The sequence below is a fragment of the Cottoperca gobio genome, chromosome 8 (genome assembly GCF_900634415.1).
Source record: "Cottoperca gobio chromosome 8, fCotGob3.1, whole genome shotgun sequence".
NCBI lineage: Eukaryota > Metazoa > Chordata > Actinopteri > Perciformes > Bovichtidae > Cottoperca > Cottoperca gobio.
The window spans coordinates 18414139-18557771 of record NC_041362.1 but is presented as its reverse complement, the minus strand read 5'-3'; the positions used below and the strand labels follow the sequence as shown (position 1 = coordinate 18557771).

General features: G+C 41.2%; 9 protein-coding genes and 1 long non-coding RNA gene across 22 annotated transcripts; 3 read left to right on the top strand and 7 right to left on the bottom strand.

Annotated features, from left to right (window-relative positions):
• The first annotated feature begins 13161 nt into the window (after positions 1-13161).
• Positions 13162-15824, top strand: LOC115012650 (uncharacterized). Its single transcript, XR_003832711.1, has 3 exons — positions 13162-13273; positions 15276-15416; positions 15637-15824. It is a non-coding gene; the product is annotated as an uncharacterized LOC115012650 (long non-coding RNA).
• Positions 15825-34438: 18614 nt separating this feature from the next.
• tspan34b (tetraspanin 34b) lies at positions 34439-40810 on the bottom strand. The gene is made up of 8 exons (XM_029437668.1): positions 40587-40810; positions 38520-38597; positions 37781-37996; positions 36695-36769; positions 36471-36578; positions 36245-36382; positions 36035-36127; positions 34439-35037 (listed from the first exon to the last, which is right to left on the bottom strand). The coding sequence occupies exons 2-8, from the start codon at positions 38574-38576 to the stop codon at positions 34978-34980; spliced, it is 747 nt and encodes a 248-aa protein (XP_029293528.1). The 5' UTR covers positions 38577-38597; positions 40587-40810; the 3' UTR covers positions 34439-34977.
• rab3db (RAB3D, member RAS oncogene family, b) lies at positions 39726-76791 on the bottom strand. Of its 2 annotated transcripts, XR_003832654.1 has the most exons (6): positions 76440-76791; positions 72218-72454; positions 66192-66310; positions 64839-64963; positions 64041-64297; positions 39726-39744 (listed from the first exon to the last, which is right to left on the bottom strand). XR_003832654.1 is itself a non-coding variant. In XM_029437669.1 (5 exons), the coding sequence occupies exons 2-5, from the start codon at positions 72452-72454 to the stop codon at positions 64110-64112; spliced, it is 669 nt and encodes a 222-aa protein (XP_029293529.1). In that variant the 5' UTR covers positions 76440-76791; the 3' UTR covers positions 63192-64109. The 2 variants fall into 2 exon arrangements, 1 of the variants encoding a protein (XP_029293529.1); XM_029437669.1 differs by lacking the exon at positions 39726-39744 and having other exon boundaries at positions 63192-64297.
• On the bottom strand, positions 42809-51268 carry znf653 (zinc finger protein 653). Of its 2 annotated transcripts, none has more exons than XM_029437665.1 (10): positions 50927-51264; positions 50677-50717; positions 48315-48614; positions 47717-48225; positions 47023-47200; positions 46678-46762; positions 46402-46519; positions 46196-46310; positions 46018-46117; positions 42809-44785 (listed from the first exon to the last, which is right to left on the bottom strand). In XM_029437665.1, the coding sequence occupies exons 1-10, from the start codon at positions 51220-51222 to the stop codon at positions 44608-44610; spliced, it is 1920 nt and encodes a 639-aa protein (XP_029293525.1). In that variant the 5' UTR covers positions 51223-51264; the 3' UTR covers positions 42809-44607. The 2 variants fall into 2 exon arrangements, 1 of the variants encoding a protein (XP_029293525.1); XR_003832651.1 differs by having other exon boundaries at positions 44651-44785; positions 46196-46287; positions 50927-51268.
• Positions 51287-54935, top strand: swsap1 (SWIM-type zinc finger 7 associated protein 1). Its single transcript, XM_029437667.1, has 2 exons — positions 51287-51847; positions 53260-54935. The coding sequence occupies exons 1-2, from the start codon at positions 51578-51580 to the stop codon at positions 53827-53829; spliced, it is 840 nt and encodes a 279-aa protein (XP_029293527.1). The 5' UTR covers positions 51287-51577; the 3' UTR covers positions 53830-54935.
• epor (erythropoietin receptor) lies at positions 52855-61305 on the bottom strand. Of its 3 annotated transcripts, XR_003832653.1 has the most exons (10): positions 61026-61264; positions 60510-60645; positions 60107-60273; positions 59327-59478; positions 58724-58880; positions 58497-58584; positions 58186-58273; positions 56300-57307; positions 54331-54408; positions 52855-53797 (listed from the first exon to the last, which is right to left on the bottom strand). XR_003832653.1 is itself a non-coding variant. In XM_029437666.1 (8 exons), exons 1-8 carry the CDS (start codon positions 61126-61128, stop codon positions 56570-56572), a joined length of 1629 nt encoding a protein of 542 aa, XP_029293526.1. In that variant the 5' UTR covers positions 61129-61305; the 3' UTR covers positions 54597-56569. The 3 variants fall into 3 exon arrangements, 1 of the variants encoding a protein (XP_029293526.1); XR_003832652.1 differs by having other exon boundaries at positions 52855-54408; XM_029437666.1 differs by lacking the exons at positions 52855-53797; positions 54331-54408 and having other exon boundaries at positions 54597-57307; positions 61026-61305.
• A 2977-nt stretch (positions 76792-79768) lies between the features above and the next one.
• Positions 79769-84137, bottom strand: tmem205 (transmembrane protein 205). 4 transcript variants are annotated; one of them, XM_029437394.1, is made up of 4 exons: positions 83992-84137; positions 82132-82240; positions 81854-82017; positions 79769-81746 (listed from the first exon to the last, which is right to left on the bottom strand). In XM_029437394.1, the coding sequence occupies exons 2-4, from the start codon at positions 82229-82231 to the stop codon at positions 81444-81446; spliced, it is 567 nt and encodes a 188-aa protein (XP_029293254.1). In that variant the 5' UTR covers positions 82232-82240; positions 83992-84137; the 3' UTR covers positions 79769-81443. The 4 variants fall into 4 exon arrangements, with proteins under 4 accessions (XP_029293254.1, XP_029293256.1, XP_029293257.1 ...); XM_029437396.1 differs by having other exon boundaries at positions 83982-84075; XM_029437397.1 differs by lacking the exon at positions 83992-84137 and adding an exon at positions 83740-83862.
• On the top strand, positions 83681-88442 carry elof1 (elongation factor 1). Of its 5 annotated transcripts, none has more exons than XM_029437400.1 (5): positions 83681-83825; positions 85764-85842; positions 86596-86727; positions 86812-86882; positions 87611-88442. In XM_029437400.1, the coding sequence occupies exons 3-5, from the start codon at positions 86612-86614 to the stop codon at positions 87673-87675; spliced, it is 252 nt and encodes an 83-aa protein (XP_029293260.1). In that variant the 5' UTR covers positions 83681-83825; positions 85764-85842; positions 86596-86611; the 3' UTR covers positions 87676-88442. The 5 variants fall into 5 exon arrangements, with proteins under 5 accessions (XP_029293260.1, XP_029293258.1, XP_029293259.1 ...); XM_029437398.1 differs by having other exon boundaries at positions 83692-83825; positions 85725-85842; XM_029437399.1 differs by having other exon boundaries at positions 83709-83780; positions 85725-85842.
• cnn1b (calponin 1, basic, smooth muscle, b) lies at positions 88325-103457 on the bottom strand. Its single transcript, XM_029437393.1, has 7 exons — positions 103398-103457; positions 96172-96293; positions 95969-96035; positions 94627-94764; positions 94194-94310; positions 93013-93159; positions 88325-90528 (listed from the first exon to the last, which is right to left on the bottom strand). The coding sequence occupies exons 1-7, from the start codon at positions 103455-103457 to the stop codon at positions 90292-90294; spliced, it is 888 nt and encodes a 295-aa protein (XP_029293253.1). The 3' UTR covers positions 88325-90291.
• A 9953-nt stretch (positions 103458-113410) lies between these two features.
• Positions 113411-130998, bottom strand: tlcd4b (TLC domain containing 4b). 2 transcript variants are annotated; one of them, XM_029437495.1, is made up of 7 exons: positions 130680-130998; positions 127471-127623; positions 124784-124874; positions 120285-120343; positions 119273-119367; positions 118687-118760; positions 113411-118356 (listed from the first exon to the last, which is right to left on the bottom strand). In XM_029437495.1, the coding sequence occupies exons 2-7, from the start codon at positions 127511-127513 to the stop codon at positions 118008-118010; spliced, it is 711 nt and encodes a 236-aa protein (XP_029293355.1). In that variant the 5' UTR covers positions 127514-127623; positions 130680-130998; the 3' UTR covers positions 113411-118007. The 2 variants fall into 2 exon arrangements, with proteins under 2 accessions (XP_029293355.1, XP_029293356.1); XM_029437496.1 differs by lacking the exon at positions 130680-130998 and having other exon boundaries at positions 125201-127605.
• Between the last annotated feature and the right edge of the window lie 12635 nt (positions 130999-143633).

The window sequence follows — 143633 nt, the reverse complement described above, 5'->3', positions numbered from 1 at the left end:
CATGGTAGGCGGGGTCGCAAGCCGATGTGGCGACAATTCACATGTCGGCAAGGTCATGGGTGGTGGGTGGCTTGACGGTTGTGGGGAAGCTGGGGCGTTAGTCAGTGGCATCGTCGGTGGCAGTGGCGCAGAGGAAGCGCCGATTACGGAGAGTTAGGCGTCCAGACCTTTACCAGGGACTGGTTATCGTCCCTCTTTTCCACTATTGCCTCTGATTTGTCCCATTTGGTTGGGTGCTGCCCCATCTGATTTTGGATGAAGACCCGGTCGCCATGAGAGAGTGGGGGGAGTGGACGAGCGTGCTCATTTAATGACTCCGAAGTGTGGGTGAACCTGGTGCACAAGGCATCTTCTTTTGCTGACCAAGCTTCGCGCCAGATCGGGCGGATTGATGGATTGTCAAACTTAGGGATGCGGTTCATGAACGCAAACGCGTCACGCAGGGGCTTGCCAAATAGAACTTCCGCTGGAGATACGTTGCAATCCGGGTCTGGAGTGTTGCGGAGTTGGAGCATTGCTCGGAGCAGGTTGTCATTGTCGAGAGACCCTGTTGGGCCAATGTTGGACATCAGAAGGCGTTTGGCTGTCTTAACTGCAACTTCGGCGCGCCCGTTGGACTGAGGAAAGTATGCGGAGGATATCCGGCGTTGGATACCCCAGCGAGAAAGGAAGTCTGTAGTCACTGAGGCGGTGAACTCGGGGCCACCATCACTAGATAGTTCCTCGGGTAAGCCGAATGTGGACAAGAGGATGCGAAGGCATGTGATAAGACCAGCTGCACCTGCTTGGGTCGTGCCGAACGGGGTTCTGAAAATCTCAACCCAGCCTGACAGACGATCCCCTGCAACCAGATAATATTGGCCGCCGTAGTCGAAGAAGTCTGCAAACACTGACTCAAAGGGGGTGGATGGCACTTCAGAGGGAATGGATGGTGTCGCAGCCTGGGATGGCGCATTCCTGTTGCAGTCGCTGCATGTTTTGCGGGTCATATGAATGTCTTCAGTTATATCAGACCAGCTTCAATCAAGTCCATCAGACGGTGCATGTTGGGATCGGTGGAGGTCTCATTGGCGAGGCGATCCCAGGACAATGCAGTGAACTCTTTGGCCTCTCGACGGATGGCCACCACTATGGCATGCTCCTCATCCTCATCCAGGAAGCTGGGTGACGAGATGCTGCATCTGCTGCAAGGTTTGGCTTCCCGGGAAGGTAGTTTATCTCGAAACGCCAGAGGAGAGTCCGTTGCTTTAAGCGAAACAGGCGGGTGTTGGTGATTTCGTCAAGGGTTCGGTAGCCCAGTATCTTGACTAATGGCTTATGATCAGTAACCACAAGCAAGTCGTTGCACCCTTGGATGAAGTACTTGGTTTGCTCCAAGCCCCACGCTACGGCCAAGGCTTCGTCTTCAACTGGGGCTTACCGTCGCTCAGCGGAGGAGTGGAATCTTGAGCCGGCCAAGGTGATTCACCACCCATCGGTGCAGCAGTCGGGTAGTTTAGAATTACAAGAGCAGTGCTTTTGGGACAGGAAGTAGCCGATGCCTTGTTGGGACCAATCTGGGCGGAGACAGGTCCGCTTGGAGACGTCAAAGATTTCCACACCCAGACGGATAGCCTCTACAATCAAGACTTTTGATGAGAGAAAGGCCTCATCTAGATCAGGCGTACATTGGAATTTTTGCCTTGGGCTCAGAAAGGGCTTAAAGGGAGCCATGGTGTCACGTAGCTGGGCATAGTTGGAGACCTGATTGACCAGCTCGAACCAGCTGCGTATGTCAGTGGTAGAAGTTGGGGTGGGGAAGTCGCGGATGGCGTCCAGATACTTGGGCAGCGGTTCGATTGACGACTCAGAGATCCGGAAGCCGGCGAAGTCCACGGTTCTTGGTCCGAATTGGAACTTGTCGGGATTCAGCACGATGCCCGCTTGGCCTACACAAGCGAGGAAGTGAATGGTTCGCCACCAGTGTTTGTGCAAGACCTTGTCGTAGTGAATAGTGTCGTCAACGCATCTCTCCTTTCGATCGAAGTCTGTTAAGATAGCGTCGAAACGGCAGTGTAGCCATCGCCTGAAGAAAGGAAACCTTGCGGGACTCTGGTGTAGCACCATCTGCTGAAAGGAGTGATAAAAGTGGTCAGGTGGCGATCAGAATTGCGAAGAGGGACACTGTGGTATCCATTCCAGGCATCGGTAACTGTCTTCCATGAGTCTTTGGGGATCCGACGCGCAAGGTGGAAAGGTGACTCTGAGGCGAAGGTCTCTCTTTTGCAGTGTTTGTTTAATGGAGAGAGATCGACTGTTCGTCGAGGAGTGCCGTCATGCTTTCGTGTGACAACCAAGCGTGGCACCAAGTCACGGGCTCACCGTATGGCACTTTCTCGATGACTTAGAACTTAGTCCCTTAGAAGGTCATTTTGTACCTGCTTCTGCCAGTGCAATGGCAGGGAGGCTGGCGTGTGAACAGACTTGGGTCATTAAGATGAATGTCAACCGGGGGTCCCGCCATGCAGGGGAGAGGCCGGTGGGGACATGTGTTGAATGTCGAGGAGGCAAAATGATCAAGCAGCCAATCTTTCATCTTCTGATTGTTCTCCGGGATGCACTCAAATGGCAGTGTTGGCAGGTCATTAGGGACTAATGACCGAGGAGGGCAGGAGCATGGTGAGTCTTGGTCAGTACGGGCAATCTAGGGCCGGGCTTCATGTAATTCACAAGCTGCCGACTCGTCGCCGACGGACGGAAAGCTAGGTGACACGATGCCGAGGTCCACCATGGCTTCCCATGATAGGTAGAATCCCTGACAAGAGTTACTGACGTATACCATGGTGGCACAAGAGAGCAACTTCCCACGTGTCGATTTGCCATGCAGCCGTGCAAGTACTGCTCCGGCAATGTTGATGTGAGACTTGTTGGCTGCCGAGAGGTCTAGAGAGACGGGTATGAGGTCCTTCATGGAGAAACCCATCGCTAGGAACCCCTCCATTGACCAAAGGCAAGATTGCGCGCCTGTTGCATCTGAGTCAGCTCTGCTCGAAGGACGCCGGTGGCAACAGGGATGACGGCGAGCATTCACATGGCATCCAGGACTACTGTAGGAGCTTTAGAAGTGATGTCCTGATCCATTTTAAGTAGGTTGTCCCCTAAAGCGTTCCCGGCACGTTGGAAAAGCTGAGCTGATACTGACCCTGGAGAGAGCTGTGATTCGTCCTTGAAGATGTCCCATCGACGCTTGAACATGTTCCACTCTTCCCCAGATACCCCAATGTCAACTTTTGGACGGTCAAGTTTTGGGCCGGAAGAAGGCGCTCTGGTTTGAGGGCTAGCGGTGTGGTTTCCTAGGAGTGCGCATGCAGCAGCCTCGGATACGTCCTGGGTTGTGAAGTCGCATGTCGGGAAGGTGCAGTTGAGTATCATTGTTGATCTATGTTGAATGTCTCTCACATGAAAAATAATCTCGTTTTTGAAGAATCTTTATTAATCACTCAAAAATGGGAGAGATATTCCTGAAATTAGATACAGATAATTGTCAATAAGAATGTCTCTAATAACATATATACAATGGATAACTGTCCGTGATGTAACATTTCCACAGACCAACAGCAGACGAGCTGCACTCTGGCTGCTTGTAGCATCAGAGTTAACATCTGCATCACTGCTGCTGATTCAGGCTGTGTGCGTTTAAAAAACGCAGATATTTTCGCCTGAGTTTCTGAATGCTGGGGTCGACTTGCTCCATTTATAATTAATGTGTTGGATTTGTTGCACGTTGTAGTTCTCTCCTCTCCTTTCCTCCGCTCTGCCTGCAAAACAGCAGAGGAGAAAATGTGAATGTGCAACAAATATATAAAACATTTTCATTCAGCTTTTTCATAAAAGCCTTATTTTTATAAGTTACTATTGTTTAACATTTAATCAAACCTTTAAATTAACAACTTAAAACAGAACCACAGCAAAGAAATCAAATAAATAAAGAACAAAGTCTTAACATTATGACACTTTAGATAAAAGTCTTTAGTGCAGTGCTTCTTTTTCGGTTTTCGCTTATTTCTTCACTTTCTCCCGACCTGTTGCATTTAAATCCGGCTCCCTGTTGCTCTGTGTGCACCTGGCCTGTACCACTACACTCACTGTCTTTGGAGCGTCTGCCCCTCTTCCTTATTTCAAATAATGGTATGATCCTAGTCTGTCCTCCATCATCTGCAAAGAGCAGCGATGAGATCCTCAGGTCACCGAACTGCAACCCCTCGCCTCCACGACTACGCCTCGATATCCTATCCATGAAAATCACAAACAGGATTGGTGATAAAGCGCAGCCCTGGCGGAGGCCAACATTCACTAGGAACGAGTCCGACTTACTGCCGAGTATCCGGACACAACTCTCGCTTTGGGCGTACAGGGATTGGATGGCCCTCAGAAGTGACCCCCTCACCCCATACTCCCGCAGCACCTCCCACAGTATCACCCGGGGGACCCGGTCATACGCCTTCTCCAGATACACAAAACATATGTAGACCGGATGGGCATACTCCCAGGCCCCCTCCAGGATCCTTGCGAGAGTGAAGAGTTGGTCCGTTGTTCCACGACCAGGACGGAATCCGCATTGTTCCTCTTCAATCAGAGGTTCGACTACCGGCCGAACCCTCCTTTCCAGTACCTTGGAGTAGACTTTACCAGGGAGGCTGAGAAGTGTGATACCCCTGTAGTTGGCACACACTCTCTGGTCCCCCTTTTTAAATAGGGGATCCACCACCCCAATCTGCCAACTCCTAGGCACTGTCCCAGACTTCCACGCAATGTTGACGAGGCGTGTCAACCAAGACAGCCCCTCAACACCCAAAGTCTTCAGCATTTCTGGACGGATCTCATCAACCCCTGTGGCTTTGCCACTGTGGAGTTGTTTGACTACCTCAGTGACTTCCATCAGGGAAATTGACGATGATCCCCCATCAGCTTCCAGCTCTGCCTCTACCATAGAGGGCGTGTTAGCCGGATTCAGGAGTTCCTCAAAGTGCTCCTTCCACCGGCCGATAACCTTCTCAGTCAAAGTCAGCAGTGTCCCACCCTTGCTGTACACAGCTTGGATGGTTCCTCGCTTCCTCCCTCCTGAGGTGCCGGATGCCAGAAGCTCCTTGGTGCCAACCGAAAGTCCTTCTCCATAGCTTCTCCGAACTTCTCCCACACCCGCTGCTTTGCCTCTAGCACGGCAGAGGCTGCCGCACTTCTAGTCCTTCGGTACCCTGCAACTGTTTCCGGAGTCCTCCCGGATAACATAACCCGGAAGGACTCCTTCTTCAGTCGGACGGCTTCCCTGACCACCGGGGTCCACCACGGTGTTCGAGGGTTACCGCCCCTTGAGGCACGTAAGACCTTGAGACCACAGCTCATCACCGCAGCTTCAGCAATAGAGGTTTTGAACATCGCCCACTCAGGTTCAATGCTCCCAACCTCCACAGGGATGTCTAAAAAGCTCCGCCGGAGGTGTGAGTTGAAGATCCCCAGGACAGGGGCTTTCTCCAGACGTTCCCAGTTCACCTGCACTACCCGTTTGGGTTTATCAGGTCTGTCCAGAGTCTTCCCCCACCCCTTTATCCAACTCACCACCAGATGGTGATCAGTCGACAGCTCCGCCCCTCTCTTCCCCCGAGTGTCCAAAACATGGGTCCTCAGATCAGATGATACGATTACAAAATTGATCATTGACCTTTGGCCTAGGGTGCTCTGGTACCACGTGCACTTATGAGCATCCTTATGTTCGAACATGGTGTTTGTTATGGCCATTCCATGACTAGCACAGAAGTCCAAAAACAAACGACCGTTCGGGTTTAGATCAGGGATGCCCTTCCTCCCAATCACGCCTCTCCAGGTGTCTCCATCGTTTCCCACATGTGCGTTGAAGTTTCCCACCAAGACTACGGAGTCCCCTACTGGAGCCCCCTGCAGGGCTCCATTCAGGGTCTCCAAGAAGGCCGAAACAACAGTCAGAGTTTTCCCCCCCATAACCCGAAGGCGTAGGGAGGCGACCCTCTCGTCCACCGGGGTAAACTCCAACGTAGCGGCGCTCAGCTGGGGGCTAATGAGTATCCCCACCCCAGCCCAACGCCTACGGTTCCAAAGCCAAGACTGTGCTTAGAGGTAAGCTCCACCAGATCCAAATGGTAGCGCTCCACCTCTCGTACTAGTTCCGGCTCCTTCCCCCACAGAGAGTTGACGTTCCACGTCCCCAGAGCCAGCCTCTGCTGCCCGGGTCTGGTCCGTCGAGGTCCCTGACCATCACTGCCACCCGTGTGACAGCACACCCGATCCCAGCGGTTTTTCTCATGAGTGGTGGGCCCACAGGATGGATGGATGGATGGATGAGAGGCACCACGTAGCTTCTTCGGGCTGTGCCTGACCGGGCTCCGTGGCAAACCCGGCCACCAGGTGCTCGCTGTCGGGCCCTCCCTCTGGGCCTGGCTCCATACGGGGTCCCCGGGCTTCCTTCGGGCAGGGTCTCTCCTTTCCTTTCCCTTTTTTTCATGAAGTCGTTTTTAAACCATTCTTAGTCTGGCCCCTCGCCTGAGACCAATTTGCCTTGGGAGACCCTACCAGGAGCACTAGGCTCCAGACAACACAGCTCTCAGGTTCATAGAGACACACAAACCTCTCCACCACGATAAGGTGATGATTCCCAGAGAGGCAAAGATTTTGTTTTTTGACAAATATATAAAATGTTTGATGCTTCTGCAAAAGATGTGGAGATGTGTGTGGCGCACTGGCTCAGCTGTGCAGTAAAAGTACTCAAGGAGATTTGTTGAATTGGTTTGGTTTAACCTTTATCAAAGTGGACATTCAAGGCTAGGAATACACTTTCACCACTGTTCCAAATATATCCTCATGAACAAATGCAAATAATTTGTTTATTTTCTTTTATTTTCAGTGAATAGTTTATGTGTCTTTATTCTTTATCGTCACGTTTCTTAAATGAAACTGCTTTAGGGGCGACAATGCGCTGTTTAGTGAACACACTTGTTAAAGCTCACATACTTTTAGTGGACTTAATAAAACTTTGTAGACTAATTCCTTAAAAGCGCCTTTTATTTTTAAGTTTTGACAGTATCCTAGCGATCTTAAAGCTGGTAGTTTAATTGTAAATGCGGATTTATTGATTATAAATGCTTCGGAAATATTAATAGAACTCTGTTGTACTTGACTATGTTAAGGTGATGGAACGCCCGGTTATACTGCGTTTCTGTTTAAATGTATAGTTTCTAGAGCCATGGCGTCATAATGATGGTATTAAGAGGGGGAATAATTCAGGTAGGACTGTGTAGGACATCACTGAAGGCCTAGGTGTGAAATGCACTGCCGGCCACTGCACAGCACACATTTATAATATATATAATGTTATCACTGACAACAACGTTGCTATGTATAGGAGAGTATAACGTACATGGAAATCCAATACACAGTAAGTTTATATATTACCTTTTTGGTTGAGTTTAAGATGGAACCAAATATGGAGGTGATGCTGGCCTTAATATGGTCCATGTGGGAGAGGATGTCACTGCCGTACACGGACAGCAGCCAGCGACTGGTGGGGATGTAGGTGGGCTCAGGGGGCTCCTGGCAGATGACTGGGAAGAGGCTGGGCCGATCCACAAGCTCAGCACACGCTCCAAGTTAGTGTGCCAACCGGTTCAGCCATTGTTCCCCATGGTTCTCCCTGAGCAGCCGAATGACACGGATGTCACAAGCATCCCTGAAATGCACATTTAATTTCAATTATTTATTCAAAACAGGGACAGTGTGTAATAAATGCACGAGATACAGCACAATGCTAATGTCCAGCTGTTGTCCCTGCTGGTTCAAACAGTTTACTGGTTGTAATGTTGTTGTGCAAGGCTGTGACCAGGAGGTGACACAATAAGAGGATGTGATAATATCAGTGTACGTACATCATACCTGCAACTGTATTTAAGTTATTAAAAATACATTAGAAATGTATTAAATAGTTTAATTTTCCCTGAGATATACTTGGTATGTTTTTTTATATTTTCAAACTAAATTGTTTTCATTGTTGAAGTGATTAGTTACATATTTAGTGGAGGGTAATTTCAATTGTTGTCAAAACTGCTTTACTCACTTGTGGGTCAGGATCAGCCGGAACATTTTCTGGTGCGGCAGGTCCAGCTGGTCCCGGATAGTCTGACTGGTGGACAGATAGCTCAGGGAACACACAGAGTACCGGAGAGTCTTTGTCACCATCAGGTAATACATGTCGTTGTCCAGGACCTTCCCAGACCTCTTGTGGACACCATAGCCCGTCAACTGCTTCCCACAAGCTGGGCAGAACACTCTCACCTTCCACAGGTGGAAGGGCATCCACACCATTAGCCGATGGGTGAAGAAGCGGTCCAGCGTCAGTGTCTGGTGATAAATGAGGGCTGGGACTGGGGGCTCGTACCACAGCTTCAAATCTGGACGCAGTTTGCCAGAGTTAAAGAGGGTGTTGGAAATCCACCTTTGGTCCTGCACAGGGATGTCATTTTATTCTGCAACCAGAATGAAGCTGCAGCCCCAGTAGGATCCACTTGAAGTCCTCCCGACACATTCTGTTTGGAAGACAAAAACTAATATATATTGTTTATTGCATAAATAAAGGCTACACCAAAGATGTCTTACAACAGAGCCAGACCCATGACTAGACACTGTACTCACAGAGCCTACTGCCAGGCAGGTGTTAACAGCAGAGGATGGAGCAGGGCTGGGGGTCCTCACAGAGGATGGAGCAGGGCTGGAAGTCCTCATAAAGGATGGAGCAGGGCTGTGAGTCTAAATAGGGCTGAAGTGAGACAGACTGTGTCCCACTAAAGCGTGATTTAGTGAACTGAAAGTAGAAAGAGTTAATTTTGCAAAACATACAAAAGGATTCACATAAAACAAATTTAAGAACATATTGACAAAGTAAGAGGGGGCTGCATGAAAGACCGTGACACTGCAGCAGTCACACCAGGGGCCGAGACTGAGGTCGCAGTCTCCTCTGGAGGCGTTGGTTCAAATCCCACTTCTGACATAGTGTTTTTTCATTGGAGCAGAGCCTGTATTATAGGCCTCCTGTAGCATTAAGGCGACCAAAACAAACTTACATTTATGGTACCTGGTCACACCGACCAGCTGTTGTAACAACCCTTCATTTATTAAAATCATTTAGTCATTGTATGGCTTGGTTTTCCTCTTTTACCAGAAAAGTCCACTAGAGAGCAGGAAAGACCAGTGAACATGTGAAAGTATATTTACTGTGAGTGCAGCTGAGTTAACTGTGTGCTGAACTGACAAACAGCTCTCACACATGCAGGTGTGTCCACGTTTATTAACAGTTCAATTAAAAATAACTTCACATGTTTGAATTTATTAGCAGAATTATGTGATATGTTTATATGATTAAAGGTTGAATTGATAACGATGATAACATTCAGCCACTAGATGGCGCACTCCCCCTGCTCCTTTACTGTGGTTGCCAGGTCGATGCAGATTTCAAGTAGAAAAGAGGCCTTTTCTGCAGGGCTTTCAGCCCTTGAAATCCTTCGTTTTATATATATATATATTTATATATATATATATTTATATTTATATATATATATATATTTATATTTATATATATATAATTGTCTACATAAACATGTTATCAATTAACCTTTAAGTTAACAAAAAGCAAACATATGGTTTTATCATGGTTTTATCATCCTAATATTAATGTCAGTTATTAGTGATCATCTTCATTATCAGAATTTGGTTTATTGACAAGTAGGTGTTCACATGTGGACATTTCTTTGGTGTATTGGTGTATACCATAAATATAATAAGAGAAAATTAAATTTAAATAAAAAACAATATTTACAAAAATCAAGAAACATAAATATAGGCTAGAAGAAAATAACAATTAAAATATGAACAAATACTATATTTAATATTCAGTATAGAAATTTCAACACAAGCATAGATGGATATTTTATATTTTATTTAAGTAGAGCGTTCACAAAGCACACTGTCCCTTTTTTAGGTGAAGGTTCACAATGTCTTCTTTCCTGGTCTCCTCCGGACTCCTCTCCTCTCCTTTCTCTGAAAGACAAATCGCAGATCAGGTGGTTACAGTTACTACAGACTCTGCAGTATTTAGATGAGGATACTTCACCGTGAACACTTCCTTTGTCTGGTAGGCGGGGAGCGAAGCACAGCCTGCTCTTCCTCGTCCACCTGCCTGTCTTTGGGGGATCAGCAGTGTGGTTGGCTCCGACACTGTTCCTGCAGCCTTGAATAGCTCTTCTCTGAATCTGAAGCATGTGATGGCTGGTGCATGTATTTCTAGTTTAAGAAATACATGCTAGCAGGTAACGCTGCTGGAGGCTGCAGGGGGCTGGTCCCAACACACACGACAGTTGGTGAGGTAAATCCAGGGCACAATTTAAAGTTCCTTATTCCTCTTGCATGGAAAAAAAAGACTTTTGAGAGAGCTCCTATCTCAAGAGATCATCATAGCTCCCTCGTAGTTCCCACCATTTCGGACACAGAGGCCAGTGTTAAGAAATAAAGAAATGTGCAAGACGCATCAAACACACTGAACCGTGTGCCACTTCCACGATGAGACGAACTATATACAAATGTTCAATAATGGACTTGATATTCCAGTGAATATAGTCTTTAGGCAGTGTTTCCTCATGGGCCCAGGTGCAAGCCGCTACCAGGGGAGCCCTAAAATGTCCAAATAAATCAAGTTTCTTTTTCAGCCAGATGGTTAATCCACAAGGGAGAGACCCAAAGCTGCAGCAGAGCAAAATGTCCATCACAGTCTTAAGCGTTTCTTTGGTGGTGACTGTCTGCTGCTGTCCTCGTCTCTGTCCTTTCGCTTCTTTGCAAAACGTGCTGACCGTCTGTAGAACTGACAGAGGACCGACATGAGAATGTGTCCGTCGGCACTGTAGTCGGTAACTCTCCAGCGGTTGGTCAGCTCAGTGGTCTCAGAGCGGTAAACAGTGGAGATGACTCTGCTGACAGTGCTGCCTTCAGACTCCACGAGGTGGACAACGTTTCTGTGGTCCGCTTTAAGGACAAAGAGGTCCGCCTTCTCAGGAAGAACTGGAGTCAGCATGGTTGGACGAGGGGATCTTGAGCCGGCAGGAGGAACAATAACACGTGCAGGTCCATCTGTCAAAGGAGATGGTGTGGTGTTCTCCAGCCGGCTGGGATCGGCAAAGGGTGTGTGAACTTGGTTTGAGTGGAGGACCCCCTCGAAAGGAATGAAAGGGAAATCCTTGGAACCTGTGACAAGACTGTGGTACAGGCTGAGGATGGAGTTGTACATGGAGTGGACGCCGGGTTTGCTCAGAGGACGGTTCCTTAAGTTTGTGAGCACCATTTGAAGGATTGATGGTGGCTCCAGCAGCCCAGCTACATGGAAAGAAGGTTACAAAGGAAAGCATTAGTCATGAAGCCTGTGTATTTATAACTTTAAAACAGTTGATTATTAATGTAGGTAAAATGTAGGATATGTCAATGTTTTGTTACAAGGGTATTACACTCAGAGAAGAGTGTCTATATTAACGTCTGACGTCATCAGACTTCGGCCTCCAATGTCTGACGTCGTTTCCATGGAGCGCGAAAAATATACAACTTTTAGCATTTTTCAAAAAAGACCTTTATTTTCTATACTTTTTAATATTCCCATATTTTCCGAACTTTTTTCCAACAAATGCATTACATTTAACCATCAGTAATAACTTTATACTGAAATAGCAGGTGTACAAGTTTGATGGTGCAAAAGGAAAGATGTTCACTCAAACAAAATCAAATGACTCCATTTTTAAATGATATAAGGCCGATATTATATATTCTCATGCTTTATTTAATAACTGTAAAGAGTGATAAAGCTTGAATGAGGTCTAGTGGGCTTTACCATAACGTTCATCCAGCACAGCGACTCCAAGGGTCAGCAGGTGTTCCTCTCGGTGTAAAGCAGCGGAGGCCATTTAGATTTCCACACTTCAGAGCTTGTTTTATTAGCTCACTTTACTTCGGTGTTCTTTTTTTTAAAATTCAGCACTTTCTTTCTCACTTGAAGAATTGTTCTCCAACAGTTCAGCTCTTCAGGTCAGCGGTCAGGTGCAGAAAGAAGTCAGATGGAGGAAACTGCGTTCATGTGTGCGGCTCATTACGTCATCGTTCGTCATGACGTCTCGTCTGACGCAATAAGAAACGTTTTAATAATATATAATAATATATTTCGAGATTAAGCTCGCCATTTAAATTATAGGCATATTGTAGGATATTCATTGATTAACACAATGTATGTTGATCAAGCAAAAAGCCAATATGAACTTTCTGCTTTTCTCTCTTTAATAAATAAACATTTATTCATGTCATTTTCGCACTATTTTTTGAGTTAATAGACTAAATAATTCATTGCCTTATCGAAAAATAATCAGCAGATTAATTAATGATGAAAATACATTATTTGCAGGCCAAGCCTTTGACCATTTCACATCTGTATCTTCACTGTTTGGGAACTAATGTCCTCTTTATTGATGCTTGATTGCCCATTTATATTTAAATATATAATATGTATTAGTATTAGTTCTGCAACAATCATATTCATTATTTATTATTCTGCCTATTAATTTCAAAATTAATTGTTTCGTTGTTTGGTCAATAAAATGACAAACAAATCACTTTCCCCAGAGCTCATGCAACGTCTTCACATGTCTTGTTTTGTCACATCAACAATCCAAAACCCCAAGATCAGTTTGCAAATACAATCTTGACATAGCAGTAGAGACATGAGGGGTCTAAATATAAAGTCAAATGAAACAGCCTGTCGTGCATGCTCATGGAGAGGTCACAACATCTAGATCAGGTTTCAAGTGATAACAAGTAAACTGTTCAGATCTCGTCAAAGTCTCATTGATTTTACACATTCATATCACAGATGACTGTGCCAGCTGATTGGTCAGTGTCCCGTGGGCTGTCAGGGGGCACGTGGGGCTTTAACTGGGTTTGTCAAACAGCTGGAGAGATATTAGTGTCGGTAATTGATTGAGCGCGTGAAACAGTGAACGTCAGAGTCTCGGGGTCTCCCTATCTTTTTCCGGTGCAAGAAGTTGGACTTGAGGCGACTTTGTAACAATGTTTGACCTGAAGAAACGTTACAGTCTGACTGTGAAGGACAGCCGCGACAGGGAGGAGTTCAGACGGGCTGCGGTCAAACGGAAGGTCAAAGGTGCAGATTGCCTCGTCTCACACACAGGTGAGTCCTTTTCATTTAAGAGTAGCTTTATATAATAATAATAATCCAAAAATAATGATACGACAAAACAGAATAATCTTGGAGTAGTAGGCCTATATTGGCTCTTATATTTTCTACATTCAATATCTGCTGCAAAGCAAATGTAAAATTGTTGTACATGCACAAATGCATGAAAAGTGACAACTACATTCTGAGCTACTAGTTACCATAGATGGACTGGTTTTACTGGAGTTTGTGGCAACAAAAAAAATGCTTATGAGTGGTTATTGTTTGGAAACACTATCAAAATATAATCTGAATATTCTCCAATAGATCAGGAGGCTGTCTGTGTTCACAGCAACCAGAGTAACCAGATTATTAAGGCTCAACACGTCCTCTAAGAGAGTGACCATATAGGGCAGCATGTACATCTACACTCCTTGTTGTGCCTGGGTTACATCAGTAAATGCATTAAGTTATATTATTGTGAATATAATGCCACTGCCACAGCTTGTTGGATTACTGCAGAGAAATCTCTTTCTCCTGATTCAGCCTGGACTTTGCCTGCGTGTCTCGAGACCCCCATGTGTTAATCTCCCTCTCTCAAACACACAGAGCTGTCCTGTTGCTCATTGAGGCAGAGCTGTCTGTTGAGTTTAGAGAAGTTGGCTATGTTTGCTCCCATGGTACTAACAGATGCAGGATTCAACAGTGCTGATAATGCAAGTTATTCTCTAGCTGTGTGTGTGAAGCTTGTTGAAACAAGCACCCTTACAGAATATGCAAAGTATGGCCATTAATTAGTTCTTAATATGAAAATAACATGGACATTTCTTTCTTTATCACAACTGGGAATCTATAAATTGATGCGCAGTGCAGTGAGTTTTGGATTCAGTTCAAAGAATAGTTGAGGAAAGACACTTAAAGACTGGAAACGGGAGGAAGAGGAAAAGGTAACAACAAACTACAACATCCTCCTAGCAGCACCTCTAATTAAAGTTACATCTCGTTTGTTTAAATGTGTCTACATGTTGTAGTTTTATGTTTCACATCAGGACTTTCTACCAAAACATTAAATATGGCATCATTAAAAACATCTGCTTACTTACTCCAGGTGTGAGAGCCTGCACCTCCTCTGCAGCTGAAGGTTTGGAGGTCTGAGCAGGATGTTGTGTATCGTCTTGTTTAGAGTCAGGAGGTGTGTTGCAGCCTGACCCTGCAACAGCACATGTTGGAGCCAGTCCAGAGGGTTCCACATTATGAGATGCTGCTCAAGTATTACATGAAGAAACTGTCCCCAGATAATCCAGATTATGACTTTGCTCACAGTACGTATGCTATACCATTATTGTATTGATATTGTTCATATATCCTTACTGTGAGTTTGCTTGTGTAAGATATTAATGGGAGCCTCATGAAGTGTCTCTGATGGGTTGTTACATCTGTAATGAGCAGACTGAACCTCTTCCTTGTCTCCTCCTTGCATTACAGGTCAGGTCATTTAGCAGACACTCTTATCCAGAGCGATTTACATTGAACTAAGTACAGGGACAGTCTCCCTAGAACAACTCAGGGTTAAGTACCTTGCTCAGGGGTACAATGGTGGCAGTCTGGCATTGAACTCCCTACCTTCTAGTGTTTTGTTTGGAAGGCGTACTACTAGATCACTAGACCATCACCACCACGCAGACCATTTCCATGGTAGCCAACCACTCAAACAGCGCCATCCACAAAGCTGTACGTTACCTTTACACACCACATCCTTATACTGTGCTAAGTAAGATTTCATCACTGTCGCACATCATATTCAATGTATTATATAAAAGTGATCCTCACATGGTGGTTTTCATCCATCTATTATTGAGTTTTTATGCTTTTGCATCAGCCGTGGCAGAGGCATTATGTTTTTGGGTTGTCCATCTCATGCTTGTGAACACGACATCTCAGAAATGCCTGCAGGGAATTTGTTCATGCCATGATTGTGTGCACAGATCAGTTGTAGTATTTCTTTCTTTGCCTGTAGGAGAGCCTGATGCGGCTGCTGGAGATCTATGAGATGCTTGGGGAGGAGGTGGTCAATCCGACCAACGAGCTCCTCAGGGAAGGTCGTCTGCTCAAGCTTGCTGCCAGGAACACCTCCACCAGGGAGAGGCACCTATTCCTGGTTAGAAACATATGCAGACACATAATCTGCCAAGAATGTCCCCTAATCTTCCTTTCTTTAATTTTTCTATCATAGAGCAGATCACAGAATTAATTTAAACCGCACTTGTTCTAACTCACATGTTCAGAGTGCCCTAATATGTTAATTTACTTTGGATCCCAGTTGTGACGGCCCCTGCTTAACCTGTCTTATCTCAGTCACTGTGTTGAATGTCTTTAAGGTGTCAGTGGAGCTGATGGCAGTATCCAGTCAGATCTGGAGCACCTGGGCCCAGCGCAGGATATAAAAGGCCCAGCATCTGCCATTTCAGGGCTCTCTCTCCCTGCCAGAGCCAGAAAACCCCGTTGTTTTGTCTTTTGTTTTCATAATTTGCTTCACAACACCTTACATCACATTATCCACACACATCAGCATGCACATTACTGATCACTGATTATCACGTCTCATATTTTTACTTCGCAATTTATGTTCTTTCTGGAAATAAATCGCTCGTATATTATCCGGACCCGGATTTTAAGGGATTTTCAATTTTGACGGGGCGCTTCTATTTTAACCGGCGCAGCTTTTCTTGTTTTTACGGCACTGGTTTAGCGGTTCAGGAAACTCACAGATCAATGACATGCATATTTAGCCATCTCACGTGATGCTAGTCAGCCAATCAAATCTGTGCATTCCAGGCGCCAAACATTGCGATTCTGAATACAGACAGATGAGAGGCGAGAGACAGACTGAAAGCGATTAGACGAGTTAGCGATACAGGGAGAGAAGACGGAGAGACGAGTGAGCCGCAGACAGGGAGAGAAGACGGAGAGACGAGTGAGCCGCAGACAGGGAGAGAAGACGGAGAGACGAGTGAGCCGCAGACAGGGAGAGAAGACTGAGACAAGTGAGCTACAGACAGGGAGAGAAGACGGAGAGACAAGTGAGCCGCAGACAGGGAGAGAAGACGAGAGACAAGTGAGCTACAGACAGGGAGAGAAGACTGAGACAAGTGAGCTATAGACAGGGAGAGAAGACTGAGACAAGTGAGCCGCAGACAGGGAGAGAAGACGGAGAGACAAGTGAGCCGCAGACAGGGAGAGAAGACGAGAGACAAGTGAGCTACAGACAGGGAGAGAAGACTGAGACAAGTGAGCCGCAGATAGGGAGAGAAGACGGAGAGACAAGTGAGCTACAGATAGGGAGAGAAGACGGAGAGACGAGTGAGCCGCAGACAGGGAGAGAAGACGGAGAGACAAGTGAGCCGCAGACAGGGAGAGAAGACGAGAGACGAGTGAGCCGCAGACAGGGAGAGAAGACGGAGAGACAAGTGAGCTATAGACAGGGAGAGAAGACGGAGAGACGAGTGAGCTATAGACAGGGAGAGAAGACGGAGAGACGAGTGAGCCGCAGACAGGGAGAGAAGACGGAGAGACGAGTGAGCCACAGACAGGGAGAGAAGACGGAGAGACAAGTGAGCCACAGACAGGGAGAGAAGACGGAGAGACAAGTGAGCTATAGACAGGGAGAGAAGACGGAGAGACAAGTGAGCTATAGACAGGGAGAGAAGACGGAGAGACGAGTGAGCTATAGACAGGGAGAGAAGACGGAGAGACGAGTGAGCTATAGACAGGGAGAGAAGACGGAGAGACGAGTGAGCTATAGACAGGGAGAGAAGACGGAGAGACGAGTGAGCCGCAGACAGGGAGAGAAGACGGAGAGACGAGTGAGCCGCAGACAGGGAGAGAAGACGGAGAGACGAGTGAGCCGCAGACAGGGAGAGAAGACTGAGACAAGTGAGCTACAGACAGGGAGAGAAGACGGAGAGACAAGTGAGCCGCAGACAGGGAGAGAAGACGAGAGACAAGTGAGCTACAGACAGGGAGAGAAGACTGAGACAAGTGAGCTATAGACAGGGAGAGAAGACTGAGACAAGTGAGCCGCAGACAGGGAGAGAAGACGGAGAGACAAGTGAGCCGCAGACAGGGAGAGAAGACGAGAGACAAGTGAGCTACAGACAGGGAGAGAAGACTGAGACAAGTGAGCCGCAGATAGGGAGAGAAGACGGAGAGACAAGTGAGCTACAGATAGGGAGAGAAGACGGAGAGACGAGTGAGCCGCAGACAGGGAGAGAAGACGGAGAGACAAGTGAGCCGCAGACAGGGAGAGAAGACGAGAGACGAGTGAGCCGCAGACAGGGAGAGAAGACGGAGAGACAAGTGAGCTATAGACAGGGAGAGAAGACGGAGAGACGAGTGAGCTATAGACAGGGAGAGAAGACGGAGAGACGAGTGAGCCGCAGACAGGGAGAGAAGACGGAGAGACGAGTGAGCCACAGACAGGGAGAGAAGACGGAGAGACAAGTGAGCCACAGACAGGGAGAGAAGACGGAGAGACAAGTGAGCTATAGACAGGGAGAGAAGACGGAGAGACAAGTGAGCTATAGACAGGGAGAGAAGACGGAGAGACGAGTGAGCTATAGACAGGGAGAGAAGACGGAGAGACGAGTGAGCTATAGACAGGGAGAGAAGACGGAGAGACGAGTGAGCCGCAGACAGGGAGAGAAGACGGAGAGACGAGTGAGCCACAGACAGGGAGAGAAGACGGAGAGACAAGTGAGCTATAGACAGGGAGAGAAGACGGAGAGACAAGTGAGCTATAGACAGGGAGAGAAGACGGAGAGACGAGTGAGCTGCAGACAGGGAGAGAAGAGGAGAGACAAGTGAGCTATAGACAGGGAGAGAAGACGGAGAGACGAGTGAGCTATAGACAGGGAGAGAAGAGGAGAGACAAGTGAGCTATAGACAGGGAGAAAAGACAGAGAGACGAGTGAGCTATAGACAGGGAGAGAAGACGAGAGACAAGTGAGCCACAGACAGGGAGAGAAGACGGAGAGACGAGTGAGCCGCAGATAGGGAGAGAAGACGAGAGACAAGTGAGCCGCAGACAGGGAGAGAAGACGGAGAGACAAGTGAGCCGCAGACAGGGAGAGAAGACGGAGAGACAAGTGAGCCGCAGACAGGGAGAGAAGACGAGAGACGAGTGAGCCGCAGACAGGGAGAGAAGACGGAGAGACAAGTGAGCTATAGACAGGGAGAGAAGACGGAGAGACGAGTGAGCTATAGACAGGGAGAGAAGACGGAGAGACGAGTGAGCCGCAGACAGGGAGAGAAGACGGAGAGACGAGTGAGCCACAGACAGGGAGAGAAGACGGAGAGACAAGTGAGCTATAGACAGGGAGAGAAGACGGAGAGACAAGTGAGCTATAGACAGGGAGAGAAGACGGAGAGACGAGTGAGCTATAGACAGGGAGAGAAGACGGAGAGACGAGTGAGCTATAGACAGGGAGAGAAGACGGAGAGACGAGTGAGCCGCAGACAGGGAGAGAAGACGGAGAGACGAGTGAGCCACAGACAGGGAGAGAAGACGGAGAGACAAGTGAGCTATAGACAGGGAGAGAAGACGGAGAGACAAGTGAGCTATAGACAGGGAGAGAAGACGGAGAGACGAGTGAGCCACAGACAGGGAGAGAAGACGGAGAGACAAGTGAGCTATAGACAGGGAGAGAAGACGGAGAGACGAGTGAGCTGCAGACAGGGAGAGAAGACGGAGAGACAAGTGAGCTATAGACAGGGAGAGAAGAGGAGAGACAAGTGAGCTATAGACAGGGAGAAAAGACAGAGAGACAAGTGAGCCGCAGATAGGGAGAGAAGACGGAGAGACGAGTGAGCCGCAGATAGGGAGAGAAGACTGAGACAAGTGAGCCGCAGATAGGGAGAGAAGACGGAGAGACGAGTGAGCCGCAGATAGGGAGAGAAGACGAGAGACAAGTGAGCCGCAGACAGGGAGAGAAGACGGAGAGACAAGTGAGCCGCAGACAGGGAGAGAAGACGGAGAGACAAGTGAGCCGCAGACAGGGAGAGAAGACGAGAGACGAGTGAGCCGCAGACAGGGAGAGAAGACGGAGAGACAAGTGAGCTATAGACAGGGAGAGAAGACGGAGAGACGAGTGAGCTATAGACAGGGAGAGAAGACGGAGAGACAAGTGAGCTATAGACAGGGAGAGAAGACGGAGAGACGAGTGAGCTATAGACAGGGAGAGAAGACGGAGAGACGAGTGAGCTATAGACAGGGAGAGAAGACGGAGAGACGAGTGAGCCGCAGACAGGGAGAGAAGACGGAGAGACGAGTGAGCCACAGACAGGGAGAGAAGACGGAGAGACAAGTGAGCTGCAGACAGGGAGAGAAGACGGAGAGACAAGTGAGCTATAGACAGGGAGAGAAGACGGAGAGACAAGTGAGCTATAGACAGGGAGAGAAGACGGAGAGACAAGTGAGCTATAGACAGGGAGAGAAGACGGAGAGACGAGTGAGCTGCAGACAGGGAGAGAAGAGGAGAGACAAGTGAGCTATAGACAGGGAGAGAAGACGGAGAGACAAGTGAGCTATAGACAGGGAGAGAAGAGGAGAGACAAGTGAGCTATAGACAGGGAGAAAAGACAGAGAGACGAGTGAGCTATAGACAGGGAGAGAAGACGAGAGACAAGTGAGCCACAGACAGGGAGAGAAGACGGAGAGACGAGTGAGCCGCAGATAGGGAGAGAAGACGAGAGACAAGTGAGCCGCAGACAGGGAGAGAAGACGGAGAGACAAGTGAGCCGCAGACAGGGAGAGAAGACGGAGAGACAAGTGAGCCGCAGACAGGGAGAGAAGACGAGAGACGAGTGAGCCGCAGACAGGGAGAGAAGACGGAGAGACAAGTGAGCTATAGACAGGGAGAGAAGACGGAGAGACAAGTGAGCTATAGACAGGGAGAGAAGACGGAGAGACGAGTGAGCTATAGACAGGGAGAGAAGACGGAGAGACGAGTGAGCTATAGACAGGGAGAGAAGACGGAGAGACGAGTGAGCCGCAGACAGGGAGAGAAGACGGAGAGACGAGTGAGCCACAGACAGGGAGAGAAGACGGAGAGACAAGTGAGCTATAGACAGGGAGAGAAGACGGAGAGACAAGTGAGCTATAGACAGGGAGAGAAGACGGAGAGACGAGTGAGCTGCAGACAGGGAGAGAAGACGGAGAGACAAGTGAGCTATAGACAGGGAGAGAAGAGGAGAGACAAGTGAGCTATAGACAGGGAGAAAAGACAGAGAGACGAGTGAGCTATAGACAGGGAGAGAAGACGAGAGACAAGTGAGCCACAGACAGGGAGAGAAGACGGAGAGACGAGTGAGCCACAGACAGGGAGAGAAAAATAACTACACATGGCGCTCTCTAAGAAGAGAAAAGTGAACAACGTTTTTGACCAAACATACCCTCAAGTCTAAACTGAGGTCACAGAAAATCTCAGAGCCCAATATGATGAATCCAGCAGGATCCTGACTCATTCACTACCAACAACCTGCTCACCCTCAGAGGTGCTTGGATTTTGGGTCAACACAAAAAGCTATTATTTATTTTCTCTTTTATTTTTAAATGCAGCCCGAGAAGACCATTATACATATCTACAGTAATATATATCTGTATAGTTCAATGTTAAGTGACAATAAATATTGTCTAAATGTTTTTAAATGGTACTTTCTTTATTAGATTTGACAGTCAGTTGTTGATGACGTGCAGACGTTGATACAGCTACTAGGCTACTTCAATATATATCACACTAATTCATAAAGTTAGACATTATGATGCTCCGGACCTTTGCTCGCGGAAATTTTCTCTAACTGGACCTCTTTGAATTGTATATGAATACCCCTGGCCTAGAGTCTAGCCTATGACAAATTGTTGTTTGCGCCACGCAATCTGATTAAAAGCATGGAGTGGTTAAAATGTGTGGGGTAGCTCTCTGGCATATAATAACTAGTTGTGCGTTTAGCGTTGTTTGGTTACAAATCGTGAATAGTCTGGTGGTGCATTGAAGCTCGACTTAATGTTAAATGTGAGTATGTTAATAAGTAATATGTGACCCGGCTGATTCTGTTGTCTTGCTGTTCCCGGTTGCGGTAAACATTTGTTTGTTCGGTAGTGAGCGTACAGGGAAAGGACACTGTGCTTTTGTCTGGTCAGTTGGATGATGTGTTGGGATTTTTCAGTATGATTTTGCTTGATGTATAAGTGCTGTAGGTTATTCTTATTTGGATTGTGTTGAGTTGTAGTCTTAGTGCCAGCTATTGTTTATGCTGGTAGCATGTGGGCCAGGTTACAGGTGTATGTTTCCCAGTGCGTAGTGTTGGTAAAGTGGTGCAGATATTTTGTAGTGTTGTGGCAAACGTGGTTGACGCTTTGCTTGGGAGCATGTCCGTAGTTTCGGAAGGATTGCTATCTTGTTAGTCGCCACCCTGATCCAGTGGTCGTTAGTGCTTAAATACCCACCGCAAGTAGCCGCATGAAGACTAGGAGGGAGTTTACTTAGTGGGGCTAATTTAAGATAGTGGGAAATATCCAAACCGGCTGAGGGTAAACCTCTTGTTATACACAGGGAAACTTCACTGTGTGGCTGGGCCTGTTTTGTTGTAGAAGTTGTGTTGTGTTTTCCTGGTTAAGTGTAAGATTTGGGAAATAAACATGTTGGATCTTGAGGCCTTTGTTGCTGGTCCATTGGAGGAGGCGTTACAGAAATTTACAAAAGAGCAGTTGCTTAAACTTTCTGAGCATTATCCAGTGGTTGTGGAAACTGATTGAGATGGGAGTTTTGACGGGAGGATCGGGTCTGTCCAGATGCAGAGGTTGACTTTTGAACAACAGAAAGAGCTTCTCTTATTGCAAATGGACCATGAAAAGAAGAGTTGGAAATTAAAAAACAAATTGAGGTAGAGAGGATTCGAGCAAACGGAACAAGCGAAGTTAGATCTGGAGAGTTATCGGCTGTCTCGTGTAAAAGGGGGCAAGGGGTCCACTAAGGATCAGAGCACGATGCATAGAGCTGGTGTGCGTCCCTTTTGATATCAATAATTTCCGTTTGTTGCTGCACTTTAATGAGAGGGACCCAGACGTGTTTTTTGCATTGTTTGCGCGAGCTGCTAAGGCTAGGGACTGGCCTGATGCAGACTCTAATGCTCCAGTGCGTCCTTACAGGAAAAGCACAGGAGGCATATTCGTCGTTGAGTTTAGGGATAGCTCTAGCTATTTAAAAGTAAAAACTGCCGTGCTTAAGGCATATGAGCTTGTGCCGAAGGCTTATCGCCAGCGTTTCAGGTCTTGGGAGAGGAGAAGTGGTCAGACATATAGGGAATTTGCGAGAGATCTGACGACTCACTTTTACAGGGCCTATGACTCGTATATAGTGACATGCAGTGAGGTTCATGGCTGGGGAGGCACTGACTCAGATTTACAAATATATGAACCCAACTGAGTAGCTTATTCACCTCTTGGCAGCATGAACATTGACTACTGGTTATTTTTCATATCTCATATCAGCATTCTTTACACACACCCACAGGTAAGGGACATATTTGGTCAAAAAATAAATTACATTGATAGCGGCTCAGAGAGGTATTTGCTCTGCACCCTCCATAGCGTCTGATGCTTTACATCATTTTAATACAGACTGCACTATTAATTAACAAAATAATATAAAAATGGGCCTTTCAGACGCAACGCAACAACGGAACCACTCCGCTCTGAAACCCATTGTGCTCTGACGGCTTTTCGCTTCGTGGATCAAAGCGTTGGATTCTGCGCACAAGGTGAGCGGCTCAAACCACGTTGAGTCTGAAGGGTGTTAACGCACCGTTGAGACTGTGCAGAGCACTTTCTCTGTTACCCTTGCATTGTAAATACAAGTTGTGGATTTTTTGGTTTCCTTCGTTTCATTATTTTATTTAGCACGGATGTTACAAGTCAACAGTGTTCATGTAGGGCCGGAATGAGTCTGCGCACCTTTTGCATGAATTACTGCGGCGTGGCATGTAGGCGATCAGCCTGTGGCAGAGCGAGAGCGAGAGGGAGAGGGAGAGCGAGAGCGAGAGAGAGAGAGAGGCCTTCAGCTCGTCTGCATTGTTGGGTCTCGTGTCTCTCATCTTCCTCTTGACAATACCCCAGAGATTCTTTATAGGGTTTAGGTCAGGCGAGTTTGCAGACCAATCAAGCACATTGATACCATGGTCATTAAACCAGGCATTAGTACACTGTAAAAAGAGAACAGTTGAACCAACCTAATTGAATTACTTCAATTGGTAACACACAAATGAATTAGGTTTGTTCAAATTAAGTTAAATCAACCAAATTGCTTTAGGTTGAAAATGTTCAATTCAATTGATTTGGAATAACTTGAAAATGTAAGTTGACTTGCTATGATTCTAAGTTGGATTGATTTGAAAGCAATATAATTATTAAATACATCTACATCTACATAATAGTATGGTTACAGGAAAAATAATTGTTGTGGTAACCCTACATTGAAATTTTTGTTTGTTAGATATTATTAAAATACTTTACTAAGAATGACAATTTTAAGTTAGCTGGAAGAAAAAAAGCAGATTCAAATCAGATGTTTTTTTGAGTCTGAACTGTGTAATTTATGGGGCTATTGTCACAAAAGTATGTGGAGCGATATGTAACTGTATCTCAATCCGTGTGTGCATAAACAAATCTGTAAATGCGTACTGAGATTTGTGAATGTGTTTAGTAATCTGCAAGGGAATATTTTCGATAGAATACAATAATTAAACAATATCATAAAACAAACACATCTGCAGTGTCAGAAGTGTAGCAAGTCACATGTACAAAGACAGTCAATTGCGCAGGAGGGCGAAAGGTGCTAATGGGCAGTGGACGGTGAAGGACGCCTCTGTGCCACCATGTGTGAAGGATTACAACCGGTACGTACTACATATTATTTGATGTTTTATGCCCTTTTGAAATGTAGTAATTTGTTAACTTGATATATTTATGTTTTGGTATATTTCTCAATATTGTGTTTTTTTCTTCTTCTGCCCATCCAGGTGCATGGGTGGAGTGGACCTGTCAAATGCCCTGATAGGATATTACAAGGTCCTCCACAAGACCCAGAAGTGGTACAAGACAAACATGGACATTGCTATTGTAAATGCCTTCCTCCTACAAAAAGCCATTGCCATTGGAAAAGGGGAGAGGCCGATGAGCCAAAAGGCTTTCAGGGAGACCCTCGCCGAGCAGCTGGCACAGGCGGGCTCTGCTTCCACAGCCAGACCCGTACCGCCGCCTCCTCCTCCAGTCAACATCACAGGCTAGGGCACATCACTGGGAACAGCACGGCTGGACGGCTGAAGTGCAGGCTGTGTTGCGCAAAAATGCCAGTAATGTGTGCCTCCTGTGATGTGGCTTTGTGCTTTGTAGCGGGGTGGGACTGCTACAATGCCTGGCATGATGAAAACAACCCATGAGGAGGGAAAATGTTCACTTTGTAAATAGTTTGTCAATTGTTCACATTTGCTGTGTTGTTTTTTTACTGTACACTTTTTTTAGTGAAATTATTATTTTGTATAGTTCAATAAAGCACAAAATATTTGATCATACATCACTTTCTCTGTGTCATTACTACTTACAGTTAATATGGTACAGTATATGGTAGGATAGCCCTGGGTGTCATCTTTCAGTAGAGCCCAAGATGATGCCTGTAAGTGTTCAAAAGTTATGGCCTTTTTATCCAAGGTATGTGACCGTGGTTACCAAAGATCCTTTTGGGGTGTCCAAATGGTACAGTTTGGGAACGCCTGGTGCTCTTATAAAAACCTGTCTAATAAGTTAAGATTTTACCCCTTTTTATCTGAAATTTTCTGGTGAACTTGATAACACTTGGTTCTGTTTCTATTGTGTTTTTCAGCTTGGGACTACCAGCTATACTCATCTTCAGGCATCTTTTTCAACAAAGAAATTCAGGCGGACTGTATTTTCTTCTTGCCTCTCTGGGAACCATCATCTTATCGTGGTGGAGAGGTTTGTGTATCCCTATGAACCTGAGAGCTGTGTTGTCTGGAGCCTAATGCTCCTGGTACGGTCTCCCAAGGCAAATTGGTCTCAGGCGAATGGTTCAAAACGACTTCATGAAAAAAAGGGAAAGGAAAGGAGAGACCCTGCCCGGAGGAAGCCCGGGACCCCCGTCTGAAGCCAGGCCCAGAGGGAGTGCCCGACAGCGAGCCCCTGGTGGCCGGGTTTGCCACGGAGCCCGGTCAGGCACAGCCCGAAGAAGCTACGTGGTGCCTCCCATCCATCCATCCTGTGGGCCCACCACTCATGGGAAAAACCGCTGGGGTCGGGTGCGCTGTCACATGGGTGGCAGTGATGGTCAGGTACCTCGACGGACCAGACCCGGGCAGCAGAGGCTGGCTCTGGGGACGTGGAACGTCACCTCTCTGTGGGGGAAGGAGCCGGAACTAGTGCGGGAGGTGGAGCGTTACCAGTCGGATCTGGTGGAGCTTACCTCTATGCACAGTCTTGGCTCTGGAACCGTACTCCTGGATAGGGGTTGGACTCTATTCTTCTCCGGAGTTGCCCAAGGTGTGAGGCGTCGGGCCGGGGTGGGGATACTCACTAGACCCCGGCTGAGTGCCGCTACGTTGGAGTTTACCCCAGTGGACGAGAGGGTCGCCTCCCTACGCCTTCGGGTTATGGGGGGGAAAACTCTGACTATTGTTTGTGCCTATGCCCCAAACCGCAGTTCGAAGTATTCGGCCTTCTTGGAGACCCTGAATGGAGCTCCAGTAGGGGACTCCGTAGTCTTGCTGCGAGACTTCAACGCACGTGGGAAACGATGGAGACACCTGGAGAGGCATGATTGGGAGGAAGGGCCTCCCTGAACTAAACCCGAACGGTCGTTTGTTGTTGGACTTCTGTGCTAGTCATGGAATGGCCATAACAAACACCCACTCAAACATAAGGATGCTCATATGTGTACGTGGTACCAGAGCACCCTAGGCCAAAGCTCAATGATCGATTTTGTAATCGTATCCTCTGATCTGAGGCCGCATGTTTTGGACACTCGGTTGAAGAGAGGGGCGGAGCTGTCGACTGATCACCATCTGGTGGTGAGTTGGATCAAGGGGTGGGGGAAGACTCTGGACAGACCTGGTAAACCCAAACGGGTAGTGCGGGTGAACTGGGAACGTCTAGAGGAAGCCCCTGTCCTGGGGATCTTCAACTCACACCTCCGGCAGAGCTTTTCAGACATCCCTGTGGAGGTTGGGGGCATTGAACCTGAGTGGGCGATGTTCAAAACCTCTATTGCTAAAGCTGCGGTGATGAGCTATGGTCTCAAGGTCTTACGTGCCTCAAGGGGCGGTAACCCTCGAACACCGTGGTGGACCCCGGTGGTCAGGGAAGCCGTCCGACTGAAGGAGTTCCTTCCGGGTTATGTTATCAGGGAGGACTCTGGTCCTCCCTGTTGCAGTTGCAGGGTACCGAAGGACTGGAAGGGCAGCAGCCTCTGCCGTGTCAGAGGCAAAGCAGCGGGTGTGGGAGAAGTTCGGAGAAGCTATGGAGAAAGACTTTCGGTCGGCACCAAGGTGCTTCTGGAAAACCATCCAGCACCTCAGGAGGGGGAGGCGAGGAACCATCCAAGCTGTGTACAACAAGGGTGGGACCCTGCTGACTTTGACTGAGAAGGTTATGGGCCGGTGGAAGGAACACTTTGAGGAACTCCTGAATCCGACTAACATGCCCTCTATGGTAGAAGCAGAGCTGGAAGCTGATGGGCGATCATCGTCAATTTGCCTGATTGAAGTCACTGAGGTAGTCAAACAACTCCACAGTGGCAAAGCCACAGGGGTTGATGAGATCCGTCCAGAAATGCTGAAGGCTTTGGGTGTTGAGGGGCTGTTTTGGTTGACACGCCTCGTCAACATTGCGTGGAAGTCTGGGACAGTGCCTAGGGGTTGGCAGACCGGGGTGGTGGATCCACTATTTAAAAAGGGGGACCAGAGAGTGTGTGCCAACTACAGGGGTATATTCTCATCCTCCCTGGTAAAGTCTACTCCAAGGTACTGGAAAGGAGGGTTCGGCCGGTAGTCGAACCTCTGATTGAAGAGGAACAATGCGGATTCCGTCCTGGTCGTGGAACAACGGACCAACTCTTCACTCTCACAAGGATCCTGGAGGGGGCCTGGGAGTACGCCCATCCGGTCTACATGTGTTTTTTGGATCTGGAGAAGGCGTATGACCGGGTCCCCCGGGTGATACTGTGGGAGGTGCTGCGGGAGTATGGGGTGAGGGGGTCACTTCTGAGGGCCATCCAATCCCTGTACGTAAGCAGTGTTACACATAAAGTGATAGTTCGGCTCTTTTGAAGTGAGGTTGTATGAGGACTTAAACTGATGCTGGTGCTATGGGACACGCTGACCACCAGCTGGGTAAGACAATGACTATGCATTAGTACCTCATACAACCCCACTTCAAAATAGTAGAACTAGCCCTTTAATCTCAACCATATCAATTTATGACTAGCCCACTTTAACAAAACCTGAAAGAAAGACTGCGAACGCTTCAGTTCCATTATTACCTCTTTCTGTTGGAACAGTGCAGGCCATCTGTCCTTGAAGTCCTTAATGATGGGTTCTTGGTTTACCACCTGTCGTCTGTAGGCAAACGTACAAAGCATTTGGTCTGCGATGACCCTTTCATTGTTTCTTATGGTGATCTCTGTCAGAAGTTCAAGTCTTTCTTTTTCAAGGCTTTCCAGCGTCTCACCAGTAGGGAACGATGGATAAAAGTTTGCTTCAGCTCTTTTTGGCTTCTTTACTTTTCTAGCAGAGAAACAATCTGCAGAAGCTTTGGATTTTATGGAGTTAACAGACAGCTCTGGACACCCCTGCACTTTGAGCTGAGTCCTGTAGTTTCCCCATCTTATATTTTAGTCGTTGTTTCCAACCGTAGCAGCCATTGAATGAGCCTGGTTCTCTCAAGCAAGGGTGCTTTTTGATCAAGGCCTCTGCAACTGCACATAAATGTTCATGAATCTGGTATTCCATGTTGGAGACTCAGTTTCTCAATGTTGTGCTCCCCCAAAAATGACTCTGACTGAATGACTGAATGAGAAAAGAGCAAAAGCGCAGCTAATAAAGGCTGCAGCGTAATCACAACACAATAATTTTGTGATGTTTATACTATCACAGGTTTTAATGTACAGACCAGTCATTCAGCAATTGTTAACAGATGTTAACAACATCTTTTTTAATTTGTATTTGCTATTCATCCCAGACATCATGTATTTTGGGCAGTTCATTCCATAGTGAGATTGATCTGAAATGTAGCCAGCATTCTCTAAAAAAATAAAAATGTATTTATACACACAGTTAAAGACTCAAATCCCCTGCACTTCACCTTTACTGTAACTGTTGAAATGACTTTCAGTTCAGTCTCTATGATCAAAAGTTTTATTCAATTCAAGACACACAGACATGTACATACAGCCGCATTACAGTCTTATCAATAGCAAGAAAGCATTGTATTATAAAATGAGAACTTACCTTAGGTAACGTAGTTCCAGCCCGGAATTATGTCCACCACCAACAACTTAAAGAAAAATCTTGAGAAGAAACTTTAAAATATATCAATATTAGGTAGCAGGAAAATGTCTATTCAGTTTAAAGTTTTAATTGTGTATGGTTAAACAGTACTACACGTGGTTGTCACAGTCCTGGTAACTGGTTTAAGACTGGGAAGACAGGGGTGTCTGCAGCACATGTTACAATGAGTAGACATTATAAACTTAAAAGGTCAACATATTTCAATACTATTTCTCCAATATCTTGTATGCTACAATTATTTTAAACAACACAGACCAACAGTTTGACATAAAGTGCCATTTCAAATTGGGCATAACAACAATATTTTGTGGCGGCTTAAAAGTTGTGTAATTTGACGCCATCTGTAAAGCCTGTAAAAAACCCTGTCCTCTACCACCTGCAGTCCATTGCAATACATTTTGCGATGGAGTTGTTAATGTGTCTCAGGTAGACCGACTCACTCTGCGTCTGAACGCCTGATCGAGAGATGACGAGACGGATCGCTCACTTTAGCATCAGCAGCGGTGCTAGCTCCAGGCTCCCTAGTAAAATGCTAACTGGCATTAGCGGCAGGCCACCATAGCGATTTTAATTAGCTACTGACTAGCTTAAGTATCACGTTTAACTGTAAGTGGTACACAGTGGATTTAACATAAATAATAATAATAATATTTTTTCTTTAACAGAAAACCAGCTAAATGCATCCAAAATATGCTAATGTATGCTAATAAAATATGCTAATATATAACCAGCTAGTTTGGTTTGACCAGTAAATAAACGCTTAAACTAAATTTACCGATTCCGGTGGATAATAGTCTATCACATTACGTTATTTTTTAACTTAAATAAAAAAATGTAAAACAGACTTGCATTAAACTTACCTTATTTCCAAATGTAACTGGCCCAGAGAAAAGCCCAACCAGTTGCAGTCGCGAGGGAAAATCAAGTTCTGAAAACGGACCTGACGTGATGACGTCAGGCGCACAATAAACCTAATTGATACGGGTTCACTGATAGTAGAATATCAGGTTGAGGGAACAAAGTATAATCTAAAATTGATATAATCCACGAAAGTAGTTTGCAATCACTAAAGCAGATATTTAAATTAAATTAATTCAAAACATTACTTTACTTCAACTACTACTGAAATACACTTTTTAGAGTGTACTTTTGGCAGTGTGGGCAGGTGCCAAGTCCTGCTGGAAAATGAAATCAGCATCTTCATACAGTTTGTCAGAAGAAGGAAGCATGAAGTGCTCTAAAACTTCCTGGTAGACGGCTGCGTTCACTTTGGACTTGAGATAACACAGTGGACCAACACCAGCCGATGACATGGCTCCCCAAATCATCATTGACTGTGGAAACTTCACACTGGATTTCAAGCAACTTGGATTCTGTGCCTCTCCACTCTTCCTCCAGACTCTGGGACCTTGATTTCCAAATGAAATGCAAAATGTACTTTCATCTGAAAAGAGGACTTTGGACCACTGAGCTATAGACCGGTTCTTTTTCTCCTTAGCCCAGGTAAGACGCTTCTCACGTTGTCTCTGGTTCAGGAGTGGCTTTGACACGAGGAATGCGACAGTTGTAGCCCATGTCCTGGATACGTCTGTGCGTGGAGGCTCTTCACTGACTCCAGCCTCAGTCCTTGTGAAACTCCTCCAAAGTTTTGAACGGCCTCTTCTTGACGATCCTCTCAATGGTTTGTTGCGGTTATCCCTGTTTCTTGTGCACCTTTTCCGACCACACTTTTTCCTTCCATTCAACTTTCTATGGATATGTTTGGATACAGCACTCTGGGAACAGCCAGCTTCTTTTGCAATTACCTTTTGAGGCTTCCCCTCATTGTGGAGGGTGTCAATGACTGTCTTCTGGACAACTGTCAAGTCAGCAGTCTTCCCCATGATTGTGAAGCCTGGTGAACCAGATTGAGAGACCATTTAAAGGCTCAGGAAACCTTTGCAGGTGTTTTGAGTTCATTAGTTGATTAGAATGTGACACCGTGAGTCAACAATATTGAACTTTTTCACAATATTCTAATTTTCTGAGATACTGATTTTTGGGTTTTCATTAGCTGTAAGCCGTAATCATCAAGATCAAAACAAATAAAGGCTTGAAATATTTCAATTTGTGTGTAATGAATCCATATAATATGAGTTTCACTTTTTGAATTGAATAAATGAAATAAATGAACTTTTCCACGATATTCTAATTTATTGAGATGTACCTGTATATACCATGAAGAAGTTTGTTGACGACACAACAGTGGTCTGCCTCACCCCAGTGGCGGTTCTGGGAAGGGGCCAACAGGGGCCAGTGCCCCTGTAACACTAGAGCCTGGACCCACCTGTGCCCCCCTCCGAACGAAGATTGTACAATAATTTAAAGTACTGATTTTTTGCGGTGATCAGGGGCGGGACTTTGTTTTGATGGACACACCATGCGGCCAATCACAGACTAGGATCATACCATAATGTGAAAGAAGGAAGGGGGACAGACTCTCCAAAGACAGCGAGTGTAGTGGTAAAGGCCAGGTACACACAGAGAGACTGGAGCCGGATTTAAATGCAAGCGCCTTGGGAGAAAGTGAAGAAATTAGCGAAAACCGAAAAAGGAGGCACTGCACTAAAGACTTTTATCTAAAGTGTCATAATGTTCAGACTTTGGCCTTTATTTATTTGATTTGTTTTCTGTGGTTCTGTGTTAAATTAATCATTCAAAGGTTTGATTAAAATGTTAAACTATAGTAACTGTGTATTTCTTTTTTGTAACGACATTTTAAAAAATAAAAATAAGGCTTTTATGAAAACACTGAATGAAAAATTGCCTACCAACACACAAACCATTTATAATTGCTAAATTAGGCTAAAATAGAAGGCTCCAAGTGATACTAAATGAAGAGCCATTTGGGAGCTCTAAGAGCTGGCTCTTCTAAGGGAGCCAAGTCAAGAGAGCCGAATCTTTTAAAAGAGCCGGACCTCCCATCCCACCCTAGTATGAACAGTCTGACTTGTTAACATGGGAACCTAAATAAAAACACGCATGCCATGATTGATCACTGGAGAGATGCTTTAATCAGTCAGGAACATACCAATCATGGTATTGTTTTTGTTGTGCGCTATAAGTTATACCTAACTAAAAATATTGAAGGGTTGAACACTGCTTCGTCTCTTTTGTCCCGGGTTGAATGTGACCGCCCCCCCCAAAGGTTACATCTTCGTCAGAAAACTAACTAATAAGTAGGCTACTGCTGTCATATACAAGTATTGGACTACACATTACAATATTTCACTCTGTGATAATGTGAAATGTATGGAAACACTCACGTGAAGCTATAGTGCCTGGTGTCATGTAACTAAAAATGATTTTGTGGGGGCACTGGAGCTTAATGTTAAAGATATAAATCAGTCTTAAATAAAACAATGTTCCTAATTGTTATCTGCTTGAACAACACAATATTCATTAATGGGTTGAAAGTGTGTTTTAGTGAAATTGTTTTTTTCAAACATTTTTCAGTTGTTCAATTGAGAATGTGGGACAGCATGCTCTGGTTTATAATACATACATTACATTAATACATTCTTAAAATGGGGTAAATATGCGTTTAAGGTATTTTGTAGTTGTTCATAAGTCAGATAAAGTTAGAAAAAAACATGATATAATAATATATTACAGTATACAAAGGCACCACAGCGTCAGGACACGAGAGGACAAGACAAACAGCGAGGAAGAGACAGAGGAATGAAGAAGAAGCTAAACCAATGGCGCGAGACTAGAAATGACGGTGAAAAGTAGCCTCCAATATTTCACTCTGAAATGTAGTGAAATGCATGGCAATACTTGAAAGTAAAGTACACGCACGTGTTGGTCAGAAGGCCCGTACTGCCTCCCTGTGGTCCGGCTGTGATACTGCACTTTAACATAACGTGTCTTTGAGACCTGTGATAGTCCAGCGATATGATTCAACCTGCTTTTGATTCTGTGCGTTCATGTGGTGATAAAATATTCATATTGTAATTTTTTCTTAATGTTACTATGTAAGTTAGAGGTTATTTGCATCCATGTTCTGATGCTATTTTTGAGTTTATAGCAGGTGTCACTAATTGATAATTGACATTGCCTGTCACGGTTAGCCAACTGCTAAAGCTAGCTCAAAACTGAAGATGCGGTGCATAGCCACATTTAAGATGGTTAATATTGCTTTATGTATCACATTTTCCATATCGGCTGTATTACATACTGTTGGAGAGTCTTGTAGCCACACTGTAACTAATATGCCTGCGTTACTGTTTGTTTTACTTTCTTTCTTAGTTCGCACCATTATTTACTTCAGAAACTGCAGCCCGTGTGCAATAAGCCCTTGATAAGCACTGAACATCAGTCACAGGCATAGTTCACAGGTAGTCTACACATTACACACAGGACAGCCAACAGTACTGCCAAGCTTAGTATTGGCATGAAATGATTCAATAATGTACACATGTTACGGTGTAATATCTCCATATAATACTGTAATACGCTTCATTACAGGAGTGGACAGGGGCCTTAGTGGACCTGGAAAGACACTTGCATGCTTGGTATATTTATCAGCCATGACATTTGCCACATTACTTGTTTTCTAGCTTGATTAAACAATTCTCCAAAAATATCAATGTAAAATCTTTAATGATTACATTTTTACTGTAAACATCTTTTAATTTATATGATATAGCATTTGCCTCAATGGTATTAGCTTAGCATTAGCCTACTGGAAGGCACATAGATACTGTGTGAGGATTGCTGGTTGGTTAATTCATCTCTAAAAAAGTACTGCACGGATTTAGCTTTTCATTCCAAATAAATGTCTCAGCAGAGCAAGATATAGTACCTTTTCTATTCTACACATTCTTCTTCCATGTCAAAACCTGGCACCTACATTACCCACAATACAATCGACCACAGATACTTTTGTCAGAGATTCAGGTTTGTTATGCGAGTAGCGGATAATGTAACCTGTCTGCCTCCACCTCTACAAGAGAACTTATTTCTAACTCCACAGATTACTTTGTTTATTATAGAACCACCTGATGCTGATTTAAGTGGCATCACATGAGGCAATTTATCAGCTTTACCCTGCTCCTTCTGAAGCCACAACAGGCTTTTATACAACAAGTTTCACATAATGCAGCAGCACTCCCCCAAGACCTGTAAACGGACTGATGTGTGAAACCGACGTAGTGGCCTTAAATGCAAAAGCCAGCTTATCTTAAAGTAAGGGGAAAATGGCATTTGTGCCAAGTTACATATTAACACCTGCTATTATATTTGTTATCAAACTAAATAAACCAAAATAACTAGCTTGATCCTAATTCAGATAAATACTTTATGTGTTGTGTATAGGTATCTTGTCGAAACAAAACCCGGAATCTCCTGAAGGAAAACCAGAGTGAAAGTTTTCCATTGTTAATAATTAGTTGTCCTGTTAAAGCATAATACAAAACGAAATAAATTAATTGTTTTTTAGCTACTTTTTACCTGGCAGTTTGTCGGTCCTCCCTCCCCTTCAAAACAAATGCCACACATGCACACAGCTTACTTAAAAACTCACCTAGGTCTAGAAATACTTTGTACTTTATTTCAAAATTGATAACCATACAACATACATAGAAATAATCCATCATTTATGTTGCTATTTTACAAGCTGTGTCTTGGCAGCGACATTCACAATAGTGGTTCCCGTGTCCAACATGCCAGCCTTTGTTTCATTATCACAAGAACGCAGATGTCATGTGACTCCTCATTAACTGGCCATGTGTCACACGTACAGTAGTAGCACTGCTTGACATAAAAAATGATCTGAGACAACATGTGAGTGTGTGTAGCCTGTTTTACAAAGTGTAGTATTCTTATGAAATAGATCATGTTCATTCATGTGCAGCATCTATTAGATAGATTTAAATGTAGTAAAAATAGGTTTGTTATGTCATTTTGTCATTCTGATTGCACAATATCTGACATTAACTGTCTTTAATGACGAGGCATCTTCGCCCTTCACTCCTCTCGGGGTGATAAAGGAAGTAGAAAGGCCCCAGTGATTAAAATGATCCTTCTAAGGCCCTCGCCATTTGCAGTTAGTCCCCCCTGGATTTAATTCGGCAGTAAAGAATCATGGAGACAGCCATGGCACATATCTGAGGAGAATATGATATTTATAGATATTAGTAAAATGTGCAATTAATAAGTAAAGTAGGGGAATGTGTACAAAAAGAAAAGATGTGCTGTGTAATGATATTCAAGGAATGTTTTTCATAGCCAATCAAGTGTTGATTTTAACTTTGTTGATTTAATCTGATTGTTATGACGAGGTATTAGGGACATTGTAAATTCAAAAAAATGACTGAGCTAGGGGGAGGGGGGTAATATTACGAGAAAGAAGATTAAAGAAAAAACTCGAATTTTCTCTCGAATTATAAAGTTTGCAAGAAAAAATAATTCTTCTGTCAAGGAACATCATTGCTTCACTTGGCAAGTTTGGATCAAACCTCGTCTCACCACAGACGCTGCAGCTTGCCCTATATTATGTGGATATTATCAAATTATGCCGTGCAATCGGATTTAGCAATAAGTAAATACTTTATATTTATATTTTACATTTATACATTATTATAAGCATCCGGACCAGAGTTCTGCTTTTTCAAAAGAAACAACCTACTGATTTAGATGAGGTGATAGCTTGTGTGGATAAGGAACTACAATGCAATGGACAAATGAAGGATATCACCGTTTACCACACACACTAACATGTGTGTGTGTGGCTTTCCCTGTTTACCGGCAGTGTCTGTGGCGTGATGAGTTTTTTCCCCTGCAAATTTATGACTATCAATTCTTCTGAAGTTACGACTTTAATCTTGGAAATTCAGAAATGTAGTTCTTTCTCAGAATAGTACCCCCTCCCCGCGTCTCCAGATTTATTTATTTTTGACCTACAATGGTTCTAAAACACTGTTTTAATGGATAATAGATAAAAGTATTATCTCATATTTATTCATGGCACAATATATTAGTCTTTAAATGCTGAATAAGCTTCAAATGACGCTTTAGTTACAATATTTGTTTCCTCCCTGTGATGCACCTCAGCCTAATCTAAAGTGGGCCCTGCACATGAAGAGGATGTGAGATAAGTCATACCTCCAGAACTGCAATTCCCAGGGCCACCGCAACAATAACCACCGTGTTTTCATCAATCAGCTGCTTGATCTTTGGAAAGCACCCCGTTATCATCTGAGGACAATAAAGAGTGGAGGTAAAAGAGGTCAAATAAAACATTATTCATTCAAAACAGTTTTTGATCATGCACGTAGATGTTTTGGTTGTTTCTACTTCTTCCAAAGCCCATACCGTGACACTGTCAGCCACCGTTTGATTACATGGACTATCAATGCCTGGACAGCACTGTGGTGGGTATTGCTTGTCATGATTCACATAATATGGCGAGCCCACGAAGTCGGAGGAGTTGTAGAATCCACAACATTTTAACTAATGTGGACACAAAGGGAGTATTTGTTACGTAAAGCATCAGTGACATGGTGTGAAAACACATGTTGTTTAGCAGAACTACATATACCGTGCTCATTGTAGTATTCCACAGTCCCGTGACGTCAGGATTTACCCCATAGTCCTTCCTGATGTTCTCAACTGCAGCCGTGCCAAACTTGGTAAACAACTCGTCTGCCTAAAATGCAAGCATACAGTAGTTCTCACGTCCAAGGACCAGAAGGCAGCACTTGATAGAAACATTTGGCTGCTGTTTAGTTTGAACTGTGTGAAAAGGTTCCTCAGTTAACTTACCAAAGGTCTGAATACCAAAATCACCACTGCTCCTGCAACCTCCGCTATGAAGACCACCAGGACTATGATGAAAAACTGGAAGAAATAACAGAATGTTACACATTTTATTGAATGTTTTTTCACTGTATGAATCAGTCTATAGTAAACTCATTTTTTTCTGTAATTATGCGCATTTTCAATTTGCACATATTTTTATTTTATTTTTTAAACTGACAATATTTGGCAAAGTGCAACGGAAACAGACTTAGCAAATAAAATCATGGCATGCTTGAAACATGTAACGTAAATATCACTCAGGCTTCAAATGGAGACACAAAAAAGAGCGGCAGACAAAAACATCAGATCTGCGTGGAGTCGGCTCTCAAAATGGCGACGGCTGAGCTGGGTAACGACTAACGTTTCATTTGAGGAGGAACCAGTATGCATGTGTGGCCCGACCGACTACATAAACAAAGCTGACAAACTCGGATTACAACACACACAGAGGCTGACAGACATTCTCTGCTTAGGATGCAATTACTCTATTATATCTTCACAATGCAAATAGTTATTTGCTGCTGTATTAATGCTCTCACTCATCATATTGAGAACATTTAATTACACATAATCACGTTTTGAAATCAGCACCCCTCAGCTGTTTATCTAACCCTTAATTGCAAACACACATTCATTTTTTCTTTTTTTTGCCATTTCTCTGGAAAATTGGTAAATATTTGCGCCAACTTCTGATGGAAACAATTCTCAGCTTGTGTAAATAAGTTTGAATGCACAAACAAATGCTGCTTAATTAAAATTTGTAAAGTATGCTTATTCGCTTTCTTGCGACGAGTGAGATGAGAAGATTGATACCACTCTGCGTAAATATGAAGCTACCAGCAGACAGTTAGCTAAACGTAGCACAACGGGGAAACAGCTAGCCTGACTGTCCAAAGGTAACACAATCGGCCAAAACTGAAGTGTAAAAACAACACTTTTTAACATCTCTGCTGGTATTAGCTTCATAATTCGTGTACATACTGCATATAAAAGTGGTATCAATCTGCCAAACCAAAAAAAATATCATATCAAGTGGCAACAACAACCTACCAGCAGCAGCATACACTTGCTCTCTTTGACAGCTCCACAGCAGCCCAGGAAGCCGATGACGAGCAGGATAGCTCCTATTGCAATCAGCAGGTAGCCCACATTGAGCAACTGACTGAGTTCTGCTGGTGCGTTTTCTATTTTCCCGAGAAAGCTGAGTATGGAGCCGCTGTCTACCTTCACCCAGATCCCAACACCCAGGATGGCAGCACCCGCCAACTGAGGGAGAACAACAAGAAGAAGAAGAAGAGACAGGTAGATATGAGAAGTGTGGAATAGATTAGGATTAAACCAATTTAACTTGTCATGGGAGTACTACCTAGACATTAACCAAGCAGAGAAGGTCTAATGAAAGATGAGTTGCATTGTGGAATTTGTAGGATCCAGCTTTCTGGAGTTTGACCCATATTAGGGACTAAAAGCCTCTGCTACCATTCTTTCTTTTTATGCATAAGTACAAGAACCAATTGGACGTGCAATGATACATTTAACTAATGTTCTTCCACTGAAGTATTTTTGCTGAGCCAAAATGGAATTACAGTTGAACAGCTGCATCAAACATAGAGCATTTTACATCTTGTACATGTTTATACTTCATCAAATTCGGCCTCGCGAGCGTCATAAAATGCCCCATTGATTAATTTTTGTGTCATAAAGTTATTATTCTACTTTGCAACTTACTTTTTATGCACACAGAAGACAATGAAATCCTATTTTTTAAGTATTTCTAATTAAAACTTACAAAGATAATGGCATTGAAAACCACCATCATCCCTTTGAGGAATCCAAAGCATCCCATTTTTGCTGCAGAGGTTTCTACCTATAGAGGAGGAGAAAAGAGAAACAAGAGTTAGTCAACCAATAGGCCAATTATCGAACATTTTGTTGTCAGCTTTCATGTATCTTTACTCAAAAACTTTCATTCAGCGTGTCTCGTGAAAGATTATATACAATCATTTTTTTTACCATCTTTATCTTTGAATGTTTATTCATTCATTGTATTACCAATTTAACAACAATGTGCACACACACAGTTATTAGTCATCTTATGTGTTCTGGAATTACCAAGTGTCACGATGTCATTATGTGCTGGCAATTCTGTGACAAATTAACAGATGGATTGAAATGCTTCCTGGAGAGGACGGGGGAGGGGAAAACACCTGCCACTTTCCCAACTCTTCACCTTTTACCCTTTGTAAGCTAAATAACTTATCTTTCTCAAACACTCAGAGCACTCTGAGCCTCTTAAGGACATTTACGGTATACATACCACCTCACATGGAGCTTGGGGGAGGGCTTTCTTTAGTTTAGAGTTAATAAAATGAAGAGGTGACATTTGAGGAAGTAAGCCTGACTGTTTTTACTGGAAAACCTTTCATAACATGCTATGCAAATTAGAAAGGAACCAAACTGCACACGATCACATGGAAATGATCCCTCTCTGCAACTTTCAACTTCATCATTCAAATTTAGAACATTTTGCTACAATACTCGAAATTCATAAACTCATAGATGATATGATTTAAGTAATATGGACACAAATGCAGTTTATTAAAGAAACAAAGACACCAGTGTGTGTGTGTATTTGCATAGAAAACTTTGTGGCCGGCCAGCCAATCCCTGACATCCATTACTCGTTAGACTTTATGGTGCCAATACTATGGACCAATGGAGGCACATAACAACTTAACAGCACATTATTTCTATATATGTTGACACATACAAAACACATTCTCTTAAGTGTGTTTTACAAGTGTGTTCACTCAAGATTCGTAACATTTATCTGATTCATGAAACACACATCTCTATCCTATCTCCAAATCTTCTCCTCCCCTTTACAACCTCTACTGTTCTAGTCATTTAAAAAATGGTCTCTGTGTGTGTGTGTGTGTGTGTGTGTGTGTGTGTGTGTGTGTGTGTGTGTGTGTGTGTGTGTGTGTGTGTGTGTGTGTGTGTGTGTGTGTGTGGACCTCCCAGATGTGAAACAGTGCTCTTTGTTTGGCGTGACAGAACAGATAAATTGTTATCCCAGTGACAATGACTGAGCAGAACCCTATTGTTTACAGCAACAGGCTGTTTTCTTACCATTTGGATCTCCCTCATGGCCTCTTTTCACTCTAATTTGATCATCGTAGTTATTTTTATTCCCTATAACCTTCTGAAAATATACGCTCAGACAAACATATCAAATAAATCCAAAGCAGGAAGTGGCTTGTCAGTTCTTTTAGCCTGTTGTAGTTAAGCTGTTCGTCATCAAGTTAATCATACATTTCCAGGATGCCCTCAGAAACATAATGAGCGGTTGCCTTGACTCCCCAAACTCCCTCTATCAACTCTGAGCTTCACTTACTCATGGTCAGCGATTGCACTCTGACACCGAGGAGCCTGGTGATGTATTAACAAGCAAGAGTCACATGCAAATCTCAAAATGTCCCACAAAGGACTGAAAAAGGATGCAGTGTGCACCTGCCACACCTGTTAACAACAAGGAGAAGCTATTGCTTGGAGTTGGAATATTAAGCGCTGTAGTGTATTGTATGTGTGGTACGTCAGGAGATATGTGGTCTATGTTTGTTGTTCTCTCGTCTCTGACTCACCAACTTCTATCAAAAACACAGACAGGCAAATCTGAAAGGACGCCATTGAGTGGAATAATCGCAGGCAGGTCTCAGGAGACAAAGGATCATTGTTGGATAGATTCCTCCCTACGTTGGTACGGCATTTGAAAAATGACCATTGACCTAAAACTCACAAGGAGAAACTATATAACTTTAACTCACCGTCAGTTTAAATTAAGTCACTCTCTTACCTTACACAGGAGATATCCTCAGACGTGCTCACTGTGAGGAGTCTCTACCTTCACTCTGCGGATGGAGGCTGTTGCTGTGGGACTAGACTGACTATTAGATAACAGGAGCACAGCAGTGTATTATTCTCCTGTCCTCTGAAAATGACCCACAATACACACTCTGTCTCCCACTTCCTGTGGCTCTGTCGCTCCGTTAGATAAGATAGAGCCTCTGAGTGACTTTTTCAGCTTTGTGCTTTTATTTTAAGGCTGTCGGCTGGTTATAAGTAGTGGAATGGGAGGGGGAGCAGGTGGGTGTGACCAAAGCAGCTGAGTAATAACACACATCACCATGGAGTTATAGGCTGGTCTCATGAGAAAGGGAGGGGAAGAGAGAGAAGACATCAAAGTAAAGAATTACCTTAAGATGACAGTGATACTCTTTCTTAATTAGAAGAGTCAAACATCATAAGGGACATAATTACATTATTATTCAAGGGAAATTGTTTAATGGGCCGGTAGTGCTCACGAACGGGATATTTGAAATAATGTTTTCTTTGGCAATCTTTTACGTTTACAAGACCTGGATTAAGATGATTGAATATTAATTGAGGATTTGGACTGTGTCTATAGATCTATAGTACAAAGGTCACCAGTTAATAAAACATTTGTGCTGCATTAATGCATTTCTTCAAGCCCATGGACTGACCCCTCTCCCCTTTCTTTTTTCTCCCAAGTACACCAAACCTACTCTACAATTGATTATTTTTAAATAGACCAAAAAGTATTGTCAAAAATGACACAAGTAGAAAACAACATTGTAGTCATATCAGATCATTGTGCAGTGCTTTTAAAGCTTTGTTTTCCAGAAAACATGCGTCCTCTGCGAACATAGCGCCTTAACTCAAGAAAATAAACTTTGTTGACTTTGTAAACGCACACAGATGTATTCCCCTGAGATAAACTATTGAACTTTATGGGAAATCATGAAAGCGTATGTGAAGGGACAAGTGACATCCTGTAATGCAAGAGAAAACAAAAGGAAATCCAAAACGGTTCCAGAGTTGATGGACAGGATAAAAATGGTTTGACCAATTACACTCAAAACCTCCTCTGAGAATATGTAGTAAACAGAGGGAGAATTCAGCTTGAGACCGGATCGCATTCCCTGACTGATGATGATAGATGTTCATTTAAAATCATAATTTCTATTAACATGGGGAGCGCGCCGGTAACCTTTTGTGCCAACAACAGGTTTTATATCTGCAAGTAGAAGTAACCGGAAGAGCGCAGACCTCCCAGAGTGTTCGCCTTGTTTTGGATCTGCTACAAAAATATGAGGATGGACCTTTTTCGTTATTTCTCTTTCCTTTTATTGCCGTTTGCACTTTCTTGTATTTTATGTATTGCAGCATTATACATGCTGCTGTATGTATTTAAATGTAAAGTACAATGAGTTTACTTGTAATGAAATGTCAATATAAATAAAATAGTAATGCCTTGCCTGAAACACAGTAACATTCCCAGACAGGAACACATTTCATTACTCCTCCACAATTAAAGAGAGCCGTCAGGTGGAGTCTCCACCGGCAGCCTTTCCTCCATGAATGCTCCTCAGACTTTGGCCTCGTAGTTCTTACATTGTACAGAGTGACATTTGCTTTATCTGAACGTCACAATCATTTTAAGCAAAGATAAAAGAACACACGAGAGTGACAGGTGGAAATGACTAACTCAAGTGCAGAAGATGGGAGGATCGATGATTTACAGCAGAAGAATACTCAGGATGAGTCCCAGCATGTCAAAGGCCACATCACATTTTTGAGTAGCTGATAATAGGTTGGGAATAGTAATAAATAATAATGCATTATTTCATATCATTTCATAACATATTCAAATTAATTATCAAAATACCTTTTGTATTAAAAGAAATATTTCACTCTTCAAATCCAAAATATAACTGCTAATCATGACTTATATTTGTTCTCGTGGCATTAAGTGGAACTTGTTCCCCCGTACTAAACCTTACACAAACAGTCCAGCATCAGTCCTTCTATGACTAGATGTCGTGACGCTTGTGCTTTTCATGCCTTTTCTCACTATGCACACACACACACACACACACACACACACACACACACACACAAGAGCGTTATGCAAGAGGCACAAACACGCTGCATACTATTAACCTTTTGTGTCAAACAAATGTCTTGCAGAAAAAGATTCAATACAAATACGTCATATTCTCATATTTTAGTGATTTATCAGTTAACAAAAGTGCATTTGCTTAGAAACTACAGACAGAACACGAGGACTGAGGTGAATCTTCCTGAGAAACTGTCACATTAAACTCACAGGGAGTCTGTGAGTCAGGACACTGGGACGGTGAAAACAGGCAATAGGAAAATGTAAATAAAGACTGCGCCCCTGCCACGCACAATGCTCAATTATTGAATGACAGAAATGGAATAACCTACTTTTGTGTCAGTATGAGAAGCTTAGTGCTCAAACATCAATGATGTCAATTTCAGAGGCTTAATTTCAAGTATATTTAACACACGTATGTAGCACACACCACCACACTGGTATGTCATCAATAACCCTTCTTAGTGGTGTATTAATCATCACTGCAGAACATTTTCCAAGGCCTAGAAAAAGTTTTCTTTAAATGGAAAATATTTTCTATCAAACTTTTAATTGACCATTTGCTATAAATCCCCACTCAAAGTTCTTGGTAATGTTTTTGAGACAATGAGTTGTTGATTTCAGACAGATGTAGAGAAAGGAGACTTCTCATTTGTAGCCATCAACAATTTAGCCGGCTAAAATGATTGCTGTCCCTGAAAGATTTTATCAGCTGCTAATGAGGCTACACGAGTTGGTTGAAAACGCTGTCCCTGGTCAACTTTGTAATGTTTCAAACTGACTCGTTTTGAAACTAGAAACCAGTTAAAGGGTCCCGTAAATCTGAAGGCTAAAGCTACACGTCTCAGGCAAAAGGTAAGCAACATCACCAGTTGATGATCCATGCAGAAGACATGGAAATAAAGAAACAGCATTGCTCTTGTATTGCAGTAAAGAATGTATTAGTCCTAGTATTTTAAGTATGATACAACGTAACTGCTTAACGTTAGTTGCTAAGCTTACACACTCTGATAAGCAAGACAATGGTTGGATTTAAGTTTTAGTCATATAAATATTTTCCAGTTTTATTTTGAACATTATGACAGAAAAGGCTATTAGAATGAGATCTAGACAATGTGTTTGGTGAGCGTAACAATGTCTCGGATAACAAGTTTAGCTTCCAAAAAAGAACAGAGCCGCTAACGTTAGCCTAACTCTAGTCGCATCCTGGACCGGCTCCCACAGTGGGGAAATACTACACAGTGGATGTGCTAGTTGTGCACTGGTAACCTGTAACACCATAATGTAGTATGAAAAACAGCTGCCATTGGAAGTAACAATGGATTACTATAGCAGATAGTAAGCTAGCTAGCTGACCATGCTAATGTTTGAATCTTATGTTCGAGGCGATAAACACACTGTTTAATCCATTCCTTAAAGTTTTACTCTTGATTTTGGTTTTGTTAAGGTTTATAAAAACAGAAAAGAAACCCACCAGCCAAAATCATTATATACGGAGTATCTCTCTTACTACAGCCATGCACACCGCTTCAACATGTAGAGAAATCCAAATCTGACCGAGCTGCTGTGCCTAGTCATGGTCGTTAAGCTATGATCTGTTTGAGGCAGAGGTTTAGCAAATGGTCAATTGATTTGATTAAGCTTTCTTTTTTTTCTCACTATACCAAATATGTTCAAAACCCATGTTTGGCGGCCTGAACTCTGAAACAGCTTGTGTCCTACACAGCTGTCAGACTTCATCCACTGATTGCGTGTTCACAGTTGTATTCATATCATCTTGGACATGAGAGGCCAGACCAACACAGCAAAGGAAACTCTCTTCACTAGAAGTCTTCCTTTTGGTTTCTGAGGGCCGACCTGCACGTGTTTAGCTCATATGTCCAGGTGTCCCAACACCTCAGGATGCCTGCTTGTCCGGGTGGCTCTTTAGCTTGTGGAATTTAACACTGTCAAGCTTCTCGAACCTCTTCTCACAGAACTCGCAGGTGAAGTTGTAGTGGGCCTCTGGAGTGTGCTTCTTCATGTGCCAGTTCAGGGACGCACGCTGGCGACACTGGTAGCCACAAACTTCACATCTGACGGAGGACGTGGGTGAGAAGACAAGCAGGAAGAAACAGGGAAGAAAAGATAGAAGTGACAATCATGTAGATGATTATGGGCACTGTTGAATTCACGAATTTTTATCCTTTGACTAATAAAATCCAGCTTCCAAATGTTTAGATCAATCCTAAAGTTTCACTGACTGGACCAGCTCAGTGCAAAAAATATGTTATAATAAGATCTGTTTCTACGACGGCGTATTCGCGCCATCGTAGGTACCTGTTTTATACTTCTTGTGAATATATTTCAATTCATTTTATTTCCATAAATGTATTTTGTATATACGATTTGTTTACACCTTATTTTGAAAACCACACATATTTCACAGATGTATCCTTCTGCTAACTTTTCCAAGTCTCCTTGTCAGCTCGATCTGGGCCGTTTGAATGCATTTAGTTCGAATGCATATGGTTCACTACAATTTTAGCGTCAGCTGATTTGACCACAGAGATGCGAGTGACGCGCGGCTCGACCACAGTGAGATGAGGTTGATCCAACCTTAGTGAAGGCATTCCTTAAAAACTCAAATATTTTTTCTTCATTTTTGTTTCTGGTAAATTTTTGACATTTTTCTATTAATTGTATAACATATGTACGTAGTCTCCCTGTGACGTCCCCCATAGGTTTCTGAAGAGCCGCAGTGAAGCTCAAAGGGGGTGACTCCGGACGTCGCCATCTTGGCAATGACAACACTAACACTAATATAAAACTGGGCAAAGAGGTGGACCGACGAGGCAGCAGAGCAGACAGCTAGTGGCTAGCGACCTGTAACTGCACCCACCTGTCACTCAAAGCGGCTACTCCCTAAATAATGTGTAACTTTAAGCCTTAATGTAATTTAAACTGTTGAGTTATGGAAAAATTCACCCCCCATATAGTTCACATGAACAAACTTATCTATGGAGACAAAAAACTGTTTTTTGTTCCATACTGCAAACATGTTTATTTCTGCTGTAAAGGGCGTGGGGTCTCTGAAGGTTGGACACGCTTTTGGAGCAAGCCTCAAGTGGCCAATCGAGGAACTGCAGCTTTTTGGCACTTCCACAAAGGTTTAATTTTTCAACACTAAAGGTTGCCTCTTGGTTTTTCCTTGTAAATTTACGACTGTTATCTCGGTTATTGGAATATTACCCGGCTCTGAAATTATTATGTTTTAACCTACAATGGTGCTAATGCGGCGTGATCGTTTTCGGCTTCAGTAACTTACTGGAGAGGGGTTTCTCCTGTGTGGGTCCGCCTGTGAACCTCGAGATGATTCTTCCGCTTAAACGACTTTCCGCACGTCTCACAGATGAAATCTCTGACCCCTGTACAAACAGTCAGTTACATTTTGAGGTTTATGAAGTTGACATTCTGACATGACAAGTGTGTCTTTGTCAGCCCACCTGAGTGGATGATCATATGGCGATGCAGGTGGTTCGACAGGTAGAACTTTTTTCCGCAGCCTGGATGGGGGCAAACCTTGGTTCTCCCTTTCCTGTGAACAAGGTTGACGTGATTCTACAGAGAGGAGGGAGTGAACCAAAGACATTTCTAAATAACCAAACAAACAGAAGCTGAAATGTAAAACTATGAACGTAAAATGTTTTACCTGAAAGCTGCTAATAGCTACATAGACTTGACTGCAGCCCTCGTATGGACAGTGGAACATCTTGAGCATCCCGTCTGCCTCGATGACTGGGCCCCGCCTGTTTCTCTTTGACCTGACGCTGCAAAAACAGACACTGCAGACTTAGTTCACAATAACAAGAGGACTCTAAGTGGAGGGGAGTTGGATTACTATCTCTGCTTAGCTCCTAAACTTCCAAACCTTCTCAATCCGTCTGAATGTGCATTGCACTGGAATACGAATATTTGAACCACTAACCTGCTCAGACCGCGCTGCAGCTCTCTGTCACTACTCAGCTCCAAAGTGTCGACAGTGGGCTGCAGCAGCTGTTTGTCACTCAAACCTGCAGAGAAAAAGTGTGAAAACTTATTGCAAAATGACTTGTGCAGGTGTTGGCAGAATCATAATGTCACACTAGTCAAGTCTGTACGGCCTCTGATGCAGTGGAGTAGAAGTAGAAAGTACAGTACAAGTAGCTCAAATTTGAGTAAATGTACTTAATTACTTCCCACCGCCCATAAGAACAGGGAAGTCCCACATTTGGATTCAGCCTTTGTGTACACATTTCCAAACATTGCAGTGCCAGTTCTGAACGTAGCGCACCTGTCATGGAGTCCTCATCCTCTGCTGTTGTGAGTTTTGAGTCAGACGTGCACACCTGGTTGTAGGTGACACCCCCGATGACAGTGCAGGTGACCTCCTCCACGTTTCCGCCGCCCATGTTGAGGTGGATGCCCTCTGATGCCAGGGCCTCATAGCTGGGGCCTGTGATGATAATTAACTAGGGATGAAAAAAACAATGGTAGCTTTTGAGAAAAGAAACGGAACACTCCTTGGTGTGCGCCACCCGTGGGTGCTGGTGGGAAAAATTTTTATTCACTTTTGTAACTGGTGTCCCGGTTCTGGGCGAAGCAAGGAAAAGGCTGATTCTGGCCGTGATTTATGCATGAAAAGTATTAAATATGACATTTAAAAAATGTATGCTACTTGTGATGAATGAGTCTGATTTCTCTCATTACAGTAAAGAAATGTGCCATACCTCTGATTATTTGGGAGAAAATAGACGTAGAAATCGATGCACGTACAACCGCGAGAAGCAGGAACAAGCGTTGATGGTCAACTGAAAACTGACCAAGTCATGCAGCAACATGCGTATTTTAAGCATATAATACTTGTAAAAGCAAATTTGCGTTAGCGGTAAGAATTTACTGACTATGACGGAACAAATAACTCGGCAGAGCTATTGCACCCATATACTTCTAGCACCAACATCTCTGCACTGCACTCATTCACAGACCTGTGAGCCTTCCAAAGCCGTCCTCTGGTCAGGAATCTCACAGCTGGTCACCACTGTCTGCAGAGTCTGAGGGTCAAACAGCTCGCTCTGCTCTTCCTGCATGGGCGGTGGGACCGACAGCTCCGGTCCGACTGAGCCATTCAAGCTCTGCGACAGCACCGAGTCCTTGTCCAGCTTCTCAAGTTTATCAGCTAAGGATGGCGTCACTGTAACGCACTCGTATCCATGCGGCACAGTCCTGATCTCTTCTTCCTCTCCGTCTCGCCTCAGATCCTCAGACTCCTCCTCCCCTTCCTCCTCTTCCTCCTCTTCCTCCTCCTCCGAGGGGATGGAGTGAAACGCTGCAGGGGAGCCTTGCTGTCGCTCCATGACCATCTCCATCTCCCAGACATTCTGCCCTGTCAGTGGAACATCCTTGGAGGAGGCTTCTTCACTGGGCTGCTGGTCTGGAGTTGCAGCCTGTTCAATCGGGCTCACAGGCTGAGACACATCCACACTTTCTCCCACATCTAAAGAAAAAGAAGAAAGCTTGTTCAGGATTCACCAGCTACTGATAAACATTTAACTACTCATGATATCAACAATTAGCATTCTGCACCTTTAAACTCTGTTCTTCTCTTCCTGCTCACTACGTCTTTAACCACGTCTGTTGTTGCTGCACTTTGCTCATCGTCCTCTCCGTTCACTCCCTCCTCATGTTCAGAGTCACTTGCCTCCCTCGGTGGTGAGAAAAGGTATTGCACAAATGAGTGGTTAGAGTCACATTGCCAGAGAGCAGTGGTGGAGAAGTTGGGCTGGGGCTCCAGGGCTCTGAGCTGCGGCTCATGAGGGCAGGAGCGCGAGTGCTCCTGGTACCAACACACCAGGCTCTGGAGGCTGGAGACACACTCCTTCCTGCCTGGGAAACAACAAGTCAGCCGAAAGGACAATCGCAGACGAGTGAAGAAGGATTTTGTTACATTTTAATCTTGTGAATGGATTTTTGTTGGAAAAACATTCAGGGGAAACAATTATTTGTACAAAAAAACACAACAAAACACACCAAATGCTTTTCTTCCCTACAGAAGCCTATTTCTACCAACCATAGAAATAACATGGATAACAGGTTAGGATTAAAAACATGTAAATACTGTCAACATTGTGAGATACTGAAACATAATTATGTAATATGTCACAAGTTTGGCATTTTAAGTCAAATCAACTCTAACCCTGACAGTTATTTTCATTATGGATTATTTTGTCAGATTTACACGTCAAATGTTATGATATTTAAGATATTATTTGGAACTAGGTAATGTTTCTGTCTAAAATACTACTTGTACAAATAAGCAATTTTCAAATCTTTTAATGTCTACCCAGGTTTGCATTTGAATTCCTAACGGGAAAATGAGCTACCTTTAGTGTGGCTGTCCACTCAGTGTTCAAAGTTAATGTAGTCCATTAAAGCAATAAATTCCTCAGTGTGTGCAAGATTGACCGAGGAAGCTGACCTCTTCTGCTTGCGGAGTCGTGCCGGCAGAGCCTACATGTACCAGAATGCATTGCCCGCGAGCTTCTGATGGCCGGAGGGTCCCCGCAGGCCAAATCCTCTTGCACTCATATTTTGGGATGCTATTTTCTTAGAGTGAAACGTAACTTGTTTGTAATACAAGCGAAGACAACAGGCATGTTCTGTTTTTGAGTGGCATGTAGAGTCAGAGACTAGACATCCAAGCCAAAACAGTTTGAAGTTCCTCCTAACCACCGACTACATCACCTGTCACATCAAATGACAGCTTTTGCAGCCAGAGAACTCAAATATCCCGATTAATATCGCGATTAATATAGCGCGCACGGAGGAGTTTATTGCATAAAAGGACTACATTTACCATCAACACCGTATAGACATCCACATAAAAAGGTGACTACTTTTTCCTTTAAGACTTCAAATGTAGTAATGGGCGAATGAAGCTTTTGTGAAGCACTGAACCACTTCAGCCAATTGTTTTGAAAATGGGTTCATTACCGGAAGCTTCATGTACAGTGACCTCTAAGGGAGAAGTGCAAGGCTGCAGTGGATTTAAAGTATCTATGCTGGGAAAATATGGCATAGGTTGGGTGTGCTTGTGTAAATATGGCAGGGGGTGATTATGTTTTGGGCTTTTTATGCCTTTAATAATAGCACAGTTTGAGATTAGAACGGGGGAGAGAAAGGGGATGACTTGCAGCAAATGGCCAGGGGTCAGATTCGAACCCCGACCCGCTCTACCAGGTGAGCTACTGGGGTACCGCAGGGGGTGATTATGTGGGATGGGGAACACTCAAAGATTTTTATTGAGGTACATTATTCTTTCAGATACAGATTTAGATTTGGTTTCTTTACTCGCTCACAAGGAACTAGTTGGCTGGTTCCATAATGATCCAATACAAACGCAATACCAACAACTCAACAGCAACAACGCATACTACGACAACAACCCACACATTGTTCGTTGTTTAGAGTGGTTATAAAGTGTTGAGGCGCTCAAATTCAAAACAGTCTCAACCTGTCACCTGTCAGAATCGAGACGAGGCAGTGCCAGTGAATCACCTGACTGGCCTGCGAACCAGTCCGGTGATTCATTCAGGCAATGAAGCGGTTACTGCTTCGGACGTCATAGGTCACGTGATTTGAAGCAAGCTTAGAAGCAGTGGTTCTATGGAATTGTAGTTCAGCGTTTGAAGCACGTATCGAAGCTTTAGTCTCGTGTCGCACTGCCATCACTAGTAATAAGTATACCCACATGGAATCAGTTGGCTGCAGGCATACACAGCAAACCGCATGAGAGCAGATTTCAGGCTGAAAAGATCCAATAACAGAATTATCTGACTTATTAAATATAAAGAAACTGGTGACTTGAAACAGATCGTCATAGAAGCAAATACCACACACCTCAAAAACACTGATCTAAAATATCCCATCTGGCAATGGCACCACTCACCTTTTTTCTGTTTTACTGAGATTTCTGGAGCAATCTTCTTCCTGTAATGCAGTGAATTGGACAATGACTGGTCAGGTCAAGCAGAATAAAACACCTTCTCAATGAAACTGAAAAATAGCCCTAAAAGTAAATAAGATGGGCTGATAGAATAGAGGGAAAAACTAAACATGTGACAGCACATCCTTTTGATAAAGATGTGCACGCTCTGTTAAGGTAACGTTAGCTTGTATAAAGCATTGACTGGGCTCACCCGCAGTATTCCTGCTGGTATTTCTCTCCATATGTGGAGTTGAGCAGGATCAGATACTCTGCCAGCCCAGCATCACTCAGGCTGGTCCGCCTGCGGAGCTCACTCCACAGCTTGTGCGACTCTCCCAGGTACACTCTCCTCACATCGTACTTCTTTCGGGATTCAAGTCGCCTCTGTGCTCGGTCGGAGTCTGTGAGCCTGGGTCGTCCTCTGCAACGCCTCAAACCACCCTTCTCCTGGTCCCCGGCTTGGTCATCGTCCAGGGGAACTTCCAACTCTGCCAGGCTATGCGCCATCTTGGCCACAACAGCTGATGTTGTGTTTACGCAGCGTCCCGGAAGTTGTCAGATTTAACAGGAAGCACGGATACAGATGCTTTTTTCTGGTTGTCTTCGCCTCACAACGGATTGAAAACTCTACCGTAACAGTGCCGAACACAGTCGTGCACCACATGGATACATGTCTGTTGAAATACTATGAGAAATACTCATTGTGTACACCGAGCGGAACGGTACAGCGATCAAAGCGTTTTTCACACGGACCTGCAGCAGCACGAACACCAATGTGCAAGATGTAAACCGACGCGGGAAACTTCAGTGTGAACGTCAATATCAGACGACAAAACTACGGGGAAAGTGTATAGTGACAGTCATGACAGACATTTTAACACTTGTGTTTAGGACTTTTATGTCACAAACAGACGTACGGAAGGAGCTTACAGTCGTCCCTCCGTCTCCCGCCAGCTGCAGCGCGCTGCTGGTGGGACACAGCCGCATCAGCCGCTCTGTGCTGCTGCTGGCGGCCGTGGCGGCGGCCTCGGAGATGGGAATGAGAGTGGTGTTCTTCACCCAAACACAAATTCAGAGCCTCCCAGTGTCACTGCAGAAGTGTGTCCCCAGCCTGAGCCCAGAGAGTCTAAAGGTACTTTTCCTCTCAAACTGTGTGCTTTATATATGTTTGTTAGTAGTGGGTTTATTTATGGTTAATAAATAATTTACTAATCCTTTATAGATCCATAAACCTGTTTTGAGATTAAAGTTTGGGTTTTGTGAAAAACCTCTCTCAGGATGATTTATTAATGAATTAAATTCAGATATTTTTATAGAACGTTTTTCACATTTTTTTATTTTTTATTTTATTTTCTCTTTCTATGTTTATAAAAGAAAAATCCTGAAAACCTACTTGGCAATATACCTGATTTTGATTCTGATTGTATTAACTGTTGATTAGCATTAACAACTGAGGGCTTTATTAGTTATTGTTATAATAAAATAAAAATCTTTATTAATGTAACCAAAGACATGAAGCTTTATTAGAAAGTGAAAAACTCATAAACATTTATTAATTACTTGAATATTAATGACTCACCAGCAAGAGAACATTTTCATAACCCGCCTACCCAAAAGTTATGGTTCATTAAATTAATTTATTAATCAATAATAAATCCCTTAGTTTAAGGGTGACTTGTGAAAAAGTGGTTCCGTATATTTTTTCCATTTTGCTTTATAAATAATTTGAACAATTAATCTATTGATATAAATGTTGTTGACTTGTTGTTGAAAATAAAATAACTATTTTGATAATATATACATTGTGTCAGTAATTTTTCAAGCAAAATGCCAAACATTATTTTGCTACAAATGTGAGGACTTTGTTTGGTTTTGTATGATAGTAAACTGAATATGTTTGAGTTTTGGACTGAACAAATCAAGATGTAAAGGTGTTGTATGCTAATATTTGAAACTTCATAGACTAAACCAGTTATTCTCAAAGTGGGTCTGTGGCTCTCTGCCAGGAGTCTGTGAAAAGATTTTACAGCATTCATTTAAATTATATGAATTAATGTTTCATTTTGTGATAAAGTTCCTAATAAAATGAGAAAATACTTTTAATTTGTCAAGTATTTATTCACGCAGGAGTGTATCATGTGATTATTTCATATAGACTTTTTATTTAGTGATTTACAAGATGTTTCAAATCGTTATCCAGATATGAAATGATCCGTATCGTGATAGATTTTGGCTAAATTGCCCAGTCCTAAATAATATTCAAATTTTAAAATCTATAATAGTTCATAGATTATATTCTAATCTAACAAATCTATAACTATTAATATTAATCTGCAAATATTTGTAATACATGTCTAATATCTTTCTCATACATGTCTAATATCTTTCTCATACATTTCTTTGTTGTTCTTTCACATAACTATGAATGTAGAAGTGTAAAAAAATATGCCACGTTAAATTATTTCAACAATCATATTTCTGAGCAGCTACCTTGATTAATACAACTTCTGTCTTTCAACTTTCTTCTTCTTTTTCTTTTTAAAGAAAATCAAATTTTCCTATCCCAGGACAGTGGAGGAGCTGCTGCAGCAGGTGGCCGGCCTTCACGAGCCCCCCAACACGTCTCCCACACCTCCCTCACTGATCATAGTGGACAGGCTGGAGGGTTACCTGTGTGGAGGAGCAGGCGGCAGCCTTAGTGGATTTCAGCCAGGAGAGCAGTCCTGCGCTGCACACCTGTCCGCACTGCTCTGCGACACTGCTGCCTTCCTCACACAACTCCTGAAACAACGCTCTCCAAGCTCGGCCCCCTGCCGCGTCATCGCCTCTTTCCAGTCAGAAGTGGACACTGGGCAAGTCGGCAGGGAGGCCTCTGCCACAGATCCCATCCTCGCTGTTCTTGATCGATATTTCCAGGTGCGCTGTACTCTGGACCGAGACAGCAGCTATGAAGCTGCAGCAGCTGGACTGCAGGATGTGTGGCACGTTTACCTTTCTAGGACAGGCATCACGGAGGCCTCTTGTACTGAAGACTGTGAGGACGGGCCGGCTGTCGCCCAAGAGTGGCAGCTGTTAATTTCGCCTGATGGTTTAATGGAGTTTAAGTTGCCTTAAAAATATTTGTATCAAAGACTGTAGCATTGGATTATTTTCTTTTTTTTAGCTCCCCCTGCCTTTAATTTAAGCCGTTAGGTATTTGCATTGATGATGAGATGTTTTCAGCCATGCCTCAACAGTTAATCAGAGTAGTTATTGCCTTTGCCTTGACTGTCATGTAGAGCTGCAACAATTAGACCATCGTCTAATAATCGCTAACTGTTCTTGAATAGTATTTTTCATGCAGAAATGTCAGAAAATGTGGTTTTCAGCCTCTCAAATATGTTGATTTTATATCATCTTAAAGTGAATATCTTTGGGTTTAGGACTAACAAAACAAGACATTTATAGACGTCACCCTGGACTTTGAGAAACTGGGATGGACATTTGTCACTATTTTCTGACATGTTATAGACCAAGCAATTAATCTAGAAAATAATCGGTAGTTTAAAAGGATGATAAAAATAACCGTTAGTTGCAGCCCTGCTTTCATGACTCTGGGACCAAACAATCTTTTACTTGTAATCTGCTGCTCGCCCTCTCAGATAGCAGCTAACAGGATCACTGACAGGATACTGGTTGTAAATGGAAATGTTTCTGAAAATGAAAAACATGGAACAAAATATTACTCTACTTCTAAATAAACTACTAATAGGCTTTCTCTTCAAATATAATATATGTGTTCCACAAATGTAAAACAATGGATATTAAAAAGGAATAGATTTAGTTTTTAGCTTATTTGATAAATCATTAATTGCTGGTTGCAAAAATAGAAGTCGACAATGTATAGTTAAGTTTTTATTTTTTTACTTTTAGAGTAGCTACAATTTCAGTTACAAGATATTTTTTCCAAAGCAAACAAGCATGAAAACATGGAAATGATTCAGTTTGATTTAAAAACGGCAATGAATTTAAATGTTTTGAATAGAAATGTATATGTGTAACTGTATATGCTCGGCTCGTTAGATGGCAGCAGTCACTAAAAACACAAGCTAATAAACATGACAAGAAAATAAAAGACTAACAACTACAGTTACATCAGAATTAATATTGACTACAGTAGTACTAATTATACTTAATTTGTTCCAGGATTCCACATTTGTAATAAAATACAAAAACCATCATATTATTTACAAATACAGTGAGGTTCTTCCGATTTGGAAATGACATTAAAGTAATGGCTGCGGGTCAGGGCTGGCCGATATGGAGAAAATCAAATATTACAATATTTCTGACCAAATACCTCAATATCGATATTGCGACGATATTGTAGAGTTTACTATATATTTGGTGCTTTAACAAAATATTTACACAATATTGATATTATATATTTATATATATTATCAATTCATTGCCCAGCCCTACTGCAGGGTTCAAGTGTAAGCTTTTTGATTTAAATTTGAGGCTATTTTTCAAATATAAGGCTGGCAATTTTCTATGTTTTTGTTATTGTCAACAAATCCCAAAACCAACAGAGTTAGTATGTTTTATGAGTGTTATCAGTGTTAGTATATATGACTTTCCTACCCTGTCAGTGGCATTCAACCTCAAGCCCATTGGTTCTTACTAAATCTTTATTTCCTTAAACATCTGGGCATTGTAGTTTTTAGCAAACATTCGTCAAAGAGGAGTAACTGGTATTAATACATATTTGGTGTATGCGAGTTTGACTCAAAAATAAACCCTAGTACCCATGTTCAGCATAATAATGGAACATGTCACGTTCTTTTAAAGAATGGCAACGTTGGTCAGTTGGTCTGTCAGTTTACTTTATTCCAAACTGAAATATCTTAACAATTACTTTATGGATTGCCATGAAATGTGTACATTCAGCGTCCTCAGTGGATGAAGTGTTGAATTGAAGTTGAACATTGTAATCTGTCCAACACTATGGTTTATGACCAACCACCTGCAAACATGACATTCCCATTAGCCTCAGCTGTGCGTTGCATATAGTGTTTATTGTCAATTGTTAGCATGGACACTCTAATAATGTTGGCAAAAACTAACACGTTGAAAATGGTAAACATTATACCTGCTAAACATGTAGCATGCTGACATTAGCATTTAGCAAAAAGCACTGCTGTGCCTAATGTTGTTCACGTCATATGGGGTGAATAACAGAAATGGGAAAGACTTCCATGTACGTAACTGCAAGAATTCATGTCATCGATAATGATTAGAGAGAGGTATGCTATATCAGGCTTTGATTACACGGGCAACACATGGAGGCAGGATTTGTTGACGATACAAAACATATTGAATATCACAATATCCGTTAACACATATCAAAGGAACAGGGAAAGCGCATTGGCCTGTATTGTTCATTCTCAGGATGTCTGTTCTGTATTTTAAGATAATAGCCATTCTGTCATTCAAGCTTAAAAAGTACACTTGCCTTACATATGAATGAAAGTCACTGAAAACACTCAAAGTTTGTTGAATTATAAAAGGAAATCTGCTGTGATCTACATGATAGGATACTTACAGATCAGCATGCAGACCTTTGCACTGACTATCAGTATTTGGTGTAAACCACAGCTGTGGTTCGGATAAAGTACGAATGCTGTATGTACATCCAGCGGACTCTTCCTCCTAAGTCCTTTAGCTCTACTTCGGTATCAGTCTGCTCCCAATTCCTTGGTACACCTTTTTGAACAGTTAATAAGAGGCTGACTTTGGTTGAATATCCAAAAACCCTTCACCGAGCCTGCTTCAAGGCTCAGTCCATGTGTAGCCCGTCCAGCTTTGCTCCCTCTCAGCCGTCATCGTCAACGGGGTAATGCCTCAGCAGGAAGGGCCTTCTAGGAGTGGGGATCTCGTTCTTGTACTCATTGGCGTAGATGACCACTTTTCCAATGTCGTCTACTCTGGTCATGGGGCTGTAATCCATAGAGACCCCAGAGTCTGCCACTGCCATGTAGGTGTACCCAGGGCCTTTGGCCATCCAGGCGGGGTTTGGGTACTCGAAGCTGGACTGTGACGAGAGGCGACCCGACCCGAAGCTCTGCTGCACGGATCCCAGGTCGGAGTGAGATTCATAAGACACTGTCTTTCTGGAGGCAAAAAGCACCTCGAGGGGTAAGGTCTCCTCAAGAACATCATCATGGTGTTCGTCTACGCTGCGGTTGTTGGCGCTGAGGGTGACGTAGGCGTCTTGGGACTCCAGCAGAGAGGACTTGGAGCAGGGAACGGGGTTCTGGTGGAGTGCCCTTAAGCGGTCCATCAGCCAATGGTTGTGTGGTGTTGCTCTCCATTGCTCTGACAGAGCTGAATCATCGCTTTCCAACAAATCTCTCTGGTCCAGTCCTGTCTTTACGTCCTTGTCCTCCTTTCCGCCTGTGGTCAAAGCTCCAGATACCTTAGGTGGCAAAGGCGGGAAAGGCAGTGAGGGGTGTGGGAGTTCTGACAGGACTTCCAGAGGAGAAGGGCATTCTTCCGAGTAGAAAAGAGCTGGACTCAACCATATGCCTCCATTGGTCTGCCCTAACCACTCCTGTATAAAAACACAAACAAGGATTATTAAAACTGAAAATGTCTGGCTTTGACTTTTTTGGAACTCTCAATAATTCCTGTCTCCTAAGTGGGCGTGGTCTAATGTATTTACATTTTGTTTTGCTAGCATTAGATATTTACAAAGCTAACAGCAATATTTAGCATTACGAAAATAAGTTAGCTAAAACGCTAATTGATTTTAGTAAATGTTGACAGTGTCGCTAGATTCCTAACGTCAACAGACCGACAGTTCAGCTCTGTGTTTCCAGATGTCGCGAGAGTGGTGCTGAGACAGAGACAGGTCTTTAACAACACACACAACATCTCTACTGATTTGTCTGTCTGAACAATGCCATGTTATTGTCAAAATGTTTGGATGGTATGTGACTTGTGAAAGATTTTTCCAATATTTACTTCAGTGAAAATGTGGCGCAATAATCCGTCATAATCTGTGTTCACGTTCACTTCTCCCACTCGAGTTAATAGACTCAGGACTGCCGCTAGTCTCCTAAAAGGGCGTGGCAGTGACAGACCCATGTTACATAGATACAGGAAACGGACTCTCAGTGCACCATCTCCTTTCTAGACTTTCTCTGGTAACGCCATGAGGTTGACATATGTGGTATTGAGTGAAATGTCTCAACTACCATTGGATTGATTCCAATAGATTGGCCAACGTTCCAAAATGGCAGTTCTTTAGTTCTTAAATATTAACAAGCTAACGCGCTAAACTAAGACTGTGAACAACATGGTAAACATTATACCTGCTAAACATGCTAGCATTGTCATTGTGAGCATGTTAGCATGCTGAGGTTAGCATTTAGCACAACACAGTCTCACAGAGCCACCAGCATGGCTGTTAACTTTTCTTGTTCTTACTTGAAAGTCGCCACCATAAACACTGAACAGGTCTTGGAATTTGCTGTCAGGAGTTGGAATAGTCGGCCAAATCTTCTTTACAACAAACCTGAAAAGAGCACAGATACTGAAAATATAATTCTACATTTGTATTTTTCCATTAATCAGTACAGTAAGACTTAGTAGCTAATATATATATAAATATAAATATATATAAAATAAATATAATATATAATAAATATATATATATAATAATATATATATATATATATATATATATATATATATATATATATATATATATAAAAGCTATTTTGTGCTGGTTATCTGACCTTCGATGGGACAGGAGCACGGTGAGAGACAGCACAATGAGGATGAAGGAGATGATGAGAGTCAGGGACATGATGAGGTGGTCGAGTTCTGGAGGAGGCACAGAATGGAAATAAATAAAACCTGTGCGTACTGGATCTTTCCATATACAGTAAAAATGTGGCACTACACATTCCCTTTCAAAATGAATATGCTGCTGGGAATATGCAAAACATTTTTTATTACTCACCCGCAGGCAGTGTTTCCATGAACACCGGGTCACTCCAGGCACTCCAATAGCCATTGTAGCTAATCCCGTCGAGCTTCACACGGACTTGCATCTTGAACTTTGTGCCCGGCTGCAGACCTCTCAGGATCAGCTCTGAGCTGGCTCGTACCACCTCTACCTGCAAAACAGTCCTCAGCTCATCAATACAGGTCCATGTGTGTCCCTACCATTCAACAAACCTGCTGCTCAAAGCTTTGTTCAACCTCTAACATATCAGTGCAGCCTGGTTTCCTAAAAATTACTTTCCCATACAACGAAACTGCGTCAATTATGTTTTGAGGGAAATGTATTTTCTCCCAGGTTACGTTTGCTTTGACAAATCACAAATATGTTTCTAATCAAAGTCTGTGGAAGTCGCATGGGGAGGAGGTTGGAGTAGATGCATGCAAGTAGTTTCAATTCACAATGTTATCCACATGTATAAATCTGCAACCGTACTCCAGGAGAAAACAGGTTTTCATTCGAAACGTAATTGAGAATTCAGTTTAGTTGTCGGGGAACGTCATTTTTAGGAGACTGGCTTGATCAGTGAGGTCATGCAGGGCATCAAAATAACTGTCCTACCTGTCCAACGTAGCTGTCCGCCGTAGTGTAGCTGACCTCGTACATCATGCTGTCATCCATGTACTTGAGTGGAGGAGGCACCCAGCTGACATTCAGCTGACCTTGCTGACCCGTGCTGCTCACCGTCACGTTAGCCGGAGGGTCCGGAAGAACTGCCGAGCAGATAGACAGGAGGAGGCTTGTTAACTTGTTAGCCGTGTCTACTGTTTTGTTGCAGAGCAGGTAACGTACGATGGGTTTTTATAGCTTTTTTCTCTAGAATAGTTTACCTGTTACAGCTATTAACAACGTTGATGAGAGCTGTGAGAGTGAACCAATAAGCGAACAGTAAAGTTGCCATGTTCATTGTTGTACATTCATAATGCTAATTTTGGGGGAGTGGCTTTGGACGGAGACGGGCTGTCAGTGTTGCCAACTTGGCAACTTTCTCGCTAGATTTAGAAACTTTTTTAGCTAGTGCTGCTAGCTACTTTCATTAGAAAAGAGTTGGCACCAATGGGCTGAGTATTTCCCTAACCCAAGCAAAAAAAAGAAAAAACGTAGTTATTGGGAATTTTAAAGGCAATGAAAATTTATGTAATCCGTCATTCTTACACAAACCTTTTGAATGCACTCATAGATAGATAGATAGATAGATAGATAGATAGATAGATAGATAGATAGATAGATAGATAGATAGATAGATAGATAGATAGATAGATAGATAGATAGATAGATAGATAGATAGAGGGTAATCCTATGTTTGCTCTGCTGTTTAATGAATGCAGTAAAGTTACTTACAGACAAGCTCGATGAAAAGGCTGCGGTTGTGGATTAGTCTTCCCTCTCGATGAACTTGTATGTCCATTTGGACAAACATCTGGGTTTGGTTCAGATGGCAGACGAACAGCCTCTTCCCGCCGGCTGCAGGGAGTGCTCTCAGTGGGCACCTGCTGCTGTTTTCATTCCTGCTCGGGACAGAGGAAGACAGAAGAACTGTGAGTCAGAGAGAGGTTTTCTTTTTCTTATAATTCCAACATAGCACTTTGCTGAATGGTATTGTTTGTATGTATTTAGACTGATATATTGAACTTTTATCAAATATCAGGCTCCTAAAACATGTCTGTAAACTGACACTTTTTAACCACAGTATAATGACCATTTGGACACCACAGGGCTTGTTGTTATACTGACTGTGACTTACTGATAGGTGTATGTGAAGGAGTACTGATCCAAAGAGCCGGCCCGCTCTTCATCTTCCTCCCAGAAGCATGTGAAGTCCTTCCTGCCTTCAACGAAGCACTTTGGGTTTTCTGGCTCCTCTTTCAGCAGCATAGACACTGAGAAGGGGAAGTTAAGAGGCAACAGACAGTGTGAGAGAAGCCAAAGCTTTTTTGCTTCTTATTAAGCAAACCAAATCCAATCAGCTATATGTGTATGTTATACTTTCATTTTAATTCAGATATAATGTACATATTTTTATAAAGGCTGATTTTTAATATTTCTGATGTAATTGTATTCTCTTCTATCGTTACATTTCTTGATCTTTGTACTTTTATTTTTGATTGAATTTCTCTTTCTATGTTAATACACCAAAGCTCACTTAACGGTTTCTGAACTATTTGAGAGGGAGATCTGATGTTGTAAATATTGCCACTTATTTTACTTTTGCTATTCTGTTGTTACTACAGGTAACAATACAAAAACATAGTCATCTTACTTTTTCTTTCGGAATCTCGTGCTCCCTGGGCGATGGAAGAATTTCGAATGGCGCAGAATATCATAAAAAGCGCCAACAATCGTCTCAGGTGATCGCATATCATCCTTTTGTCTTCTCTGTGAACAGAAAGACTTTTTCCTTCTGTTGCCTGCCGCCTGCATAACTGGAAAACAACCTGTCACTGACGGGTCTGCTGCAGCTCTCGCTGGGGAGGCTTGTGTTTTTGTGTAGATCGCTCGGATAGCGCAGCACGGTTTCGCGCCTGCTTGTGAGCGATAAGGTGTGCAGAGCCAAGATGTTTACTTTCTCCTAAAGTCAGTGAAGGAGGGTGGGGCCAGTGACCTCTTACTGAATGCTTTACTCTCTTGTTGATGCGCGGAAATCACACGCTCATTGGTGTTTACGACTTGTTATTGCTGCAGTGGAGAAAAGCGTGCATACGTCGAGATGGATGGATGGATATATGGATAGATATATGGCTAGATATGGATATATAGATATATAGATATATAGATATATGGATATATAGATATATGGCTAGATATGGATATATAGATATATAGATATATAGATATATAGATATATGGCTAGATATGGATATATAGATATATAGATATATGGATATATAGATATATGGCTAGATATGGATATATAGATATATAGATATATAGATATATGGCTAGATATGGATATATAGATATATAGATATATGGATATATAGATGCATATGTTGGAGGATGGGAGAAGGGAATAAAGATAATAAGTGAAAGGAATAATTGTAATACTTTTTAAATGTGTCTGAGCACCGGCCTCGTGACTGCCCCCGGGCCAAGTTAATCCCTGCACGTGCCTACAAGTAACGGAAGCAGCAGAGTACTCACACAGCTAAGACGCAGACCTAAACGGTTTCTTATCTACTGACTGCACACACACGTTTTCTTGTCTGACCAGCATTATCAACACACCCCTGTTTCTGCACCCGTGATAAGTGGCACAGGGGGGCGTGGAGCCCCATCCCCATCTGTTAAAATGCAATTCAGCGCTTCTTTACATCATGTAAAGAGAAGATGCATTACACTCACATGAGGACATTCAGTTACAGATCGTGACACATTTGAACCTAAATGCATCTCCACATCTTGTTCAGCAACATCAAACTCCCGTTTGAAAGTATAGAGAGGCCCTGCACAGGAAAGGTAGAACGGAGATGAGGAAATGTGTACTGTTGGGAAAGACACTGGCAGTAGTTACTCTGGGTCTTAAAATAAAAAATGCTTTGGAGTTAGGTCATAAATTACACTTTAGCTGCTGCTGCCATGTTGTACAATCTGTGACTGGTTTGAAAAGGGAACCTAAGACAATGACACTCTCCCTTTTGTCATTAATATATTTTTATTTTCATATAGACATTTCAACATACTCAATTTATTCTTGTTTAAAAGATGGAACACATTCAGAATCATAAAGAAAGGGATCCAATGATGGGATCTCTCGTCTTTTAGAAAGCGACCAATCAGGAATGCAACACATGAAAACAAATAGATCACAAAGAAAGAAAGAACACACCCCAGACTCACAGCTCTGGATGCTACACACCTATGTGCACAAAAGCGTCAGAGTCAGTAGTTTTTCATTATGGCAGATGTCGGGCAAAGTGGTTAAAAATCAGTGGACATTTAGCACATTCAATATGTATTCAAGCAGCAGCCACCATTGTAAGCTACTTAGGAGAAACTATCACAGGTATTATATGCTCTCTTCATTCCATTTAAACACTTTGACATACAAATATAAAGGCAGTGTTTCCATGAGTCCAGCCTCCTCATGTTAAAGCTTCATGTGGTGCAGAGGAGACGATAATATCAGCGACCTGATACCCGTAAAACTGTATCACTGTTCAGTAGCACACACTGGCAGGAGGGGCAGGGGGCACGTGGACCGGGATGGTCAAATGGCACCGTACACGACAATTAAATTAGTATTTCACCCACAAAATGACCATTTGTGTATTAATTACTCGCCCCGTGTTACCTTGAATTCTTGAAGAAAACGTTGTTCCTCTCGCATGCCTCCATGGTGAACAAAGAATCAAAAAACAAGAGAAAAGTCTTGATGAATTGAAGTAATTGCGGGCCACGTTTAACAACAGCAAAACTATAGAGAAGCTTCCGTTTACAAACTCTCACACAACTGGTGCAGTATAATCTAAATCTCATTTATCCAGTCGTATGCTCACTACTTCTCAAACACAGGCTTTTTCACTAAAACCTTACTATTTAAAAACACTTCAGCATAAACAGGCTCACGCTTGCGCAGGCGCACTACTCACCCGAAGTGTTTTAAATAGTAAGGTTTGAGTGAAAATAGTTTTGCTGTCGTTAATATTCATCAATTATTTAAGACTTTTCTTCGTTTTTGATTCTTTACTCACCATGGAGGCATGCGAGAAAAACAACGTTTTATTCTAGGTGTGAGTAATTGATATACAAATAATCATATTGTGGGTGAAGTATTCCTTTAACAGAAAATAGTAGCAAAAAATCTCAATACGTTTTTTCCATTCCTGATTTGTGGTGTAATCCAATTCAAATCATCCATCAATCAGGACAAGGGGAGGTGACAGTTCAATACCGAGATGTCTAAAAAGACATAAGGCACACAAAAAAGCAAATTTAAGGTACAGTTTAACTGAAGGGAAATAAAACCTAATTCTATTCACTTCAATGAGAAGATGAGATATTACAGTAAAGGCATACAAAGTGACGCAGACTCTTTTAACCAACGTTCTGCACCAGCTCATTGATTCTCCTGAAAGTGCACACAGCACAGTTAAAGTCTACAGTACATTTATCCTTCTGAGAGATCCGTGTTCTTCCCTTTCTTTCATTTCAAGTCACTATGTCAGTAACCAGAAGAAAAAGAAATATAATTCACCACTTTGTAAATACTCTGTTAATAAGCATAGTAGGTTTTGCCATGCCAACTCTCTTGCCATGCTGCAGTTAGGGGGAGCGGTGTGTGTGTGTGTGTGTGTGTGTGTGTGTGTGTGTGTGTGTCAGGGGAGCCAGTAAGAGGTCAGATGCTTTAGCAAGCGCAGCCCCCGTGGCTCTCTGAAGGCGAGTCTTTAAGGGCCTGGTTCCTGTGGTTGGTTACGAGGTTGATGTCTCCCTCCATGCTCTCGTTCATCTTCTCACAGATGACGTCCACAAGACGTTCAAACACCTGCTTCACGTTGATGTTGTCCTTGGCGCTGGCCTCGAAGAACTGGAAACCTGAGGGGGAGCAACACCATGTTTTTTAATTTACTATGAACAAATACAGCAGACGTGTGCATGTTTAAAATCACTCGTTCAATCACAATATGATACAAAATCGATTCTTTGAACAAAGATATAGTATTTGCTAATATCACAAAGTCTGCCACGATACGATTTTGATTTGATCCAGGTGCCTGCGATCAATATGAGACGATATCTTATGCCCATTGAAAACATCAGTTACTTTTAAATCAACTCACAAAAAGCAACTGAAATATGATGAGACATTTTATTACTGGGCCCTTCCAGACATTTAAATGAAAAACAATAAAAAATAAACCTCTGTTATTCACTATAAAGTGCCATCTTTCTCATGTTTATGCGCTGTTTGAATGTTAAGGAAGGAGGTGAGCTTGGATGGAAATTGTAGAACAGAAGGGCCATGGGAATTTCAAAATAAAAGGTGCATCTTACGGACGATGATATGTATTGATGGTTCCACTATTACTGTTGGCAGAAGCTAGCGGGTAGAAGTTTAGAGTAGAAGAGTGTCTACCTAGATCCTCTGCCAGTCTCTGGCTATCCTCTGTGGGTACGATCCTGTCGTCCTCCAGGTCACACTTGTTACCAACCAGAATCACCTGAGCATTGTCCCACGAGTACGTCTTGATCTGCGTCGCCCTGTAGGACACGCATGGAGTTTCACAGATTGAAAGCAGTAAATAGCAATATAGAACCCAACAAATCAGATACTTTCCTGCATAAACAGAAATAAAAGTCACTGAAGGGAGGTCGGCACCTACTTATATCATTTTAAAGTGTCTGTAGTGCCTCTAATAGGAAAAAAGCCATCAGAATGTGCAGCATCACTCATTGTTTGTGCATATCATCTAATTGAGGTTGCGACTGCACAAAAGATATGAAAATGGTGTTGAATATCGTAAACCAAATGAAAATATCCTAGTCATCCAAATATGTTATGTAGCACATTTGGAGACGAACATAGACAGAAGGAACAGAAAATCCATGAAAACAATAGGTTGCTGCTTTTACACCTCACACTTCCAGACTTGTGAGGAAAACGGCTTCATAATGGACCACATGGTGGTGTTATCCATACCAAAAGGTATGTTTGTGTCCTTAGTCCAGGACTTCACACCAACTCTTGAGAAGTTTTTCAGATAATCCAACTAATAGGTCTGTACTGAAGGTCTTGCTTTTTACATTCAAAGCTTCTATTGAGGTTTTTTTAAATCATATTTTGTGACGTACCACCATAAAATAAACAGGTAAAGATAGATTAACTATATAAATGTAATTAATGGTGCTGTTAGATCGCTGCTACACAGGTGTTAATACAGGTGCGTTCCTTCCTTTGTGTGCGGCAAGTGGCAGAGCAAACAGTTTTTTAAGCGCAGTGAAAATGTTGTTTTTGAAAAGCTAAACGCCAACAAATATGGATTGAAGCAGAATATTTAGTTAGATAAGAACATTTTGTGAATTTTGCTAATGATAAAATGTATCTTTTGTCCAAAACAATTGACTTTTGGACTTTGCAACGCTCTGGAGTTATTGGAAATGTTTGATCACAAGTGTCGTAAACAATCCTACGCAACACTGGAAAATAACATTTTACATTCTACAAATAGTTTAATACTAATAATATTAGTGTAGCCTAATCTTTATCTGCAACTGTGCAGAAATACTGGGTTTAGACAAAGAATGAAAAAAGAAGAAGCTGCACAGCATTTAAATGTTGGTATAGAATTTGAATGTCAACGTTATGAATGAAGCTTCAAACTATTGGGTTCAGCCCTTAATCTAACTAAATTAAAAACGGGACCAAAAACTATAATCTTCTGGAGTTCGTATTAACAGTCACCAGACTGTTTGAAAATGTCCAACTCACCAGTCCTGAACTGCGTTAAAGGAGTCCTGGTTTGTGATGTCATACATGAGCAGGAAGCCCATGGCTCCTCTGTAGTAGGCTGTGGTGATGGTACGGTAGCGCTCTTGCCCTGCTGTATCCTGCATGTACACACACACACAAATATATTTGTATACTCACACACTCTATATTTATTAAGATCTTAAAAAAAAAAAAAAAAGGTTAAACATTAATTCCCCTGTAATCATTCAGTATATCATTTGAGACCACAAGGGGGCGATAATGTCCAAGCTATGGCCTGTTGCTGCAACACTTACCTCTTAACGCCAGGGTTGCACTTGACACAGTATATGTGGAGTAGATGCATCATTTAGCTATTAGACTGAGTGCTCTATTCACATACCAGTCTGATTCAGTAACAATGGGCAGAATGCAGATATAACATTTAGAGTGGTCCAGTTCATCGGTTCGTCAACACAACCCATCTGGTTCCAAATACGTTCATTTCACCTTATTTCACCTTATTTCACCTTATTTCACACTATTAAAAGTGGATTCTGTTGGAAAATAGATGACATTTCAACCATTTATCCATTACTTCGAGCTTATTGTTTAGATGTCCCTGCTCGCTTGCTGACTAGGTTTCACACACTCTCAATCACAAGTATCAACAAGTAGGAGAAACAACTGGATCAATATGTGTATCGTATGTACTGGAGGTATAGTATTTCTGTTTCTTGAACTATTCTAAAATCTGGCAGCTGCAGCAGCTCTGGTCCAGTTAATCATTGGCAACAACAGCAAACAAAACAGTACCATGCTGGATTCACTCTTTTTGTGTATTAGAAAAGTTAATTTGTGTCAAAGAATAAAAGAACTACAGTTTATTAAGTTTAAATAAAAAGTTGAAAGGATAGTTATGGATCCTTTGTGCTGGTAAATATAAGGCCAAGGAGCCATGATGGCACTCCTTCATGCACTTCTCTTTTTCCAAAGCATTGTTCACACCATAATGCCACGTGCTCCACTCCACACAATCCACCATTTAGATATGAGCTCCCGCCACAACTATTTCTCATCAAACCAGGACATATGACGAGCATAACCATTAACCAGCAGGCAAGAAGAAACGCACAGATATGAGCAGCGAGAGCCTCCCAGCCTCAGGGAGTTGATCCAAGGCATCTTCTAACTGAATGGAGGCCGTGTGTCGCAGTCGAAGCTCAAAATAGTTTAGTGGATGCTCAAAGCAAAAATAAGAGGACCAGGTAGACTGAGATGGTAGAGCAACTCCCCTCCACTCTCACAGTTACTTGGTAACCTGTCCTTCATTTGCATCAGGGGCCTAAGTGTGTGTGTGTGTGTGTGTGTGTGTGTGTGTGTGTGTGTGTGTGTGTGTGTGTGTGTGTGTGTGTGTGTGTGTCTGTTGGTCTGATGTTTTCCTCACAGTGAGGAGGAGGAGGAGGAGGAGGAGGAGGAGGAGGAGTTGGAGAAGGAGGGGTGGGTTGTCCAGGTAACCAGAGGCCATTGAGGGTTATGAATGTTCCATTACAGCCAGGACTGCTCCGGGTGGTCGGCCCAAATGATCCTTCTCACTTTACAAAATGAGACAGACAGACAGAGGGCGGTCTGCTGCATTAATCCTGCTCTCAGAGACAGCAGAGGGGGAAGACACCGTATCCTTGTTATATTATTTTCTGTCAGTGGCTATTTTTGTTTCATTAAAAGTGTGCAATATTCCATTCTTATCTCATCCATGCAGAGATGAACAAATATTTAGCAGGGGACGTCTAAACAAATAGACAGTCTGCTATAACCAACGCCAGACAGTAAACAAAAGCTGCTCCCTCATGTGTACATGTATGATGATAGATAGGGAGGGTTTTAAATCAGGCCTCTGCATGACGTCATTGGGACCCTGAGCTTTAAACATGCGTCACCTGCGTTTATATCAGCAGTGGCACACACAGGACATCGTCCCCTGGGCTACCACACACACAACATAAGTGTGGATGTGTTTAAGTGTGCTAAAGGTGTGTGTGCGTTTGCTCAAAGATCAGAAAACATATTTCCATGACACGAAAAGGTAAGGATGTAAACAATATGTGTACACAGTGTGAGCTCTGCGTGTTCACGGTGTAAAGGGGCCATGTGGTGTGTTATCAGGCTGTTTCCGTGATACACAAAGGGAGGCTGGCAGCTGGCAGAGTGGGATCAACAATACTGTGTAAGGATCTGGTGAAATCTCTTACAGATGGTGTTCAACTGGAGCTAACATGAATATAACAGCAAGGAAATGTCAGAGTTGATTATTAACACCACATAAGTGAGGAGTCGAACTAAGACATGCTCGCCGGTCCCACGCCCTTTAAGTACACCGCAGTATATCTTTATTATGTCTCCGTCAGAGGCTGATGGGGAACTTCCTCTACTTCCTGGGTTTAGGAAATACCAGGTCTGTTCGTCATTCTCCAGCTCCATGAGTAGTTATACCAAGGCCAGGCATGCACAACATGCCACCTCCTCAAAACCCAACTAATTACATTATTACCTCACACATCACAGTTATTACTGTGTTGTAGCCAGTTACAATTACAATTATGTCAATTATTTGATCAGCAATGTGTTCCATTGGATTACAAAACATTATGTATCTAATCTGAATAGTTGTGGATTACTTTTGGATTATTTAAAGATCAAACACTGAACATATTACACCTTCTACAAAGAAATATTGTTGAATACCACAAATATTCTTTCTTCTTTTTAAACATGTCAAAACAATTTTCAATGCAAATAAAATGTGTTTTGCATATCCAGCGTTTACAGTTGGTCAAAGTAGTACTGGGACAAACTACAGGTGTACTGTATTCTACCACACGTTGCCTCCGCTTTTCAATCAAAGGCCACATGAAGGACTTTGCTCTTGTAAAGCAAAATGTACCCCTTTCATTTTCAAGGTAAATAAAAAGGAATAAGAACCCCATTATCCGTAAATCATCATTAAAAACACAAAAACAAACATTCGTCAAGTTAAAGATATTCAGCATTTAGAATTGTTTAAATCTAATTATCCTCATAAAAACATTCATGAATGTCTTTGAAAATTGCTATATTTTGAAGACGTAATCCAAGATGTAATCAAGTTCTCCATCACAATGTAGCGTTATAGCCAACCCTGGACCTTACAGTTACAATACTTTGGCCCTCCTCCTCAGCTGTTAGTATATCACACAGCACTATACTGTGTGTCATTTAATAAGACACATGTTTGGTCAGGTAGCTGAGTGTGTGTTTTGGTGTGGGCTCCTCTGCTGCTGATTCATCTTGGTTGCTTGTGTATCATACGGCGGCTCACACGTTGTTGGTTCTAATGAATCATCTGTTTGAACAGCCTTAACAATGTATTTCAATAGGATTTGCAGTGTACTGTGAGAAATGTGTGCTGGAGAAAAAGTAAGGATACACCTTAAAGTACAATGTGAAAATCCTGCAATAGATACCAGGATTAATTTTAATTGAGACCGTCAGGGATGTTGATCCGGCTCAAGCTAGCTGTTTCCCCGTTTCCAGCCTTACGGCTAGGCTAACCAGCTGCTGGTTGTAATCTAATATACACAGACATGACATTTAACTCTTGGGGGTATTGTATAATAACGTAACGTTAATGAAACGCATTTTTCCTTCTAACCTCTCCAGCTAATGAATATCACTATTACACACGCCACACAACATTTGACCATGACTAGCTCGAAATCCACAAAAACTAGCCTGAAAATGAGAAAGTCTGAAAGGATTGCATGAGAGTCTATGGAGCAGAGGCTTATAGTTGTCCGACCCTATTTAGAGTTGGCTGATGCTACGCTACGATTGGCAAGTTTGCGTTCCAGGGCGGGACTTAGCGAAGGTTGTATTGGCCTTCACCTTACTTGCGTTTTTAAATTGTGAGTTACAGTAACTGCTGCATGACTTGCTGCAACGTCTGTCAAAAAAAGCCACAAACACTTAAAATGTGCCAATGACAAATTCTAAAAACTCATGACGACATATGCTGAACACAAATGAAAAACTGAATTGGCAAAGAGGAACAGTGGTCTCAAGATGAGCTCGAACACCAGATGCAGCAAAAGCAAAAAAGCTTACCAACACTACAAACTGCAGCCTCTGATGAATCAACACCTGAAAGTAATTAAAAAATAGAAACATTACCAATGACTTCATTACCGTGACCAACTTGCTATTTACAGCTGGGCTATTGTATTGTCTCACAAACTATATTAACACAATACCTCGCCTGCTATACTTACTGTACAGCCTCACAACATACTGTATAATTTGTACTATATTGCATGAGAATCTAAAATAACTAAAACATTTCATGAAATAAGTCTAATGCTGATATTTGCCCACATACTGCTGTTGCCAGAGAACAGCTTGAAGCTGAATAATTGAATAAAAACCGTGAGATGTGGTTGCAAGCTCCAGAAAAAGCTATTAAGTGGACCTTGAGTTAAGATTTTTGTGTAGTGTAGAAGAATCCTTACCCATAAAACTTAACAAGGGAGGATGTATGATACATGGCAACTCAAAATGTGTGCAAATTCATTGTAACTAAAAACTGCATAAGAAAAGTATTATCTAATTCCACAAACTATACATTTAAAGCAGCTATAATCCATATCTTTACATAAACCATGGGAGAAATGACTATGTGTCATGAAACGAGAATTACCACTCATTTGCAGTTCTTTTGGTTCAACCTCATTTAGCATCATTTCTGGCCCCAGTATACTAACTACTGTATACAGACACCGTTAGCAGCCTGCTGATGAACATAGGTAAACATTTAGCAGCTAAAGAGTCAGATATTTTCCTCAGGGTTTAGTGGAGACCAAAAACAGAGCAAAACATGACTCCAAATAAATGCTAATGTTGCTCCGTATCGGATGGATGTGTAAGTATTGTGTGTATGCTAAGAAATTTGCCATCTCAATTTAAAAGATGATATTATGTCAGTGTTGTGTTCACAGCAGTTTCCGCTACCTCAAGGTTGCCAAAAATAAAGAATCTGATTTAATGAAATTGAAAATATCTGAGGTAAGACAGATTTGGCTCGTCTCTTAGCCCTGACCTCTAACTGGACATTCTTTCATCAATTAAAAGTATGGAAACAGGAACTTAACTCTTTTCCTCCGTTATACATTTATGTGAACACTTAGAACACCAGTATATAAGGGTAGGGAGTGAGGATGTGTATGAAGCCATGAGGAAGTCATGCTTTTTACACTTACACAAGTTAAACTTGCACAAGGGCAAAACCCACATTTCTAGACAATCGTTCCATGTGGGTTTACTTTTCTTTTCTTTATCTCCCTTTTGTTATTCTTTACTTCATTAACGTCTAATGAAAAAGCTCGACATCTGAATGAATTTAGAGACAGCCAGGCAAAATTGTATTTTGTCCTATTGTCTGCCTGGTCCCTGGCCGACCAGTCTGTAATTAAATCCATAGAGTGTCTTCACAATCAGGTCTGGAAAATCTTGGACGAAAAGCAAATAAGGTACCATAATTGTTGCATTTTAAGTTTTGCAAACTTTTTAGATTTTCCTTGGGTAAAGCTTGTGTTTGAATGGACTTGCTCCTCTTGCCTTTCTGTAAATACATCCAGAGATTACGGTGCTGCAGCAGATGGACCAGAGCAGCCTTAAGTGGCTGGTTGTAAGGTTCCATCTTTTGCTCGGACAGATTGGAACTTGACCTGGTCCCGTGAAATCTGCTGCAAACGTTTTAGAGAGCTACCAAATCCTGGTTAATTCAGCAACAAATATGTACCCATGTCTAGTTTTAATATCTAATGTTTTTAATGTGCTCTATAGTTTCATAAAATCCCTTCTAGGTACGGGTGTTGCAGACTAGCATTTGCTATAAACGCTATGATACTTGCATCTGATAGCTGTTTTCAGTCTGTCAAAGTATGTTGTATCTGTCCCTGTGTCCCTGTGCCACAGATGAAAACCACAATGAATCGCATCTTTAATCCACTCACCCAGATCTGCAACTTGATCCTCTTGTCATTGCGGAAGACGGTCTTGACCTTGAAGTCGATGCCCACGGTGCTGACGAAGGCGGAGGTGAAGGAGTCGTCTGCGTAGCGAAACAGGAAGGAGGTTTTTCCTACGCTGCTGTTGCCAATGATCAGAAGCTTGAACATGTAGTCAAAGTTCTGGTCGGCCGCATCCTTCTGGGAGGGTTGCTGCTGGAGCCGCGAGTCATTTGATGCCATCTAGAGGGGGAGCACAAGCAGAAATCCATCGAAAGAACTTTTGAACCAAAACATCTTACAGCACATGGCTGAAACTACAGTCTTCATCAGAATGAAACAGGTGTCAGTCATCTTGGTGTGGAACATTGGTCAGGTGATATCAAGTATAGGATAAATGACGGCTGGAGAAAGAAAAGGGCGTCCTTCAAATCACATCCGACGCCAAAGACCAAGCTCTGAACAGAGACAGGGGTTTAGATCTCCCCCGTATACGACCACCTGTTCACTACTTTACATATTAGTGAACTTTACATCATAATGTTGTTTGTTCGGCCACAGCAGGAAGCTATATGCTCTAGAAACCCGCTGTACACTACCTGCTCAGCACCAAACAGCCGACAGACACATTGAGAGACTAGCTGGGGAACATAGTGGCACATTTTACAGCTAAAGAGCCAGATATTTCCCTCAGGGGTTGGTGGAGAGCAAAAACACTGCTAAAAAAGAGAGACAGAACAGAAGTGGACAGAAATACAACTCATAATGGATGCTAATGTCGCTCCGTAACTGCTAGATGTTCTAAATAAGTTTGCCAATAAAATGTCTTGTTTGTTCCAATAGTTCTAAAACCAAAATTATTCAATCTACAATGTGATTAAACGAAGGAATCACATCTCTCATCTCCTATGTGAAAAGATGGAACCAGCTAGAAATTCCCAATTTTGCTTGGTAAAAGGCTTTAATGATTTTGATTATCAGAACTGTTGTAAAGGAAGAGAGATGACAGAAAATAAGGGGAGCAAAGGTTGGAGGTTCCTTGGCCAGACATTGCGGTTCATGGTTGGCGCCTTAAAAAGGTACCGTGCAGAGTTTTTGACCACTAGTAGTGCTATGAAGCAATGTTTTTGCAAACACACGAGGATGCAAATGCATGCTCTCGATCTTGCAGGTGATGTGATAGACATACTACATCCTAGAAGTGTAGCAAAGTGCCAACAAAGGTAAAGAGGTCCAAGCAAACATGGATGTAACACACGCCTTAGGACATAATACACTGAAGTAGCTATTTCTTTATAACTGAATGAACAAAAGTAAAACACATTTTTTGGTAATCCTCGATACCAAAGATTAAGCATATAATGTAAGAAATATTTTCCTCATTAATGATGTATTACTCCACCCACACCGACCTTTTATTGAGAAATGGACATTTTGATGCTCCAGCCTGCCGGATGGTGACTTCACTAACACACGGTGTGTTTTGGAGAAACTGAAGGTAAACTAATCTTGTTTGTTTACAAGAAAAGTCCACAGAGCATTCCTTTGATCCTCAGGCCACATTGATTAATGTTCTCTTGATCAATTAATTGATTGATGGATTCACACTAGAATCAATCCTGATCAACTCATTGGAACATCACAGATGTTAGTTGTTATTGATCTACTATTGAGTCAAAGCCTGGCCAGATGTTAGTGAAGCTGTGATCAATGGGATCCTTTTACAGCTCCAAAGGTTTGTAATCAAAATATAACAGACAGCTAAAGTTTAAATATAACTAACACTTGTTCTTTTAATTTATGGGAAGCTATGCCATCTGCTTCATTGTAACTATTCACCTCAGCGTAATTTATCCCAAAGGCAGGTATGAGAGTACCTGGCCTTTTAGTGTCAGTCAGTGGGAGAGCAGTTTTAGGTGTGAAGAGGAGAGCAGAGCGAGCCCTCCGAACACACACACACACACACACACACACACACACACACACACACACACACATACACACAGTGTGGCTCAGCCCTGCCTCTTTCTAGTGAGACTAGTCTCCGTGGAGACTAGGATTCAGCTGCCAGCAAGACCCATTAGTGGTCAAAGCAGTCAGTTCACTCAGCTTTTAACAGGCCAGATGGGGTCTCCAGAGCAGGATAGAGGTATACATCACTATACCATCAGGGGCTATGTGAAGGGTGGAGACTGAGAAATTATAGAAGCCTAGCAAAATTGTTGACTGTGTCTACAAATGTTTACTCTCTCAATAATCTATGAGTCCATGTTCCTCACTTGTACACTAATAACTTGCCAATGTATACAGCCGTGTCTGTTTAAAAATGATCTGAACGAACTGATGGCTGCATGAGTAATGAAACACCAAAAACCCTATTTACCCCTGAATTATTAAATATTTGCTACAAGAGAATATTTTGCTGCTGCCTGATGAAAACATTGTGAAAGCCATGCAATGTTGACAACCTTTGAAATGGTATGACAGGTAAACTTTCAGTTTAAGTAAAAACTTCCACATAATCTTCATTGGATTTGTATTGTAATTCTGTGACTGCTGTAGTAATATACGGGTAACTTCCACATCACTGAGGCGTGATCAGGCAGACTTTCTACACAGCCTGCGCAAACTTACAAACTTGCGTGCTGGCTGATGTTGAAACTCTGCTGTTCACCAACAATGACACAATACTCTTTCACAACTTTACCTCACTGTTGAACGTGAAGCCTAGGTACATCATGCTCTATAAACACAATCCTTTTAAACTGAAAAGTGCTCTCTGGGTATTACCTAAAGTGCTGTGTTTAACTCTTAAGTCTTTCTAATCTCTCGAGACATTGCCTGTGAAAACCCAAATCACAGGATGCGCGTGCTGTGTAAAGGGCCCCTGGGGGACATTTTTTGTGTACTTATAGGTCCCATAGCATGGATCCACCAAGTCAAACATGAAATTATTTTCTTACTCCAACTTTCTCCATCAGCCCAGATTAATCCTGAGGTAACTCCTGTCACGTGTTCTTATGTTTACTGCGCAGCTCAGGATGTCTGCAGGCAAATAAGTTCTGTGAGGTCGTTTTCTATAATGGTATTGTCTTCCCCTTTTTACAAACGTCTCATATAAACGACAAAGATCTAGATAGTGTTTTCTTTGTTACTATGGGGAGTTGCGTAATTCTGCGGTGTCATGTTCCCTCTGTTTATGTAAATAACTGACAAGAAATACATGATTGACACTAATTCAAAGCAATACAACTGGCTGCGCTTAAAAAGTCTTCTTCTTCCACATGTTGAAAATAATGAATGTCTGGAAACTAGGACAACTAATGATTATTTTTTCAATATTGATTAGTCTGCCTATTATTTTCGATTAATTGATTAATCGTTGGGTCTATAAAACATTAGAACATAGTGAAAAATGTCCATCAAAGTCCAAAAACTCAAATCTATTCACTGTAACATGATATAAAACAGAGAAAAGCAGGAAATATCCATATTTCAGAGGCTGAAAACAGCATTTTCTGCCATTTAATATTATTAAAAATATTTAGCGATTATTATTCTGTTGATTGAGTAACTGTATAGACGACTAGCAGCTCTACTGGAAACAAAGCAACATTGGACAACAAAAACAGCCAGATCCTACTGAGCAGCTCTGACAAGGAGTCCCACATCAGCACCTGCCACGATATCAGGACAGTCAACCCAGAGAACAGACATCCTCCAAGCAGTGAGGACAACCACTTACTGAGCTGCCGTGGGGATGAAAATGGGAGTTTCTTTATGGCACAATTTAGTGGCATTATCTCCCGTAAAACAAATAAAGGCCATTATGGTGAATAAGGCCGATGATGGTGCAGCCAGGTCCGTCAGCTGGCACTGTTTGCTGAGCCAGGAGCCAGCAGGATGCCTGGCCCGCAGGAAATGACCACTATTGATTAGTTGGCAGCTGTCACATCAGTTCTTTCATTAGGGGAAAGACTGGAACGCAAACATAGATAGGCGATAAGGGATAGGAAATGTTTTTCAATCGTGGCAAATTACTTATGTTGTATGCAACTATAAGCAACAATAGTGTGACGAACAAAAACAGACCTTGGGTATCACTCCGTGGGGATACACCTGTTAGCATACATTCAAAATAAAACTCTTTACTCGGAGTGAAGGGACCCCATTAGCACTAGGGCATGAGGGAAGCGCGAGACAGGAAAACCAGCTTAAACAAATTTACCTTCCTGTGGAAGAAAAAATACTTCCAACTCGGTTCCCTTAAGACTCTCGGTCAGTGATACGCGGCTGCCTTCCGTCCGGCGGTGAGATGCCGGGTAGAGTTGTCTACGAAAGTAGAGCTAGCACCTGAAATATCCTTTCCTGCTCAATAGCACCAGCAGCCGACCTGCTGTCCTCCCTCGATAGGATACTTTTTTCTGTTGCCTCGTTCGTGGAGCAGCTCCCGGATCTCGGTTAGCGCGTAGGCAGACACTGTTGCTGGAGATCCCTGTGTGACAGAGTTAATGCGGACACCGAAGCAGGCGCTCGTGTACACAGCTCGAGGAGAGGGCTGTTCACAATGCGTGCGCACGTGAGCGCGCGGGCACTACACAAACGCACACACCCTAGAGCAGAGGTGTCAAACTCATTTTAGTTCAGGGGCCACATTCAGCACAATTTGATCTCAAGTGGGCCGGACCAGTGAAATCACAGCATAATAACCTGTGAATAACGACAATTCCAAATTTCCCTTCGTTGTAGTGCAAAAAAGTACAAGTACATTCTGAAAATGTTCAAATTTTATCTTTTTACAAAACATTATGAACAACCTGACATTTCTTAAGAAACAAAGGTGCAATTTCAACAATATTATGCCTCATTTTATCATTTACACATGTGTGTTACAACTTACAGATCACAGTGTATCTACAAAGTCACAAAACATTTTGTCACGGGTATCTGGAACAGTATTTTACTTTATGATCAAAACAACTAATTTTTACACTTTGCAAAGTCATCCCGCGGGCCGGATTGGACCCTCTGGCAGGCTGGTTTTGGCCCCCGGGCCGCATGTTTGACACCCCTGTTGAAACAAGACAAATCATTTTATGATATCTCTATGGGGACAACATATGTGTCCTGGCTATGAGTTTAAAATAGTCATTTATCTCACAATATTCATATATCATCTCTGTGGTGTTTTGTTTTGAAGTTATATCGATATTCAGGTCTGTGTGTGTCCTCTCCTGTGCGTCTGTAACACAGGCTCAATAGTGAGTTTATTATTAGATATTTTCTGTCCTATTTTATCATTCCTGTAATCTCTATCAGCAGGGCAGGATTAACCTGCTAGGGGGCCTCTGAGAAAAATTTAGTGTTGGCCCCTACTGACCCACCATTCTTCTAAAGGAATAGTTAGACATTTTTGGATTAAACGTTTATTTGCTTTCTTGCCAAGAGTTAGATGAGAAGATTGATGCTACTTTCATGTCTGTAGCTACAGTAAATATGAAGCTACAGCCAGCAGCAGTTATCATAGTTTAGCATAAAGACTGTAAACAGGGGGAAACAGCTCTGTACAAAGGTGACAAAATCTGCCTACCAGCACCTCTAAAGCTCACTCATAAACATGGTGTATCTCGTTTGTTTAATCCATACCAAAATAAAAGTGTAAAAATGACACATTGAGGAGTTATGGGCCAGGCTAGCCTATTTTTGGCGAGGTGTAAGCTAGTAAATTCCCAGAGTTTCCACTGGTTGACAAGACTCAGGGTAAATACACACTGTTAAGAGAAAAGCTTGGTGGAATCATGGCTCCCTATCATTTTCTATCAGAAGGGACAAATCCACCACAAAGCCATAAAACACATTAAGCAAACAAATATAACATGTTAGTGAGTATTAAAGGTGCTGGTAGGTGAGTTTGTTTCCTTCCCCCTTAACCAAGCTAACTGCTCACAGTAGACTCATATTCACCATGCAGACATGACACGTGTTATTAATCTTCTCATCTAACTCAAAATAAAAAATATATGTATTTCCCACAGTATCAAACTATTCCTTTAAGTACCCATCAAGTCAGCTGGAACACACACACACACACACACACACACACACACACACACACACACACACACACACACACACACAGACACAGACACAGACTCACACACACATACACACACACAGACACACACACACACACACACACACACACACACACTATACATTGAATAACCACCAACTAATCGTGTCACAGTGAACTTGGGTAACATTGGACCCTTGAGGGGGTGACGCTATCAGTTACATTTATTTAGTTAAATTAAGCTGCTAAGTCAGTTTTGGTCATGGCATAAATCCCTGGCTTCATGTTACCATAAACAATCCCAATGATTGGTCTATAGATTGGTATCAGGAGAGAAAAAGGTTGGTGCATCCCTAGTGTATTCTTCTCTTTTATAATATTCCTAGAAGATCTCTTTTGGGACTTTAAAGCATACAGTTGTGAGTTATAGTATTCATCTCTTCTATATTTTGTTGCAAATACTTCATCTCTTTATAGGAACTTGCAGTGCTCCCTCTTGGTTATGAGCTTCAATAGTTGTGTTCTGTTTCTGGTACACAGAGAAAGGTGAATATTCACTGACTGTAAAGCAGAGGTGTGTGTGTGTGTGTGTGTGTGTGTGTGTGTGTGTGTGTGTGTGTGTGTGTGTGTGTGTGTGTGTGTGTGTGTGGTAAATGTTCTTTTATCCTTTGATAAATTGTACATTGTATCATGATTTCAAGGTTTTAATGCTACGCAGGTTTACATTCATCACTGAAATCAGACAATTGCAAATTAGGTCTACATTTCCACATTAGATGATTGAATAAAGCTGCTTTAGACTCATCTCATAATTTATTTAACACACTATAATACTGCAGGGCTGCTCTGCAGTATTAATGGAGTTCCAAATGATGGTCCTTGAACCAGCAGCAGTCTATGCTCAGACTCTGAGTGTGTAATTGCTGCAGTGACTTTCTCTCTTACACATAAATTCACTTCCTTGTGTAGGTCAGGAATGACGGAAGGTGTCTGGTGCAAGTCCTCAAAACATCCTCATGTTTTACTTGAATGGAGGAATTTCTAAACAGTTAAAATGTTCTTCATGTCTGTACTTATAATTTACACCAGGCCTATTCAATTGGCAGCCTGCAGGCCGAATCCAACCCTTTAACTTTTGATCATTTATCAATATTAAAGAAAATATAAAAATTAAAAATTAAAATAAATAAATATCATGTATCATTTAACTAACATTGTAAGTTTATGGGTGTTTACATAGTGTGGTTATTGTTTTTTATTAGGCTAATTGGCCAATTAATTAGTTATGTCTATTGTTAAGCACAGAAATACTTATTTTGTTAAAAGGTTTTAACCCAGGCTGTTTAAGCAAAAGATATTTAAGGGAATCAAACTGAGTTTTAAAAAAAAATGTTAAAATGCCTGGAAAAGAGATGATTGGGGTTTCCTACTGGAGCTGCGGCCCCCCTGCGACCCGACCCCGGATAAGCAGTGGACGATGGATGTTCAATGCAACATTGTGTTTATTAAAACAACCCTTGGCACTTCACTTTTTTTCAAATCTGGCCCTTCTTAAATAGTATTTCAACAGTCCAGATCTACTCATTACTATACTGTGTATAGTTGTTATGGGGTTATTCATACCAACATTCCTTCCACTTCTCAAACTGTATGCAGGAAGTAAACGTTTCACTTGAACTTTCTCCCAGGCCATGGCATGAAGCGATTAGTGGATAAACTTGTTCTTTGGTTAAACAAGGTTTACTTTATTTCCTGATGCTACTGGGGCAGCTTGACAGGAAAGACCCAGTAAAGTCACTGAGGGTTTCAAAATGTGTAGACATTTGGACCAACTTCCTTGTACAATCTCCAAACTGACAACAAGGCACTAACACACAATGTCAGCAAGATAACACAAACGGCATACTGTATTTTAATGAACTAGAAAGCAATAAAAGAATCTCATTAAATTATTATTGAAAACATCTTTAAAAAAAGGCAAACATGAATAATTATTATCATTATCAATTATTACCATTATAATCCATTAGTGCTGATATTGTAGCTGTAACAAGGACAGAGCTACTCTCATCCTGTAGCTGGCCAGCAAAGCAGTGTTCTTTGTTTTCAAGGCTGGTCCTCTCAAAACCTGATGTGCGTCATTGGTAATTAAATAAAAAGCTGCCTATTCCAAATCCAGGCACTGTCTGTTGGGTCTGGGTTCCCTCATCAATGTGAATCTATTAGGATTAAAGCACAGCGTCTTTCCAAACCATTGCAATAAAACAAGTGTTTGGTTTTAGAGCATACAAAGCTGACAGACCAGTACATGTTTAAATAAATAACAGTGGACGCACATGAGAGAATATTAACAGCACGCCGTTTAATCTCCCAATCACAGTGTTAGTTCAACAGCATTGGCACATTTAACAATTTCATTAAAATATCTAGAAATACAATATTTTTTACAAATGAAATGCACAACTAATCTATTCTGTGCTCAGCAACAAACTTTCACTGAATACAATTGTGTCTAAACATCGCCCCCTGCTGGGGAAGCAAGACATTTCCCACACAGCTCTATGGTTTGGTGATAACATTTATGTGTTTTTAAATGAAAAGTTACAATCATGAGCAATGTAATCAAAAACAAATACAAAAAAACCATCCTATTTTGTGCAGCCTTAATTAGATATTGATTGACAGTAGGGAAAGTGCTGAACTGACAACCAGTTAAAGCAAAAGCTGAAGGGCTCCAGGTCGAGCCCACCATCTCCAGGACCCATGGTGTAATATGTGTTATTCTGTGTTAAGCTGTAAAATCATACACGTTTGTTAAGCTTCTTACCAGTAAATAATGTTTGCATGTCACTGTATTATAACTTTATAAGTTATGGTTGCATCAGAATATAAGGTTGTATTGTTTACCTTGGTGTTGTTGGTGGAGGTCGTGTGGCTTATTCAAACTGACGCATGCTATTATATCCTGATGATCTAGAGCTAGATCCTTCTCGATAAGAGTGAATAGCAATGGGGGGTTCTTTTGGAATCTCAATGGCAACAAAGGCATCCTCCCTCATAAGGACACTTGGGAAAGCTGTAGCAGGGATTCACTTATACTTTAATTTGTGGGTATATTTAACTCAAGTCCACAGATACTAGATTTAAACCTACTCTTCTCTAAATGGTGGATAAATTCAGAGCTGTGTAGATCAAATTAGTTGAGGTGCAGATGAATCCTATCAGGTTGCAGAGGTTGGACAACCCGTGGTAGCAGCCAAACGTGCGCTTGTAGGCTCTGTACTTGGGGTCCTGCTCTTTGAGTTTAGCATAAGCCTCTTTCTGGCTGCCCAAGCCAATCTGGTTCCCCAGGTCATGCTCCTTCTCCACTTCCCTCATCTGGAACATCACCTCAGTGGCCGTTGGGCCGAACCACTGGGCATTCAGGCCCGCCATGATCAGTGCCACAAAGTACAAAACCATCTGCAGGACAAGAAGATATACCTTACTGAAGGATGGTGATGATTTAATTGCAAATATTGAGATTAAAATAAGTATTTAACATTGTATGTGCATGTGTGATGTTTGACCTGCACACTTTCATGCCAGTCCAGCAGCTCCCTGGGGTGGTACACAGCAAAAACAGCCAGGCTTACTACGTTGCTACCCAGAAGGCAGTAGAAGTACACAGGGAAGAGCTTACTCTGCACCAGGCCAAAGGTATGCCGACTTACCTGCAACACCAATGCAAAACCTGCAGGCACACACATCAAGACCAAGAAAAGGTGTCAGAAATCTGGTATCTGGAAATATGGTGTTGAAGCAGGAATGCATATGTTGCAGCCATCTCTTCTGTTTGTGCTCACACCTGCTATGAAGGAGACCCAGACCTGCATACCCCAGGAGAAAGAGAGCACCAGGAGGTGCAGCACTTTGACCAAGTCTGTGGGCTCCCCCTCTGTTGCCATGGTGTCACTCTGCAAAATACATACAATATATACATAGTTAGCCTACGTTAAACCATATTTTGTTTTCCTTTACATATTTTTTTTCTTTCTGACCTTCGTGCCTATATTTTGGCAAAGGCGTGAGTCTTTATTTATATTCTTTTTTTAGAAGTTCAAACTAGCCAAAATACAGACACTCAGACCCTTAGGGACAAAAATGTCCCCATTAAGAGCCATTAAATAAAAAATATATATATTCCACAGCCATTACAGCATTAATGTATGCATTTTATTATATAGCTCTGTCCTCAAAACTGTGGTTTTCACTATTTCCCACCCAATTTTGGCTTTTTTTCTTGTTTGCCCTGTGGGGCAAATACATGCTATTTTCTGGTTTCCTGCACAAAACATAAAAAAGCATCAAAATCAATGTTGTTTGCTAATCATTGACATGACAAAACCCCCCCCTAGCTTTTTGTATGCACTCTACCAGGAAGAAGACACGAATATGCAGATCATTCTCTAGTTTCTGCCACTTTGGATTTAGTCCAATAAACAAACTAACGAAACGTTAAACGGACTCCAGCCCCGGTTAACATTAGTGCCCCAGTAAACACAGATGGATAAACACCATGTGAAGATTATGAAATAGCAGTGGCTTTTTATCAGCTCTCAGTTACAGCAGTTTGGTTGAATTTTGGTATTCTTGCCCTGCTGACTGACTGACAGGCATTACACAGGAGTAAATGCAACAAACAATATAAAGAATACATTAGAATTCAATAACTATGCCAAACTACTAAAATATAAACATTAGAGATTGTATGAACCCAGTTTAAAGGTGAAATACTGCCCCCTATTTCTTTGGAGCAGGTGCTCAGAATTACACATTGAACACATTTATTTCCCCATTGTATAGCTTCAGTTACTTTTTGGACTCGAATCAAAGATTACATTTTGTGTTAATAATATCAAACTTGAGTTTAACAATGTTGTTCTATATTTTTAACATGATAAATATAACATGGGATTTATTGTAAACTTATATATGGTAAATTGTACACACATAAATGAAAAATGTAATTAAAGAATATATGAAGACTTTTAAACATATACACACTAACTGTCAAACTGTACAGTGTACTCTTGAAAGAAGAATTAAAAAAAAAGAAGTAATCTTCCAACCAGTGGATAAGTACTGTACAGAAAATGACAATCCATTGAATAAAACCATTATTTTACAACTCGGGGACACACTTTCTGTAGCTGAATTCTGCCATCACTTAAGCATCATGTTTAAGTCGTGAAGTATTACACTGATAAAGGGAAATAACGTTAAATGGTTAAAGATGGCAGGTCTAACACAGGATCTGGGCCACAGAGATAAAGGTCTTGTGTATCTTTTCAGCCTGTTGCGCCACACGTGCAGCAGACATGATATCTCTCCAGAATAAGATAACAGTGAGAGGCAGAGCAGACTAAATACATTCCAGAATTCAATCACAATTCTAGTCGAACGTTATACATACGCATCCCCGAGGCAACAACGTATCATCTTGTGGTGATAAAGGTAAATACAGAAACAGCGAACCTGGAGCTACTCTGTCAACAACAGGTAACTTTAAGACTGGCTGGAACTGACAAGCTAACCAGATTTAGCCTCTGAGCTAAGGGAGAGTTACACACAGGTTGCACAAGTTTTATGCTAGTTTCATTTAGCATTTCACCAAGAGAAATAACGTTACAGTTACTCACTACACGTTACACACACCTGCACTTACCTTTTTTCCTTTTCCTGTCACTTATTATGAACGCCAAATGTAAATTAATAACGTGAGTATGACACCAGGTTCAGTCAAGCTACTTCCTCCGTCATGTTATTGTGCCAACAAGCCCCGCCCCTTGAGACGAGACAGACCAATGGTATTCTTTGAAAATGAATATTTTATAATATTTCACCCATTCATCAATTCTTTTGTTTTGTAATTTTGTTTCATTCAAAGTTTTACTTTCTACAGATATATATTTCGTCCTCCACGGAATGTGTGCTTTTTTTCTATATATATATATATATATATATATATATATATATATATATATATATATATATATATATGTCTATATATATATATATGTCTATATATATATATGTCTATATATATATGTCTATATATATATATATATGTCTATATATATATATATGTCTATATAGATATGTATATATATATATAGATATATATATATGTCTATTATATGTGTATATATATATATAGATATATATATTGTCTATATTATATATATGTCTATATTATATATGTCTATATATGTGTATATATATATATCTATGTATATATCTATATATATATATATATATATGTATATATCTATATATCTATATATATCTATTCTATCTATATCTATATATCTATATGTCTATATCTATATGTATTCTATATCTCTCTCTCTCTCTCTCTCTGTTATCTCTCTCTCTCTCTACTCTGTCTATCTCTCTGTCTCTCTATGTATATCTCTCTATACTCTCATCTATATGTATATGTATATGTATATCCCATATATACATCATACTATAATATATATCTCTTAATATGTATATGTATATACACACATATATATATATATATGTATATGTATATCACATATATATATATATGTCTATATATATATATATAGAGAGAGAGAGAGGAGAGAGAGAGAGAGAGAGAGAGAGAGAGAGAGAGAGAGAGAGAGAGAGAGAGAGAGAGAGAGAGAGAGAGAGAGAGAGAGAGAGAGGTTGAGGCCATCATCAAAAAGATGAAACCCTCCACCTGTGCCCTGGACCCCTTTCCCACAGCCCTGGTCAAATCTAACATTTGTGCCATAAGTCCCCTCATCTCTACAGTGACAAACCACTCCCTCCAGTCTGGTCATGTTCCATCCCCTTTAAAAACTGCTGTCATCAAACTACTCCTCAAAAAACCCACCTTAGACCCAGATGTCCTTGCCAACTACATATCCATCTCCAACCTGCCATTTCTATCCAAGGTGCTGGAAAAAGTAGTTGCCACTCAGATTCAGGACCATTTCAACTTCAATAACCTCTTTGAAAAATTCCAGTCTGGTTTTCGCCCTGGCCACAGTACAGAAACTGCCAACGATGGGTCACCAACGATTTAGTCATTATTATATATATATATATATATATATATATATATATAGTATATATATATATAACGGTATAGATATAGAGGGATATAGATATGAGAGATATGACGATATACTTAGATTATATAGACGGACTAGCTATATAGAGAGATATAGAGAGAGTAGAGTATATATATATATCTATATATAATCGTAGATAGATATATATAGATATATATATATATATATATATATATATATATTATATATATATATATATATATATATATATATATATATATATATATATATATAGACATATAGTCTGTCTATCCATTCGCACTAATGGGGGATTTCTGTCTCCCTGTTTGAGCCAATAAAAAACCGGTCAAATTCCCAAATAACCAATCAGACGTGGCGCCAGAGAGATGCTGCGCTGCACCCGGATGAAGTTGAATAGAGAGCATCCTCCGCTGCAAGACATCCCTTTGGTAAGACACACAACAGTCACATCATTACGCAAATGCGGAATAATACAAACCATGACACACCAAACACGCACTTCAGTTGTACCTTCAAAGCCGTTTATTAAAAGTGTTTTTCTGTTTATCTCATACAGTCTTTACCTACAGGCTAGCAGCCGTTAGCGAGTTAGCTTGCTAGCGTGTAGCAGTAGCCTTTTGGCGCTTCTGTGTTTTTCTCATCTTGTTTGACGTAAGTGGATTTGTTCGGCCGAAATTGATCTGTAGACGAATGCGGCTGTAATAACACATAATTCAGATGTTGCTATTTAAATTGGGGTCAACGTTACTTATTGTCCACGAGGAAAAGTTGTAATGTTATCACAGGAGACTGTTAGTTTGGATCCAGTGATTTTTATTGTACCTGGCTGTGATGCAGGTGAGCGTTCAAAAACTGTTTATTAATAATGTATGAATTATTGTCTTCTATATTTACCTCTATATTCAAGCTACACAGTAGCTGAAGGCATTATAAACATTACTAGGCATAACATAAGTATGTAGGTGGTAGAATAAAGCAGTTTTTCTTTTTGTAGTAGTATGGATAAAAAGCCTTATAAAAAATACTGTACTAACCTACTGTGAAATATTTGGCAAAAGTAAATGGGGAAATTCTCATTAATTCAACAACATAAACACAGATGCATAAACATTGGTACTTTGGCATCTCTGTGGAAGCTACAAACTACTTTTATTCAACATTTTCTTTCCTGTTTTCTGCAGATATACAGCATTACAAATGGGGCGCAGAAAGTCAAAGAGAAAGCCACCTCCAAAGAAAAAAATGACAGGTAACCTGGACGTCCAGTTCACTTGCCCGTTCTGTAACCACGAAAAATCCTGCGATGTCAAAATGTAAGTAACTAAGCTTTATTTTTTTAAGAAATAGAGAAATGCATCATGAGCAACAACATAACTAAAATACTAACTGTTTCCTAGGGAACGAACCCGCAACACAGGAATTATATCATGCAGTGTTTGCTTGGAGGAGTTCCAGACTCCAATAACCTGTATCCTTTTAACTAACGAAGGATTTCAACATGTGTGACCAATTGTAAGGATTCATGGTGCATTTAGGTGCTCCTCAGATGGTGCCATTTCCCGAGTTGGGAAGTTGTTCTTCTGACTTCGGGGAGCTCATGAGCTCTATGTTGTAATGTGGAAACAACACGGGCGCTACAAAGATGTGATGTATTTTATTGCTCAGAGCGTTTAAATAACACGCTTAAAGCTCTTTATCAGTATTTAATTAAAACAACTAATAACTAACTAACTAATTAACTTCTCTTTTTATAAGATGTCATTAGGGATTTTCGTCTTTATTTGCCGGGTAATAGTGTATAAATGGGGGACAGAGATGTTCCCCAAGGCTGGAATTGAACCCTGGACATTGCTGTTATACGGCATGTGGTGTAATCACTCAGCTTACAAGACACTCCACTAATAATTGACTTTTCTAACTAATCTAGGTCACTCTACATGGACAGCAACTAACACTTACCACCTAATACCATATTACAAATTGCATGTGAGCAAATAACATGCAATCAATAAAAAGGGTTAGAGTTACCATCAACCCAACGTTTACTTTCGTCTGCCATGTTTCTGCGTAATATGACGTCAACTTGGCAAGTCGTGTACCAATTCTCAAATCTCAAAGGTTTATGAAATGTCAGGTCTAAGGCCGAGGAACACATTTTCATTGTTTTGGAATGCCCCTTAACCTTTTCCCCACCAGATCTGTCCGAGCCAGTGGACGTTTACAGTGATTGGATCGATGCCTGTGAATCAGCCAATCAATAGTCATGTTTTCCTGTGACCTCACCGCTCTCTAACCTCACTCGCTTACAGTTCACCCCTGTGATTGGTTCACTTATATGCTCCTGTTCAGCCAGCACAATGTAGCAAAATTGTTTACAAACAATTGAAGCATTATATTTTAGCGTGACATGCTTAGTTTTTTGCAATTTTGCTACAACATGTCTTGCTGAGCACGACACGTTCCTCCGGCTGGGCCAGAGGGTTGCCATGTTGTCTGTCAGTGATTAGCTTATGATACTTTTTTTTTTTTTTATGATTTTTTTTTTTTTGGACTAAAAATGTAAGTTTAACTTTCCACCAGTGTAAAACATGTCCTCCCTTGGTATTCTTTGTGTTTATGGTGTCTTGTCTTTAGGTTGTTATGTAGTAGATGATCACACAAGCGTGTGTTACTTTTGTAGTTTTCTTTATTTTTCAACCCCATCTCTAATAATGCACTGAACCATTTTTGTTAGATTTTTTTAAAATGCCAAATCTTTACCAACCTTTTGTTTTTTTGGACCAGTATATATATTTGTACTGATTTTTATTATTTTCCTTTCTTAAATCACAATCATGTAATTTGTATTACTCTCCTTCTGTGTATTTCACAACTGTGTATTTTTAAGTAATGAAAAAATTTAATCAGAACCGTATTTTTCAAGTGTTTTTTATTGCACAAATGTCATGTTTAGTGAAACTCATAAAAAAAAAAAAATCAATGTTAGGAAAAAGTGAATAGTTTGAATAATTTTTGATATCACACGGAGCTAAAAACTGCATTCTGACACTCGAATGAACAAAGGGAATGTTTAGACGTTGATGGACTGAAAATACAGTAAGTGTACATGTGCTTTCCCCCACTAGATGGCACACTGCTACATGTCCTTAGTCATGCCTGTGATGTTTTCTGTTGCTGAATGATGAACAATTCAAAGCTCCAATATATTTGTCCATTCAGCAAACATGAAGCTTATTAACAGCTAATTCTGACAGTAATTCAAAGCCAATAAATCAGAATGTTACACCAACAAATGCTCTGATGTGTAACACTAGACCGCCGGGGCTTCTGTAGCTTTGTAAATGCACATTTATGCCTTTTAATATTGAAAATGAATCCCGTAACAGCTCGTGTCCAACCTTCCAATAACATTACATTCAATAAATTCGGTGGGTTTACAGTATGACGAGAATCTCATCTGTATATTTGGCATGATTCACTTAATATAATCGGGGACTACACACACACACACACACATGGATCTACTTTGATTTTGCCATTTACTGACAGTGGTGAATGAATTACTCAGATACTTTACTTGAGTAAAAGTAGCAATACCACATGGAGAAATACCCCATTACAAGTAAACGTCCTGAATTTGAAATGATGCTGAGGTAGAAGTATGTAAAACTACTCCATGCTCAATAACAATATAATATAATAATATTCCCTATAACCTCATTTGTTAAATGTTATTACCTTGAGGTTATGTTTTTTTTGGAAAGTAACTATAACTGACTAACTAGTAGAGTAAGAAGTACAATATAAGCATCTGCATCTGTAGAAGTATAAAGTGGCATCAAATGGAAATACTCAAGTAAAGTACCTCAAATGTGTCCCTAAGTACAATCTCTGAGCAAATGTACTGAGTTAAATTCCACCACTGCGTACTGCACACAAGGTGAAGACAGGTAAAGCCCAAACCGAGCAACAGCAAAGTTCACTGAGGCATAAATACAAGACGTTTCCAAAAGGGATCGAAGAAACGACAGGACAAAAACTACTGGTGACTAAGTTACCCTAACTTCAAACTAAATATCACAACACATTTGCTTTTACTTTACAAAACATTGTCTGACAGACCCCTTTTACTGTTTCTAAATACTTCCTTAAATACCAAAGAACACAAAACCATGTAAATTAGCCCTGTAAAAATGGCGTGATGGGTAATTTGGCAGGCTATTGTGAACATGACAGCGCAGGTGCTCACAAAACAAAGCAATGTCCGCACAAAGCTACGAGTCCTCCTGCATCGCCGGGCCCCGGTCAGTCTGTGGACCCGGAACCTCTGTGTCATCCCGAGGAGGGGTGATCCTAGAGCCTGCGGAGCTCCAATACGGACGTGGACTCGGTTCCAACAAGGTCAAAGTTCAATAGCACCAACTTGGTCACTTGTTTCCTTTCAAGGAGCTTTAAATTCTGCTTTGACAGTGCTCCAACTGGATTGTAGGGAAGACAGTTAAAAATCGAAAATTACACTGCAAGTATAAAAAGCGGTAGCAAAAAAATCTATAAATAGCAAAGGTCATTATATCTGAGTGTTGCTTTGGTGTTTTTAGCGGTATTAAAATTCATCAGAGCAACGAGATACAGAGGTTGGCCACTGTATGAAATCTTTGACGTAAGGTCAGTGCAAACACTACTTTTCTTCTTTTACTCATGGAAAGATAAATCCATTCCTAAGAGTAAAAGGTTTAGAAAAAGATGGGGAATGAAGATGACGTCAATCAGTGTTAAATAACAGTCTGGAAGGTTTGCTCGACACAAAGACAAAGTTGTGTTTGGTCTGAAGGTAAGCAAAGAGGAGGGAGGTGGGGGTGAGGCCGTCTGTGGTTTTCTTAGTCAGAGTGCTGGTAGCCATCAAACTCCTCACTCCCGTTGTCGTAGGCCTCGGTGGGGTTGACGCAGTACTTGTTGTCGTAGACCTGGCGGGGAAGGCCGTAGGAGGTCATGCCCTGCTGGGAGGCCACTTTGTTGGTTCCCATCTGCAGAGAGATGGTGGTGCTGTCACAGTTCTCCAGCTCCAGCTTCTTGTCAAAGATGTGCCTCCTAGTTCCCGGGGCTGTCATGCCAGCCTGCGGGGACAGAAAGCGTTCTGCAGGTTAATATATTACTATAATATTACGTTTCTTGAACAGACTGACTATTGACATAAATATATACATTGCTGTTTAAAAGTTTGTTATATTGACGTTTTTCTTCAATAATTGCTATTTTAAAAGGGATAGTTAGAATTATTAAAAGTGGGATTGAATAAAAACGTATTCATAGTCGGTGTAAGCGGGCGGCACGTAACAGAGAGGAGTTGTCATGGAATTGTAGCTACGTTTTTTAGCCCTCTTCAAAGACACCAGACTCCTTTGACAAAAACAGTCATTTCACCTCACAGTACACAGGAGTCGCTTCTACAGTTGCCTCGATCGACCAGTTTGTGTTATTTTGTGACTTTGGTGTCTTTAGGGTTAGTTTGGATTTACTAAAGTCACACAACACAAAGTACCTAACTGAGCGAGGCAGCAGTGGACCAGCAGATCCTGTGTTCTGTGAGCTAAAATGACTGTTTTTGTCAATGGAGTCTGGTGGCTTTGAAGAGAGCATAGATCACTGCTTAAGTTCCCTGTAAAAACGTTTTGCTGCAGCTTAATATGTGTATATATGTATTATTTACAATTGAAATAGAATTATTGGGCTTTAAATATTTACTTTGTCTGTGTTTCTCCTCTGCAGTCGACTCATCTGATATTCCCTGATCCAGCTCCAGCAGTGCTTACCCTTCACTAACCTCCTATTTCTATTGTGAAGTATGTTGCCTGGTATTTCCTGCTTGCTAGAGGTATTATTGTGTACATGACCTGTTCCTATTTAAATCTGTACACATTTGATTTGCTGAGCTTCCAGTTTATTTTAGCAATGACTGCTGATTTCTTCTATTCTTATTGAACTGCTGCTCAGAGGCATCTCCAGTTGTCAGTTCGGTTGAATCATTGTACTGCGTTTTGTTCAAAACAAATCCTTCATTCAAAATAACATCTATTCCTATAGAGGACTTTCATGAAGACCATTCAAAAGTAGAGAGTAGTCCTCTCAGACGTCTGACGGGACACAACAAGCCTTTGTGGCAGGTGACTCCAAACATTTGAAGGTAGTGTGTACCGTATTTTCCGCACTATAAGGCGCACTTAAAAGCCTTTAATTTTCTCAAAAAGCGACAGTGCGCCTTATAATCCGGAGCGCTTTATATATGGATTAATTCTGGTTGTGGTTACTGATCACGAAGCGAATTTGTGTGGTACACGGCGCTCTGTCAAAATGTTTTAGTATGACTTTGGTAAACTACAAAGCCACACCGCTTGCAGCATTACGGCTACCGTAGTCCGTGTCGCGGAGTAATACATACTGTGCTTCACCATAATATTACAGTGTGTGTGTGTATAAGGACCCCAAAATGGCACCTGTCAAGAGACACGCTTACGACGCGGACTTCAAACTCAAGGCTATCAGTCACGCAGTAGAACATGGGAATAGAGCAGCTGCGAGAGAATTCAACATTAATGAATCAATGGTACGGAAGTGGAGGAAGCAAGAAGATGACCTGCGCCAAGTAAAGAAGACCATTTGACTGTTTTTTTTACGTGTTACAACTAAACAAGGTTGGGAGTTATTGTGAATACGCTCATTAACGTTTGAACAATGTTGAGAGTTATTGTGAACACGTTTAATAAAGTTTGACTGACTGACTTATCTGACTGTTTTGTTTCGCTTAATGCGCCTTATAGTCCGGTGCGCTTTATATATGAAAAAAGATCGAAAATAGACCATTCATTGACAGTGCGCCTTATAATCCAGTGCGCTCTATAGTGCGGAAAATACGGTACTTCATTTAAGTCAAAGAATAAAGCTGGTGACATTAGATATTTTTCTTATTGTTAACAAATCCCATGAAAAGACCAAAACCAACAATAAATTGATCCCACAAACAACTACTACTTTTATCACATACAAATTTCAAGCATTTATTCTAGGACTGCAACTAACGATTAGTTTCATTATCGATTCATCTGGAGACTCTTGTCTAGATTAATGGACTGATCGTTTGGTCTACAAAATGTCAGAAAATAGTGAAACATGTCCATCCCAGTCCAAGGTGATGTCTCGAAATTTCTTGATTTGTCAAAGATATTCACTTAATTATAATATAAAACAGTAAAGCAGGAAATCTCCATATTTGAGAGGCAAAAGAAAAAGCTTTTGCTATTTTAGCATAGTCGACTAATTGTTGCAGCTCTAATTTATTCAATACTTTTAGCTGTTTATGTATGGCTTTTGGCCGACGATCTTAACAGTTTGTTTATTACTTTTAGATAACTATTTCATCCAACTGCCAGGACGCATCTCTGCTGGCCTGCTAACTATACTTCACATGCACGCTGGATCGCATCTCAGCTTAGTTTTGGTCTTTTCACAGGATTTGTTGACAATTACAAAGCATAGAACAACTCCAGGCTTACCCTTTACATCTATTAATCTCATTTTAGTGTAACACGCAGGTCTCTCCTCACCTGGCTGGCTCCCTTGTTGGTGCCCATCTGTAGGCTGATAGTAGACTGGTCCAGGGGGTTTTCCATGGCCATCTTGGAGTCATACAGATGGCGTCGTGTGCCGTAAGAGGTCATGCCCTTTTGGCTGGCAAGCTTGTTGGTGCCCATCTAGAGACACAGCAAAACTTAGTTTAAATATCTGAAAACACGGTGTTAGTGCGGGGACATGGTTATCACTACGGGCAGGATCTGGGCCACTGAAAACTAATTTCAGGTCAAACCTATGTGGCCAAATTCCCATTAATCTGTTATAATATTGTACATCAATAATCCAAAGCAGGGCAGGTGAGAGAAGATGTATTTTGCATGAGTCCAGCAGGAAGTATTCAGAGGGAAAGTATTGTCACAAGTAAAAGTCCAGCATTGAAAATGTTGCTTAAGTAAAAGTATGCAAGTAAAAAGAAATGTTTTATACTATTATATATCAGATCATTAGATCATTATTACTCATGCATTAATGTAAAAGCAGGATTTTATTGTAGTAGTTGGTTGAGGTGGAGCTCATTTAGAAATATTAACTAATTATTATTTTCATTATGGATTAATCTGCAGATTCTTTTCTTCATAAATAGATTGATAGTTTGTCAACACTCTGAAAATAGTGAGAGATGCCGACACAATTACCCAGAGTCCAAAGTGACACCTTCAATGTTTGTTTTGTCCAACCAACATTATTAATAATACGTTAACATTATTAAAATCATTAAAAAAATTCTGATTTTAGAAGCTTTTTTTACATAAGAAATGATTTCTACCATCAAAATAGTTGCCAATGTATTAATTGATTAATGGACTTATGGTATTAGCTGTACTCATATAAACTGTTGGAAAGTTTAATTTATAAGAAGAAAATCATATTAAAATAAACTCAATATGTTTTGAGTGTAAAAATCTTAATTTGTAAAGTAACAAATAAAGCTGTCAGATAAATGTAGTTAAGTAAAAAGTATAATAATTGAGTAGAAGTGGAAAGTGGCTTGAAAAGAAAAGACTCAAGTAAAGTAAAAAGTTCTTAAGTACAGTACTTGAGTAAATATACTCAGTTACATTCAACCACTGTCCCTGGGCCAGCAGTACATCTCTGATCGCATAATCGTCATAAAGGTAGTTTAAGACAGGTTCAGCATTCCTGCCGCTCTGACCTGCAGGCCTATGATGTTACGTCCCTCCTTCAGCTTCTCTGGAGCGAAGCGGCGCTGCTGCTTCTCCGCGTACTTCACTCCTAAGTCGTACTTGGAGTGGAAACCTTTGGACTTGGCCTAAGAGAGAGAGAGAAGTGGCAGAGACAGAGAGGAAAATGATGGTAATAGAGTGCATTTTTCATACCCGTATTGTTTTTATTCTACTGTTGGGGCCATATTGTAGGCCGAGTCTATGCAACACAAAGCACTCACAAAGATGTAAGATGTATGCACATCGTCGTTAATACTCGTGGTTTTTAATTATTAAGTTACTTTAGGTTTTGTTGATTGCACCCGATTCTCTCATTCAGAAGTTACTGCAGTAACAGTGTGTGTGTGTGTGTGTGTGTGTGTGTGTGTGTGTGTGTGTGTGTCTGTGTGTAGCTGCCCTCACCATTCCAGTCAGAGCGAGGAGTGTGCACTGGACCTGAGTGTAGTTGACATTCTCAAACAGATCGTTGGCCTCAAAGATGTCATCTGGCCTCAGGCCGTACTCTGTGATTGCACGGACAAAATTCCCTATGTTTTCCAGCTGAGGGAAAAAAAGCAAAAAAAAACAGTTGAGAAGAGCATCTATTTGGCATCTTACGTAAAGTGCTGAGTAGTTTCCTTGCGTTTCACCCTGAATGCCGCTTTTTCCATCCCTTTCTCTTCATGCACTTTCTTTCCGAGATTTAGATGAAAAGATGAATACCACTCTCATGTCTGTACGGTGAATATGAAGCCATCGATGGGAGCCGGTTAGCTTAGCTTAGCACAACGACTGGAGACAGGGGGAAACAGCTAGCCTGTACGACAGCGTATTAGGGCCATTGTAGGTAAAATAAGTGACGGAGCCAGGGGAGGGGGTATATTTTGAGAAAGAAACTCACAAATATGAGAAACATTCATGAATATTCTCTGGGATATAAAGTCATACGTTTGCGTATTTATTCATTTTTTAAATCAAGGAACCACATCTCCACAGGTTTTTTCTTGTAAATTTGTTTAATTTTTTTGTTTTTTCCGGCAAATGTATGATTTACTAATCTCCCGAAAATCTGCGACTTTAAACTTAATATTATTAATATTACACCACTCCCATGGTTACGTAAAAAATATAAAATTTTTTACTTACAATGGCCCAAATACAATATAAGCCTGAGATATAATGATGATTCATTAGTGAGCTGTAGAGGAGCTGGTGGATGGATTTTGTTCCTTTTAGACTGAGCCATGCTAGCTGTTTCCACCCGTTTCCAGTCTTTGTGCTAAGCTAAGCTAACCAGCTGCATAGCGATAGCTTCATATTTAAAGTACAGACATCAGAGTGGTATCATTCTCTTCATCTAAACACTCTCTGCCTAAATGTTAATATGCACATTTCCCAAAATGTCACACTATTGCTTTAATGTTGTGATTACAGTTTGGTGCAGAAACTCTAAAGAAAAGATAATTGCCCTAATGATATTTGTGTGCATTCATTTACAAGTGTTAATATCACAGTGAGAACGTTTGGCAAGAACTTCAATCGAGCTCTTGAAAGCACTGTTTGCTTTTTCAGTCTTCATATAAGGCCATGCAGAGATTTGCTTCATTTGATATGGCAGCTACTTTATGGAATGTAAATAAACTCTGTTGTCAATGCCAGTGAGGGAGACTAACACAAGTTCCACATGCTCTGGAAAAATGACCATGACTTTGAGACTTGCAGGACAAATAAGGCTTATTTTCTTTCCACAGAGCTGGTGCATTACCTGGTGCCAGTTTTGAGTGGATTTGCTGATCTTTCTCACAGATCCTGGATGCAGCACATTAATGAGTCTACAAAGAAAGACACACAAAATCCAGAAAAACTTCAATTTTTAAACAGGACTCTGGAAACAAATCAGTAATAATATCACAGAAAGAAGTATGATTAAATGTTCTGCAAGCGTCCTCTGAGAGTCTCCCCACTCACTCGCACAACAGGACTCCATCCTTCAGACTGTCCATGAATCCGTCTCCCATCCTTTTGCCCGTCACATCCTCAATCCACATTCTCAGCTCCTCTTCCTTCTGGGCGTCATACTTCCCTGCCAGCTGAATGGGAGATGGAACAGAGGTCAGAGGTCAAATATGAGACTGGACTTATGTTTTATATTCAGTTTTGTTACAAAACAACATCTGACTTCAGCTCATCAAACTCTCCCTGACCAAGCCTTCCTTCTAGGGAATTTCATGAGAAATGGAAAACCGATTTATTAAAAACTATGCAGTTTGCCCCTTGTGTGCACCAAAGCATGTCAAATATTGTCCAGTGGAATATAAATTCCATTCCATGTTATTCAAATTAAGCCTTTTTAATTGAGTCATCATATCCATGCATCAGAACGTCTCCTCTCTCGTCCATTCTGTTTGTTTCTTTTCTAAATCGGTGAATGGAGATCACAATTTTGACAAAAATCATTTTTTAAATTTAGAAGTATTTATCCTGGAGTGCATTCTTTACTATTTATTTATTTATAACCTTTATTTCACCAGGATAGGTCTCATTGAGATTAAAAATCTCTTTTTCAAGAGTGTCCTGGCCAAGATAGGCAGCAGCACAGTTCCAGACAAAAAACAACAATCACAATCACAACATTAATTAAAACCTTTACAGACACAGCGGTCTGCTTCAATGTCTTTAGGAGTTGCTTTAAGTCTGTTCAGAGAGACCAGCTCTCTGAGTTTCAGCTCATTCTGCAGCTGGTTCCAGGCAGCCGGAGCAGCGTAACTAAAAGCCAGTTCAGTACGGACTTTTGGGACAGTTAGAAGAAACAAGTCCTCGGAGCGAAGCCGATACGGTCCACTACATTTCCTCCTAATGTAGATCCTTAAGAATGGAGGAAGAGCACCAAGAATAGCTTTATACATAAGGATGTGCCAGTGTTTCAGTCTACGGGTGGTCAGGGAAGACCATCCAACACGAGCATATAGGGTGCAGTGGTGCGTCAGGGTTTTGAGGTTTGTTATGACTCAGTGCCCCGTGGTCGACGGTATCCAGAGAGCTGAGGCACTGAGACGATGCATTCATATAAACAACATCTCCAAAGTCCAGCAGACAGAAACGTTGCAGAGACTCATCTCTTTCTGGCCTCCAAAGAAAAACAGGACTTGTTTCTAAAGTAAAAACCTCATTTTATTTTTTATTTTTTTACTGGGATTTAAATAAATGGAAGTATACAAATGACCCAAACAATTGTTCCCCTTTAATTATAACACCTATATAATATGGCGTTACCCTTTCCATTATGGTTGGGATAAATAAAGAGAAATTCTAAGAGGGATGGTATAATAGCAGTAAAACATATAGTAATATTGTGTATTTACTATTTTAAACACCATTATCTCTTAAATCTTTAAATAACACATGCACATCAAGTCTTTACCTCAGTTTAATACAATGTTTCTGTCATGCCAGGTTTTCAGTAACTAAAAATAACCTATTTCACCCGTTGTTTTCTCATAAAGGGATGGCACATGATTGTACAGTTTTAAAGTCTTACTGTATGATAAAAAAATACTTTGGAGGTGAGGCGTATAAAAAGAACAGGAAGAAAGAATGAAAATGAAAAATGCCTGTGGACATTCCTGCATGGAGAAACTCGCTGGCCTCTCCGTCTTCTCTCCATGTATTTCCTTATTGGCACGTACATGTTGCCCCTAATACTTTAAATTCTGGCATTAGGTTTAAGGCTGCTCCCCCTCTGCGCACACACACACACACACACACACACACACACACACACACACACACACACACACACACACACACACACACACACACACACACACATCCCTTTTTCATGAATGTTCTGCAGATAAGTCTTCACAGTCTGGGACCAGCAGCCAACACAAACAAGTATTTCAAAGCAGCAGGGATAGTGTAGCTTCCAGGCCATCACACCAAACTTGGGAGAAACAGCTTTCCAAAAACACTCCTCCCTCTTCCTCCGACTGTCCTCTCCGATTGGCTCGGCTCATATTTCTCTTTCCTCTCTTTCCCTCTGGGTTTTACAGAATCTGCCCTTTTACAGCCAGTCGACTATTCAGGTAAATCACGTGTGATAAAGACCGGCCAGGATCACAGTTAGATTCACTTGTGTTGTTATTCTCATCGCAGCGTTCGGAGATGCAGTCACTCAACAGCCATTTTTCATTCATCAGCATGAATGAAAATAAATAAATATGAGCAACAAAAAAGTTCTGCGACACAAAAACATTTTTCATTTTATATTTTCGTAAAATATAGGCTAATTCGACCTACAGTTATTTAAATGAAACCATGTGAGAAGTTTAGAGGGGGGATGTCTCTTTGGTGGAACTGTTAACAACTTATAGACAAGGGACCCCAACTACACCCTATTTTTTGAAAAGGGTCACAAGGCAAAAAGGGTGGAAACTACTAACTCGTTTAATCTTTATTAGTGTATTGTTGCTTTTTCCTAAAGACGTCAGATTATTTTCTTTATTCAATGTGTCAAATACGCTAGTCAACTAAAAAGGTAAAGTATTTTAAACGAAAATGTAGTGTAGAAGTAGAAAGAAGAATCAAATGGAAATACTCATGTAAAGTACCTCAAAATTGTACTTAAATTCAGTACTTGTGTATTTGAACAAGTAAACTGGCACTGAATTGAAATACTTCATCTGGTTTACTTGTTACATCAATTACTTATTTAAAAAACATTTAGCCAATTTTAGACTGTAATTACATTACATTTATTTAGCTGATGCTTATTTTGCATTGCTGAACTGCCTCAATCAAGTGCTCCATTTACAGACAATAGGAGATCGAGAATATAGTACCTATAGTTAGTGGCCAATAAGATCATTGGTGTTAAACTTGTTATATGCTCACAATGACCCAACTGATGATTAGTTTTCCATTTAACTACCGGGGTCTGATGGTGAAGGATTTAACGAAGGCATACGCTAGGTTTCCTGTGGTCACTTAATGTATTCATGGATTTTATTATGTTTTTATTAAGTTCTTTGTACCTACTCTCTGTGTGTTCTATGTTTTTAACCTGTCTGCAAGACAAGTTTCCCCCTTAGGGACAATAAAGTTAAAGAGTTTTAAAAAATGTTTTACTGGGCCAAGGTGCAACCTGAACAGAAGAGTTTTCAGTCTGCACAGTATATTCATTAGGCAAGGTTATTGTACATCTGCAGTGTGTAGACACAATTTCATATTAATTATATATCTTTATTTCTTTAAATGATGTTTGAAAAAGGTTATAATTTGTGTTAGCCAAACTCAACACTAATATTAAACAATTATTAGGCAATTAAACTTTTGCTCAAATATACACATTTTGTTACAGGTTAATGACGATAAATGCTTAAAACATAATGTAATAGTAGCATAAGTACAGAAAAGTCATAGAGTCAGTGCACTGACTAAGTAAAGTCATGTACTGTCAGTTACACAGCAATATCTATTGAAGGATAGCCAACACTAGCTAACATTAGCCAACACTAGCTAACACTCGTTAATACTAGCCAACACAAGCCAACACTAGCTAACACTAGCCAACACTCGCCAACGCTAGCTAACACTAGCTAACACTAGCCAACACTATGTAACACTAGCTAAGACTAGCTACCACTAGCCAACACTAGCTAACACTAGCCAACACTATGTAACACTAGCTAAGACTAGCTAAGACTAGCTACCACTAGCCAACACTAGCTAACACTAGCCAACACTAGCTAACACTAGCTAAGACTAGCTACCACTAGCCAACACTAGCTAAGACTAGCCAACAATAGCTAACACTAGCCAACACTAGCCAACACTAGCCAACACTAGCTAACACTAGCTAAGACTAGCTACCACTAGCCAACATTAGCTAACACTAGCCAACACTAGCTAACACTAGCCAACACTAGCTAACATTAGCCACCATAAGCTACTGCTCATACCAGACCAAGTAGGGTTGTCGTAGCAGAACCTGAGTCTACTGAAATGAATAATGGTAGGTTTATGTATTATTTTATTAAGAGCTGCAACTATTAGTTGACTAATCGAAGGAAAAACAATCGATAAATCGTTAAAGTAAATTTTCATGAAGAAATGGCAGAAAATGCTGTTTTCAGCCTCTTAAATATGAAGATGTTCTGCTTTTCTCTGTTTTATATCATATTAAAGTGAATATCTTTGGGTTTTGGACTGACATCACATACATTAAAAGACATCACCTTGGACTTTGAGAAACTGGAATGGACTTTTTTCAACACTTTCTGACATTTTAGAATAATGAAAACATTTAAACATTTAACATTTTTAGTTTTAGCCTTACTTTAAAGTTGTAAGAAAAATGATTGTTATTTCTTCTTTCAAAAGTAGCATAGTCAAAATAATTGGCCCTCAGCCTACATAGAGAATCTCACAGGCCATTTTAATTATTGCTTGTTAGCATGGGGGTCCAACAACAGAGAACAGACTGTGTGTGTAAATATATCCAACTGCCTAGCTGTTTTTAACTGATAGTGGAAATCCCTCCATGCACAAACAAATAAATAGTTCCACTGACATCGTGTCTTTATGTCTCCTCATGCAGTGCCAAATGGATCCATTGAGTGAGCTGCTGCTCTGCCGGCACCATCCATCTCCTGTGCACCTGTGTTCTGTCAGGACAGTGTTTTGTCATTCCTGACACCCATGTAAACTGTTTACAGTAAGGACACTTTCTCAAGTTCCAAGTCAGAGCTCGGTCACTCCTTAAAAGGCCATTTAGATTATGCTGATGAACCTGTTAGTCGTTCTGCTGCTCTCTGATGTCATGCTGCTGGAACTTACCATCCCTGCATGAACCATAAAGCCCTAACACTCAAATTGAAATTGTATATTTCCCTGCCCAACACTGTTTGTACTTCTCACCTTGCCATTGTGTACATAATCGACTTGGAAGAGGTACAGAGATGGCAGCCAAACAGCCAGACCAGCGCCTAAATTCACTAATAGTGACTACGGGCCTGCTGAGTGCTGAATAGCAGTAATGAAAGGAGCGTGGGGTCCTTATAGAGTGCAGTGCACCTCTGTGTGAGATTAAAGCTCTGATGAGAGATGGCACTATTCAGGCAATCCCTGCAGGACAATAACGATGATGATGATCTGGGAGCTGGAACACTCGCACGCTGACCTTTCTCCTCCTGAACAGACTGTCAGCAGCTCTGACTCATCCCACTGTACACAGCCACGACTGTCATGATACAGGCAGTGCAGACAAAAACTAAATTCTATTGATAATCACTGTATCAACGCTTCCCGTCAGGATGGTGACAGCTTAAATGCTCACAGTTGTTCACGCCTTGCTGGGTACAACACCATGCAGTCAGTGGTGGAATGTACAAGTACATTTACTCAAGTAGGTATTTCTGCATAAACTGATTATTTCTTACTTCAACTTCATTTAATTTCAAAAGGGAAATATTTTACTCCACTATATTACCTTACAGATTAATAGCCAATGTAATAAAACTATTAACAACATGTAAAGTAGTGCATTAGGGACGGGACAATATACGATTTAAATTGGATTGCAATAAAAACAAAAATACACTACTCACAATATAATAATCGTGAATATCCTCACATGAGCGACTTGAAAAATGTGTGTAGCTCGTGAAAAATGTAAGAAAGAACAGACTCACAGTGTTGCTATTTAAAAACTAAAATATGTATCCTTTATTTATGTATGGGGACCTTATGATTTATGTTGACCTTATTTAAGATTGTTTTTCTTTCTTTTGCAAAACATTATTTGGGCATTTCTTCTTCATTTGGTAGTGAGCGAGAGCGAGAGCGAGAGAGAGAGAGAGAGAGAGAGAGAGAGAGCTATGCAGCTAAGGGCCCATGCTGGAATCGATCCCGGGCCGCTGCAGTACGGACTCAGCCTGTACATGGGCGCCCCAATTGTTTGTTTTTCACAAAGAAGAGATGCGTGTCCGATCAGTTTTGTCATAAAAATACTTGTTTCTTAACTAAATGTAAGGTAAAAGGATTCCTATTTGTTTTAGTGACATTTTTACGCACATTTGAAAAAAAAACGTTAATCGCAATTATTTTGACCAGGGTAATGGTGTCATAAAATCTTTACATATCGTCCCATGCCTAATCAAAATGCTGCTTACATTTTATACATCAAAAATGATGATATAATATTATAACAATATTATAACAGACATGAACCCAGTACTAATCATACTTTCTTTGCTTTTACTCAAGTGATATTTTGAATGCAGGCCCTTTACTTGTAATCGAGTACTTTTACAATGTGGTATAACTATGTTTTAATTAAGTAAAAGAATATCTTCCACTACTGACCCCATGTCGCTCACTCACACGTTATATCCCTTTAAATTTTGCAAATCAAACTTTAGTCATTACTTAAACTGAGGAATAACTTAATCTGTATGTTGACTCTGAATACCAACAAACTCATATTCACAAATTTACAAAACTTTCACATTTCGTAATGTTTCAGCCAGTTTGACTTCTTACTGCCAAGGAAATCAATAACAGAAATGTGTAATACAAGTCAAACTTCACCCCCACTCTCACAGACCGAATGCCCTGCCCCTTCACAATCACACACATTATTCTGGCCACAAAGACCTACTTTCCCCTCCAAAACAATCACTTCCCTCACTGTGTGATCTATTACCAGAGCGTGTAACCTGAGCTGTTTCCTAAGCAAGCACACAACCTGGAATCCCACTGGAAGGACATCACATCACAGCCTCTTTTAACTCTAACTAATATCTGATTTGAGGTAAGAGTTACAGCCATTCAGCACATTGTTGGTAAGTTTTGTGTCCTTGCCAACATGACTACAACTAGCATATATTTATCCAGCAATACTTTCTCCATATATGGACCTTAATATATCATAGTAACCACCAGTAAACCACACACCCCACTTAATAATATTCTGTTTTAAGGAACACCATATTTAATAAGTTATATTTTACGAACACATATTCAAATAAGGCCTGTCTGACTGTTGACAATGTACGTCATCATGCTAGCGAGCCTTCATTGACCCTTGACCTCCTCACTTTAGGTATCAATGCTCCCGCTACAACGTAGCTTTCTGCACATATACAGTCTATGGTGGTGATACACTTTATATAATGTAAAAAATGAAAACCTACCTTACTCTTGACCTCGGCAGAAAGACCGAAGGCTGGTCCGCTCCTGAAATGTGTTGTCATTCTGTCGTTTTGTCTATTTACAGTAGAGCTGAGGAGAGCTTTAAAAAATGAGAAGCAGGTTACAGCTCTCTGTCCGAGGAAAGGGGGAACACACAGAGAAGTCCCGAACAAATCCGTGGGTATTTATTTTTAAATATTAGTTATTCGTCGCAGTTGTGCTCGGACCTGCTCGTGAAGCTTTTCGACAACTTTCCGACACTTTTCTGAATCTTTTTTAAACTCTTCCCATGTGTGTGCTCTTGTGATTGGCCGGGGCTGCCGTCCAATCCGGGCGCAGCCTCCTCATCGGGGGGAGAATGATGCCATCGCTCGGGTATTAGATTTAATCAGTGTTTCCACCTTCTCTCCGGCCTGTCAGGGATGCTTTTCACTAGTGTTCACGTGCACTCTGCTAAAGTTATGTCATTGTCATGTTCAGCTGTATTTCGGTCTGTATCTGTCATGGCCTCAAAATGCATTTCATGATAAATAACAAACACCGTCCTCATTGGATTTCACTACACATTATATAATGTGATGATTCATTTAAATATTACAATAAAAACGTAAGAGTTAAACTAGGAATATTATAATGATAAAGAATATGTAAAAAAAAACTGGACTCTAAGTTAGGTTACTGGCTATGTTAGCCCAATGCACAATCTGTATTTGTTCATATATTTATCTTTAATCTGTATTTTATAATATCCATATCAATCATTATTCTTGCACTGTTTTTACTTTTTAATAACTTTGAATCACCTTACATTTGCTAATGTGTTTAGTTAGCATTTTTTAGTCAAACATTGCATGTGCATTACCTCCATTTCTTAGAACTTACTCTATTATTATATATCTTGGACAATTCAAAGCAATTTATTAAATAGTTGTCAAGATATTTTACTCAAAACCAAACAACCTTATTGTGGAGTAGATCACTAACAAACAGTGGGATGTATCATCTGGGAACCATGAACCATGTCGGAACTGAACCATGTCTGTTCAACACTTGGTGCCAATACCTTCCATTTATCTGAAGGAATTAAAACTTTGGTGGCACAAAAAAAACTTGCCGCGCCTTGGTAGCCAAGTGGTCACAATTCATGCCATATAACTGCAAACTCCCAAGTTAACTTCCAGCCATGTGGCCTTTGTTGCATGTCAAATGGCAATCCATCCAATAGTTCATATATCCACTAGTATGGTTAAAAATATATATTAAAAACATAGGCTATATTTATTTGTATTGCGTTTTCCTAAACGCTAATATTTACATGAGGTTGTTTTTTAACTGTGCATGTCTGAAATGTGCTGATAATGCATTTTCACTCCACCTGAAATGGCAGATTGCTTTTTACATATCAGCTTTCTCTACCGGCTTCTGGACACATTTTACAAGCTAGTCATGGGTTAATCAAGGCTGAGAGATTGTTCAAATTGTGGGAAATCACAATGTTAGATTGTTGACAAAACAATCTCACCACAGGGTCCATTTTGTAGCTATTGGTGAACTTTCTATGACAAGATCCCATGATCTTCCCCAGCAGATGGAGTTGCCCATGTTGACAGTTTTTTGTTGACTTGGAAACAGCAGCAGCAACAACTAAACCTGACTACGAGGTCCATTTAAAAGCCGCTTCAGAGCTCTTGATCGTATCAAATGATAATTTCTCTACTTTTTCGCCAACATGGACGTGATGTCCGTAAAATGCTCAGACAAATGGAAATTTCAACATCTACAATTCAACGACAACTGGGCAAACTAAATCTGCTGAAGAAGATTGTGGGATACGGTCAAAAGCTCCATGTTCTATACTACAGGTACTCAGTATCTTTAATGTATCATTTTAGAATTCATCAGCCAACCAATGTCCAACAAATGTACTGTAATTTCACAAGGATAATGTTGTCTCTTTAAAGGAATAGTTCACTCCAAAATCAAAAATACATATTTTTCCTTTTACCTGTAGAACTATTTATCAATCTAGATTGTTTTAGTGTGAACATCCTGGCAAACCCATTGCTCTTACTTAAAAATAAGAAATATTCCATTAAATGTCTTTGCTTTTATATTATTGTAACCAGAAATATACAGTGTATGTATATATATATATATATATATATATATATATATATATATATATATATATATATATATGTATATGTATATATATATATATACATATATATATATATATATATATATATATATATATATATAAATCCTCCATTCACCGCTGTGGGACTGACGCAGCATATTTGACATTTGTTTGACTGTCCGTGGAAGCTACTGTAGAGCGCCTGACGTCACTCTGGGAACAGTGAGGTGGTTTTCCTCTTTTACTCCACTGTGTTACTTCTCTATCCCCCATAGGCAGGCGGATGACAAGGAAAGGAATGCAGCAGAATCAGGGGGTCTGGAGCGGAGAGACAGAGGAGGCGGCTCCACGGATAGCATGATTCACCCTCTGCTTCATCTTCTGTGTGTGTGTCCAGACCAGACACATGGCAGGCATGCCGATGGAGCCGGAGAGGAACGTTGTGGAAAGGCCAGGGATGGGTGACAGAGGGACACATGCAGCTGAGTTACAGTACAGATGTATGAAAGAGTGCAAGATTACTGGACATACACTGTTACCCAGCAACAATGCAAAGGGCTTCAATCAATCAGTAGAGGGTTTATACATACACACAGCTGAGAGTAATTTCTGAAGAGCAATGGTCTGCAAGAGAGACTTTCACTGACCACAACAATATGTTCACACTGTAGCTGTGATGTTTCACCAAACTGCCAGCTGACTGAAGAATAAAACAATACATCACATGCCCTTTTATACCTTTTATACTTCAGTTTCAGGAGTTACCTGGTTAATATTGATCCTACAGAAGAATATGCAGCATGATGGATTCATCTGATAATGTGTGAGTAGTGGGTCTAACTGCAAGATGTTCAAGGTGTTATCCACGAACAGATCTGATATATGATATGTTGATCCTGTGTTAACGGGCCAGTAGGTTGATTACTGAGCAGCCTGGTGTCCTAAAAATGACGTCCAATACAATTTCAACAAAGCCACATTGTCATTTATGTTTTGAGGGAAACGTATTTTACTCCCGGATCTTGTTTGTTTTTGACGTATCACAAATACCTTTTTATATGTATATGTAAATCCACATAGTGAGTAGGTCGGGGTGAATGGATGGATCAGACACACACTATCACCCAGGAGACCGCTGTTTGTGTCCCATGTGAAACTAAATGTTGACTTCATTTAACGTACGTATGTAAATGAAGTTATGTAACGAACATACTTATACTTAAGAAACCTGACCAAGTAAGTGTTTGTTTTGTTTTGATTCACAACGTAAAACGGCTTCTGTATTCGGGGAGAAAATGCGTGTAGTTGAATGGGAACGTAACTTTTAGGACGGAACCAGGGGGATGCCAATTGCTCCGAATCGTCCAAAACCCTGTTATCCCGAGAACAAATGTCAATTGTTCCAAAGGTCCATTGATCAGAAAATACTCACTCTCATGGAAGCAAAACAGAAGCACACATGGCTAATAATCAGACATAATGACGGCAATATTATTTATGCCTACAATTCGCTGATGGGGTTGGCTAGGTTAAGGCACGAGGGGTGAGATTAGTTAGGGTGAGGGTAAGAATATCAGGGTAAGCCAATCAGAGACAGAGTAGGGCAGGACATGCTGAGCGTGTGTTTTCAGGACAATGGACCTTTGAAACAATGGCCATTTGTTTTTGGGATAACAGTCTTCCGGGCAATGATGCTTTTGGTTCAATTGAACATTTTTCTATTGGAGTTTCGGAATAACGGCCGTCAGAGCAAAGGCACGGCAGCTGAAACCAGAGATAGTTCAAGTGTATGCACTGTTGGTATGGTAAGGGGTGACAGTCTAATGTTAGCTGAATTAGTTGAACTGTCAGTTAATGTGTAAAGGCTAAACGCAGTTGAACTGTCAGTTGGAGTGTGAGTACTGAAAGCAGTTGAACTGTCCAAGAGATAAAAGCACTGCAATGATCAAGTGTTGAAAGCAATGAAACTTTCCGGTGAAGCTGAAGGAACAGGGACAGTTCAGCAGCTGAAGTTTCAATAATAAGTAAGCACATAAGTTGAAGTGTACTTTTACATTCTGTAATTACAGATGGTAGGATTTGAAGATGGATTTAGATCATTTTAGATAAAACTTTTTTTTTTACCAGAAATATTTAGGGTACTCAGAGAGCACAGACCTCCGTCAAGGCCAAATGCTCTATCACTAAATCTTCACAAAAGTGAAAAGTGATTTTGATCTGCTCCAAAATGTATTTGGTTCTCGCTTGGCCCGTGCTTCTGCCTCATATTATTATTATTGTGATCTGTAGTGTTTCTAAGATGAAACAAGATCACCATAAACAGCCTGTTGGAATATTGAATTCTGCATAGAAAATCTGCACAAGCACAAAGTAATGCTCAATTATGCACAGTCGCATTCCCTCTCTCTCTCTCTCTCTCTCTCTCTCTCTCTCTCTCTCTCTCTCTCTCTCTCTCTCTCTCTCTCTCTCTCTCACACACACACACACACACACACACACTAACCGAGGGTCTTATAAACATTTCACAGAGAGAAGAAGAAGCACACACATGGAATTTGGACACTTTATTTGGGCATGATGGGAGAAGGGAAGGGCCTAAGAGGGTTAGAGATGTAATGTCTTGTGAAAGAGGAATCCCTCACAGTAAAAGTAAGCGCCTACAGTCACATATTTACTGCGTGGTGGGCTTCACTGTTTACAATAGCTATGAGTTCATCCGACACTCTGGCTAATAGGCTACTTCTGGGTACATGTATTGTGTTGCAAAATGTCATACGGATGGTAGCTGATGAGTAAAGAGGCCTCGTTTAAGGAAAAGACTATAAATGTGTCACCTTTTTATCGACTGGATGAAGAAAGTTTGTGATAATGTGCTTTGTATTTAGAATAATCTTTTACTTTACATATCTGCTGGTGTTTTATGAGAGTATGTTTTTTAAGAGCTTAGTTGGGATGGCAAGATCGTAAGCAATCCAGGTGAAGGGTTGGATGATTGGTCGTTTCTTATTACTAATGGGACTGGAACACACACCATGGCACATTTTAGATAAAGTATTTCAGAGTGTACATCAGCAGAAGCCTTTGGAGAAACATCTTGGATGGCAGGAGAGATCCAGCTTGAATATAGAGATGCGTGGTGTGACGGAAGCATGAGTCATGCAATTTCAAGGTCTAAAACTGTTTAGGAAGAAAGATGCAGTAACACAGAAAGGGAAGGAGGGGGGGAGATAGAGAGGGAGATAAGTGCTGTTTCAGAAACTCAGAAGCCCATTTCTACAGTAAGCCATTTCCCCCCTCCAACCGCCGACCCCTCTCCTCACTCCACTCCGTCTGGCTATTTATGGTAGAAGTCCTCAAGATCCTACGCAGCTCAGAGGAGTTCTGAAGCCTGAGTTCATGGAATCATAATTCCAACCTGTCGCTTCAGTGGGACAGGAAGCTTCAAACAAACCTGGATTTGGTCAATTAAACCCAAAGCCTCAAATAAAACCTAGTCAGTCACAGGTTAGTGTGCTTGCCTTTAGTGATTTCACGTTTGAAGTTTCTTCTTCAAACTTCACTAACTTACATCTTAAATTCAATTCTAAATGCTGTGTTCCCAGCAAATGTGAAGTGATTTTGCTTTGCGTTACTTATTCGTGTTAAAATACACAGATTTTGATGTGATTTAATTGCAATAAAAGAATGCCGAAATAACAACATCATGATGCAGATTTGTAAAAAGTCAGAATTCATGCTTTGTCAGCCGTGTTCGCAAGATGACAAGCAAACAACTTTTAAAATGCTTGTTTTCTGAATGGGGTTTGGATCGACCAGTGCTATGCTAACATTGTAGCCGCTTCATCAACACACAAAATAACGTCATGTAATTTAGGCATAAATACAGCTGCGACGTTATTGTTTATTCACATAGATATCTACAAACCGTGTCATTTAAACTCACCCACATCTAAGATGTTTATTATTGATGACAGATGGCAACAACAACTTCAGTGACTTCAGGAGCATCTCTACACTGAGAGGCTTTCGCGACACAGCATCTTGTAAATTTTTCACGCGAGTTGAATAGCAAAACTTTCATCTGGTCAATGCTGCCACTTCAAATGACACTTCAAACCCTTTCCAGTGTCAGGTCTCCTCTCAACAAAAGGTTGAATGAAATGAAACTTCTTCAGCTCTAATAACTCACAAAACTCCCACTGTTACACAATTTACATATCAACTAATATTTCAACCCCACAACACTCACTCATCAACTGGACATTTCAACTGCATTCGTATTTTACTCTGCAATTGACAACTCATCTGCTTTCAGTGATTCAGTCTGTTAATCTTTTTACTACATTTATCCTTCAGTGAACACTACTCAACTCCCTTCAATCTTACACTTAAAATGACACTTCAATCACATCTTCTTTTCAACAAAAGGTTGAATTAAATGAAACATCCTCAGCTCTGATGGCTACTACAACTTTCACTGTTCATACACAATTTACTTCAACTGCTTTCACTGCTCCCAGTTTAGCTGACACTTCAACTGACAGTTTTGTTAGTTCATACATTTGTGTTGGAACTGATTTATTTAAAGATATCCAAGCTGACACTTCCAGCCCAATTTAGCGCCTATACTTCTACTGCAATTTCAACTCCTTTCAGTCCTTCAACTGAAGCTTCAACTCTTTCACTTCAACTGATCAGTCATTCATTCAGCGCTTACACTTTACTAAAGCTTGAACTTGCACTGAAGTATTTTAAACCTGCATTATTTCTATTGGCCAGCAGGGTGCAGCTCCACTGGTTGCAAAAAGAAGTCAGATTGTATAGAAGTCTATGAGAAAATTATTTACTTCTCACTTGATTTATTACCTCATTAAACATTTTTCGAATGAGTTTATGGTCTCAATCGCTACTTTCAAGTCTTCTCCAATACAGCATGATGTTCATTTTATAAACCATAGTCCCATTTAGAGTAAAATAGACGACAAACCAAACTACCTTGTGATTGACATGTCCGTACCACGGTGTCCCAACCATGACGTCCATTCCACAACATTGGTTCCTACCACGACACGACGTCCCTACCACTACTTTGCTACTTGTTTCGCATGCCAAAATTAGCATCCCAAATAATACCAAAGTTAAAGAATCAGAATCAGAAATCCTTTAATGTCCCACGACGGGGAAATTTACATTGTTACAGCAAAGAGAGTACACAATTAAATAGAATACAAATACAGTAACAGTAATATAATATAAGTACAGTTGCACATGACAGTGTAATTGCAAAAGTTATAAAAGAGAATATTGCACTTGACAGCTAAAGTTATAAAAAGTGAATAAAAAGTGAATATTGCACAAGGCATTGATAGTTGGACAACAGTGGTGGAATAGTGTGTTCTTGGTGTGGTGGTCTACCAGGGGCCGTGGTGATTGTACAGTCTGACCGCTGCAGGAAGAAAGGACCTACAGTATCTCTCCGTGAGACACCACGAGTGAAGCAGCCCGTCACTGAGGGAGCTGCACAGTGCTGACAAAGTGTCCTGGAGGGGGGGGGGGACATGTTGTCCAATAGAGAGGACAGCTTGGCTGTCATTCTCCTGTCTCCCACCACCTCCAGTGTCCAGTGGGCTCCCCACGACAGAGCTGGCTTTCTTCACCAGTCTGTTCAGTCTCTTCCTGTCAGCAGCCGAGATGCTGCTGCCCCAGCAGACCACTCCATAAAACATAGCTGCTGTCACCACAGAGTCAAAGAAGGTCTTAAGGAGCCCCTTGCACTCCAAAAGACCTCAGTCTCCTCAGCCAATAAAGCTGCTCTATCCCTTCTTGAACAGAGCAGCAGAGTTATCTGACCAGTCCAGTTTATTGTTTAGTTGAACACCCAGGTACTTGTAAGATTTTACAATCTCAATGTATACCTTTTGGGATTTTAAATGTTAATTCAATTTCTTTCGCTAAAAGTATTTTGCCTGACACCTCAACTGTTTTCTGTTAAAAATGTTTCAACAGTGTTTTTCAGCAGAGCACAATGTAATTTAGCCTTTTCTAGTTAGAACTATCTTAAGAGGTTTTACATGTCACTCATCCCTCTACCTTGTGCCACCTGACGAGTGGTAATGCAGCACGAAACAGGAACTGTCCAAGCGTTCAGGTGTTTTCACACGTCTGATCCTTGGCCCTTACTCACCGGCTGGGACAGGCTGATGACATCTTCGGCTGAGAAAGGTGGTAACAGTTAGGTGCTGCTTGTTAACAAACTGGTTTAGAAAGTCATTACGAACAACTCCTGCCAAGGCTTTAAGTACCTTGTAAAATCGACTCCGTTTATAGCTTCTCCAAAGTCTGGATTGGAATGTTGATTTTTCGGTGTGTTTTTGTTTCCCCATGTCTGGGAAAGGTCTTCAGCAGAAATTCCTCCTGAAATAGGCATATCCCTACAAATCTATTTATTTTTTACATAACTATAACTTGCTCAATATTGCTCAAGGCACACAGAGATATGGGAGGGAAAGAGGAGACTTTCATACACATGAATTCATTAAGTTAAAATGTCTTACAAACACACGAGCGGCTGTGGCTGTATCTGTATCCTGCACATGCTCCTTTGTGTTTGTAATGCCGTAGAAATTGTGTCGAATCAAGTGACGACAGACGGTGTGTTTTTGTAACACGCAGGTGTGTTTCTGTATCTACACGACACGCAGGTGATGATATTCATCCTGCGAGTGAAGTCGAGACAGCAAGTCCACACTATGTGTGCTGTAGTAGTGAGAGGAACTTTTCATTCAGACTCTGTTATGTGACCATGTTTGGTAAAGCTCTTGAGGCACGGTCTCTGACCAAGCCCCTTGACCGATTGGTGCACACACACACACACACACACACACACACACACGAGATGGTTTCAATCACAGACCTACTGTGGCTCAGAGTCAGACCCCCGCCCCCTTTAAATCTCTCACTTTTCCACGCTCCTTCACATCTCTCATTCCTTCTAATCCTTCTCGTTCCACCCTTTCATCTCATTTTAATGTCAGTCTGCGCTTCACCTTTGCTTTTTATTTGAATATCTCGCATAATTCGAAGGAAAGAAAAACATGGAGCAGCGCTGCCAACTATCAGTACTGGACCAGTTCAGTATGCTGCCGTCTGGATGATTTACACTGACATCATTGTTCACAAACCAAGGAAACTGCTGAATTGGGGGGGGGGGAAGTAAAAAGTAAACTGAGGTTGGCTTGGTAAGAATAAACATTTAAATGCACAATATGTAATAGTCTGCCACTAGGGATCTCTCTCTCAAAACAATAACAAAGGACAGTTTGGTGGCGTCACAAAGCAGTGTGGGATCATGGGAGATGTCTTCACCATCATTGCAGTCAGCTCAGCTTCATCTTTCAGTCGAATTATCCGCAGATCTCCTCTCCAAAGAAAGCAGACCAGGTGATTAGAACCGGTAGAAAACACTGAATGAAGCAGTATCACGTTAACAATCACCACGGAGAGGCTACGAGCTAACTGCTCTAGTTTGCTTTGCTCGTCTCTCTGATAACTTCAGATCCAGACTTGCGACGACTAAAATCCTTCATCAGGTTAAAACATATAGTTGAAAAAGACCAATGTCTAAAAAGTATATTGTTAAAAAGTGGCTCAAAACTGGATAAAGTCCATTTATGACCCATTTCAGAATGATGACACGTCGCCATTACACTAAATTACCTCAAATTAAATTCTGGATTTCTCAGTCTTGGAAAACTGTTGGAAACATTTGGGATGTAAGTACACAACTCAAAACACCTAACATAGGTCTAGTCGTTTTTAGACATTTGAAGGGGAAATTTGACAAATTTTGTCAAAATAAAAATAATCAGGCAAATATTTTCTCTTGGTCTTCAACTTTATTGAAGAGCAACACTTTCAAGTAAATCTCAGCTTTCAGCACTACAATTACATGATCATTAGTGGTGGTCATTGTTGACGATGACAGTCCGAGTCACAGAGTGATGCTCAGACGACCCGCAGGCCTGTGTGTAGTGTAGTGTAGGCTGTTTCACATTAAAATCTCCAGAAAACAAAGACGGATCAAAACAAGAAATTGCATTGCATTAAAAGACGCACTAAAAACAGACAAAGAGGGGAAACAACACGAGCCACACTGGCAAGTCTTTGAAAAGGAAAAAAAAAAGTGTTATCAGTTTGTCTTCATTTTGTCCAGTCATTCTTACTCATTATACAAATGTCGTCATCCTCATGACACTGAAATTCAATCCATCATATTTCATTGTACATATAGGATCAAACTTAACATCAAAAATAATAGTTGCCTAAGTACCATGTGTGACGTTGAGAAGACCGGCAGAGTGTTACAGTTTAAAGTACCAGATTCTGATGCAGCTCTGTTTTAATGTACCTAAAAAAGAAAAGCCATTTTGCCATCCAATTGAAAACACAAAAATATGACCAAAACAGGTTTAATTAGTACAGTGTGCATCTGGTTTCAATACTTGATCACAGATATATACAGATTTGTATATACCTTTATAATATACATCTTTAAATATATTCATTACATTATATAATGAATGTTGGCCTCCCCAAAGAAACAAAGGCAATGTGGTTGTTCTAACCTGATACAACACAGATCATGGCCTTACAATAGCAGCCTCATCAAATTCATCAATCATTAACTCATTCTGTTCATTTCTCAAACATCCCCAGGGTGTGACATACAGCACAAACATCAGGTCTTGAAATATATTCTGTAGAAAACCCTGACAAATACAAAAACTCTCCAGTACATAGACAGCCACTGCACTTCTCATGTATGTAGTTTTTACTTTGTGCACGAGCCCTGCGTCAGAGCAGTCTAAACTCAAAGCAACCAAAAGCACGAGATGCTGCTACAAGAAGAAGAAGAAGAAGAAGAAGAAGAAGAAGAAGTGTACCAGCATCACGGCTCAGCCAGCTTTTAGGGAATCTCCCACAGTGTAGTCTAATTATCATAGTTTCAATATTACAGTTTTCTTTCGCAACTATTCACAGCTTTGAGTTTAGGAGGCCGGAGAAATGAGATGTTAGCCTTCCCGTCAACTACCTGTATAATCTTAAAGAGCTTCTGTCAAAAAAATATAGTTTCCATTCTGATCACCTGGGACAGTGAGCTCATCTTAATGCCACTAAATAACTATCACAACATTCATAGAGACATACCCCTGTATTCAGGAGAGCACGAAAATCAACACAAAACTCCCCGAGAGGGATCAGTTTTGGATTATAATACTTGGCCGGATTAATCATTGTGCAGGCAGATTATAAAAATATATACAAAGAGTATACATGTGGAATACAGAGGGAGATAATCACAGGGCATTACATTAGAAAGTCATGCTAATCCAAACCTGGCTGCATCACATCCACCGTGTGTGTAAAGGCACAAGATACTGTAGCCCCTCCTCTGTGGTGACAGACAGAAAGACAGGAGGTCGCCGAGTCATTGCTCCACAGGGAGTGTGCTTTATAGTTCCACAGTGACAGCACCGCCACATTCTCAGACTATTCCAATTATCTGTCCAACTGAGATGCAAAGACCTAAGAAGGAACTCCACCAATTCTACACTCCAGTCTGTTTACACGTCTGGAAGTACGACACCAGAATAAAGAACAAGAGGCTACAGCCCACTAAATTAGCCGCTATGAGCAGACCTGAATCTCTTAACTGAACCCTCAGTCGTTGTGTTGCATTGTGGGTGATGTAGGCACCAGGTTTTGACAAGGAAAAAGAATGCGTGGAATAAAAAGACAAGTGTTTTTTTATCCACCTGTTTTAATGTTAATTTTAAAGTTGTGCATGAAAAAAAAAAGAAAAACCTCAAAATATTACGAAAACGTTTTTTACGCTTGGCTTCGGTGGTAAAAATTTAAAAGAAAGTGCCGTACATTGGAAAACGTGAATTAAAAGTCCACTGGCGTTTCCGCTTCACTGAAGAATTTAAAGATAGTGGCAAAGAAACCATCAGATGTGCGTTGAGCGATGAAGAGAGTGACCTTCCTCACGTTAACACATGAAACAAACACAAATGTCATGTTTCGATTGTTTGGAGGTTTGAACAATGCGCTCTTTTAATTATGTCAGTTTGATGCACCTTCTTTGGTTGCAACAACTCCTAAACAGGAGTGGATGGAAAGATGTATTAATTAACAGCTTTCTTTTGTTTCATTCATTTGCTTTAGTTGAATGATGCAGTACATTTGGATGGATATCTGGTTCTGCTGTATCAAATGTGATACTTGTTCATTGAGATTCCCCCGTGGTGGGATTAGTGTGTAATGCTAAAATCGGTGGAGCACCCTTTTAAGCAAAAAGGAAATATGCTTTTCCTTTGTACGTTTCTCGTAGAGAGACAAAAGCTACATTTCAAACATCCTCTTGTTTCTCTGTCTGTCATGATATCAGCTATGTAGTCATTAGTGTCCGATGACAGCAGACTGTACAACGACAAGACTTCATGAATTTGTAAAAAACAGTAATGCCGAGCAGCATACAGTGAATGTGGTAATGATTAGCGAGTTAACCATACAGCATGCAGAGCTACTGTATGTGTATATACTGTACAGACATGCAGGGAGGAGAAAGGAAATAACAAATACATGCGTTCAGTCGGCTCCAAGAGGCAAAAACATCAACTGTTTTGGAAGACAAACCTCTTGTAAGCATTAGATTAATGCAATTCATATTTAGATGTTATTCATCTATCATGACTATTCATGAAGGCATCACAGAAATATGTCAATCTTACCATGCGCTGTAGTGATTTCGTTTATAAAGAAAAAAAACAAAAACATGCAGGATTGCCACATTGCTTTCGACAGCGACATATTGGTACATCCAAAGTAATTAAGATATTAGAATAAAAAAAACAAAAATAATTGCTAGCATTCCTACTGCTGACATTCTGCAAGAAAGAGAGCACCGTGCCAGTGTTTTAGAAGGGCATCAATTACAGTGTATAGTTTGCACGCTATGCGAACTTGAGGAAGGGAGTGGAAAAAGTCCACACGCAACATCAGCGTGTTCATGCGCGTGGACTTTTCCCACTCTCTTCCTAAATTAGGTTTTCAGATTCACCGAGAACAAAAGGAGATAAGAGTATGTATAAAAACTTCCGGGGGTGTTTCTCTAGAAAGTACACGACATAGTCGGGTGAGAAAAGTGATGGCGCTCTGTTTTACTGCATTGGCTGGGATAAACTCTGGAGGAGAGAAGAAGAAGTCCCTCTGAATCAGTTATATTACAACAGATAACATTTTAAAGGCTAAAATCACTCTTTACAGCAGAAAGAACAACAAAAAGGATAAGAATGCGTGTCCAAACCTTTGACTGGTACTGTACTAATGATGACGGGGTTGACGAGGTCATTGTAAGGCAGGGGGAGAGGTAGAACAAAACCAAACGTTCAAGCTGGATAGCGGCTCCCTATCCAGTGAGGCAGAGGGTTGCAATGGATGTAATATGACTCAGACACGTGCCCGACTTCAGGGTGTAAAATCAGAGGGTACACAGAAAAAGAAACTACAGCTCAGTGATGCCCACACGATGAATACTGAAAAGGCAAAATCCTCCTATGAGAAGCTAAAGGATGTTGGAGAGCGTGTCTTTCCCTCTCCTGCATGCATATTCTTAAGTTTTTTATTAATATATAATCCAAATTGTAAAGGGGGTCAGAGGGGCATGGCTGGTGAGATAGGCAGATGCCACTTTCTTACAAGGAGGCCACAGCAGGTGATACTGTAGAAGAGGCATTATGGTGTTTTTCTGTCTCTTTTTGTGAGGTCTGATGAGTTTAAGACAAGAGCCCTATAGATTCACAAACACTGTATGGGTCTGATGTGAGAGTACGTCGCTCAGGCGGCCACGTCTCCTCGAGTGTGGACGGAGCATGAACGACACGAAGGAAGCCTCCGAGTCGCTCAGGAGCAGTAGCAGAGCGAGAGATGGTCGTCTTCTGAAGGGGCTGAGCTCTGTCGGGCTTTGTGATTTTATTCCTCGTGCAAATTAAATGCTTTCCTGTCTTTCGCAGGTACTTCAGAGGACTGGCTTTGGCTCAAGTTGAGCATGTGAGGAGACTGAGGGGGGAGATGTTGAATGGTGGTTAGGGTACGAAAGAGGGACGAGGGACAGTCAGTTAAAAGTGTGCTTGTGAGTTCTGCCTCGTCTGCGACCGGAAGCAGGCTAACCCTGAGGCTGCGAGGGCTGGTGCTCGAGGGAGTCAAAGAGCAGTCTCTTCGTCTCGTGTCAGGGTCAGGACCTGAGGACCGCCAGCCTGTTCCACTAGCCAACTGCAAGGAGATCATTGGAGGGTGGGGGTGAGAGGGACGCTGAGGCTATAGCAACAGAGAGAGGCTGTGAGGTTCCTGGATGTCCGGCCTCCCTCCCTGCTCACGTCTGTGTCTACATATCCTTCTGCTCTACGTCTCTTCAGTCCTTGTGGTTGTTGATGTGCTTCCCGTCCGAGGAAGCCTCCTTCTCCACTCCTTCCTTGACCTTGCGTCCTCCTCTCCCGGTCAGCACCTTGTAGCAGCCGCGGGCGATCTTATACATCCAGATAGTGTTCAAGATATCCAGGGCGATGCAGGAGGTGATCCAGGCCACCTGGGCGGCCAGGCCCAGCCGCTCAAATTCCTCAGTGCCGAAGGTGATGAATACACTGGACCAGTAAGATGGCATGACGGCGGTGCGCACCAGGAAGAACACCACCGCCATGGCAACGCCGTTTATCACCACCAGCCGGTGTGAGCGGGGGTACTTTAACGCCTCAAAGAACCACCTGCAGGGAGAAGGTGATTAGAAATGATAGAGTGGAAGATAAATCAGCCATATGGTGATATATTATTAAACTTGTTGTTCCCCCTTTATTATTGACTCACAAAATACAATCCAACACCGATTGTATTTTTAACCAATACATTTGTATACATGTACTGCCAACCCTTTACTAATACACGCCTTAAACAAGATCAGTCCTAAACATTATTACTTTCAATTTTCACTGTAGTACTTTCAGATTCAACAGCACTGACAGACAAGAAGAAAACAGAAGGTCGATATGAATCCTGGGATATGTTGACGAGTAGAGCGATTCGTAAGGCTGACTCACCTTTGGTTCACAAACGGTGTGGACAATTCTGAAATGAGCCGGAAGTTGGCAAAATAGGGAAGCACGCCTCGTGTCTGCAATGACCAAACACACAGACACGCAAAATGACACAAATACATTTGTGATATAGCAACAATCCAGTGTCTCTAGTTGCCTTTTTAACAGTCGTGGAACGTAACTAAGTATTAACTCAAGTGCATTTCTGAGGTATTTTATGCCACTTTCTACGAGGGAAATATTGCACCGTTTACTCTACTACTTTATTTGATCAGTTACTTGGCACGTGAAGATTTAAAAAAAACTATACTGAATATATGAAATACAATGCAGTAAATAATACCACCCAACAGTATAAAGAAAGAAAATAATAATAATCACATAATAGTACAAGTAAAGAGCCCATTTGGCCACATCATGAGTATTTTTATAAATGAACGTACATTTTCTTAGTTGACTGCAGGACGTTTACTTGTAACAAATGGTTTGTAAATAGTGGGGTTAGTACTTTTACTTAAGTAATAAGATCCTAACGCTTCCTCCACCACTGAGTGTATTTACTGTGGGTCTTGAAGAGTGATCGACTCACCAGCACATATCCATATGCATACAGCGCCGCCAAGTGGTGACAGACAAAAAAGCCGTCCCCCATAGTGCTCCAGTTAGATGCGAGCAGCACAAGGTCTAGAGGACAGAGGGACAGGTTGGTTAGAAAGCTGGCAAACACGATGAAATCGTCTGTTTGACTAGGAGGAGGATTATGTACAGAATTACCTTTAAAAAGGCAAAGAGCAGCACAAGAATCCAAACACAAGAACGGTTTAAATGTTTTATAAAAGGCTGACATGTATGTAATCTAGGCTCTAGGCTCTGGTCATGACCTTCACTTTCTAAAAACAGTCTGAGGCAAGTCTACAGAGTAGACAAAATACTGCATCAACAGGACTTTATCCTCATATTGTTCCATTTGACATTAAATCATTAATATAGTTTCTTTTTTTATCAATGCATCTAAATATTCACATATCAAAGTGCTCTTTTGTAGCCAGCAATGCGTTAAATCTAAACCAGCAATGCATTGGTGTTTGTTAATAATCAAGTTACTTCAAGGACTAGCAACTGCAGCGGTGAAAAGTTAAATATAACGAAAACATTTGAAGGAATACTTCAGGTATATCAATTACTTCTTACTACTTGAAGTTACCATGGGGGGGGGGGGGGGGGCGGTATTTGATACACAAATAATCAGTGTGTGTGAAGCATTCCTTTAAGGCTGAAAAAAATAAACTGTAGTCTTCAATTTCTAAAAACAGTCTGAGGAAAGTATACAGGGGTAGACTAAATACTCCATGAACAGGACTTTGATGTATGAAATAAGATTGTGTATATTCACATATGAAAGTGCAGGTTGAAAGTAATTGCAGATTGTGGTCCCTTTGCTGTGTGTGTGTGTGTGTGTGTGTGTGTGTGTGTGTGTGTGTGTGTGTGTGTGTGTGTGTGTGTGTGTGTGTGTGTGTGTGTACACACCGTATACATTGCCTGACATGGACTGTGCACTCGAAGAAATGATCAACAGAAGTACAAACAAAAAGGTAGCTCACCATACAGGAGGTAACCACAGGTTATGGCTACATTTAGTTTGACGAGACTGGGGTCACCCCTGTGGAACAGCAAAGAACACATTTTCAACACAGCTTTAAACATTTCAAGATAAACAAGCCGGGATGGGAAGCTACTTCACCGTTCCAGAACAATCTAAAGCACTCGCACTGTTCCTCGCATCGATGATCTAATTGTGTAAAGAGAACATGATGCAATTTTGCGAACGACTTTATGCAACGAGACTTGCAGTCACCATGGATCACGTAGAAAGCTCATTCAGGGTTGATGGTGTAATAATTGTCCAACGCTGATGAGCTTACTGCGATACATGATTAGGTCTTGATTAAAAAAAGAACAGCCTGTTGACACGGTCTGTGAAAGAAGAGGACGTATCATGTTGCGTGTATAATGTGACAAACAGTCTGTTGTCTTTGAACAACATATTACAATCAGGGTTTGTATCGTAAACGCAGTCAGAAACTAGAAGAAGCAGCGAAAATATTGTTGTAAACTGAAACTAAATCAAAATGATATCCTTTAATAAAAACTAAACTAATACAAATATTTTAAAAATGAACTTAAACTCCTTTCAGTCTTAGTTTTTTTTAGCTGCAATATATATCGCTATCGAAAAACAGGAGACCATTCTTTCAAATGACATCAACTCTCGTGAAATTGAACCACAGAAATGGAGCGGACTGAACAATCCAGGAGATGGAGCTGTGCTGCAACGCTTCACAATGAATCCCTCTTGTTGTTCACATGCAGGCTAGTCTTTAGATATTGTAGTTCGATCAAACGCCAGTTAACAAAGTGGGTTAGTTTCTTCGGCGTTCGGTAATAAAAAAGGACTCAAATTGATTCCCAAATCAAAAGTTTTAAACATTATTGCCATTCCTACAGTTCTCTAACCATGCATGTTGTATGTATATGTGGCTACATACTTCTGAGACATTATACGTTGTCCTGACAAACTATTAAATATATAAAAACTCAAATTAACCCTCTCTAAAAAACTGAAACTAAACTAAAATTAGCAAACGCAAGTAGACTTGCAGAAATGCAGTGAAAACTATATGAACATTCAAAACTAGTATTAGTATTACTAGTAGTGACGCGCTCCGGTGACTTAGGTGACCTTGCAAATAACATCTGTTCAAAGTGACAATGAAGGCGTCGGTGCTTCAATAGACATCCGAGCCTGGTATCAGTCACTAGTATTGTATAGCAACTGACTGGCTGACCGCTTGTGTAACACAACCCCACAACACACATACTGTACACACATTCAGAAGTACACGCACACACACACACACACACACACACACACCTTACCCACCATATGACCCTGAGCACACCACTGTCAAATTGTATCCTGCAGATTTCACCTGATATTGTTCAGTGCACCATCTACCTGTGAGCACTGTGACCGAGTGGCCTGCATATGAATGCATAAATAACACTCACTGCATTTGTCTGCACATGTGACATAATTCTCATCAGCTTGGTCACACTGTTAATGAAGTGTTCCCTTTCTTTCTCTGCATCTAATCTAATGCCTGATTCACAAGTTAACTGATCAGTTGTATCACTTTACTACTGCACTTAGAAACGCAGCAAGCAAATATAAGCTTGGATAACACCCCACTTATCTGATAGTCAGAAAGTCTGCAATCACAGTCCAAAGGCTTCATCATAATCACATCAGTGTGATGTGACTTCAGTTCAATTGAATGTACAGTGAACCCACGCTCCTCTAGCAACGTACGGTTAACTGACTGGAATTTGGCCTAGAGAGATATGGAGCCTTTTACACAGGAAGTGCGAAAATAGCACTGACTCAAAGGGGCTCATGCACGACCCATGAACTCATATGAACTGGTACGTGCTCTTAAGTGGCACGTTAGAGAACTTGTCGCCTTCACTAATGTTCTTCTTAAGTGGTCCAGGCCTGTCATAGGAGTCTTCTACAGAGAACCTACAGTATTATATTCTTCATTTATCTCTGACTGTCACAATTCCTTGCCTCCCCCCCCATCTCAGTTATGGACTGCTTTGCTTTAAGGGTCCTTTTCACTGTGTGATTTTGGGTTGCCTGAGACTAAATTTGACAACCGTGAGAGAAACATGGTAATATCTTTGGACTGTGAGACACATCCATGCACCGGTGGCCAATTTGGAGCTTTAGTGACCAATGACAGCTTGCAGCTAAATTTAGGACAAAAAGCGACGTGACTGCTGTTACGACCCAGGTCTACAAACCCAGCGGAGGAAAACATGAAAATACACAGAAAAGAACTGGCAGGCACAGTATTTCATAAGCACCATTATTACAGAGATGTGGAGGCGCAGATGCACAATTCGTTAGATTTCTGACTTCAAGCTCAGTGGTATGACATGTCTTTGAGCTCTTAGGTAGAAGGCTTGGGCGCTTTCTACCATCCTTACAATTTATCTAGGTATGCATATATGACGGTATTTGTGTAAAAAAAAGAGAAAGAAAAAAGCTCAGCAAAACTCTAAGGAGCAGCTTGTCACTACAATGTTAAAAGCTAGTCCACCTTAAATGTCAGTCCACCTTAAGTGAGCCGAGATTGTGGCTGACTTCGGGGCTAACTCCCTTCACTTTAGTTGACAGGTGGCGAACAAAACACGGGAACCTGACTTGATCTTGAGGACTTGTAGCATTTATTCACTGACAAATTGTACACATGACTGCTAATGTCAAACATACACACGCAAAATGTGTTGGTTAAATATTATATCCAAACATAGGTTGACCTTAACTCATCACAACCCTCATTCTACTCGGATTGTCTTGCACATGTTACGGACAAGTCCAGAAAAGCTAATCAAGAAATGCAACAGGGGCGATGGCGGTCAGACTTGCTGCTTGTTAAAAAGAATGTATTATGATAACAGCCAAGGCCCACGCTGCCAGCCAGAGCAACACAATGAAAGAGCCTAAGCTGCAGCTGAAAACAATGCAGGTTTCTAACAGTCTGGATGTGGCCATTTATGCACTGTTGAGAGCAGCAGAGAGAACAATGCTGCTGTGTGACAAGTCTTAATGGTGCTGTAATATAATCAGATTGACTGGAGACTTATTGCTTGCACCACTCTGCTTTGCAACAAGGTGAGCTTTAAGGCATTAGGATACCGCTGGGGATCGGTTAGGTGCTGGTGGGCTGAAGGGGATAAGTTGAGAAAGGGCTGAGGAAATGCACAGTCATAGCAAACTGCAAGGCTGAAGTTGGAACACTGGTTTTATGCTAACAAAGAAAATATTTCCACACATAGAATCACTTGTTCTTCGTGAGAGCTGACAGAAATTATGAGAGGGGAAAAAAGTGCAACCTGTTCCAAAAAATATGTAAAGACAATGAGGCATGGGGAGGAGGGCTAAGATAGTAAGCACCTGAACACTCAGCAGAAGAAGATTGGTAGCAGGAGGAGGGAGAGAGCCCCTTTTTTGTCTCCAATCCTCCCCCTTAACCACCCACCCCCCACTTCCCATTTTCTCGCTCCATCAGCGATGCTGGCTGGGGCCGACACAGACAATAAGAGCGAGGGAGGTGTGCTGCATTGATTCGACAGCCAGAGATGTGGGGTACAACGGACAGCTAGGGGCAGAAGGAGGCTCTTGGTGGGGGGGGGGGGAAGAGGGTGCACATGAAGAGAGAGATAGAGAGGCGGGGGGTGGGTGCTAGAGCACTAGGCTGCTGTTGTTTGCTATGAAAAGGAGCCTTGTTGGAGGGATTCTAGTCTGTCTGCTAGGGAGCCAGAGAGGAAGCGAAACAGAGGGAGGAGAGAGAAAGAAGCGGAGGAGGAAGGATGGAGTGTTGTAAGAATTTAAGGGAGAAGTGAGAGACCGAAAAGCTCAAAGACCGATTGAGATATTGGAAAGGAGGAAGAAATGGGAATTACCATTTCTCACTTTGCAGGATTCACTGATGCAAATAACAATGTCAGCAGTGGCAGAGAGCGGAAGACAGAGAGAAGACAGTAAAGACGATAATCAAAGGCTAAATCCACTGAATCTAAAAGTCTCTGGAGACTCCACTGATGCATTAGATCCATCCCCTCCTCTTTTTCATTCTGATGAAGGGAACACCATCCTCATCTCTCCAAAAAGGAATTAACTGATGTTCCTTCACTACCTCCCACCTCCCATCTTCATCTGTTTCCTCCCTTCCCTTGTGAGCTAGTCATGGCTGCCGGTCTGAAAAGGCAGATGTGAGACGACAGGTTTCTCAACAAAAAACCCTGAAGCCTTCACACATTTTTTTTCTTTTCTTAGCCTGCCAAAATGACATGGCATAATGTGTATTTTTGCCTTTTCCAATGCGAATACAGTATCATTGCTTCTTTTTAAAAAATTTTTAAAGGGTTTAGAGGTTTGTATTTGTTTGAATGTCACACTTCCTCCTGCCTTATTTCGTTGTGTTACAGTGTTGTTGGATGTTTGATATGTGAATTAGCTTTCTGTTCCTCTTACCAGACAGGGATTGGCGTTGACTGCATCATCGAACCACAGGATGTACAGACAGAACAACCCCACAACCAGAGCGTGCACAGTCGACACCAACCTGGGAACAGACAAACAAGAGGATACAAATATTTAACATGATGACAGACCAGTAGGAGTTTACAGTCAAGAATCCTAACTATTGGGTTAACATTAAACACGCAATATGTGATTTTCTGCACAATATGTGATTTTTTAGGAAACTCTCAATCAAAACAATAACAGAATACAGAGCTTGGTGGGGGTTAAGTCTCTGCTGTCTTGTTAATTGTGCTTGCATACAGTACGTAATTGATTACATTTATGTTAACCCCTGTGTCCATGACTTCTTTTTCTTATTTTATATCAGGCCTGATAAAGTATCACCCTGAACTTTGGAGTGGTTACCCTTATCTCTCCTCTGCCAGAATCACAGCTCCTCCACAGTCACCATACACCCTCAGCAAACCCTGCCCTGCGGGCCGCAGCTGCTGTCCTGAGCCCCCAGGCCAAGACTGGCTCTACAGATCGGCTACTGTATGACTGGACGTGTCCATTATTACTGCTGATTCAGAGTGAAGTGTCTAAAAATGGAAAAGCTTTGGAGGAACTTGGCTAAAGGAAGTTGGAACAACCAAGTGTCAATATAGCCGTCTGTGTAGGTTATGTTACGAGTCACGCAGACACACTCTGGTGCTCGTGTTCACATTGAGAGGTTTCTAATTATACATTTGTAAAAACCAAAACATTGCACAATTAAAACGAAGAGAGCAGACATAAGATAAAAAGGAAACAAAGAAATCAACAATTTTAACAAGTCGACCCTGCACTTCTTTGGAAATACTTTCTCCCTCCTCTCCTTGCACTTAAGTCGTGGTTACATAAACATCGCACTAACACACTGAGAGCTGGCTGTTATGCAACAGTAGGCCACTCTGAAGTGAAACATCAGTGCCTGCCCTTTGACTTGTTTTGAACTATTCATTTGGTAATACACCCTGTACGTTCAAATGAGGACAGAAAGGCTAAAGTAAACTATAGTTGTATGAATGAATGCTCATCAGAGACAGCAGAAGAGACGGACAAAAAGAAAGGAGGGAGAAAACAGCCCACAACTCAAGAGTCTGTGAAAGATGTTATGCAACTACAAATTATTGCCCCTGAGGTTTCTGCTTGAAACTTAAAAACGTCCCTGTGCTCCACCAGCCATTCACAGCACAGCTGTAGTTGTGTGGAATGATGATGAGTTGGCCAGAGGCACATTAGGGGCCACTTTAACAGAGCTGCACACAGGGCAACACAGGTCAGTTCCGTCAGGATGCCATGACATTGCAAGGTTATATAACAAAACTATTCTAGGGAGGCGTGTCAAAAATGTAAGTGTGTGTGTGCGTTAAAAAGTCAAGTGCAACAACAACATGCTAGTGAGTGTAATTTCACTCAAGTCTGCCCCCTCTAATATCTAAGACGACAACATTCTATTCAAGGACTTCCTATATTTTCAGAGATCGTAAGAGCGATATCTTAATAGCATCAACACCTGGAGACCAAGAGTGCAGGAGAAAATAAAATAAATAAAGATCCTGTTCTTTGTGTGTTGCACTTACATTGGTTTGTCTTATTTGAAGCCATTGTTCTGCATTTAAAGGATTTCACCTACTTGAAGTTAATGTACTTGCAAGATTCCTGTTGTTTCGAGATATATCCTCATGATTGTTTGCACTTTTTGTAAGTCGCTTTGAACAAAAGCGTCAGCTAAATGAACTGTAATGTGCACAGAGCATCTTCATATTCAACATTACTGTCACAACTGGTAAAAACTATATCCAAAATGTTTGTGAGATGGGAGGCACCCTTGCACCCATTGAGAGTTAAAACAATGTTTCAGTGGAATATAATTAAATTGCTGTTAATGTTTTTTTGTACATCACAACAAACCATAGATCCAGAGAGATAATACTTTTGTTTTACACTTTGGGAAATAAGCGCATTTGCTTCCTCGTTAAATGTTACAATTAATGCTGCTCTTGTGTCTGTATACTAAATATGAAGCTGGAGCTCATAGCCAGTTAGCTTAGCGTAGTACTAAGACTGGAAACAGGGGGGGAAACAGCTACCCTACCTCTGTCACAAAGTGAGCTTCAGAGGAGCTGAAAGGTGGATTTTGATATCTTTAGACAGAGCCAGGCTAGCTGTTCCCCCTGTCTCCAGTCTTTATGGTAAACTAATCTAACCAGCTGATGGCTGTAGCTTCATAATGAATAAACATATCAATCTTCTCATCTAACTCTCGGCAAATGCACGTATTTCTAAAAATGTCAAACGATTCCTTAGTTTCCATGATTGTATGTGAAAGTGAAGCCAATATTCACAGTTAAGTGTTCTCAAAATGACAAACTATATCTAAAAAAGAAAAAAGGTGGTGAGGGACCCTATCTTTACTGTGATGCAAAAAATAAATCATGCATAAAAACATGACATCCTTTCTTAGAGCGCTGTGGTGAAAGGTTTGTTATCAGGTTCTGAACTGGCAAACTGTTAATACAGCATTTAACAAAAGCAAATGAAACAAATAGAAAATAAAAAGCTTTAGTTTCCACATGGTTCCAAGATGCAACTGCGAGAGCTTTCACACGTTAGATGCATAATAAAAAAAGTTGTGGTTTTCTGTGACACACCTGGAGTTCCACTCGGTGAGCTTGGTGGTAGGCAGCCGTCCATAACCCGGTGTGAGGACGGAGGAGAGCCGAGGGCTGACCACTGAGAAGAGAAGCTGGAAACCCACGAAGCTGCCAGCGACCACGGTCAACTCTCTCGTCTCCATCACTCACCTAAAAACACAACAGAGGAGGAGACAGGAAGGGAGAGGTGGGGGGGGGGCAGGATACGGAGAGGGTGATACACATGGACAGGTTCAATCGATGACTGTCAGTCATCATGGGCAGCGCCACAAGAGAAACTGAGGTGGCGGTGGCAGTGAGAGGGTGAAGCGGGCACCCTGTGTGGTTCAACCAGTCCACAAAGAAAAGAAGAAAAGGGAAGAGACAGGAGGGAAAAAAATTTAAGCCCAAGACGTGGGCTGTCTAATGCAAGTGACATGAGCGCTTTAGACAAGCAGTGCAGTTCATAGAGAGGGAGGAGAAAATGAAAGGCACTACAGTTAAGGGCAACAGAGGGAAAAATAGAGAGTGGCAAGAAAGACAGAACAAAAAAAAGTTATTGGGTGTTGTGAATACGGTGTATCGCAGAGCATTTAGAATAAAAGGTCACCATTTATATGCATATTTTGCAACGGGATTACAGTGAGATGTCCCTGAGAAGAAAACAAAGGCTGAGTGAGAAAAGAAAAGAGGATTGTCCAGATGGAGCCAAAGGTTCAACTCATGAGACCGAGGCAGTGGAAGACTGTAAAAAGATTTTAGTCTGTATTTTACCATTTTGACCTTATCCATGTTTAAATCATCCGTTTATTAGACAATTAGTATCTGTCCTTATTGTTGACACAGATTTCAGTATTAGACCAGAAAACCAATACAAATTTAAACTAATGCGAACAAACACAGGCCCTGGATGTAGACGGCGTGCAAGCAGTTGACTGTAAACACATGCATATGCACAGGGTACACTCAAACTGAAGAGATTTGTTTACCCTCACTCAGGTCAACAAACTAAAAGCCTGTCTTTTCAAATCACAGACAATCAGTGGACTGAAATAGAACCATTAAACGCAGCAAAATCAGTTTGTTCAAATGATCTTTTCCAGGCTCAGTTAAATGACAAAAGTGGAGAAAATGAAAGTTATTTTGGTGTTTGTTGTAGATTGACTGTAATCGTACTGGTTCTCAAGCTGCTAACGTTCAAGAGCTGTTCTGAGCCGCCGGATGTCTCAGGGTCGTGCTGGAGCATCAACGACTCGCTTGCTTCATTCCCAAGATAAACAAAATAATGAGCAAGTACAGTGGTCCGGGCAAATTGTAGCCCTCAACTTGGACTAGAAATATACTGACATTGCAAGCAGTATGTGAAAGTTCCTCATTTCCATTTTCTATTTTGCTGCAGACACAAGTCATCATCCGGCTTTGTTCCTCAGCTCCCACCATCACACCTACCTACAACTGCAATTACAGCAAAATTGCCCATAAACAACAACAACAACAACAACAGAGATAAAAAAAGGTCACAATGTTCATAGGACATTCTGGATACTAAAGTACATCCTCATCATGACCTCTATTGTTGTTACAACTTACTGTACCTACGCTGGTCTGGACTCTGGCCTGAGAAATGCAATGACATTCGGATTGAACCACAGAAATTATGCAACCAATTTAAAACCACTTATACCAGGAGAGCTGGTGATTAGGATTGCACAAGCAAGGTAAAGATTACTACCGACTGCCAGACACCAAGGTAGAAACATAATATAATGTAGCCATAGATTTTGTGAAGGCTTTCTCTTGGCAAAGCAATCCACGTCACTTGACAGTGCACATGACACTTCAGGCATGCAACCTACATTAAGTTCTATTTTTAAAATGTCCAATGTCATGCATACATACTGTTCTGTAAGATACAAGGAAACAAAGCATCCCAAGACAAAGTGCCACAAGCAAAACCAGTCATTTTAAATACTGCCATGAAGAATACAGCTTTCCTGAGAGCCACCAGAGGCAATCTTCAGAGCTATTTTCCACTTGAGCTTTAGATACATTGGCAGAATAAACTTCAAAATCGATCAAAATTGATAAGACTATAAGATAACTTTCAAATACAGGTTTCCCACAAATCAAAGCAGCTGTAAGACGTGCTACTCCTACTTCATTATGCTTTCCAATGTCCCCATTATACAGGGAAGCTGAGGCGGGCAATTCTTCTTGGAGGAGCCACATCACTCTGAGAACCTCTTATTGTCCCCAGCAGCAGCTATGCACATTACTGAGCCACGTTGATCATAATGCAGCATGTGCCTGAATAATTCATTGGCCTTCTTTACCTGGTTTACACTGCCCCATGGGAAGAGGCAGCATACAGAACCTCCTCACTGCGGTTGACAGGCCGCACAGGAGAGGTGCTCTGCCGTCCACGTTTGACCTTGTTCCGCCGGACTATCCTGCTGCTGTCAGCAAACTATGACCCCGTGACATATCGACCAAACATAAATAATAGCGGTTCAATTCCCCCTGTTCCTTTGGAAACCTAAACCGGCCTCCGTCTACCGCATTGCTACATCAGACCAGTGGGTTTGACTCGGTGTGTAGCAGCTCCAAGGCACAAAGCTTGTCCAGGCTCACCGATCTCTGCGGGCGGGTTGGGTCATGACATGAATACTGATAAATAACGGGTTATTATTGCCGTTCAATCGGCTATAGATGTTCCCAGTTAGCATACAGACTCCTACGATAAGCAAAAGCTCCCCACTCAGTATTGTGCACCACATAGCACAGTAGCAACCGGCTAGTACAATTCAAAGTGAAGAGTAACGGTAATTGGCGACCCCTGCTTGATAAATGCATTATCATTATGCTTTGAGGTAGCAAATACGAAGCCTTGTAGACAGTTATTGGGAAGGGCGAGCAACGTGTCCGATAAAAATACAGGCCACATTATCAATCGCAAACACAGCTATACAACACAAGCAAGGCAGGTGTCCAACGAGTTGTAACAAGAAGCCGAGCCCGGCGGATAATACGCAACCCCTGCATTTCAGGGGGAAAGTTGTTGGCTAAAACGGTAAGGTTACGTATGCTGTTGTTGTTGCTGCCACCGACGAGGCACAGAGCTGTTGCAGTACCTAGGTTAGTACGGTAAAACACATATAAATGGTGTAAAATAAACACAACACATTTAATATTTGACGAGGTGGAAGCAGTAGGGAGTGCTCTGTTACCTGCTATCCGTCGCATAGGTCTGTGTAGGCGGATAAACTCCCGTTATGCCGCCGTCTTCTCCACTTTCTTACAACTTGACGTTAGCTAGCAAGTCGGCTAAACCGATACAGCCCGCTTGCTCTTGCAGCGCGACCCCTGGACAGAAAGAGAAAAAGAGCCTCCTCTGCTACGCGAACAATGCCGAGTGCGAACCACCATTACAACCCGAAGAAAGTGGCTTTTCTCACAGCCTTATTTCTTTACTGGTTACGAGTCGGATAGAAAAGTTTTTACTCGTTTTATTTTGGCGTTCTCAGTTAGGACCAACCGATGACGTCGACACGTACCCTCCCCTTGTGCACACGCCCCCCCCAGACAGAGGCTACACCCACGAGGAACAAAGGCCATAATGTAATATTGATGATGTTAATATGTAGCAACATAGATAGTGGATAATTAGAGGACCATACCAACGGTTTTGCGTGTTGTAGCCAACTTACTACAAACCACTATTTAACATAACATCTAATCATTCTGCAAACCATGCTGCTTTGTTTAACTTGAATGCACTTTATACTGCTCCAGGCATCATATCCATTTCATCTTTTGAGTCATACTAGGCTGCACCACTGACGTGGCGTTATTGGTTAGTAACTGTTCATTGTCATGCGGAAAGCTGAGCAAATATTGACCTTGTACCGGAAAACAATGATGACGCTTTGTTTGTTGTGTTCGCGTTCTGTTGAAAGTATTCATGACAAAAACAACTCTTCAACAAATATATTGACATGAGAATAAACGACAAGAAAACGCCCCCGTACACCGGTATATGATATGAGCACACGTAAAGATGTATAGCATGTTGAGGAGGTTATTATCTTTTGTCTTGTCTTGAAAGGCAGATTTGGATACAATCTAATCTAGTATATCACATCATTTTACAGACTACAGGGAAACACATTAAGTCACTTTAGATCAGGAGTCACCAACCTTTTTGATACTGAGAGCTACTTCAAGGGTGCTTAATAATACGAAGGGCTACTTGTTTGATACAAACTTCCTGAATAGCATAGTTGCACGGTTCACCTTTAATGATATTATCATTAATAATCCTAATAAATATTAATATATGTGAAGAGACTGTCTGATCACATGTTAATGTTAATTATTCCTCACGATTATTAACAATGCATTACCATGGTAGGAAACAGACATTATTTATTTCAACATTTGAAAGTCAGAGTCATCACATCTCTGATATTTTTGTAAGTATCTTTGACAGTTTTGTATGAATGAGCACATTTGTAGCATTTTGTTCAAAATCACACCAGTTATATTTTAGTACAAAGTATCACTTCTGTAACATTTTACAGGAAATCATATCCTGTTTGTACAAACACTAACTTTGTAACATCAGAGAGTGGAGATCACATCAGAACCTTTCTTCTCGTCTTAGAACAGTGTTTTCAATAAACATCATTGCATCTTTCAAGACCTCTCCGTCCGAAAAGGCTTTCTTGTTCTTTATTTAAAAATGTGCAGCTCTAAATGAAGCTTCCGATGCTTTCTGTGACTTGTTCCCCGGCCTCGTGAAAAGAGATGCTGCTGCCCAAAGCTGCTTTAACTCTCGGCTTGTTCTGCCCGCAGTGCTGCAGGTGTGTAGTTAGCATGGTAGTTAGCATGGTAGCTTCTGTGACACGTACCGAAGTGTCTCCACAATGTGCCGCCGCCCCGCAAATGAGACATACACACTTTTCTTTCACTGTTGTAAAACATCATTCTTCCTCCCTATCATTGTGAAAATAGTTAATTTTCTTTCGCTTTTCTTCCATGTTTAGCGTAAAAACGCAGCTCGCGCCCCATCGTAGCTGCTCCCGCTAGCTTGTCTCAGCGAAAAGGGAAATGGAGATTTAGCTTACAGGGTCAGAGTTCATATATACATAAAACATTTTAAAAATTCTATATTCAATATTGTCATTTTAAAATAAAGAATAATTCAAGTGTTATTGATTTTATTTTTAAACAGCAAAAACAATTAAATACACATTTTAGACGGAGCTTCATGGTGACTAGTGCTATTTTTAGAACATGCTCTGCGGGAGACTCACGCGGTGCCTGCGGGCACCTGCTTTAGAATATATGAACCACATGGGCCCACATGGAGGACAAATTCATTCAAGAGTAACCTTACATAGTGACGGTATTGTACGAACTTGACATGCTGCTCAAGCCTGCTAATAGGTTGTTTTCATTTTTAGAGGGGGTTGTTTTTAGTCATGTCTTTCCTCTTTGTTCTTTCATTTAGCAGATATGTTGAGTCAAGGTTGTCTGTCTGGTTCCACCACATGTTCTCACACAGGGAAGGAGGAAAAATGTTCTCATGCTCACATACGGGTCTGCGTACAAAAAGATATCTCTAGTTTTTCTTTTGTGGGTAGCCTTGGGCTTACAATGTGTGTCATCAAGAGCTCAGTAGGCCTTTTGTGCCAGGTTAAAATACACACAACGACTTACATTTGAAATAAAATAGTTACAAATGTATTGGTTTTCTTGAATTTAAAATGAATCACTCTGTCGGGTTCATTCTAACAAAGATAGTGAAAACTGGATCGTAGCCTCTATTAAAGTAGTGAGTGAGTCAAAAACAAGTGCGGAGATAGACATTTTGAAAAATGGAGTGCACGTCGACTGAGAGAGTGTCACAGACAGATATATGAGGCTAGCAATGTTCACTTAGTGTACAACCAGATGCAACCTCGGAAATGAACATGCTGCAGGAGACATCCGAGGCATTATGGTCGATTACAACCAGACAGCACAATTAAAATTAGATTGTGAGATACATTCCAATACAAATTTAGAGAAGATAATTCGATTTTAATGTGAACATTCAAATTTCTATAATATTTCCTCTCCAGTCGAGCAGAGAAGAAATAAAAAGGGCATTGTGGTTGACTGACTGTCTGACTGAGTGTGTGAGAAAGCAAACAGAGATGAGTAAATGGTGTTTGTGTCGATTGAAAGAGTGTGTGGAGACAGGATAATTCTAATCCTTTTGTCTAACAATGAAGAGCCTCGCAGATTTGCTAAACATCCGCTGCTAATTAGAGCATATCAGATGACAATCATAGGAGCGTCATAGTGAAATAAAGATGTGTATGACAGGCGCAAGCATACAAGTAGAGGTTCATGTGCTCTTACTTGATCTGCGTTGAGTTATAAAGTTTCTGGAATCTGTTCTGTAAAAATATGTTCTTTGGAATTTAGGTGCACTGGCCCTTTAAAATGCATGTTAAAGGAATAGTTTGACACTTTGGGAAGTATGCTTATTCACTTTCATGCCACAAGTTAGATGGGAAGATTAATACCACTCTCATATCATATGAAGATGGAGCCAAAAGACAGTTAGCTTAGCATCGCAAAAAGACTGGAAACAAGGGGAAACAGCTAACATGGCTTCATCCACAAGTTAAAGAATCTACCTACTAGCACCTCTAAAGATTAATGGTTTGTATCACATTTGTTTAATCTGCACAAACAAACTAGATGTGGTTTAATTCTTTCACACACACATTTGACACCAAACACCAGCATGTTAAGCATGTGTGCTCGCACCTCCGGCAGATAATCCGCACGGAATTGTGGGTAGCGAGTTAAGTCACTGTGTGTGAAGGAATAGGGGGTTATGTTGCGGACTACTTTTCTGGCTCGGTAACTTCCTAGGGTTCTCTTGTCACCATGAGGTTGCCAGGCAACTGGCGGAGAGGTTTTTCTACAATTTAAACAAACATAATCTGAGGTGCTGGAGGGCAGATTTAGCAACAAAGCCACTACACACACATCGTGTTTTGTGCTGGTTGCGTCATCAATATATTAGTCATTGTATGCATCTGGTGCACTTTGAGAGCAAAATTAAGATGCTAGATTTAATAGAACTTTGTGGTCTTGGTAAGGGGAGGGGGCACAACTCTCAACACTAATATGTGAAATTAAGTGAAATATTTTCATTTTGAAAGCTTTATTCTTCAAAAAGCAGCATGAGCCGGGAATCCCAGTTATTTTTCATTTGGATGTGAATTTATAATTGTTTCTTAGTTTCCCTCAGCCTCAAGTTGTATTGTCCCTGTATTTTCTTTCTCTCCCTGATTTGAGCAGTTTGCCTGATCACTATGTTCTTCCTTTCCTTCTGCATGACCCTTTAAAATAAGTTTAAACAATGATTTATTAACTGATCAAGACACTAGTAAATTTCATGACATCCAAACGTCATGTTCAAAATGCAAACTGGTGACATGTATGGTGTAAGTGTGTTCACTGTCACTTAAACAAATGCATTATTCTCTGGAACTTCGGGCTTTGTGTTTTCATTAATGATTTATTTAGCTAGTACTTTGGCCTATTACAGGAATTTAATCCAACTTGATCATTTACTCCTCGACCTGAACTAACCTCCATCACACTGTTGGCTCCAAAATCACTTGTTCTTTGCTGCTGCTTCCCTGTGGCAGAGCTGCACCTTTCATTAGCACTCTTCTTATATCCATCTGATCAATGAACATTGGCAGATTATGATAGTTAGAATAGCTATTCACCCTTTCCTGCTTACGATTGTTTTCCATAGTGAACAAACGTTAGCTGTTCTGTAGCTAGCCAGTTACTATTGACTACTTGACAGTACACCAACAAACATAGAAGACCTAATGTTACTACACTTTTCCCTTTCCTAGAGTTATTAAAAGTTAAGGAGCTAACACATATTAATAACTTCTTACAATTTCACACAGTGCACCTTCCAAAATGTCAACCTCTGGTCTCCAGCTTGACTCGTCAGAAGTTACAGATATCTATCATGATATCAAAGCTGTGCTACACCCGTACAGTCTATGTATGGATGTACATAGACTGTAGGTGTACATAGGGTACCCTGGGGTCCTAGCGCCCTTGATTTACTCTGAGCCATCTCTCCCCTCCCCCAGGGTCTTAGTGCCCGTTAGATTACATTGTAAAGTATGAAAGTTTGGGGCGATTTGGAAACAATATTTTAAAATATCTTTATAGCGTTAACCCCTCTCCACACAAAAAGGAGCATGAGACGTGAATGCCCTTGTATTTTCTTTTTCAAACTTGAAGCCCACCTAAAATAGGCCTAGCTACGCCACTGGTGTGAAGTCTTTTTGTCTCCAACTTCACACGATATGACAGTGGTATCAATATTCCCATACAACTTTCTGAAAGCAAGTGAATAAACATACTTCCCAAAGTGTCAAACTATTCCTTTAACATGCATTTAAAAATATTCATAGTTCGGGACTAGTTACTTCCTGGAGTCTTCGCTGCAGTTTGCCAAGAAATAGTCCAGCACATAAACCATTAAAATATACATTTTACACTAAGGGTTGTGTATGGACTAAACAAAGGAGATACAACTTGTTAATAAGGAACCTTTAGACCTTTGAACAGAGCCATGTTAGCTGTTTTTCCCTGTTTCCATGCTTTATGCTACGTTAACTTGCTTCTATTTATTCTAAAGATTTAATGGAGAGACATGAGAGTAGTATTCTGACAGTGGTATCGATCTTCTCATCTATAGCTGCCTTCACATGATCAGTGGTAAAACCACTCAGTGCTGGCTGTGCCATTTCTTTCCTATGGAGATACATTACAACCTTACATTAGTGGGAAACACACAGGGGCAGGAAGTGCAGACACTGAAACGAGAGGAGATATGAGTAACAGAAAATGAAACAGGAAGTAATGAATGATAACAAAACCTAACATAACGGACTGGAGCAGTGTTTCTCAAACTTTTTCACACCAAGGACCACTTAACCAATAAAAAAACACTCACGGACCACCTGACTCCCCCAATATCCAAAAACAATAGGCCTGCTTCCCACCCCAACAATATATTACAAATGACAGCCTAATAATTAGCTTTATGTGACCTTCTCTATATCACTCCTTCACACATTAAATCAACAATACAAATACAACTACGGATTCTACAAGCATTTCGTTCATATGCGATTTAACTCCACATAAGAAGACCATCTGTCTCCCCTGCAAACCACCATGTTGTGTAAACAAAAGAGGGACTGACCTGAACGACCTCCTGACTTTTGAATTTAGTATAAATACCGCAGCAGAGGATTCACTCCTCTGAGCAGCACACGGCAGTCTTACAATCTTACGTGTGTGAGTTTGTACATCTTGTTTATGTATAACTCTGCTCCTTCTTGCAAAAATATTGATTAAAACTCTTATTTGATTTTGATCCTGACTTCGTGGGTATATTTTTCCAACAACGGTAAATGCTGATAGATTGTACACATCAAATGAAACGTAGTCTACATTTATTACTGAGTTTATTACTGAGTGTCAGAGTGAACTTACCCTCAGCAAGATACGCAAAATGCACCACATTTAGTATGACACAAACTTCTGCTGTGGATTTTCAAAAATAAAATACAGTAACACTATGGTTGCAGGTCCAATTTCAACAGGGATTTAACAATAAACACAAGTTAATTATTAAATGTAGCATAAATGTACCTTACAAAACACAGCAGATTTGCCTCATTCCCGATATCAGTCGACTCGTCAAGTTGCAGTGTGAAAAACTGGCTTTGTCGTAAACGTGTGATCAGCTGATCTTTCACATGTTCAGCCATGGCTGTTATTGGCCCCTGGACAGTGACATTGGAGAGGGGGACCCTGTTAATGTCGTCGCTTTCTTTCTCCTCAAACAATAAATTAGTCATGATCTTGGCAGCTGGTTTGACTCAATTCTCACCTATCGAATGGGGTTTACCTGTTTTTGCGATGAGAAGGGATACCCTGTATGATGCCTCTGTAGCCTTCGCATTTTCCCCCGTTGGAAAAAACTGTGATGTCATTTGTTTCTTGAGTTCATCACGTTCTCTCAAAAACACTTAAAGGTTTCCCAAAGTAATCTTTGTGTTTGCTCTCAAAATGTCGCTTGAGCTTGGCGGGTTTCATAGCCTCGTTCGCCAACGACTCGTAGCACAAAACACAGTGATTGAGATCCTCTTCATCTCCGGTCCAAGAAAATCCAAATCTTATGTAGTCGCTGTGATATTTTCTTTTCACTTTAGCGCTGGACTTTCCACGTTCAAGCCGAGTTTCACAGCTTTCAGGCGGGTGGTGGTTGGACGGCAAACCGCTCTCCTGGGACTCACAAAATGACTTGTTGCTGCGGCTGAAGCACTTGAAGCTGCTAAATCACCTGCATCAGGACGATGCACCTTGCCTGTCGCGTCAGATTGTTCATTTAATTTTCTTTTAACTGACCCTGTCTTTAGCCATCGATCCATCTTGTTAGATGACCGCTCAAATTGACCGCGCAGATCATTTATGACGTAAGAACGTAAAACGAACCTACGCAGCTGTTCGTTTTAACGATCTAAGCTCTACATAGCTGTATAGTTGTAACTAGGCTACATCTATGCTACACTCTATACTAGTCATTTTTAAACAATTTGAGAAACACTTTGAACTTATAATAAATTAATTTAAAACGTGACATTTTACCAATATACTCGCGGACCACTAGGGGTCACTCACTCTTTCAGAAAGACTGGACTGGAGGGAACCTCACAGCGGCGCATTATAATTGATTAAATAACATCTGGGAGGGGGAGGCTGTGGTTAAAATGTAAACCTCAAAAATAGAAATAAAATAAATGCCTTGACTTAATTTACCTACAGATATATCAAGGATGTCAAATCAGTTTTCTGCTTGTGGCAAATAACCACATCAAATCATGCTTTGAAAAGCAGTAGCTGACAGCTATCTAGCATTCTCTTCAGAAAATCTGCCTTCCACTTAATAACAGGCTCCTCACAAACATATTGTGGCAGACTGTTCATTCAGAAAATGTTAAATTTACCATCATATATGTTGTAGAAACATAAACACAAACACAAAAATTCAACTGGATTTAGATTGCATGTTTCTTTTGTTTGAATAATGGCTGTTGGCGCATCGTTCGTTCAAATGAAATATTTCAACTTGATTGCCCCTGACCATTAGGTCAACTTAACTCTTAGCAATGGAAGTAAATAAACCTATTGCTCAAAATGTCAAACTGTTCCGTAGTTCATCGTGTTAAATATATGTTACATAGTAACATATATTTCCATCCATGTGGGGTTACTGTTTGTGAAAGTGAAGCAAATTTTAAATTTTGCACTGCACTTTGATATGCAGCTACAAAATTACAAATTACAAACAAAACCAGAAAGTCTCTCTATTAAACTCAATAAAATCTCTGAGGAGTTTTCAAGAGCTTTTGTTACCCGATTGATTTAATTAATTTAGTCAGACTCACTAAACAAATCCTTCATTTACATTTTCAAGCATGAAGAATCCTTGTCCCTGATGACTTACTGTAATTAACCTGTAATGATGATAATGAGAACAACAACGACACTGTTTATTATATTAGCAAAGTAATTTAATACAGCAGGCTACTTAATCTCACTGCAGGCCAGAGGGCGGCTCTCATCAAGGTGTAAGTTAGGACGAAGGGCAGGCCACAGCATGGCAGTGTAGAAACCTGCAGGCCTGCTGAGTCTTTGGGTCAGTGCCATCCCTGTTGGTTCTGTTTAAACCAAGCATAAAGTATGGGAAGTGGATTTTTTTTTTCAACCTTGAGAGCATTTGCTGGAAGGAGAGGTGGTTGGCTTGTAGCCCAGGACAAAGAGGTAATTGCTTTACGGCAGCCCTGCAGTGGACGCCCATATGCTGAGCAGAGAGGAACATACAGTAGAAGTATGAAGTTCAGACAGCAAGAATCTGGAGCGGATCGGTTATGGTTTGGATCTTTTATTATGGGGAGGTGACCTTGTGAAACAGTTGTTTGAGCAGGAGGAGAAGATACAGTGAGCAAAGATCCTGCAGGGTCTTGTGTGTCCACATCACACACAACTATCGGAGTACACTGTAACTGATAGGTTCTACTTCTCATAGCTGAAGTCATCTCAGCTAAAAGAGTTTACCAGGCCCATATATCCACCATGGAGTTCATGTACTCTGTATTTCTGTTCTCCTTCAACAGCTATTGTCCACGTTTTGAATTTCTCCACATGATGAAGCCTTGTCTGTATTAAGAGTTTCTGTGGTGGTTTCTTTCTGAACCAAATAATATGAGGGCAACGATTCACGGACTTGATTTAAACAGTGCTTTTGTCTGTTGTAACATAAATTACAAACCTTAGCATGGCGGGGTAAGCTCGCTAACTAGAGTAGCCTAGTTACTTAAACCAGCGCTACTCCCAAAGTCGGCAGCTTTTACGGCCTGGCCTAAAAATGATATTCCCATACAACACAACTGCATTGTCGCTAACGTTTAGAGGGAAATGCATGTTCTATCAGCTTATGTTTGTTTTTGTCGTATCACAAATATGTTTCTAATCAAAGTCAGCGTAAGTATGAGGTCAGGGTGGACGGATGGGTCACAACCACGTGACGGTCACCCAGGAGACTGGTGTTTTTGTCCCGAGTGTAATGGGTAGTCAACGTTGACTTATATCAATTTATGTCAATAACTTAAATAACATAACTAACATACTTACTTTAAGCCAAACCATGATATTTTACAAAACATAACCGAGTAGTATTATTGCATTGTTTTGTTTTGTTTCAATTTAAAATGCAAACCATGTGTTTAAAACTGCGTCCGTGCTACACCCATCTCACCAAGTTTCTTGAAAATCTGGCCTGTAGTTTTTCCGTAATCCTGCTGACAATCAGACAAACAAACAAACCAAACAGAAACATGAAGGTGATTAGATCTACACTGGAATAAAAGAACAATGCTGTTTCTTTATTTCCATGTCTTTTGCATGGATCAGTAACTGGTGAGGATGGGGACTTTTTGTCTGGGACACATAGCATGGCAACCTTTTTAGCATGATATCAATATTGAAGAACCAACTCATGGAGCTAACATCGCTAGCTACAGCTGATAAAATGCAGTCAGTCAGTTTGGGGGTTTTAGCAACCTGGGTGGAATTTACATTCTACAATTGAAAAACAAATCTACGGTGGCCTTCAGGTAACGTAAAAACACAAAAGGCCCTCTCTATAGCCATTGTTTTGTTTGTCCGTTCTTCGGTTACCGTAGAACATGGCGGTTCAACATGGCGGACTCCATCAAGATGACCTGCTCCCTATGTAGATATGAACGGCTCATTCTTAGTTTCAGGTGATAATACACTTTTATAAGTATTGAGTATTATATTCCATTCCGGCCAATACATCCCATTAAATTCTACACACTGGTCCTTTAAGGCCAGTAAATAAACAAAGGGTTATGCATTTCTTAATTATATTACTGTGCAGAACAAAGACAACCTAAATAAATAGTTTCAAAAATGACAATATGAACAATTCAAATAAGAATTTTCTTTACAGGCCATCTTTAAAGTATATAGTCAAATTATTCTAAGTGGGAGTTGTGGTACACTGAACTCAGGACCCTTGAGTTTACACATACAAATTGATTCTGTATAAAGCCGTCTCTCTATGATCCTTTGCCCCGCACTGTGAAACTCATGCAGAATGGTTCATTGGAATGCATACGATTTTGATTCTGCTTATGATGTAATAGGGTTAAATAATAAATGTCTTTTCTCGTTCCTCAGTAGAAATGGAAATATGGGCAAAAGCAGAGCAGACATGAGACGGAGCTCCAGACGCACAGGAAATGTCAACAGCTCTGCCCCGCGGTCAGGGGCATTTGGAGTCTTGATTGGATGTTTTCTCAGATAACCTATAAAATACAATCAGGCCCTGGGAGAAGGCCACGGAGAATAATGCAATTATCTAAATAGCATGCATAAAACACTGGTGGAAAAAAGAGTGGTGAGTTAGGTTTACTGAGAACTGCATTTGACAGAATATACTGAAAAATAAGAAAATACTGAACCATCCGTGTAACTACCGTGTAAAATGCCCAGGGCAGAAACCTAAATATTTGAAGGCTGCTTGTATTTGTGCAGCATGAACCTACAATATTTGTTCCGTATTAATGTTATTGTATAATGCCTTATATGTGACCATTCAGAAAATGCAGATGTTATGGGAAGACACTCACCATGCAAGCACATGCAAAAGTATACATGTGCAGAAACACCTATGCATCTTCATGAGTGTGAGAGTATAATGCAAATCATATTCATGCACTGTATTAATATACAAACGCTGTGTTCTTCTTTTCCTCTCCATTTCATGAAGATGGTTTGGAAATCCTGCATTTATTAAACAATAACAGTAGTTGCAATCCCAAGAAAACATTCAGCAGAATAAATCATTGTGCTGCCGTCTTTAGTCAATTACAGTAATTATTAACCTCCCTTAGGCCCTGTGAGTAATGCTTGAACTTAACTCAAAATAGTTAATTATCTCAGGAGGAGACTAATTAGCACTTATTGCAGGTAGTGATTCAAAAACAGTCATTATTCAAACAAAGAAACATGCAATCTAAATCCAGTTGAATCTTTGTGTTTGTGTTTATGTTTCTACAACATATATGATGGTAAATTTAACATTTTCTGAATGAACAGTCTGCCACAATATGTTTGTGAGGAGCCTGTTATTAAGTGGAAGGCAGATTTTCTGAAGAGAAAGTTAGATAGCTGTCAGCTACTGCTTTTCAAAGCATGATTTAATTTGGTTATTTGCCACAAGCAGAAAACTGATTTGATATCCTTGATATATCTGTAGGTAAATTAAGTCAAGGCTTTTTCTATTTTTGAGGTTTAGATTTCAACCACAGCCTTCCCCTCCCAGATGTTGTTTAATCAATTATAATGTGTCCCTGTGAGGTTCCCTCCAGTCTGTTAAGTTAGGTTTTGTTATCATTCATTACTTCCTGTTTTATTTTCTGTTACTGATCTCTCCTCTTGTTTCAGTGTTCGCACTTCCTGCCCCTGTGTATTTCCCGCTAATGTAATCATCCACCCTCATTAGTCTCTCCTGCGTCTCATCAGCATGTCCCTCCAAAGAGTATTTAGTCTGTGTGTTTTAGTCCCCTCGGTGCCAGTTCGTCTTTGTACCTCCGTGTCAAGTGTCCCAGCGGGTTCCCCCAGTGTTAGTGTTCCTGCTTCTGTTACCTGATCCTGCTTCTGCCGACTCCTCGTCTGTTTTGATTGTCTTCCTGATTGACCTCTCGTGTACCAAACTATTGCAAGTGAAAGACTATCTAAACTCTTGCCTCTGAGTTGTCACTATTGAGTCCTATCCCTGTGTGTACAGCCCCTAACTATTTGATGATTGGATAAAAAAAAAAAAATGTAAATGGTGGAAGTCCTTATATTTGTTTCGGCTTCATAGATTTATTTTGTCTGAGGGAATTCAGGAACCACCATGGTGCATGAGGGATATAAAGTGCTTTAGAAAGTTATTGATAGTTGAACATAAAACGCAGATGCCCAGTGGGAGTGTGCCAGCTCTGATTATTGTTGCATGTACAGTATTTTATATATTTACAGTATAATAAATAAACTTAAATATTCTTGTTACATGTTGCATTGCTAAAAATGTCTGAAAGAATAAGGGACTGTATGAAAATGATTGGGGTGGAAAGATGGCTATATAGAATAGAGATATAAATAATATAATAAAAATAGCTAGACCATTCTCTCTGCTATAAATATTGTCTTTGCAACCTCCTCTGCACGTAGGAAAAAGCTGCAACATAATATATAAGTATTAACTTGGTACAAGTCCTTTAACCATAAATTACTTTAACAAATCTATCTACTCAGATGTAAACGTGTAAACGCTACGCACATTAGAAGTGCTTAAAACGATAGCTACTAACTGCACTACTGGTGAGCTCTTGCTTTACACATAAGGGAATTTGGTTTTGCGTGCAAAGCTTCAAATCCAAGTCCCCATGCACTGATAATGTGCACGCATAACTGATCATATAAGTAAACTGTAAACA

Coding starts and splice junctions, on each gene's coding strand:
- znf653 (XM_029437665.1), bottom strand. CDS start 51,222: ATGGCGCATAGCCTGGCAGAGTTGGAAGTTCCCCTGGACGATGACCAA. Junction 48,615..50,676: donor CTCAGTAAAACAGAAAAAAG/GTGAGTGGTGCC, acceptor GTTGTTTCCCAG/GCAGGAAGGAGTGTGTCTCC. Junction 46,763..47,022: donor GGATGAGGACTCCATGACAG/GTGCGCTACGTT, acceptor TTTTCTCTGCAG/GTTTGAGTGACAAACAGCTG.
- epor (XM_029437666.1), bottom strand. CDS start 61,128: ATGATATGCGATCACCTGAGACGATTGTTGGCGCTTTTTATGATATTC. Junction 60,646..61,025: donor ACGAGATTCCGAAAGAAAAA/GTAAGATGACTA, acceptor TCCCCTTCTCAG/TGTCTATGCTGCTGAAAGAG. Junction 59,479..60,106: donor CCTTTTCATCGAGCTTGTCT/GTAAGTAACTTT, acceptor TCTGCTCGGCAG/TTCTTCCGGACCCTCCGGCT.
- tspan34b (XM_029437668.1), bottom strand. CDS start 38,576: ATGGGATGCTTTGGATTCCTCAAAGGGATGATGGTGGTTTTCAATGCC. Junction 37,997..38,519: donor TTTTCAATGCCATTATCTTT/GTAAGTTTTAAT, acceptor GTTCTCCCTCAG/TTGGCGGGTGCTGCCATCCT. Junction 36,770..37,780: donor GCAAGTGTATGCTGCTGCTG/GTAGGTTGTTGT, acceptor TATTTCTTCCAG/TTTTTCATCATAGTCCTGGT.
- cnn1b (XM_029437393.1), bottom strand. CDS start 103,457: ATGACAACACATTTCAGGAGCGGACCAGCCTTCGGTCTTTCTGCCGAG. Junction 96,294..103,397: donor CTGCCGAGGTCAAGAGTAAG/GTAGGTTTTCAT, acceptor TCTCCCATTCAG/CTGGCAGGGAAGTATGACGC. Junction 94,311..94,626: donor TCCTCGCTCTGACTGGAATG/GTGAGGGCAGCT, acceptor TCTCTCTCTTAG/GCCAAGTCCAAAGGTTTCCA.
- tmem205 (XM_029437394.1), bottom strand. CDS start 82,231: ATGGCAACAGAGGGGGAGCCCACAGACTTGGTCAAAGTGCTGCACCTC. Junction 82,018..82,131: donor CTGGGTCTCCTTCATAGCAG/GTGTGAGCACAA, acceptor GTGTGCCTGCAG/GTTTTGCATTGGTGTTGCAG. Junction 81,747..81,853: donor ACTGGCATGAAAGTGTGCAG/GTCAAACATCAC, acceptor CTTGTCCTGCAG/ATGGTTTTGTACTTTGTGGC.
- swsap1 (XM_029437667.1), top strand. CDS start 51,578: ATGACAGACATTTTAACACTTGTGTTTAGGACTTTTATGTCACAAACA. Junction 51,848..53,259: donor TGAGCCCAGAGAGTCTAAAG/GTACTTTTCCTC, acceptor TTCTTTTTAAAG/AAAATCAAATTTTCCTATCC.
- elof1 (XM_029437400.1), top strand. CDS start 86,612: ATGGGGCGCAGAAAGTCAAAGAGAAAGCCACCTCCAAAGAAAAAAATG. Junction 86,728..86,811: donor AAATCCTGCGATGTCAAAAT/GTAAGTAACTAA, acceptor ACTGTTTCCTAG/GGAACGAACCCGCAACACAG. Junction 86,883..87,610: donor GTTCCAGACTCCAATAACCT/GTATCCTTTTAA, acceptor TTTCCCCACCAG/ATCTGTCCGAGCCAGTGGAC.
- tlcd4b (XM_029437495.1), bottom strand. CDS start 127,513: ATGGACGGCTGCCTACCACCAAGCTCACCGAGTGGAACTCCAG. Junction 124,875..127,470: donor CTCACCGAGTGGAACTCCAG/GTGTGTCACAGA, acceptor GTCTGTTCCCAG/GTTGGTGTCGACTGTGCACG. Junction 118,761..119,272: donor ATGCATATGGATATGTGCTG/GTGAGTCGATCA, acceptor TGGTCATTGCAG/ACACGAGGCGTGCTTCCCTA.
- rab3db (XM_029437669.1), bottom strand. CDS start 72,454: ATGGCATCAAATGACTCGCGGCTCCAGCAGCAACCCTCCCAGAAGGAT. Junction 66,311..72,217: donor GGATCAAGTTGCAGATCTGG/GTGAGTGGATTA, acceptor GTGTACATGCAG/GATACAGCAGGGCAAGAGCG. Junction 64,964..66,191: donor TTTAACGCAGTTCAGGACTG/GTGAGTTGGACA, acceptor CGTGTCCTACAG/GGCGACGCAGATCAAGACGT.